Source organism: Acipenser ruthenus, chromosome 18 (genome assembly GCF_902713425.1).
Source record: "Acipenser ruthenus chromosome 18, fAciRut3.2 maternal haplotype, whole genome shotgun sequence".
Taxonomy (NCBI): Eukaryota; Metazoa; Chordata; class Actinopteri; order Acipenseriformes; family Acipenseridae; genus Acipenser; species Acipenser ruthenus.
This window is the reverse complement of record NC_081206.1, coordinates 13,804,369-13,948,547: the sequence shown is the minus strand read 5'-3', so window position 1 is coordinate 13,948,547 and position 144,179 is coordinate 13,804,369. Positions and strand designations below refer to the sequence as shown.

The 144,179-nt window shown below is 41.6% G+C and overlaps 3 protein-coding genes and 1 long non-coding RNA gene across 6 annotated transcripts; 1 reads left to right on the top strand and 3 right to left on the bottom strand.

Moving 5' to 3' along the window:
* Positions 1 to 20,533: 20,533 nt before the first annotated feature.
* Positions 20,534 to 24,865, bottom strand: LOC117433840 (uncharacterized). Its single transcript, XR_004548977.3, has 5 exons — positions 24,453 to 24,865; positions 23,471 to 23,555; positions 22,821 to 23,021; positions 22,503 to 22,554; positions 20,534 to 21,668 (listed from the first exon to the last, which is right to left on the bottom strand). It is a non-coding gene; the product is annotated as an uncharacterized LOC117433840 (long non-coding RNA).
* Positions 24,866 to 31,325: 6,460 nt separating this feature from the next.
* On the bottom strand, positions 31,326 to 46,226 carry LOC117434068 (dynein axonemal light chain 1-like). Of its 2 annotated transcripts, none has more exons than XM_034056660.2 (8): positions 45,915 to 46,226; positions 45,070 to 45,108; positions 44,790 to 44,899; positions 40,600 to 40,655; positions 38,953 to 39,008; positions 38,125 to 38,251; positions 33,000 to 33,140; positions 31,326 to 32,782 (listed from the first exon to the last, which is right to left on the bottom strand). In XM_034056660.2, exons 1-8 carry the CDS (start codon positions 45,915 to 45,917, stop codon positions 32,733 to 32,735), a joined length of 582 nt encoding a protein of 193 aa, XP_033912551.1. In that variant the 5' UTR covers positions 45,918 to 46,226; the 3' UTR covers positions 31,326 to 32,732. The 2 variants fall into 2 exon arrangements, with proteins under 2 accessions (XP_033912551.1, XP_033912626.1); XM_034056735.2 differs by lacking the exon at positions 45,915 to 46,226 and adding an exon at positions 45,801 to 45,861 and having other exon boundaries at positions 31,327 to 32,782.
* A 102-nt stretch (positions 46,227 to 46,328) lies between these two features.
* LOC117422011 (sushi domain-containing protein 6-like) lies at positions 46,329 to 93,951 on the top strand. 2 transcript variants are annotated; one of them, XM_058991240.1, is made up of 6 exons: positions 46,329 to 46,604; positions 52,267 to 52,429; positions 77,652 to 77,846; positions 83,253 to 83,391; positions 88,634 to 88,998; positions 89,410 to 93,951. In XM_058991240.1, exons 2-6 carry the CDS (start codon positions 52,309 to 52,311, stop codon positions 89,433 to 89,435), a joined length of 846 nt encoding a protein of 281 aa, XP_058847223.1. In that variant the 5' UTR covers positions 46,329 to 46,604; positions 52,267 to 52,308; the 3' UTR covers positions 89,436 to 93,951. The 2 variants fall into 2 exon arrangements, with proteins under 2 accessions (XP_058847223.1, XP_058847222.1); XM_058991239.1 differs by having other exon boundaries at positions 46,331 to 46,593.
* A 3,435-nt stretch (positions 93,952 to 97,386) lies between these two features.
* LOC131698712 (serine/arginine-rich splicing factor 5-like) lies at positions 97,387 to 108,131 on the bottom strand. The gene is made up of 5 exons (XM_058992170.1): positions 108,078 to 108,131; positions 106,878 to 106,975; positions 100,583 to 100,652; positions 97,783 to 97,862; positions 97,387 to 97,512 (listed from the first exon to the last, which is right to left on the bottom strand). Exons 1-5 carry the CDS (start codon positions 108,129 to 108,131, stop codon positions 97,401 to 97,403), a joined length of 414 nt encoding a protein of 137 aa, XP_058848153.1. The 3' UTR covers positions 97,387 to 97,400.
* Positions 108,132 to 144,179: the final 36,048 nt, after the last annotated feature.

Below are 144,179 nucleotides of genomic sequence, written 5' to 3'. Positions count from 1 at the left end.
AGGAGATGACTTATCAGTATGCACTACTATGAAGAGATACGTGATAAATACAGTGAACAAGGAGTGGGGCAGGGCTGGAAATGCAGTACTGAGTGTCCTGTTGATATGCAGTGCCTTTTAAACCTGTTTTACTGTGAATAAAATTACTTTTAAACAGCACGTGTGAATATAAATTGGACTTGACATGCCTTACAGGAGCTGAATAAATGGACCGCAAAGGGTTAAATATATTTGCTTTGTATTTTTATTATTAATGGCAATTAGAAATAAGTGGTTACCTCACCACCCGATACACACATCATTTAAGTTTTTACATAGTGAAACAGTCAGATGTCGCTATTGTGTTGTAAACATACACCAAAAACAAGCAAACAACCTGTGCTTTTATACAGCTTCAACCCTATGACAGTGATTTTATTTTTCCAAGGTTTTAATAAAAAAAGAGATTAAAAAACTTGTTTTTAAACATGATAGGATTGTTTATACACAATGGAGACCTCCCCTCCACAGACAAATACACCGTGCCTGGAGTTACAACTATGGATGAAACAGTTATGATCTTCCCCTAGGACCAGTGGCTGTATTTGTCTCTTCCTATAAAAATTCACTTTTTTTTCCTGTTTTTTTACAGCAACATCTTCGAATTGGTGTCCTTTTTCAAAACACTCTGAGGAACATTACATTGTACTTCAGAAACAATAAAAACATTTAACTTTTTTTTCAACACAACACTCAGACATGTATAAAACATGTTATTCTATGACCTGAGGAACCTTTTAATACTTCCTCAGTTTTATTGAAACATACTGATGGTTTGGCAAATTACAAGACATCGTTTCACCTGAGTGATTGCAATGACATAATACACGTTTATTCTCAGGGTCTTTATAAGCAATAATGGATACTACTCTCCATTATTTTCTCAACGTAAATATTTATAAATAAAATAGTCCTTTGTTCCATTATTATCAGTAATAAAAAGGGCAGAAGAGCCCTGCGTATAAATATGTGATTTTGTAGTCCACAGGAGGGGTGTCCGGGCCTAAGGCCTAAAAACTACAGGTCCCAGAAGCCTCTAGGGCTGAATGGGAAACAACTGGGTGCATGCGAGGGAATTGTTTAATGGAATTATTGTTTGTGTTTGTAATTATTGTCATGTCCACGTGTATATAAGCTTGTCTTTGTCTGTGTGGAGGTGGGTGATCAGAGAGGAGGATCTGAGAGATCCGTACAGAATGAAAATACAATTCAGGGCGTGAAATAACCGACGGCACCGGCGGCAATTGCTTCAGTGCCCAAGCTGCTTGCTGCAATGCCTCTCAAATAAAAAAAAAAAAAAAAAAAAAAAAAAAAAACAACTTACTGCTAAAGTTGCCTATATGCCCGTCCGTCATTGCCACCGGTGTCCATGAACACCAGCACATCTGATCTACAACCCATTCACAAACTTTCTGTCACAATTCAATTGAATTCCGTCAAATCTCGTCCATGAGAAAATGACTCATTATCATAATGTATTATTGTTGCCATTCTTTTTACAGTGCACCTCCCAGCACTACACCACGAGAAAGACATACTGTATCATTGGTTAATGACGGGCAAACAAAGGAAGGAACACTGTTGGACTGAGCTCAATATGACTGCGCCTCCAGGAACACTCAATCACACGTGTTCACTGGCAGTGCCACTGTGTGATTCTTCCGTCTGTACATTGCATGCTAACTCAAAAACGTTTAAAAAGAAAGAAGGAAGAAGAGCTGTCTAAAGTAGCAAAGAAGCGTTCTAGGATGTACCTAATGTTCAGGTAAGAAATGGGCACACAACAGTTTGTCCCCAACAATAATACTAATAATATTTAGATATTAAGAGCCACTTGTACAGTTTGCATTCCACTGTGTTTGATATTTTTTTGTGAAATGCCTAACTGATCCAAACAGCAGAGGGTTTTCAGGCCATTTCTTTAGCAACTGCAATTTAATTTGTTTTCGATGCTTCGCTGTCCGCTATTTCACATACACATTAGCTCTAAACAGGTTCCTGTGATGTTTTATTTCTGCTTTTGTTCCTGCGTGCTGCTGTAAACGGTCTCCACCCTTTCAAAATGAAACGCTCGCGTCAGTCAGGTCACACAGGAAAAAAAAACAAACAACCAGCAGTGAACTTCAATCCCTCCCCTATCCTCCCCTACAACCCATACTGCAAAGTATGGTGGCCTGGATCACAGGCCCAGCGTGACACTTCAGTATGATTGTGTTTACACGATCACGGTCCTTAAATGGTTAAATATATTGGGTTGAATGCGAGATCTGAGGAAAATGAAGGATTTCACTGCAGTCGAAACTAAAGCCCTGGCTTTATTCACAGGGTATGGATGAGCAGGCAAATTAATTTCTAGGACTGCTGGAATGCATATGGCTGATTTCACAGACCATGATTAGCACTAGTATATAACTACCTTACTTTAGGTACCGCTGTCCACAATTAGTGCTCCCCTGAAAACAATCAGCAAATAGATTACCAGCCATGTGCACACTACGTATTGTAAAGGGCATATTCTTTTCCAAGGTGAGCTCAAGATAAAATGCAGCAATATCATAAAAACTCATTCTTACTGGCAGTAAAAAATAAAAAATAAAAATAAAAAACACAACAAAGCAGCATATTAATCAAAACCATGCAAACAGTGCTCTTCAGTATTGGGTGATTCATTATGTGTCTGGGACACAGTTGGGATAACCCGTCATAATCAAGGTCTTCAGATTCACTCAGGTGACAACTGCCCAACACTAACATGATGAGTTGTCAAGGCAATAGCTTTCATTTACCTCTGAAAAAATATTTACTGAAAAATACTCAAAGCAAAAAACACACACTGGAGGCGGCCCATGAGTGGAAACATCGATTCCAATTGTGTCGGGATCTTGCTGGGCATGTAATCAATAGTATTTGAACGAATGCAAGCCCACTTACCCGTTGCACCAGGAGGCTCTCTTGGCAGACGCCTCTCCCTGTAGCCCCCACTTTAACTCTAACAGCTCCTTGCCGAGCTGGTCCATTTCTCTCTTCATTGATTGGTTTCTTTGACAACTGTCCTTGTCTTTCCTCTTGATCCCTGATGCCATGGCAACAGTATTTGTATTGAGAACTTCCTGAGAATCATCTGCAAGTTTGGCATCTAATACACTTTCCTAAATAGAGAAGTAATGGGGAGACAAATGCAATATGAAGCACACACTGTATAAATGGGCTGTCTCTTACATGACTGATTTGTATAGGTATAACGGTATCCCTGACATGTATTCAGTAATACAGAACATCTCTCCTATGTTGCAGGCTCCTCTGTAGGTTGGAAAATTTCCACAAGGAACTGGCACTTCCAAGTTTGCTGAAGGAATTAGAAACCATAATCATTGGGGAATTGTCATGTATCCCACCAGCACAGTTTAAACAACTTGCAGACTCTGCATGTCGAATCAGTGCCAGCCCGGATGCTCATAGTAACCTTAAACCTTATGGGGAGGTGTGGCAGGATGGCTTGCAGTGGTGAGGTGTGGTGACGTCACGGACCAGGAAGTAACTGAATCAAAACAATGGATGGGCGGGTGAAACTGAACGCAACGCGTTCAGCTGAATTTATTAACAAACAAAACAAATGATTTGAACAAAACAACAAAAACAAAAGGGCACAAGGGCCAAACGAATCAGACAGACAAACAAGTAAGTGTCGTGCTGGCTAATCCAGCACGTTTTAGCAATTGTTATTTTAAAGTCTGTCTCCTCTCTATCTCCCCGTACCTCCTCTCTGTACACCCCACCCTGCAGCACAGACAGCTGCAGGTTCTTATACTCTGGCCGAGGGGTTAACTAGCTGTTAATTATCTTATTACCCCTCGGTCACAGTCTGCACGCGTTTGGTAAGGATGCGTGACTGTCAGCTAGTTAAATAATCAGTAGCTGATCAGCCACACATCCTCACGGGTTTTAAATTATAAAAACACTAAGAAGAGACGCAGCGCTTTTAACTGCGCCGCAAACAAAAATACAAATAATAATAAATAGTGGCGGGACACTCCGCCACAGGAGGGTTGTGGCAGGTCTGTGTAATTTTGTGTCTAAAAACTGTAATTCTGTACAAGTGATTCTGTATATGACAAAATAACATACAGTGAAAACTAAAACTGTTTAATGTTCTGTATAGATAAGAAATGTTAAATTCATTCAAATAAAACAATATATGATAATCAAAAGGAATGAGTAATAACTTTCCAAACAAAAGATCTAAAACACATAGAAATACATTCCCTCTTGTACAATGACACAACTCCCTGAGACACACACACGTAGGTCCCCGGAACTTCCTAGACTAAAGGAGACAGAACTTCTCTTTGAAATTCAAGCATAGCATGTAAAACTCCTTGCGTCTGCATCTAATTCCCTCCCGAAAAGCTGTCGTCCCGTGTCTCCTGGTGGGGCTGAACAGGGTTATGATGCACTTCACACCTCCAGCAGGGCAGCTGGGGGCCAAGTGGTTCACCTGGTTCTGAAATGCTATTTTCTACCTCATCTAGTAAGCGGACTTACCTCCCATCTGGACATACAGCTATACAATATCCTCAAGAGTCTAACTGTAAACCTCCACATGGAAAAAAAACTGTTACCTTTCCTGCCACAAATCAATCTACAGAAAAGAAAATCTGGAGAAAAAAAAAAATTCCAGTACTGCTAGAAAAGCATTTGTTTTTTGTAGTGTTTTTGAAATGATCAGTGAAATCTCTTTGTGCTTTTTTGTCTTTAACACAATTATGATGTGGTTGATTCCTTTCGAGAACAGACACTCACATAACCATGATCGTACAATATCATTCAAAGAAGCCTAGGAAATTCAACTGATGAAACAAAAACGTAAGTGAAGAAAATGTAACTCAATGCCAAGGAAGATCTGCAGTATGTGTGACAAACCATCCAATGCCAGTACAATGGCTCCAGTCGTTTCCATTCCTGGTAGCTCTCCAGTAGCGTGATTTCACACTCCAGTAGCATCAGCATCTGCAAAGAAAAGATTTTTTATTCTTCAACTTTTCTGAACTACAGATTCAGCAGTCCTTGCCTTGCCTGAATATCAAAGCCATGTGTACGGGTACAACAGAACAGTGGCACAATCCAAGTATTGTGCCACAGGAATGTGTCATCAATTTACTCACATGCGACAGTACAGGGCTTTTGTATTTTATCCAAGATGTATCCTCAAACAAATTCTGAATGACCTGCATAATTTTAATTTCTCACTTCCAGGAGGCAAGCACAACCCTTCAGAAGCAGTATATTTAAGGAGGGCTATGCTAAACAAAAGCAGCTGTGCAATGGGTTGGTGTTATAACTTTTTGAATGCTAGTTTCAGCTAAATCAAGGAGCAAAGACACTGGTTTAACCCTTCCTCTACAGTGAAAATCCTACCTGTAAAATTATCAGTGGTAGCCACAACCCTCAGGAACTAGGATCAGAAACAATGTTACAAATACTGTGTCTGGTTTTGATTTTACACTAAATTGTTTGAGGGGTGTATAATGTGACGAAGTTCGCCATCAGATAGATCTGTCAACTCATCGAAAAAAGTAAGAAAAAAAGAAAAATAAAGTTTCTCTTTCGGGTCAGTAAGCATTCTTGGTAATGTAAAGCAATTTAGTATGCTCTCTGGTAATGCTGCGCTTTAAAATCATGGTATATACAGTAATCGAAACCGAAACCTAAGATACTGAAATGCTGCACCTCATAATAAAAGGTATCTCTATTGGCTTGGGGCTTTAGTGAAATGCATTTTGATTGGAGTCATCCCTGATGTTTATCCTAATAATATTTCACTACATTAATATTTTGTACATTTATTTTTGTGTTCATAAACATTTTGTACAATTTAGTATGATTTCTGTTAAGCTTGTATTTGTTATCACCAAATCTCCCAACAGAAAACAAAAAACTAAAACTCCCTTGTGTAGCTTTCTGTTGATCTAACTTTACTTTCATTTTGAAACTATATAAAAGCATCCCTGATTGGTTGAAGCCTTTGGAGATGTCGGTCATTTGATAAGCAAAAAAGGCTCAAAATGAGCATCTAACGTCACCATTGCATGATCGTTCTAGTGATGCCGTAGCAGAAGGGTTAGTGGAGGTTGCAACTCACAGATTCTTGCCTGAAGAGTGTTAATGAAAGTGAAACTGACACACTCAGCAGATTCCAGTCTGTGTGAAGAGACAGCGAGCAGAACACAGCTCAGCCACAATGACATGGCTTTTTCTGCTGTTCAAAGGAGCGATTCATATGGGGGAACACTTACAATTTTAAGGAAATGTCAATAGAGAAGGCTTGGCTTTACTGTTCTCTGTCATGTAACTATGCAAATCTGCCCTCCCCTCTAGTCACACTTGGCCTATTAAGCCATATCGAATGTGGATGAGATTCAGATAATGGCACACTGTAAAGAAATTGTGCCCTTATATTTGTTGTATGTCAAATGATCGGATTAGGTACTTAACAACTAATTATGGAGGGCTTAAGGATGTCAGTCAGGAGCAGCGTACAATAACATCCATCAATAACTAAATTAGGAAATTCTACACACTTCATGAAGAATCCTTTTTATTTTTTTACACCAGGTAAGTCACAGCAAACAGAATGATTGAAGTGTCTGTCACAGTGCACTACAGAGCTGAAAGGCTCAAAGGATTTGATATTGAGGCTTCGCAAATGTTTAACAAAATATTAATAACCTGTAAAGCAATTTTCATTTCACATTATTACATAAAATAATGAAGGCATTAATCTCTGAACGGTCATGGACATCCAAGATCTTCGTCGGGGTCTGTCAGAAATGAGTTGCTGCTAAAGTATTATTGAACTCCATGCAATACAAGAGAAGCATCAATTCACCTTTGCTGTATCCGATGTCCGATTTACAGGACTATATTTTTTACTTATTTATTCACACATTATGGGTTATATATCAAAGGGGGAATACAGTTCTTAACTTTTGTTCAGGTGCATTTACCAGGAGAAAGGGAATTTCTCTTATAAACATCTCTGTCAATCCAGACCATGTTCTGTCATGACTCCTGTTCTCAATGTGTTTCTGTGCAGCAGCTTACCAAGCCTGCCAGCAAAACACAAACTGCTGCATTTATACTCCTCAGATGTAAAAGCAGCATTAGGAAAAGTTGATGCACAACATATTTTAATTTACAGGACACAAGTTTTACTTTCAAAATGTTGATAAAAAAAAACAACAACAACTATTGGCTTTATTGTCTGATTCTTACGTGTGTCGATTACATTGGTGATGTGTGGTGTTTGCTATTAAAAACAATGTACTCATTACATTGCTGCATTACAATTTTGAAAATTAAAAAAGAAGTTGAGAAGTGCCTGAACTACTGTGTTGGAATGTTTGTTCCAGTTTTGTTACACAAGAAAACCCTTAGAATCTGTGTAAACATGCGCTGTTCCGTCAGCTTCCCAATAAGATGTCAGTTAAAAAAAAAAAAAAAAAAAAAAGAGAAACTTACAAATGCTTGCCCCAGACTGTTTGAAAAAATATTTTTAAGCAGAATCACTGGTTATAATATCTTTCTTCCATATGCCGGTTTCCTCAAAAGCGCTCCAGCAGATGGTTGGCATGCACAGGAATAAGTCCGGTATGCAATTGCTGTCATTAGGTCCATTAGGGCGTCTTCATCAGAATGCTGACACTTGAGTGAAGTACTCTTACAATTTTAACACATATAACAACACTAATTTAATTTATAAAACAAATGGGATTTCAAAATGGAGCACTCACCCTGCTCTGCTGCCGAGGGGATTTGATCAAACTGGTTTCTGCTACAGAAAGATGGCTGAGGGGTTGCTGTGACATCCTTTGGTATAGGTATGAACCTAAAGGGGGAAAAAGGATCAGACTCTCACAGAAATCAGTCTTAAATGACTATTATAATGCATCATGGTACTTTAAATCTAGAAAATGTCTCTTTACATTTAAGCCTATGCAATCAGCAGATCAGTAGGTCCACTAATGCAGGGTTTCCCAGTCCTGGTCCTGGGGACCCCCTGTGGCTGCTGGTTTTCATTCCAACTGGGCTCTCAATTACTTAACTAGACCCTTAATTGAACTGATCATTTGCTTAATTAGACCTTTGTACTTGTTTTCAGATCTTAAACAGTTGAAGTTCAAGTTACTTATAACATGTTATAGCTAACTTCAAATCTGCAAATGTTTAAGAGCTGAAAACAAGTAAAAAGGTCTAATTAAGCAAATTATCAGTTCAATTAAGGGTCTGATTAAGTAATTGAGAACCAAGTTGGAATGAAAACTAGCAGACACATGGGTCCCCAGGACCAGGACTGAGAAACCCTGCTCTAATGTATACATACACAGAAACATGTATAAGCTGCAAACCACAGACGTCTCACCCCAAACACAGAACAGTGTTCTCACCAGGCCATTATGCAAATCAGGACCACTTTTCATGTTTGACGAGATCAAACAGACCAAGGGGAGTGCTCAGCACCCTCAAAACCTGACAGGATTAATCATGAACATCAACTCCTCAGAGACTTTTATATTTTTCTAATTTCAGGTTCGTTGCCCTATGGTTTCTGAGATATTGCAGGCCACAGTTCTAAAATTGATTTAATCTTGTGCTAAAATTAGTTGTAGTACTGTGGACACATGTTGTATGTTATTTTAAAAATAGAAATGTCATCACACGTTCCTAGGGGTAGGGTAGGGTAGGAAACACACTTGATTTTCCTAGACGCTTTATCCTGCAATCTATTATTCACTTTTTTTATTGAAGCAATACCACGTGTTTAGGAAAAAGGTTACTCGGTACAGCAGGCGAGTGTGCATGCTGAAGAAGGTCTGTGTAACTCATGCCCATGTGGTGGGAACAAATCATAAAGGCTGAAATAAATGTCCACTTTAATGACCTGTCATCATGTTTTCTCAATGTGGGGGATGACCTTCAAAAATAAAGCTGAAATGTTAGGTTTCTCCCCTGATGTTTGAACCTACAGAGAATATTTATTTACCTTTTTCATGAGTTGCTGAACAGGCACACAAAATACTAGTGCTGGGACGAACACAGGATTTTCATGTTCGGATATTCGCTCATAACGTTCGTTTTTCAAAAAGTAATAAAAGCCATTATATTGCTTTGAACGCAGGCAGTGACAGCACAGCAGCAGGGGCAGGGGGCGTGGCCGTGGCCTGTGTGTAGGGCTACTGATTTTCCACAATCGTGGAATCACGGACGGAATCGCGGAATTAGGAATGGAATTGGAATTGTTATTCTCCTATAAAAAATAATGGATTGCTTTGAAAACTACACTACCCAGAAGCCCAGCGATGACGCTTGCATAAAACGTTTTTGTATGTTTATTTGGATCACTGGATAACGAGAAAACAGGTGGTTTTTGTGGGCGTTACGCTGATGGACTGTCTGTCTCTGTTGCAGCGCTGCCTGTGTGCTGTGTGAGTCGACCCCCCCCCCCCCCCCCCCCCCCCCCCCATTAAAAAAAAACTAATTTAATTTATGTATTCATTTATTTAGTTATTATCGCAACTCCATTACTCCGTCACCCGCTCAACACAAGGAAACGGCATGGTGGTTGAGGTGAAACCTTTAGTTTTATAACTTATTATTTCCAATTTATCATTAACTCCTTAATAATACTGCTTACTCTGAGTGATTTTTTTTTTTTTTTTTTTTTTTACTCGTGTTGCTATAACATGGCTCTCTCTACTCTAGCTACTGTAGTAAGAACGGAAAATGGTGAAAATTGTAGATTCAGCAATGAGTGGACCAATAAATACTTAACTATTTTACCACCTGTACCGAACGCAAAGCCAATGTGTTTATTGTGCAATGAATGTATGTCAGTAGTTAAGCAATACAATATGAAAAGGCATTTTGAAACCAAACAAGGAGCTTTTGGAAATACGTATCCAGAGGGCACAGTAGTTAGAAGCTCAAAAGTAGAAGCACTGATCTTAAACTATTGATACGTCACATACATTTTTAAATGTTTGTAATGGTACTCCATTAAATACTCACACTGTTCTATTATTAAAGTACTATTCATATAGTAAAATGTGTATACATGAACATTGTTATATAATATTTATTATATTGCTTAAAAATGTGCAGAATAAAATACTCTGCCCCGCCTACTCCTAACTTTTTTTCCAATCAGGCCCCCTTAAATTAAAAAAAAACAAGCGGAAGAGCCCTGCTCTAACTAAGGCAACTCTATCTGTCCAGGGTATATGAGGAACACATGCAAGCAGCTTTACAGCAAGTACAGCATAAACCAGGCTGCGTTGTTGCAGATGAAACTACAGATGGGAGAGATAAGTGTATCTAATTTGTAATTTTATGAAAATTGTGTATTTTTGTAATAATGACCCTTGTTTTCGACTAGTCTGTATATTGTAATGACAGCAAAAAGCTGTTTTTTCAAAACACCTATATTTGTTGACTGACCTACAGTACATTGTTACTAGTGGACTGCTTTAAGAAAGATGTTTCCTGAAAACTACAGTATCTCAGGGACTTTTTAAATGTAAAAATGTTATTTATGTTTATGTAAATTGGTCAAAACAGAAAAAAATGGAATTGGTCATTTTGAAAAATGGAATTTGCCATTCCCAAGAATGGAAAATCAGGGGCCCTGTGTGTGTGCCTTTATTTTATAGCAAGACCTTACAATATGAAACACATTAAAATAGAAAATTAACCCAGGTGTAAATAATAAGTTGTGTAGGACTTCCTTTACCCCAGTGAATTCACTACAAAACAAAGCATACCAAATAGCAATTCAGTTAAACGTTGTTTTGTTTATTCCTGAATAAACAGTTCATAAAATTGACATCGGAATCTTTTTTTTTTTTCATTCCTTGCCATTGCCGTTTCTTCACAGTAAACAGTGGCCATAGACATGTTTTCATAAAGTAAGAACATGGGGTTTACTTGTGCCTTTATCTATCTGATCAAGCAAACGAAAAATGAAATTTAACTGTAAGCACTTCAAATAAAACAAATCGTGGCAATGGCATTGTAAAGTGAAGGGAAAAAAACTCACCGTTTTGGTTCTCGTTTATTACATTCCACATAACAGAAAGTCGCAACAATAATATATAATATATACAATCTATAAAAATCACGACACAACATTTTCAGGAAGTTGGGTACTGGTTAAGCGAGGCATTTCAGAATGACATACTTGCCTTTTTCTGTCCCATGAGCAGGGTGGAGTAGTGGTTAGGGCTCTGGACTCTTGACTGGAGGGTCGTGGGTTCAATCCCAGCTGGGGGACACTGCTGTTGTACCCTTGAGCAAGGTACTTTACCTAGATTGCTCCAGTAAAAACCCAACTGTATAAATGGGTAACTGTATGTAAAAATAATGTGATATCTTGTAAGAATTGTAAGTCGCCCTGGATAAGGGCGTCTGCTAAGAAATAAATAATAATGAAGTGACCCCAGACATTGTTATGCCTCTGTGATACGAGTCGCTTGCACAGTTTGCATTCAATTTTTTTTTTTTTAGTCGTCTGGGCATTTAACAAAAAAATCCCAAACAGCAGAGGGTTTGAGACATTTCTTTCAATACAGCTAACGCCTTACACTACCATGCTTTGCTGTCGAGACGGCGAATGAAGAAATTAAAGGTTTGCCTCTAGATAACACGAGCTAGAGCGGGGAGGGGCGGATGGTGCTCAGTTTTCAAAATTAAAATGATTAGTGTTAGTGTATATTTTGTATGTTTCAAACATATTCTACCATAGCACTTCTCTTACACTGTCTTGTACACTAGGTATTCAGTACATATTATACTGAAGCAATACAGTCACTAGAGGTACGAGCCCACTGCTTTGGATACTATACCTGCTCCATACACGGCAGCGGCGCCATGTAGAGTTGCTACGTATAATGATTTGGTAGCAGATTTTAATAACAATTTTTGTTTACTTAATATGCATTATACAAATCAAAAGATCGAATTGTGCATGCGAGTGACATGTGTGATTTATAGTTTGCTGTCGAGACGGAGGCTGTGTGGTCCAGTGGTTAAAGAAAAGGGCTTGTAACCACGAGGTCCCCGATTCAAAACCCACCTCAGCCACTGACTCACTGTGTGACCCTGAGCAAGTCACTTAACCTCCTTGTGCTCCGTCTTTCTGGTGAGACGTAATTGTAAGTGACTCTGCAGCTGATGCATAGTTCACACACGCTAGTCTCTGTAAGTCACCATGGATAAAGGCGTCTGCTAAATAAACTAATAATAATAATAATAATAATAATAATAAATAATATTCACACATTGTCAAACAGTTTCGTTAACAGGAAGAAAAAAATAAAAATACTACAGTGCGTGACCATGACTGACGAACCTTCGGAGGTTTAAAACAATCTTCGAATCCCTGGCTAGCGTACGAACCTTCAGACACAGCCCTATTATATTCAAAACAATTATAAATATAAATACAGTTGTGTATCGAGGATTAGTTTGTCTTAACCAAATCTGAGATCTTTATATGAATGAATAAATAAATAAATAAATAAATAAATAAATAGGCCTAAAACACTTACAGTAGAACCTGTCATATCCTTTAATTGGTTCCAGGGGTCCATCGGATATGTACAAATATAGTATCTCAGAGTCGTTATACTACATTGTGGTTGCTTTATTAACACTGGGGCATTATACATTAACACTGTCAGGTACATCAGTCTGTCTAAAACACCAAAGTACAGTACTGCATGTGTACTATTAAAAGAAAATCTGTGAAAATAATTGCAGAACAAAGCCCTGTACAGTATTTAGCAATTTACATAACCGCACTCCAACAACAGCTGTTAACATGCTCTCAGTCTAGGCCAAAGGAATCCGGTAGGTTTTTTTTTTTAGCACCGTGCGAGACAGAAACAATAAAAAAAAGTTTGTACACAAACATAAACTGGCTGAAGGGCAGGGTAATAATGATATGAATTCCTTGCTATCTTGTTTTATTTTATTGAACATGGTTAAACTGGGCAGTGTTTCACGTGAAGTGACAGCATGTAAAAAGGGAACCTGAATTCTCAAATGCACCGTCTTTTCTTTTTTTGATCTGCATTAAATCCATTCTGTCCTGCGGAGAGCTGAATTTACTGATTTAGACCCATAATAAAATGTGCATTATTCAGTTTCCATCAGTACCATTCAGTTGATAGTAGTGTGTGTAAATGACATGCCAGAGGTCCATCGCTTAATACAGGGCTGTGACAGAGAAAGAATGAATCTTGGTTATAAATCTCCCTCCCAACCTGTGAGGGCGCTGTATAAAGGGAACTGTGTGCCCCAGACGGGATGGTTTGGCAATTCATTCCAGGGAAAGGTGGAAGTCGGCCATCTAGAAAGGGGGCGGAGCACCAAGTCATCGGCCCAGACAGGAGGCGATGTGGCAATCACGGATTGGAGGAAAAGAGATTGCACTCACTAACCAAGGGGGCGTGGCAAAGCGAACTGTTACTTTGTTATGGTGGCGAGAGAACCACTGAAGGACTGTAGAGTAACCGTGAGTGTTTCGTGTTTGTTTGTTTGTCGTTCTAATTGTACTTGTTTGTCATTGTTAGACAGCTAACACGATCCGGGAGCTGTCGCTAAAGGCCAGCACCAACCCGGACAGCACTGCACTATTGTACACAAATAAATTATATTTCACCACTTGCATGGTAGCACTCACTCTGGACTTGTGATCGTGTTTGTGTTCTGTGTGTGTTTATACTATGTTTATTATTTCGGGACTGAACATTGCTGTGTATTGCTAGGGATTATTACTTACAGTCGCCAAACGACCCGGATTATAAAACAAATAAAGGATTGTTTGGATGTGAACTTTGCTGTCTGTCATCTGTTTAAGAATTGCATCACCGCTACACCTGCGCACTACAAACCGCTTTGCCACAAGGGCATCTTATCTTACAGGATCAGATAGGACAGGTTCAACAGGTACACATCAAAACATATTTCAATGAAAACTGCGAGACTACACTGCTAGATGCATTTTAAGGGTGCTGATACACAAGCTACTCCCATGCCCTGCCTCTGCACTACAGGTTTAGATGATTCTATGGAAACCACTGTAAACAGCAGATGTCAATCGTTACATAGAAAAACAACACTGCTTGAAGCCGATGGTTAGCAGGCTTTGAACAAAGAGAGCGCTTTTTCATTTGTCAGTTCACTTGATAAGGGTTGACCTCCAGGTTATCTTTTGAAATATCTCACTGTGGATCAATAGATTGTTATCTTGTATAAAATGCAATTTACCAGTGCCATCAGGTTACCCTATCTTAATGGAATCTGATCTGGAGTCTGTAGAATTAACTGGACTATCCATGCACAGTCATTTAAGGCAGCATTCACACTGGGTCCATTTCAAACAGACTCAGTCTGGTTCGTTTCGTTTGAAATAATGTATCAATGTGCTTGCTGTTCATACTTACAGTGCCTATAGAAAGTCTACGCCCCCTTTCAAAATGTTCACCTTTTGTTGCCTTATAGCCTGGAATTAATATGCATTAAAATCGTTGTTTTTTTTTTCCATTGATCTACACATCCTAACCCACAACTTCCAAGTGTTAAAAATATTCCAGAAATTTGTAGAAAATTAATTACAAATAAAAACTGAAATAGCTTGCTTGGATAAGTGTCCACCCCCCTTTGTAATAGCAATCCTAAATTAGCTCAGTAACCAATCACCTTCAAAATCACACACCAAGTTAAGTGGCCTCCACCGGTGTTAAATTGTAGTGATTTGCATGATTTCAGGATAAATTCAGCAGTTCCTGTATGTTTCCTCTGCTGGGTAGTGCATTTCAAAGCAAAGACTCAACCATGAGCACCAAGAAGCTTTCAAAAGAACTCTGGGACAAAGTTGTTGAAAGGCACAGATCAGGGGATGGGTATTAAAAAATATCAAAGGCCTTGAATATCCCATGGAGCACAGTCAAGACAATTATTAAGAAGTGGAAGGTGTATGGCACCATCAAGACCCTGCCTAGATCAGGCCGTCCCTCCAAACTGGATGACCGAGCAAGAAGAAGACTGATCAGAGAGGCTACCAAGAGGTCAATGGCAACTTTGCAAGAGCTACAGACTTTTATGGCCAAGACTGGTCAAAGTGTGCATGTGACAACAATATCCCAAGCACTCCACAAATCTGGCCTGTATGGTAGGGCGGCAAGAAGGAAGCCATTACTCAAGAAAGCCCACCTTGAATCCCGTTTGAAGTATGCAAAAAAACAATCAGGAGACTCTGTAGCCATGTGGCAAAAAGTTTTGTGGTCTGACGAAACTAAAATGCAAAGCATTATGTTTGGCACAAACCCAACACAGCGCATCACCCAAAGAACACCATCCCTACTGTGAAGTATGGTGGTGGCAGCATCATGTTATGGGGATGTTTCTCATCGGCAGGGACTCGGGCACTTGTCAGGATAGAAGGGATAATGAATGGAGCAAAGTACAGAGAAGTCCTTGAGGAAAACCCGCTGCCTTCTGCAAGAAAGTTGAAACTGGGACGGAAGTTCACCTTTCAGCATGACAATGACCTAAAGCACACAGCCAAATCTACACTGGAGTGGCTAAGGAACAAAAAGCTAAATGTCCTTGAGTGGCCCAGTCAGAGCCCCAACCTAAATCCAATCGAAAATTTGTGGCATTACTTGAAGATTGCTGTCCCTCAGCGCTCCCCAAGGAACTTGACAGAGCTTGAACAGTTTTGTAAAGAAGAATGGTAAAATATTGCCAAATCTAGGTGTGCAAAGTTGGTAGAGACCTATCCCAATAGACTCACAGCTGTAATTGCTGCCAAAGGTGCTTCCACCAAGTATTAACTCAGGGGGGTGAAGACTTATCTAATTATGATCTTTCAGTTTTGTATTTTTAATAAAAAACTTTAATAAAAATAAAAACTTTTTTCCCCTTAACAGTGTGGAGTATGGTGTGTAGACAAGCGGAAAAAATCCTCATTTAAATGCATGAAACTCTTGAGGCACTAACACAACAAAATGCGAAAAAAAAGTTTAAGGGGGTGTAGACTTTCTATAGGCACTGTATCTGCAAAGTGTTTTTTCAGGAGCAAGTTTGTGTTCACAATGCAGTTTGCAAGTACACTCGGCTTGTTTATATGGTGTGTGAGCTAATTTAATGAATACACTTCTTGCCTACAGTAGGATAATGCACTACAATTCTGCACGGTTCTCCTAATGCCGGCTTTAAACAAAGTAATTTGAGAAAAAACTGAATATATTTTCTGTTTTTGTGAGTTTTGTCCAGTTCAGCAAGATGCTGGTGTCTCATCAATCTTTCTAGCAGAGCTTCAGTTTCTCGCACTGTCCATGTAGTTTAGGATTACCAGATTTCCACAGTGCAAAACGAGGAGGTTTTTTTTTTTTCTTTAATTTACTGATGCTGTAGGAACACTGAAGCCAGAAAAGCCAGATTTAAAAAATAGTACAGCAAAATAGTAGGGCAGCAGTGTGGAGTAGTGGTCAGGGCTCTGGACTCTTGACCGGAGGGTCGTGGGTTCAATCCCAGGTGGGAGACACTGTTGCTGTACCCTTGAGCAAGGTACTCTACCTAGATTGCTCCAGTAAAAACCATATAAATGGGTAATTGTATGTAAAAAATAATGTGTACAAAATAATGTAATTGTATATAAAAATAATGTGATATCTTGTAACAATTGTAAGTCGCCCTGGATAAGGGCGTCTGCTAAGAAATAAATAATAATAATAATAATAATAATAATGATTAAACAATGAATCCATAAGATTGTTTATTTTATTTTTGAGTGGCGCTAACACACAACCTAATACATTACTCTGCAACATGTATAGAGCTACACTGACACCTACTGGCCTACACACTGTTATGATAACAGGTTACTATATATTACTATTAATTCTCTTGAGCGGTTGTGGGGAGTTGTTGCTGTGGTGAAGGCACATAACTGGACATACGAAATTAAAATAATAATAAAAAACAACGACCACTTCAACACAAGGAACAGAGGAGAGGTGAAATGGCACTAAAACAAAAAACACAGGAAAATTGCTCTACAGGTAGATAGGAAAGAAAAGGCGAGATTAGAAAGGAAAACACATTCAAACACCAACAACATTTACCAAACACTTTATTGGGTGCTTATATATATATATATATATATATATATATATATATATATATATATATATATATATATATATATATATATATATATATATATATAATACTAAATTCAGTTGGCATGTTCCAAATCACTTTTTTGGGGTCCAATTAAATGGATTTTAGAAGTATTATTTCCTTTACATCCTCATGTTAAACATGTATTTCAGGTGCAAAATAAAATAAAGCTTAGCATTCCATATACACTGTTATCTTTCTTGCCTCTGTATAAGGCATGTTCAGTTCATAAATACACATTGCTTAAAAAAAATGTAGCTGTCATTTTGTCACCATTATTCTACATTTAAACAGTAATACAAATTATCATTCATGTTATTTATTTCAGATCCTCATACATTAACTTCAGAAAGTTACTGCAATCAGTCCTAAACGCTGTAGCCTAAAGGTGTGAAACATCTTCCTAACCTATGGCAATGACTTAACCAGTGCAACATGGACTTTACATTCATGGATAAAACATACAAAGAACAGTCAGTGCTGCATTTTACAACATGTACAGAGCTACACTGACACCTAGTGGCCTATATACTGCCATAAAAACAGACTTGTCCTGTCTATTACAAGAGTTACAGTTTTGATCAGCTCTCATCTGCTCTATCGTTCAGCTTTGGAATGTCCTAACTCATTGCAGGCTTGCTCAATGGGGTTTAAAACCAGGGGCCAATTGTACTAATGAGATAAAAAAAAACAGGATCGGACCCAGGCTCACTGGAGCCGGATCATGAAAAGGCATTGTACTAAGCGGATCAGGATCAAGCTCCACTGATCCGAAATCTTGATCCGACACTGGAGCTGCGCAGCCGTAACTAGGAAAACTGACCAATGAGAAGCGAATATGCGTGGCGCAGAGATTGAAGATTCTGAATGTCAGAAAATGAAGTGCATTTAATTTAAACATAAAATCAGAAGCAACTACTGTACATGTATAATTTAAAACTCCAACGATTCTATAAAAACACATTGAGAATATTAATACTGGTATCTGGTTTTGTTTTTAAACTTTTAAAAATGTTTTAATAAATGTAATCATGGTCATGTGTATTTTCTGACTGACACACAATTATTTTACAGCGGTATAGCCACCATCGGTTCAGGGCAAATTATCAACACATTTTGAGCAAATGTAATCAAGTGCTCACAGACAGCTGCAACTAGAAAATGTGGCAGACAGGGGGAGATTGAGGCTGTCAAAAGGTAAGCCTTATGCATTAAAAAAAAAAAAACTACAACATTAAATCTAATTAAATAAATGATTTAATTATAATCGATCAATCAATCAATATTCATTTTATATAGCGCCTTTCATAGTGGACCACATCACAAAGCGCTTTATAAGATGCAGTAACAACAAGAAAATCTATAACACTTTACATACAGTTAAATGCACAAAATATGCTATACAGGGAAAAGAAAACAAACAAACAATGCATAATACATTAAATACAGTGGAAAGTGCATAATACATGAAATAGTAGCAGCAACACAGCAGCTAATAGCAGATATCAGGCTTAAAGAGCATGGAAAGCAAGAGAGAACAGGTGGGTCTTGAGAGTTGATTTAAAGCAAGCGACAGTGGGAGAATCACGCACCAAAGTTGGGAGAGAGTTCCAAAGAGTCGGAGCCATGGAGCTAAATGAGCGTTCTCCAAGTGTGGTGCACTTTTGCTTGGGGATAACAAGCAGGCCAGAGTCAGAGGACCTCAGCATGTGGGCAGGAACATAGCGGGTCAAGGGCATTGTGATGAAAGGCATTGTAGGTGAGCAGGAGAGTTTTGAAAATAATCCTGAACTTTACAGGTAGCCAGTGCAGCTGGGCAAGATGGGGGGGTGATGTGAGCACATTTTTTACATCTGGTAAGGATCCTGGCAGCAGAATTCTGGACGAGCTGCAGTTAATGGTGCGTGCCGGGAGACCACCAAGTTGCAGTAGTCGAGTCCAGAGGAGACAAATGCATGACAAAGTATCTCTGCATTTGGGAGGGAGAGGTAGGGACGGACTTTGGAGATGTTTCGAAGATGGTAGAAGGAAGATTTGACCACGCAGGAGATCAAAGGAGAGGTTGCTGTCAAGAAGTACACCAAGGCTTTCATACTGTCGGGGAAGGCAGCAGCAGACAGTTTCCGAGGTTCAGGGCAGCTATATTTACAGTGCCTGCGAAAGTATTCGGCCCCCTTGAACTTTGCGACCTTTTGCCACATTTCAGGCTTCAAACATAAAGATATGAAACTGTAATTTTTTGTGAAGAATCAACAACAAGTGGGACACAATCATGAAGTGGAACGAAATTTATTGGATATTTCAAACTTTTTTAACAAATAAAAAACTGAAAAATTGGGCGTGCAAAATTATTCAGCCCCTTTACTTTCAGTGCAGCAAACTCTCTCCAGAAGTTCAGTGAGGACCTCTGAATGATCCAATGTTGACCTAAATGACTAATGATGATAAATAGAATCCACCTGTGTGTAATCAAGTCTCTGTATAAATGCACCTGCACTGTGATAGTCTCAGAGGTCCGTTTAAAGCGCAGAGAGCATCATGAAGAACAAGGAACACACCAGGCAGGTCCGAGATACTGTTGTGGAGAAGTTTAAAGCCGGATTTGGATACAAAAAGATTTCCCAAGCTTTAAACATCCCAAGGAGCACTGTGCAAGCGATAATATTGAAATGGAAGGAGTATCAGACCACTGCAAATCTACCAAGACCTGGCCGTCCCTCTAAACTTTCAGCTCATTCAAGGAGAAGACTGATCAGAGATGCAGCCAAGAGGCCCATGATCACTCTGGATGAACTGCAGAGATCTACAGCTGAGGTGGGAGACTCTGTCCATAGGACAACAATCAGTCGTATACTGCACAAATCTGGCCTTTATGGAAGAGTGGCAAGAAGAAAGCCATTTCTTAAAGATATCCATAAAAAGTGTCGTTTACAGTTTGCCACAAGCCACCTGGGAGACACACCAAACATGTGGAAGAAGGTGCTCTGGTCAGATGAAACCAAAATCGAACTTTTTGGCAACAATGCAAAACGTTATGTTTGGCGTAAAAGCAACACAGCTCATCACCCTGAACACACCATCCCCACTGTCAAACATGGTGGTGGCAGCATCATGGTTTGGGCCTGCTTTTCTTCAGCAGGGACAGGGAAGATGGTTAAAATTGATGGGAAGATGGATGGAGCCAAATACAGGACCATTCTGGAAGAAAACCTGATGGAGTCTGCAAAAGACCTGAGACTGGGACGGAGATTTGTCTTCCAACAAGACAATGATCCAAAACATAAAGCAAAATCTACAATGGAATGGTTCACAAATAAACATATCCAGGTGTTAGAATGGCCAAGTCAAAGTCCAGACCTGAATCCAATCGAGAATCTGTGGAAAGAACTGAAAACTGCTGTTCACAAATGCTCTCCATCCAACCTCACTGAGCTCGAGCTGTTTTGCAAGGAGGAATGGGCAAAAATTTCAGTCTCTCGATGTGCAAAACTGATAGAGACATACCCCAAGCGACTTACAGCTGTAATCGCAGCAAAAGGTGGCGCTACAAAGTATTAACTTAAGGGGGCTGAATAATTTTGCACGCCCAATTTTTCAGTTTTTTATTTGTTAAAAAAGTTTGAAATATCCAATAAATTTCGTTCCACTTCATGATTGTGTCCCACTTGTTGTTGATTCTTCACAAAAAATTACAGTTTCATATCTTTATGTTTGAAGCCTGAAATGTGGCAAAAGGTCGCAAAGTTCAAAGGGGGCCGAATACTTTCGCAAGGCACTGTAGGTTCTTAAGTTGAGTTTTAGAACCTACTAGAAGGAGTTCAGATTTGCTAGTGTTCAGCTGAAGAAAACTGGCAGACACCCAGGTCTCGATGTCTTGAATGCAAGCCGAGAGCCGGACCATGGCAGAGAGGCTACCAGGCTCGAGTTTTAAGTAGAGCTGGGTGTCGTCAGCATAGGAGTGAAACATGAGGCTGTGTTGGTGGATGAGGTGACTCCAGGCAAGCATGTAGATATTGAAGAGAAGGGGCCCAAGGACAGATCCTTGGGGGACCCCACAAGTGACCGGGTTTGTGACACCACTGCGTCCAGCATAGAAAACAGACTTCATGCGTCCAGATAGGTAAGAGGACATCCAGGAGGTTCCAGAGATCCCAGCATACTTCTGAAGGCGGTCAAGAAGAATGCCATGATCTATGGTATCAAAAGCAGCTGTTAGGTCAAGGAGGACAAGCACAGAGGGAGAACCAGCATCAGCATTGAGCAGGAGATGATTCACAATCCGGAGCAGAGCAGTTTCAGTACTGTGATGCAGCCAGAAACCAGACTGTAGAGATTCAAGCAGATTGTTGTCCGTGAGATGTTTCATCAGCTGACTGGCTACAGCCCTTTCGAGTTTTTGAGAGAAAAGGGAGATTGGACGTAAATGAGTTAAGTCAGCCGGACAATATCAATCGATAACATGATAACGCCAGTATGACTTTGACAACACCCAAAACATAGAAATGGTATTTATAAAACCTCATTACGCAGTCAGGTCTATTTTTTTTTCTGAAGGTATACGGTGAAAACAGAAATGTCAGCTATAGCTAAACACAACTAAACTAATATTGTACAAAGTTTTTGTTCTAATTGCTATTATCTTAATACAGTACTGTTACAGCTACTTTTAAATGCATTGTTACTTAAATGTTTTCTAAAACGTTAAATGATCTCTGTTTCAATCTAAATATTTTTGGATATCCCTGCAAGCAGATTTTAAAGTTTATTAAGTTATTGTTAATTATCCAAATTCAGTATAGTGCTTATTTAAATATTATTTTAGCAATTTTAAAAAGGTTTCTGTTATGTATTTTGATGATGCATGGTCCATTTTAAAAACGTTCGATCAAGCTCTGATCCGATTCTGATCTTGGTCTGAAGCAAGATCGAAATAGGATCAGATTTTGAGCTGAAACTGAGCTCAGGATCAGCGCTGATCCTTTTAGAGCAACCCAATACATGACAGGAGCAAGATCGGAGCCTGCATCCAGGATCGGATCCGTTTAGTACAACCGGCCCCAGGTGGAAAAGCAGGCCAGGGCAGCACATTAAGTTTTCTCTGTGTTTTATGAGATGCACACCCAGGCATTATCCTGTTTACTGGCAAAAACAACAAAACTATGGGCTGAATGTATCACCTTGTAGTTAGGGATTCATGACCACTGAATTGTCACACTCACTTGAAATATTTCAGCCACGCAGTATGTAATGTATTCCAGTGAATCCGATTTTCTGTAATCAAGACGTGAAATAAAAGGCTGTTGTTGCACAAATTAGAAAATCATGTGAATATCTCAAAGCACAAAAATTGACTTTGAAACCTGGAGGAATGAAAATACTAATAAAATCAACAGACTACACAGCTTAATGAATATTTAGAACTAACTAACACTTCTTTTGACAAAGAGAATCATCTTAAATCTAACAATTTTCTTGATTAAATAGGGAAAAGACATCTTCACAAAAAAAGACACTGAACAGTATTAAAATTCCCATACCACACAGAGTGTTGTCTCATCCCCTAGGCTGTCGTGTTTTATTCAGCAGCTGTTCCAGAAGGTTAATCCTGTGAAAGATCCAGGAGAGGGCTAGCAGGAGCTCTCGACTCCCCTCCGATCCATCAGCTGGGAGCTGATACAACTCCCGGACTCCATAGCCATAGTGCAAAAGCACCGACTTCACAAAATCAACCTGCAATACTAAATAAGACAAAAGCAGGCGCCACATTACATCGTCGTGTTGGTACCGCTGTTTCCCCTATCCAGGTGGATACACTGTATTTAAATGTAAGTAATAAACAAGTCCACATTTGAGCCCTTAACTATTCATATAACAAGCAGGTCAACACAGGAATCTCACTGAAGTAGGGATGTTACTTTAAATGTTTTCAAAGGGTTTCAGTTTGTGGTGTCGTACAGGTAGTTGTAACGGCACTTAAATGGAGAGTTTTTCTGTTTGTACGGTTTCACAGATTCTTAACAGGTTCAACTGAAATGAAAACGTAGTTAAAGATTTCAGAAATGAAACACAAAGTATCCTCCCTACATTTAAAGGCTCCAACGCGCATAACTCCTGTTGCAGTGAGATCGGAATGTGAACTGGCATTGCTGCTCTCTGCCTGATGTGAACACTGTATTGAAATATTTACCAAGATTAGCTTTGTTTGAAGCACAAGGACAGTCTGGATGCAGGGGCTTTAGAAGACTGTACAACAACTTCCACAAATCAACGGTCTGAAAAAGAACAGAACATGGTCTCAGTTTCCCCTTTATCTTTACTGTATATCCCCTTTAGTCACAGTATGGATGCATTCAGTCATACAACATAGGCACAGCAATGGCCAAAAGCTTTGCATCACCCTATAAAAGTCAAATGAAACCTCTTGAATAATGTTACCTTAACATATTGAATTACATATCGCTTTGTAGTTTTCCCATACCTAACAAAAAACTATGTTGTTTCTTTGATTATGTTTTTTTTTATTTTTTTATCTTCATTATGTCTTAATCCTAAAATTCTAGGTGAAACAAAACTTGGCCATTGCTGTTGAACCCTCACAGCTTGGTTTCAATACTATTCCAGAGTGGCATGCAATAACTGTTGAGGATGATTACAATTTCCAACACAGGGTGGAATCTTCAAGGAATTTGGTCCAAAACAAAAACTCTAGTTGTGCAGTTCTGAATTGAGCTCAGCTGAGCTGAACAGGTTGGTGTGAATACATCCTTCCAGTAATAATAAAGTGTGTCACTAACAGCTTAACAATAGGCAGCTAAATGACTGAGTGACTTCGTGGGTATCTGAAACTATGTAGCTAATCAAGTACGTAGCTTCAAATACTCTTGTAATGTGCGGTTTTTTTTTTTTTATTTCACTCGCAATGTGTGTCTGCAGTCAGTAATGAAGCAACAAACCAGATTGCAAACACGATCAATATCAGAAATGAGACAAGACAGCATGTGAAGCGACACGCTTTGACACCAATCTGTCATGCCTGCACAAACAAAATAATGACTGTGAGCAAATGTAACAAGTTTATGAAACTTTAGAAACATTACTAGAAAAGTGCACATCTCCATAATTACTGTAATAACAACTTTGTGCACAAGGCAGTTAGTGACGCCTCCTACCCAGTCTCTCCTGTTGAATTTGCCCCGCCTAAAGGTTTCTGGACTAGGCACCGCTTCGACTCCCAGCCCGGCCAGTAGTTTACACAGGGAGGAGATCACCTCCTTCAGTTTCACGTTTGCTTCACGTTGCATCTTTTTCTTCCACTCTACGCTAACTTTAACTACATTTTATTTGTGAGGTTTTAAAAAAAAATATTCACGTTCCTGCCAAACCCACAATCTGGCGCGGTTGTCATGGCGATGTGCGCATTCTTTTCACTTACAGACCTGAGGAAATCTGCAACAAAGTCTGGGTGCGTTCACGATACGCAGACTTTGCTGTCTGCGCAGATTCTGCGGACAACCTGTCCAAATTCATCGTCTGCGTGAACTCAGTCGGAAAAGACGTCACCAGGTCACGCATCCACGGGCTTAAAAGTCTGCACAGCCGCGCAGCTTCTCAATAGGTACTGCGCTCGAGCAGCCGCGGCTCAAAACAATAGACGAGCGCTGACTGACAAAGAAGTGTGTAGGCAACCAGATACAATCCTCACTCCATGTGCTACTGCCACCTAGTCAGGGGGTGTGAATCGCCTTCGAGTCATTAATTATACGTATGAATGATTTCTAATACAAATTAAAATGATTTGACTCTTTTTCCACACAGTTATTATACTTTTCAAATATTCAGATATTTATTCTAAAGGTTTAAACATGTAAAAAAATAAAATAATGCTAAACGGTTGAAATGAACCTAAAACCGCGCTGTTATTTTCAGCAGGTGTAATTGGTTATTGATGAAAGGCTATCAGTGACAGGGAATAACCAACTTTGAATTAAGGAGAATAAATTAGCTTTAATACCAGGTAGTTGAAATGAGATAAGTGCCGACTTTCAAGTGCACCCTTAATGGGCACTCACTACATCCAAATACGTCACTGCTAGTAAGAAAAAAAAAAAAAAAAATACTGCACAAAACCAGCACTGCAAGCCACTGAGAGGCATTTTCTTTTAGCCAAGTTTTCTTCAAAAGATTCCTAAAAAGGTTCCAGTAATACTAGTAATACAGACGTAGATATGTTCATGTCATTAAATCATATGCAACGGGACTGTTGTCCCTAGCTTAGTAATATATTAAACAAAACACATTCCTATTTCATTTGAAATAAAAAAATATATATGTGTGTATATATCTTTATTTCAAAAAATATTAACACATTTAATAAGTGCAATAAGACACTCCACTCCTGGGTGTGGGGTGTAGGCCTACTAGAAAAACCCAGCGGCTGAGGCATAGCCAACACCCTGTCGTGTCGTATTGCTTACATAGAGTGTGTGTGTGTGTGTCGATATATATATATATATATATATATATATATATATATATATATATATATATATATATATATATATATATCTTGCTACATGTCCAGCACACTGCCATTTCAGTTTTTTCGCTCTTATAATAACAACGCATACTTTTGTTTGCGCTCTTATTCATTCCTTCCTTCTCCTGTCTCTTCTTGTTATTCCCAGCATGTATCTTTCCATACTCTGTTGAGTCGTTTCGCACCCGTAAGTTAGCACTGGCAGCACACATTGGTCAAAGACTTGAGGCATAAGGGTAGATTCCCTTTCAGAATCATGCTTAATCTTCCAAAGGCAGTCCAGCCCATTTTTGCTCTTCTGTTGATTTTGCACATTTGGTTCTCCATTGGCAAAACTAACTGTCCTAAGTATACGTAGTTATTGACTTCTTCAAGCTTGATCCTATTGATTTCAATTGCCTGTGGAGTGGTATATTTATTGAGCATGACACGAGTTTTCTTCAGGTAACTTTCAAACCCGCTTTGATGCTAGCCTTGTGTAGTTCTTGTATTCTTGTTTGTAATTCTTCTGGGCACGTTGTAAATATGAGGATGTCGTCAGCAAATCGTAGGTGATTCTAGTAGGCTCCATTGATCTTCAGCCCCTTAGTTTCCCAATCCAGTGTTTTGAAAATGTCTTCTTGGGTGGCCATGAAGAGCTTTGGGGAAATTGTATCTCCTTGACAAACTCCTTTTTTATCTTGATTTTGTCGCTGTTTTTATGGAGTCTTACTGTGGATGTTGCATTCTTGTAGATGGTGCTGATCAAGTCTATGTACGTTTTCTCAATTCCTTGTTTTTTCAGAGAGCTTAATACAGATCTTGTGTAAACAGAGTCAAAGGCTTTTTCATAGTCAATGAATCCCAAGCAAAGTGGTAGTTCATACTCATTGCTGGTTTGAATCACTTGCCATACAACTTGAAGATGATCCATTGTGCTAAATCCACTCCTAAATCCTGCTTGCTCATTTGATTGTGCCGAGTCAAATTTATCTTGAAGTCTGTTGGTGAGTATCTTGGTAAAACATTTGTAGATTATAGGAAGTAAGCTAATAGGTCTGTGGTTCTTGAGGTCTTCTTTATCTCCTTTCTTACGTAAAAGTATCACTGATGTGTTGTTCCAGTCATTTGGCAATCTGTAAAAATATTCAACAGTATTTTTTGTCAGTTCTTCACCTCCTTTCACAATGTCAAATCGTTATGCCTTTTTTAATTTTAAGGACTTTTACAGTATCTCTTACCCAAGTGCACAAATACTACAGCAGGACAACAACATATGAATACCAATTTCTGTGGCTGCATGATATGTAAATATTGTATATTCTTTTCAGCCTCTCATTTTTTGGTTATAAAGAGCGTATTGGGGATTTGCTTAAAACTCCTTGCCGTTGCTTTTCTTTTAGTCCACATTGAAAAGAAGAAAAACCCGCTGTATTACTGCTCCTTTGTTTATTTGTTGTTACTGTCTAAGACTGGACCACACAAATATTAACTGTGTTGTTTTATGTATGATTGTGTCTGTGTATGACAGGGCCCCCTTGTAAATGAGGCCTCGACCTCAATGAGTTAATTTCCTGTATAAATAAATAAATAAAAAATACATAAATAAATTCAAAAATACATATTGAGTAGAGAGAAGAAATGACAGATACCATTTGTTTTTTAGTTTTTGTTTTCTAGGATGTGGTAATATGAGAAGTGAGTGGTGGTGGGGCTACAGTACTGAAAATTGGAAGCCTACTGAGTAGGTTATCAAGTTGTACTATCAGAAGCCAACTCCAGTGTGAAGCGTAGACATCAATCATTTGACAAAGTAAATATAATTCCTGATACTTGACCACAAGACCTATGTGTCAAATGACAACAGGTGAGATGTTTCATACAAGTACTTGATAATAACATTACCATTTTAAATATATAGAATGGTTTGAGACTAGGGGAAGGCTGTCCAATAAAATAAGTGACAGTCATTAAAGGCTGCACTGTATTTTCAGGAACAAAGATGAATTATAAAGTACTGCTATCTCTTCATAGATACTTGCAACATACTTTATCCCCAAAGCCAGCTTCCTAATTCTATGCTTCTTGCAGTATGTTGCAGACTGTGCCTTTTGGCTCAGATCACTGGTTGGTGACACACTGTGCACGGGGTGTTCTTGAACATATTGATTGTGGAGGTCGTCACTGCACAGGTTGTTTCTGATGCCTGTATGCACAGCATGCTCCGGCTGCAGCATGTCCTTCTGCTGATTTTCTTGATGAGCTTCGAACCACACTTGTGTTTTTCCCAACCACGCTAAATATGCTTTCACAGAAAGAATTACTGTTTGGGAGAACTAGAGCATATTTAGCTATTTTGCATAACTGTGATGGCAATGTTAAAGGGTACTGTGACAGGATGGACCGAGGTTTGAGACTCAGAGACAGTATAAAGTTCAAAATAAAGATTTTTAATAAACAAAAATACAAAATAAACAAGCACAAGGGCCAAACAAAGAGATTTAAACACAAAATACAAACACAAAACAAAAACTTACAAAATAAAGTTTCCAGGCTGGGCGTTGCCTTCACTGGAACCAAAAACTTACAAAGACACAGCACAAACAAAAACACTCCTCTTCTGGAACTCTCTTTCTCCTACTCTCTCCCCAACCAGGGCCTCTCCCCTGGCTTTTATCCCCTGTGGCTGGAGCCCAATTATTCAATAATTGCCGATTAGTCAATTAGGGCTCCAGCCACATTCTCACATGTTTTCCTGGCAGGGAGGACCCCCTCCCTGCCAGTCCCAACCATGATCATAAAGACGGGGCAGTACCCCGTCACAGGTACATAATGACCTTTTTATTTTATTGTGTTACATGTTCCCATGTGTTACTACAACTGTTTATGTAAGGTGTGTGTATTGTTTTAATTATATATTTTTTTTAACATTTTGACCACTTTTTTAAACTTTTAAATTACATTCCTTGCCTCAAGTGGTCAAAATGAAAAAAATAAAAATAAAACAATACACACACCTTATGTAAACAGTTGTAACAAAACATGTGAACATGTAACACAATAAAATAAAAAGGTCCTTATGTGCCCTTTAACTGTTGTTGCCTAGTGGCTGGGTCTGTCAGCTGTGTCACCTGGTGCCAGAACTTATCTTGTCCTCTTGAGGAGAAAGAAGGAGATCAGTAGGCTTGGTATAACATGAACTCCATGAGCAGCTCATTAGTTATTTTCTGTGGAATGACATCACAGAATTTCTCTAGCAGTTTTCTGTGTTAGGGTTATGGTCTATTTTCTGGGTCAAACACAACAATTAGCTTTGAGTGCAGAGTTTTTGAGAGGGAATTTCCGTTTCATGTATACCCAAGCCTTCTGATAAAATCCCCTCACCTCAGCACTGAGCTTGCCAACTTCACTGGATCCCTCAAGATTCTGTTTCCTAATCATGTGAAATGCAGAGAGCCCAATAAACAAATCTGCATTCGATTTTTCCAAATCTTCTGTGACGTCTACGGCAAGGAGGTCATCCTCATTCTCCATGATCACAGAAGGTTTCATCAAGCATCCCAGCAGCTCTTGGTGTAGCTTCATAGCTGTAAAAACAGCACATACACATTATAGATGGCTTCCTTGAAAATGTTTACCAATCTCTCCCTGGCTCCAGCTACATTTTCTGCAATGTTTTTGGCATCAGCATAATTGACTGTGGGCATGTCCAGAAATCGAGTCCCAATGAGCCCTTCTGAGTCTTCACAGCTAACCAGCAAGAGGAAGTATTTATCATCATTATCGGTACTTCCATCAGTGCTCAGTGAATACCATTGCTTCTCTTATCCAGTTTGGTAACTGTTGTTTTCCTACCTTTTGGTCTTTCCCAATACAATGAATAAGATAACTTGCCTTTGTGTGACCACATGCATATCGTTAGGCTGTATCACTGCCTGGAAACATCCTGGCAATCCGTTTGATGAAGCTATCATTCACAGCAAATGGAAGGGTTGCTGCAATAGAAATGCTTGAAAAAGAACTTCATCTTTTGTTGCTCCATCATTCACTGGCTTATGTGGATTGACCCTGGTATTCACTAGAGGTTGAGCTTAAACTCCTGTTTAGTTCAGCATTTGACCAGTGATTGGCGGTCTTTAGATGGACCTTCACATCATAAATACCACCATAGGAAAGGGAGGGACCACAAGCTCAGTGCTCACATGATGCATGCTGGTTCCCTTTATAGGCCCCCTGCTGAGGAAGAGGCATTACAAATATTATTGTGGCGTGGTTCTTCAGACTGTGATTCAGACATGATTTGGAATTGGCTAAAACATGCTCTGCTTTTTCTTTTCTACCCTGGACTCTACGGCTTTTCCTCACTTCTTTGTAACCTTTACTCTATCTCTCTCGCTCCCAAACACACTCTGCTGCTTCTCTCCAGACACACTGTGCTGCTTCTCTTCACTTACTGTCTCTCTCCAAACACACTCTGCTGCTTCTCTTCACTTTACTGTCTCTCCCCAAACACACTGTGCTGCTTCTCTTCACTTTACTGTCTCTCTCCAAACACACTCTGCTGCTTCTCTTCACTGTGCTGCTTCTCTTCACTTTACTGTCTCTCTCCAAACACACTGTGCTGCTTCTCTTCACTTTACTGTCTCTCTCCAAACACACTGTGCTGCTTCTCTTCACTTTACTGTCTCTCTCCAAACACACTCTGCTGCTTCTCTTCACTTTACTGTCTCTCTCCAAACACACTGTGCTGCTTCTCTTCACTTTACTGTCTCTCTCCAAACACACTGTGCTGCTTCTCTTCACATCCAGCTATACTGTGTGAGCAAGAGGACTGCCTTACAATTAATAAATTACTATTAAAATAATGTGACCCATTAGGGATAATGGAGAAATGTGACAGGTTAGGACATGTGTTTCCCCCTCAAAAAATACTAATACAATGTTTATTTTCTGCTTAAACTCTCTGTTTTTAATCCCCATCAAATGGTAAGTAATTTTACCTGAGACCAATCTGTCTGTGTTCTTCTAAGCAGTAACGGAAGCTGCGCGCCTGCTGCTGAGTGGTACTGTGCAGAAGAACAAATGCAGTCTAAATCAGAGGATTCTGCTGAGGCTTTAGCGCTGGTATGCTCAGCACAGTCACTCTCAGTCTACTCGGGACGGAGTGGATTTCACAATTTTGTACACACTATCAAGTTGTGAGGATCCGGTACAAAGTAAGACAGCTGGTATTGTACCGGGCAAATCAGTACAGTTGGAGGGGATGTATTTTTACCATTTTGGAAAATGCAACTAGATCAGGTGGCCCACAGCCCTAAAGGTACCAGGATGGTCTGCACAATAAAACATAGGGCCAATAATAATGTTAATAAAACTAAGATGTAGGAGAATTGATTTTAAAACATTAGGGAACACTCCTTTAAACCATAAAAAACAATAACCTAGACATATGTGTTTATTCAAACTACATTCAGCTCTTGTTAATACAAATTTCAAGGGACTGGAATAAAATTGGTCTTATCAGTAATTCTTACTATCAGGAGCCAATGTGTATTGAAGTTAAAGTAACACTGAAATCAAATTTCAATTACAGGACAATAAACAGTATTATACATTTAAAATTACTGTGCATTTTATTAAAAATACAGCAGTAAGTGAACTTTAAAAAAGTATACATTACAACTTGAAACCTGCAGAATGATTTGCACAAACAGGAAATTTGTGTTAAGTGAATTCGTATTATAAGAAGTCATTTACAATAAGCCACTGTTAAATTTGGCCGGGGCCATATAGGACATTTGTAGTATTGTTTAATCCAAGTTTGTCTTAATGAGAATTTACTGGATACAGTTTTTACCAGGTAATCACTCGATTTTGTGGCCTGGGCTAAAATCCAGCTTCAGTCACAAAAATAAATGTGCTTTGTGGTCTTAGCCTCAGTGTACAGTACACACCAGTAAACCACCATACTGTCTCTGACCATTGGCAAGGCTCACCTTTACATACATTGTGAAAAAAAGACATGGATACAGACTGGACTGCTCTCACCAACAATTAAATTAACAGAAACTCCATTTTTTTAAATTCTTTAATGCAAACATAGACCACTCTAACAAAGTAACATATACATTTATCTGTACAATCTTTTTTTATTATTTTTAATAATTTAATACAGACAGTGAACATCACTTTACAAATATTCTATTCTTCAGTCTATAAGGTAAACATTTCATTTCTATTGCATTTTGTTTGTTCAGCTACAGGAAGAAACAGGTTTGGATTGTTGTGCTGTGTGTCTACAGGCAAGGCGTTCCTCATTTGCAGACCAGGATTCCACAGTCCTGGGGTTATACCAAGTGATCAACAATATTCCCTTTGAAGGTCCATCATGGGTAACCCATTGGTAAACCCCAAACAAACACTGTGTTATTTAGTGTCAATAGGTTTTTGTGTTTGTGGTCCTTCATGTCAGAAAACAGTATTATCTCTGAGCCCGTATAACTGGTCCTTAAGTGTTAGCCACTGCAAAATCAGGCATGTGCTTTGAATAATGTGAAGGAGGCCAAAATAATGTATTATATATTTTGTCTGGTCTTAGTAAAACATGTCTTGGTGTCGACACAAAGAGCTCTTTATATAATTCTAAATGGCTCCAGTCTGGATCACCTGAATCCTGCTGACAGTGTTCTAGGAAAATATCTTCTCTTAAGCAGGATTAACATTACATCCTATTGGAGCAGGACTGAGCCCTGAGTGTAAGAGCTGTGTCCTGCATGGGATTTGTGCAGTTGAATATATAGAAGTAGAAAATATAAATATCTAAAAAAGGAAATAAGAATGGGGTTCTTTATAATATGCTGGTGCTGGGAGGTGGAACATTAAAACATCTCAAACATAAGTAAACATCTTTCTTTTTTCAAAAACATCTTTCTTGTTAGCTTTCTCCTTCACCTTCCTCGTCATCTTGTTTGATAACTGGGTTTCCTAAACAGGAGATAAAACAGTAACCGGTATTTAAAATAAAATAAAAATGTATGCTCATCCACACACTTACAGTATAGTTTATCCATCTTTTCCCATACAGTTCTGCAGGCTCTGGGCCACACGTTTTATATAAAGAATACACCACATACTTCAATGTAAATTAATACAATAAACAAATAGAAACCCTGATCATGTACTTCAAAGCACTGAAACTCACCATCAAGTTTCTTTAATTTGGGAAGTCTCTTGGTTGCTTCTTCTATCCAGCTGCCCTCGCTGGAATATTTCTCTTCTATGGGGTTTCCTACAAACACCAGGTCTGCCAGAGAAGGGAGGTCTGCCAGCTTCACAAACTCACCTGTCAAGACACACAATTCATTCCTTGGGAATCTGGGCATACAGTGCCTGAGCAGCAGGGACATTTAAAAGCAGTTAGCTATGATTGAGCTGCAAAGAGCCTACTAATAATTCACAGGTAAGCTTTGGTGGTGGCAGCACGGTACAGTGGCTGGGGCTACAGGCTGTGATCCAGTGGGTCTGATGGGCAATGACTCGTGAGTGGGGAGTTCATTACCCAAAAACAGTGAAAAGCAGGAGTTTTCTGAACAAATTCAGTACTGGGAAATGCCTATACTATACTGTAACATATACAATATTTAGCATTTTGTGGCCCCATAATTGCAGAATAATGTTTTGAAATACTAAAAGTCTGGCTGTGTGAAGTCACCAGTCTTTGCTGGGGATTCTGGAGGGAGCGTTGCATTGTTTCTGGTGCTCCTGCGAGTCAGGGAGGCAAAACCAGCAGGAATTGTTTCTCCTTATCGCGCTGCAGAAGACCTACCAGCCTGGCATCTCGTGAGCTCAGGTGCACACCTGCAGGGCTGGCCGGTATCTCACTGACTCTTACACTGTCAGGTGCACACCTGCAGGGCTGGTCGGTATCTCACTGACTCTTACACTGTCAGGTGCACACCTGCTGGGCTGGCCGGTATCTCACTGACTCTTACACTGTCAGGTGCACACCTGCAGGGCTGGTCGGTATCTCACTGACTCTTACACTGTCAGGTGCCCACCTGCAGGGCTGGCCGGTATCTCACTGATCTTACACTGTCAGGTGCACACCTGCAGGGCTGGCCGGTATCTCACTGACTCTTGCACTGTCAGGTGCACACCTGCAGGGCTGGCCGGTATCTCACTGACTCTTACACTGTCAGGTGCACACCTGCAGGGCTGGCCGGTATCTCACTGACTCTTACACTGTCAGGTGCACACCTGCAGGGCTGGTCGGTATCTCGTTGACTCTTACGCTGTCAGGTGCACACCTGCAGGGCTGGCCGGTATCTCACTGACTCTTACGCTGTCATAACAGAGGAAGCTGGTTTGTGAAAGTATTTTTTTTTTTTTTACATACTAAAGGTATGTACAAAATCATATTTTCTCAAGTGTTGCTGTATTTGGTATACAGCAGGGCTTCACAAGAGAGTCTACAGAATTTTGTTTTGTACAGAATTCTCACAAACTTTTAAATGTTAATGGATTTTATTGACATAAAATTGTCAAAAAAATGAAAATAAATCCAGCGTTGATTTCTTTAATTTTGGGGTTGTCTTTATTAACTGATTATTTAGTATTTTCACTAGTTAATGTTACATTTTAATGTCAATAGAACATTAAAAAATGAATAGATTTGAGAAAGCTATTAATAATACATTTAAGTACTCATGACTGACTTCTATTTCTGGTACTTTTGCCTGGCTATTTTTAAACTAATCTGTCTTGGATTGAGGGCAGGAAGCTTAGTCAGGGCAGCAGTACCACTAATTAAATGAATTTCATCAGTCATATAGTGAGCACTGAAAATGCAGTCAACAGCTAAAGCCCACGTACAAAGACTCAGAGCAGATAACTTTAAACAAAATCTGGCAGAATGCATCGATAAATCAATTTAGATTTTAAGCTCATTTGTCTGTAGTTTACTGTCACAAAGACGGCCGGAGTGGGTGGCGTCAGACCAGAGCCAGGAAATAAACAACAGAGACTTGGGGTTTTGGTGAGGCTGAGCGCGTGATCGCGCTCAGCATTTAATAAACAACCCGTGCTCATATATTACATTTAACCAGCACGTGAAATGATTTGTGCCCTCCTCATGCCTAAATACAAATCTACATTTTTAAATACACGTGAAACACAGACCTGTTATATCCCGTGTACCAATCTCTATACACCAACATTAACACACGCACGCAACATACAACATATAACACACAAATGCACACAGGGGCGGGGCACATTGCCACATATACCCCCCCTTGTGCGCAGCACACATGGCCTCAATGGCCAGCTCCCCCCTTAAAAATCCAGCAGTCCAGAACAAAGTCTCGGGCTGGGAAGGGAGGCTTCAGTGGGCCCATGGCTGGCCATGCTGTCAGCACCCCTGCCGGTAGTGGCACGGCTGACAGCATGCTGGTCCATTCCTGCAGCGAAACTGCTGCTGGGGAAAGTGGTCTCCTGACCTCTCCCCCTGTCTTTGTAGCCGGTAGCTCCCTTTGGTGGGGCTCCGACCACAGTACTTCCAGCAGCAAAGAAGCTGCAGTGGGAGCAGGTCTCCTGACCTCCCCCACGATCTCCGGCAGCGAAACTGCTGCAGTGGGAGCAGGTCTCCGGACCTCCCCCACGATCTCCGGCAGCGAAACTGCTGCTGGGGTTGGTGGTCTCCAGACCTCTTCCCCCTTCTTCGTGGCCAACAGCTCCCCTTTCCGGGGCTCCGGCCACCGTACTCTCTGTGGTGGAGGTACGGGAAGCAGAGACAGCTCCTGCTGTTCTGCTTCTGGCGGTGGTGGAGGCAGAGGCAGCTCCTGCTCCTCTGCTCCTGGAAGTGGCAGAGGCAGCTCCTGCTCCTCTGCTCCTGGCGGTGGTGGTGGCAGAGGCAGAGGCAGCTCCTGCTCCTCTGCTCCTTCCGGTGGTGGTGGCGGAGGCAGAGGCAGCTCCTGCTCCTCTGCTACTTCCGGTGGTGGTGGCGGAGGCAGAAGCAGCTCCTGCTCCTCTGCTCCTGGCGGTGGTGGAGGCAGAGGCAGCTCCTGCTCCTCTGCTCCTAGTGGAGGAAGCGGTGGAGGTGGCGGAGGCAGAGGCAGCTCCTGCTGCTCTGCTCCTTGCGGTGGATGCAGAGGCCATGGGGCTGATGCTGGCCACTCAGAGGGAGGCTGTGGCGGTGCTGGCTCTCTCTGCTGTGGCGGCTGGGCTGGTGTGCCCCGTGCTCCCTTCAGCAGCATAAATAGAGGCTGCTGGGGGACACCAGCATCCTGCCCTTCTCCCCCCCCAGAAAAATTCAGGGGGTTGCGCCTGTAACTCCTCCCCTTCTGGCTCTTGGGACGGCAGCAGCAGGTGAACCAACAGGTATTCTCCCTCTGCTGGCAGCTTGGGTCCTAGGGCTGTGGAAGCCCCGACTTCCCTCTCTTCGGGCTGTGGACGCACCGACTCCTCCCTTTTGGGCTGTGGACGCACCGACTCCTCCCTTTTGGGCTGTGGACACACCGACTCCTCCCTTTTGGGCTGTGGACGCTCAGGCTCCTCCCGCTCGGGCTGTGGACGCTCAGGCTCCTCCCGCTTGGGCTGTGGAGGCAAAACCAGCAGGCATTCTTCCTCTGCTGGTGGAGACGGGGACAGCAGGCATTCTTCCTCTGCTGGTGGACCTGCTACCTGGGCTGCTGTTCCACTTATAACTGCCTCCAGGTAGCTGAGGACCAACCCCACACCTTCCTCCCAGGTGCTTACGGTCTGTTCCCTCGCATACGCCTCCCATCGCTCGCTGTCCATCAACCGCAGGAACCGGACGGCTACTGGTATCGACTGGGCCTCCAGCCCAGCATTCTCCAGAATCCAGTCCCGCAGTTTCCTGTAGTCATCTGCCATTTTTTTTTTTTTTTCCCTTCGGTTGGTGGGTTTTTTTTTTTTGTTTTTTTTTTTTTACCCCAAAAACTGCGGTTCCCGCTCTGGCCTGAGTCCTGGAGGCGCTGTAGATCCCACGCAGGACACCACGTGGCACAAAGACGGACGGAGTGGGTGGCGTCAGACCAGAGCCAGGAAATAAACAACAGAGACTTGGGGTTTTGGTGAGGCATTTAATAAACAGAACAGAAAATAAAAGGTTTTAAACACAAAACACGGGACACGGCACTTGCGCCAAAATAAACAGACAAACAAAACGTACTAAACACTTAACAAACGGTGCACGGAGAGACAAACAAACACGGTGAGTACAAACACTTCTAGATTATTATTTTACTTCACTTTTACGTTCTCCTTCTCTCTCACCCGTTCTCCACTCTCGAACACCCAACCCCGACTGAAAGAAACGTGCATCTATATATACTGTGGTGCTGGGATTCAATTACTAATTAATTATTCACTTGAATCCCAGCACGTGAATTAATTCTGTGCAACCCCGTGCTCATATATTACATTTAACCAGCATGTGAAATGATTTGTGCCCTCCTCGTGCCTAAATACAAATCTACATTTTTAAATACACGTGAAACACAGACCCGTTTATATCCCGTGTACCAATCTCTATACACCAACATTAACACACGCACGCAACATACAACATATAACACACAAATGCACACAGGGGCGGGGCACATTGCCACATTTACTCATAGAGCAAATGTGTGGCATACTTTTTTGAAAAACATCTCAGTGAAATCCATCCACCGCCACAGCTATAACATGGAAAAGTAGATCACCATGACCTATTGAAAAAATGTAGCATGACATACAGAGGCATTAGGATAGAGAAACAGGCTCTATATAGCTCACTTCTGCTAAAGAATGTCCTTAGCAGTTCTCTAGATATGTTATATTTTAAGCGTGACATATAGACAGACTGACAGCCGGGTGGACAGAAAGAAAGATCTGGAGATTATGAAACCATCAATAATTTTTGCCAACAAAGGCCCTTAGCAAGTTTCATCACAGTTGAACGAGCAGTTCTCCACATATATGCAAAACTCTTAAATGTGACTTTATCCCACAAGGTATAAAAAGTTGTGATGCTACACACTAGTAAATTGCTATGATTTTGACTCCAGTGAAAGGAGACTTGACTGACTCATCACCCTTCGTGTGCTCCAGTGAAAGGAGACTTGACTGACCCATCACCCTTCGTGTGCTCCAGTGAAAGGAGACTTGACTGACCCGTCACCCTTTGTGTGCTCCAGTGAAAGGAGACTTGACTGACCCGTCACCCTTCATGTGATGTAGGATGAACCCTTCCCCTCGCTCACACACACACTGGAAATGATACATAGCGTCTCAGCAAAGCAACACAGCAGTGGTCAACCTACCCCAATCCTTGACAAGGTTGTTGGACATGTAGAGGACCTTCAGCTTCTTCATCACATGGATCCCTTTCAGCTTCTCGATCTGGTTGTAGGAAATCCAAAGCTCCTCTAAGGTCTCCCCCACCGCCTCCTGTTGAGGAACAGCAACACAGTGGGCTCTATTTAATGACTGAAACAGTGGCGGAACTGATACTACCACACTTATATGTGTAAAAGTGATTTTTCCTGGACCTTGATGACCGAATTTGTATTGTATGTTACAATGTTAATATGTTGGTCAAAATTACCCCTCAGGGAAAACATTGTATTAACATAGCGTTAAATGGTGGGAGTATCTGGATCCTACCTTTGGATCATTAAAATAGTTTACATTATAGATTGTTTTTTGTATTATTATTATTATTATTATTTATAATTATTAATTATCTATGGTATTGGAAAGAAAGAAAGAAAGAAAGAAAGAAAGAAAGAAAGAAAGAAAGACATCCTAATTGCTTAGGGTTTACATTTCAAATTAGAGAATGAATATCCAATAGAGGTTTTAAATCTTATCTCCTTAATTTTAAAAATAACTGGTAAACAATTTCCCCAGAATACTAAAATGACGAGGGCCTGATACAATTAATGTTTAGCTGGGATAAGAAGTTTTTGGACAATACAAATTAATGCAATAAACAGAGTACATTTTGATCCATTTTTTGCAGGATTTTTAGTTTTCTAAAATGCTTTCCTAGCTGATGGTTAATTAAATTGCACCCTTAGTCAAACGCAGTGGTAACTAAAATATTAAAACGTATATGAATAAACATCATTGAACATTAAGTAAATTACCAGTCCATTTAAATTCTTTATGTTGTTCCGTCCTAAAGACAAGATTCGTAGATTTTCTATAAAAAAGAAAGAAAAGTAAAAATGTATGCAATCTGTAAGTACAAACTACATATTCTGCAAGTATCTGAATTTATCAGTTAGATTTACATTTACAATTTGTTAAATCTAATCAATCCAGAAGGCTAAACTGCTAGTCTGTCTTCCAGTCTTGAGCATTCAGCTCTCCAGTCCCTCTCCAGCTCCAACCAAAAAGTTCATCTCACACTTCTACCAACTAGATCTGCACAACTCCTGGCCCTCAGCTCTTACACATCCCTTTATCCCTAGCCCTTGTACAGTACTTTAAAATCAAGGTAAAGACTAAAGCTCTTGTAATATAATATCAACGATGAAGGTCATTTCAGCCAATCAGAGCACATATCTACACATAAATCTACCCTAAACCATGCTGTTGTACTGCTACACGTGTAATTACAGCCATGCAGTTATACTACAGCCCTGGATGAAGCCTGCATCACAATTGAACTAGACTCATTATATATGGCCTGGTTCAGCACATCTTGGTTTTGTTACTAAAGCTCTACAACCAGCGTCTCTCTACTTCATTGCCTTCTCCAGCCTGTGTGTAAATATTCCCTCTGTAACCACATTATGCTACTTGATTGTTCCATATCTAGAGGACACCTTGAATGTACTTGCAGACAGCAGTCTCCCTTGCAATGTATACAATCCTCAAATCCATCTCAGACTTTATTCACTCAGAGACTCACTGTAGATATTGCTTAATTACATGATAAGTGGAATCTCTGTCATTCCTTTTCCTAAGAAAGCTTTTCCTGCAATAACATAACACTGTACAGATTGGATATACAAACATCAAAAGTGTCCATAGCAAGAGCAACCTGTTGCAAAGGAAAAATACATATTCAGCTTACAATCCAGGATTTACAGGGCCGCTAGAGAAATCGACACGGATTAGACGTGTTTTACTGGTGTTCCTGCACTTTAAAATCCAGAAAGACCAAAACACTTGCTGTACAGGGTGCATCCAGTGTCCTTGGACAACACTGTTCCCCTTGGCACTGTCTTGTATTTTATTTATTGTATAGACAGCTGTGCGGTCATACACTGCATTAACCCTGCACTTATCACATAAACTGTACTCTCAATACTTTTTTTTTTCTATATATACACGTTTTGTTTGTCCAATTACTTCTACCAATTTGGAATGCCCTATTGCTTTTCCCCTCACAGCAGCAATTCCCCACATGGCTCAGGAGACCCGAAGGTTCAGTGGGCGTCCTCCGATCCCACGACCAAGCCAGCTTCCTTTTTCACCCAGGAACTCGAGAGCAGATGTCAGCGAGCTAACGGCTTCTGGAGGACAAAGCCCAGCCCTGCAGGTGACCACCTTTGAGCTCACTGGGCTCCTGGCCAGCAGGGTTCACTGTAGTGCGATGAGGAGAAACAGTCTCTCCCGGTTGTGCTTCCCTAGCCCACGGGAGGTAGAGCCAATGTGACGGCCCCTTCGGAGTCCTCAGTGAAGACTGGCCTACTTCACACAGCCAGGACACGAACCTGCGCACCTCAGTGCTGTGCTTCTACCAGGTGAGCCACTCGGGGACCCCCGCAGCACTCAATACTTACTGAGTCCGTTGAGGTTTGCAATCTTTTCAATGCAGTTTGTGGAGAGTGACAGCTTCCTATAGTGAACAGAAGCACAACCAACATGATTCTCATTATCTTGTTCTCAAATTTCACAGGCTTTCTTACAAAGATTTAACTTTATATCTATGTGTCGCAGGCCTACCTTGTTTTAAGTGCTGTCTCATGCATAATTCATACACAGTTCGATTTCAGTTCAATTACACATTTATTTGTCAATCATTATTTTTGTATTTTCAACCACTTTTGGTGACCCTATTTGTTTGAAAACAATTTAAGTTACATATTATATTTCTGTATTTGTACCTGTGATTACTGCTTGGTTATATAGAATAAATACAGTAAACATGTTAATGTGTGTAGTTGTTTATGTTACCTTTTAGTGTGACAATTGTAATTACTGCAGCATAATTGGAATTGGAATTGGAATTGAACAAAATAGCATTGTAATTGTAATTGGACCCCCGTCTCATGGGGGATTTTAATAAAGTACATCTGGACCAACATTGGGGGAAGATAAAGCGTGAAGTACTGGCAGCCAAAGCTGCATCCTAAGAGATTCACAGCCAGTAAGTGCAAACAGCTCTGTGGCGCCACTCAGCTACAGTGGTAGCCACGGCCAGACCGTCACAGTGAGGCAATGCAAAAATGTCTCAGCTTTGCAAACCTATGTTTTTTGACCAGCTTTGAATCAGCTGCACTTCATTAGTCCCGACACCAGGTCACAAAAGAAGGTGGAAATAATCAAAACAGTAGGGAGTGCTGTGGACTTAAAGACAATCGTGCATTTTGTCAGAGCGCAGCTAAATGGCTTGGAGTTATGCTCTGACATCAATCGTGTGTTCATGCTCGTTCAAACAGGAGGTTATAGTGTACTAAAATCAATATAGCAGGCTGTAAACAAATAAATACCCCACAAAACACTTTTTTTAAGCGCACAGGAGAGTCTGAAATGATCTGCAGCATCTTTATATAAATATGTATTTATACTACTGGTACTGTACTTATATTGTACACTTCTAACTATAATGATTCACTACTCTGAATCAAACTATTATACAGTCTTGTTAATAATGTATTTGTTAATACATGCAAGAAAGGTGGAAAAATGAAAACTCAAAGCGTTGAACTTAATAATGCACTGAAGTCTAACGATGATCGAAACAGTTTATATAGTGTTAAAATGGCACAGATCTTGCTATATAAATCGGGGTGTGGAAAACCGAAGCCATGCAGTATTATGCACATTTGTCATAACTTGTGTGCTATGAAAATACTGTAGTCAGGCAGTGATTTTTTGTTTTCTTTATTTTGGCTTTAGCCGGCTGCGTCTAATGTGTTATAGGAAATTATTAATGTGACCATGTACACCAACTGAGCTGTATAAGAGTGTCTTTCTACTGTAAACTATAACTCATTCTTAGTAACCTGTACTAAAATGTTTCAGTGTCGAAAGGGGAAATGTAAGGTCAATGCTGGAGCATTTAGCTCAGCTGTTGCAAACTCAGAGCAAATGCATGTTGCAAGCAAACTTTGCAAAATCTAGAGACACAGCAAGTTATGGAATAGCAGGTGGTAAGTGTCATGAAAATAATGTTCTGTGGAACAACTCTGGTGAGAACAGGGGGTTTACGAAAAGGAACCAAGTTGAGGTTTGACATTTTAGGTAAATGGGAAGTAGAATGTAGGCATAGGAGGTAATTTTAGCACAGCACGTAAACTGTCTGTCTGTATGAATTGGGAGTACACACAAGCACTTTTTGAGACATGCTTCTGAGAGCTTCCATTTTCCTTGCTGAACATTGTGCTGAGGTATGCCCAACGTAATGTGGCCGACTATCTAACTATTGTTTTAAACCTAGTGACCATTTCAACATGTCTGCTGTTAATCTCTTCTTATGCATGTGTGCTTTGACACTTGGAATTAATAAATATAATGCTGTTTAAGTTCAATCATGTGTCATTCTTGTCTTTATTATAATAATGACAATAATGAATCAATATTTTAAATTTAAGAAATAAAAGCCTCTACCTTACATATAACTATATTCTCTACCTGACTGTCACAAAGACGGCCGGAGTGGGTGGCGTCAGACCAGAATCAGGAAGTAACACACAGAGATTTGGGGTTTTGGTAAAGCTGAGCGCGTGATTGCGCTCCGCATTTAATAATTAAACAGAAAATAAAAGGTTTGAACAGACAAAAACACGGGACACGGCACTACACGCCAAAATAAAAAGACAAACAAAACGGACTATACAGTAAACAGACAGTGCACGGACAGACACACAAACAAACACGGCGAGTTAAATAAACAAGTATCGTGCTGGTCCTACCAGCACGTAATAGCAATTGATATTTAAATGTATTTCTCCTTCTCTCTCACCCGTTCTCCACTCACCGAACACCTAACCCCGACTGCATGCTACGTGTCTCTATATATACTGTTGTGCTGGGATTCAATTACTAATTAATTATTCACTTGAATCCCAGCACGTGAATTCATTACGTGAAACCCCGTGTTCACATATTATATTTTAAATGCACGTGCGTGATGTGCAATCCCGTGCCTAAATACAAATATACACTTTTTAAATACACGTGAAACACAGACCCGTTTATATCCCGTGTACCAATGACTATACACCAACATTAACACACGCACGCAACACACAAATGCACACAGGGACGGGGCACATTGCCACACTGACATATAATAAACCGTTACAATTACATATAACTCAATCAAACAAATCTAACAGTGTCCACAGTCTCTTGGGCAGATCGGGACAAATATTAAAAAGTAATGCAAGATACTGGAGGATACCAAAATTTAAATACACTGCACTTCTGCAAGACAAGACAAATAAATAATCAACTATAGCATAATTAAACCAATGAAAACCTGCAATTTCAAAAAGAAACTTAGAAGCGCTATATATAAAATTGAATTTCCCATAAGGAAGCATTTTATTTTATGTATGAAGAAGCCTAGTAACAGTTTAACAAACAAAGGGAGACCTACCTGTATCATAGGACATATTGCACCACTGAACAGAATGAAAGACCAGGCTTTATATGACGCACATAGATTGGAGGGAGTGGATGAAAGCCGAACCAAGATAAAACTGGCTGACGGGGCACTAAAAATCTGGTATTGAACACTACACCACACAATTACTCACCATGACAATTCCCACTTCTAAAAGAAGTGTGTAAGTATACATATTTTGTATTATTTAAAAAGTAAATACAGCAAACGCTTGCCTCGACACACTGCCTGTTACGCTGCATTTAGGAACCTGGCAGACAGTAAACGATTGAACACATAGATGCATAGACTAGAGCATCAATGAAAAATACACCAGCTGCATCAAAGATCGGAAATATTTCTACAAAAAATCGCTCTGTCGAAGGGGACATTTCAAGTGTCTTGTTATTTTTACATTTATTTGTTTTTATTTTGATTGATAATTCATCGAGGGTGAAAATAGACTTTCTTTAAAAGGTGGACATAAATAATCATGCACATGTATGTTTTCCCATTTATAAAAACTTTCTTTTTATTCTTCAGTAATCTTGTGTTTTGTATGTATTATTGTTTACAAATGAAATGTTTATTTTATTGTTCATTTACAACTAAAAAAATCTACATATCATTGATTTATGTTTTATTTTGAAACATAGTATTTTATAGCAATTTCAGGGGTGAAATTAGCAATTAAAGTGATTTTAAAAATCTGGTACCTGGCATGCACATTGAATTTTACATCTGGAGTGGAAGGGGTTAAATAGGTTTCATGCTGCATCCCCAATATGTTTAAGTTCATAGACACATCTGTGCATCCCCAGTGTGTTTAGGTTCATAGACACATCTGTGCATCCCCAGTGTGTTTAGGTTCATAGACACATCTGTGCATCCCCAGTGTGTTTAGGTTCATAGACACATCTGTGCATCCCCAGTGTGTTTAGGTTCATAGACACATCTGTGCATCCCCAAAGTGTTTAGGTTCATAGACACATCTGTGCATCCCCAGTGTGTTTAGGTTCATAGACACATCTGTGCATCCCCAAAGTGTTTAGGTTCATACACACATCTGTGCATCCCGTGTGTTTAGGTTCATACACACATCTGTGCTGACTCACTTGAGAGGACTTTCAGCATACTTACTCGCAGGTCACCAATGTTGACAAGGATGCATCCATCTTTTCAATAGGAGGGATCTGTCCGTAGAGTTTGACTGCTTTTGCTTCACCAACTTTCTGCCCCGCGTTCGCCTCCTGCAAAAGCATTTCATTTTAATAAGAAAGTCAATCAGCTTTTTTGTGAACAAGGCAAAACAAGCACCCTATAGCACATAGAAGTGCACAAACACACTTCTATCTGTGTATAAACTTACAATACCTCAATATTATAGGAATAACAGCGACAGATTAAAAAAAATACTTACCCATTTTACAAGTGCTTCTTTTATAGTGGTTGCTTTTGCCTGCGGGAAACAAAGCACAGAATTGGGCATTTATTCAGAAATACACATCTTGTTTATATATATTTTTTCTGTTGTATTTACTCCTAATGCTAAATCGGTTCTGTATTTGAGTTGCTAACTGTTTGTTCAATATGCAGCAGTGATATTAATTGGAACAGTAAAAACATATTTATTTCAATGTTTATTTATTTTAATGTTTTAGTTCCAGGGTAACAAATTAATTGCATCAATAATCTACTGAAGACTTTGTTAAGGCAGTCCATAATAGGGACCCTTAGTTTGATCAAATCCATTCATGCACTGGCCTACAGATCTGGTACCACCAATCGGCCTGTGGTATACATTACAGATTACAGTACCCCTGTAACTGTGACAAAACTGTCTCGTTTGTTTTCTGGTTGCTAGGAGCAGTTTCCAATGAATCCTAAAGAGTAAACTCATCTATGCCAGATATCAACGACATAAACTTTGACCCAAGCCTGTACATTTAACCCAAGCCTCTACATTAAACGGAATAAAGAAACAAAACAACCAATAACATACACCGACGTTTTTACACGGCTGTAAACAAGTCAATAATATTCTACAAGACGCAGTTAAACAAATACATTGGAAATAACCAGTTCCCAGTTTACGTTATTGTTTACATCGTGAACTAAGCTGTATTATTAAAAAACGTGCATTCTAAGCACCTCATAGATCCCACGAATTGCTTATCATTCGTAGCTACAAATTCAGTTTTGCATAAAACACTGATTCAAATAGCAGTTTTTCTGTTGCGCTCATATTTGACACTTCACACTCACCATGTTGCTCTCCCCGGTTGCTATGACACAGGCGGCTCTCAGCGCATGTGCAACAAATGTTTATATTTTTGGTCGCGCACGCTGGCTCGTCAGTAATCTCGGGAGCGAGCCCGTATACCTATCACAATGCATTCTATAATATATAAAATATGCATCCCTCAGTTTTAGCCACAGGAAACACAGCAAACTTGATTTTGCAATAGCTTTTTGGCATATGACTCCTACTTTATAGGAATTCATATGTTTGTATTTTAGTTAATCGAATATAAGGCACGTAATGTGTTGTTTGTAATATTTAAATACCACACTATAATTGATCTAAGGAACATACACGTAGCCAATATAGGATTACATAATATTACAGCCGGCTTTATGTCAACAATTGCTAAGAGACATGACGTGTACGGGCTCTACCCCGCCCCCAACCCTTAGACCCGTGTCAGTTTCTACAGAGACTGCGCGAGTTTCACGAATACACTGTATCCATTTCCGCTGTCATCATCATTAGCATAGAGCGAGAGAAAAACAGACAGATACTAGACAGCTGACTGGCGAGTCTAGCTTTCCGACCGCTGAACAGTAACGCAGTCCGCTGCCCGGGTAGTACCTGCTCCTGTCCGATTCGGGCTTCATGTTCCTGTGTCAGACACTGCAGAAGAAGGGTCCTGAAGCGAAGCTGGTGAGTTCTCGGTGAGGTTCGCTGGGGTTTCTCTTCAGTCCGGCTGTGTTGTTGTGGTTCCTGCTACAGTAGGCCTGTCTGTCTGGCCGCCGGTATAATAGTATTGCTGTGGATCGCAAGCCCGTCGATATCAGCCATTATCAGGGTCATAGAGAGTATTGCTGTAAGTACAGACGGGTTTGTTTTATAAGCATGTACCGTTTGCAAAGCATCCCAGATGCTGCAGTACGTACTCTATTGAAAGCCAGCTTTGTTTGTTTCTGTTACAATCTCTGTCCATCTCGTCGATGTTCTTGTGCCGTTGGATTGGCTGTCACCCTCTCAGATAATAAAACATCCAATACCGGCAGTTGTGGTTATTTCTACACTCTTAATTATTATTATTCTTATTATTATTATTATTATTATTATTATTATTATTATTATTATTATTAATTTCTTAGCAGACGCCCTTATCCAGGGCGACTTACAATTGTTACAAGATATCACATTATACATTATTTCACATTATACAGTTATCATATTATTTTTACATACAATTGCCCATTTATACAGTTGGGTTTTTACTGGAGCAACCACTACTCCACACTGTTGTAATTATACACAGACAGCCGGGTTTCTGTGCTTGAAGTCAAGATGAAGAAAGCAGTTGCACCAAGTTATTTTGTTTTTGTGTGTTACCAGTGATTGGAATAGTCAGGTTATCGGATCACAGCAGACTGGCATTTCAGCAGTGAACTCTCACAGCACTCCGTAGCCCACTGCGATTGTGAATGTGACTTGCACTAATGGGTCTGTTTATTAATGAACGCTGTATCGTTATTATATTTGTAGGAGTAGCTGTTTTGCCCTTTGTGTGCAGTGTAGTCCCCAATGGTTTCCGTGTATGCGTCTCCCCCTGCTGTGTGCGTCCTTGTGCGGTTCTAACAGCTGTCACCGCTTCGCATTCATTGTATTTCTGCATCTGTTCAGTTCACGAGGGCATGTTAACGTGTCTAACTCCACTGTCTGAGTGCAGTTTATGTATTATGGATTATCGGATTGCACTGGATTGAGGCTGTAGATGGGAGGACACACAATATCATTTAATGCAGGGTGTGTTCTTGATTGTTTTGAATTGAATCTTCCTTGTTCAGAATAAAGGGCTCCAAGTTAGGATTCATTGTGTCAGTGCTGGGAAACGTTTGTTTGTTGTGACAATTTCATTAAAATCCCTTAATGTATAAATGTAATTTTATGTACTTAAAAAAAAAAAAAAAAAATCAATTCTAACAACTTGTTTGTCAGTACATGTATGTTAAGGTGTAAGGGATCAATCACAGTTTTAAAAAATGACGTATACTTTGTATAGTTAATTAGTTCGTTAAAAAAATTATGAATCAGGTTTTAGTGTAGTTTTAGCAAAATTTAACTTCCGAATTTCCAGAGAGAGAGACAGTAATGTTCAAATTTGTATGTAGAGTGGGCATCACAGTTTACTTAAATATACAAAAGTACTGCTGTGGAAATACATGATTGAAATTAGAGCACAAAGAAGATTAAAGCAACATTTTTCTTTTTCTTTGTGTTTGTTTACAATAGTTCTGGGATGTGTTTTGTGCTGTGAGCCACCATTTTTACATATTTATTTGTGTATTGCTAAATTTAATTGATTCCACACTTTGTTTTTTAAAAAGCAAATGGAAAAATGAGCGCTGGTTGAGAAGCGTCCTCATTGCCAGCTGGAGGAGGGCAGATAAGTGTCCTGCTGTTCAGGGCTGATTCAGGGACCTTGTGAGCTCAGAACTGAACCCAGGATTTTAGACTGTGAGTCAAACAGCCACCCAGTCATTACCACAAACCCACAGAGCCTGAGCTGTACAGAGGAAGAAATACAAACAAGGTTCCCATCATTACCCTTAATCAGAGTGTTGTGTGTGTTTCATCATGTGCCTTTTAAAGAGCTGTACTGTGACACTGTAGGCTGGTCAGGTAGGGCAAATGTATAGAATCCAAAGTGAAAATATTACACCTCTGGAACAACCTCCTACAGTAATTGTCAGGACATGAATGTTGATTTAGCCTATTTGATAAGAACTTAAGGACTGTATTTATGCACTTGTGTGCCAACTTGCATACAAAGGCCTTGACAATCCTGTGCACAAGGCCCTGCTTGAGTGACACGTAGAACCCAATGCAACTCCTGCAACAGAAAAAAATATTCATATTCAAACTGGCTTTATTAGCATGACAGGAGCGATCCAGCGTTGATAAAACATTTCAACACACGTTACATCAAATAAAATATAATGTTAATAACACACAATATCAACCCCTCCCCCCTCTCCTTCCTTCTTAACAGAATATAAACAATATAGCACCCCCCCGGTCTATAAACAATAAACAGTGCATTTTTCAACAGTGAAAAATTAACATATATAAAAATAGTTTATACAGTTGGACGCTCACTGAAGAGAACACTAGTTATTATAATGATGAACCAGTACAGATATCACATGGGCATGAGTCCATAATAAATTACAAATGAGATCATAGTGTGTTTTTTTTTTTTTGTGTTTTTTTTTGTGTGGAAAGCCACTTCTCAAAATCTCAACAAAATCTAATAGATATCAACAGGGGGTCAATTTAAAACCCAAAGCAGGTTCAATATACAATCAGTATACATTGTGCTGGCTTTACCTGAAGCGAAGGGTTTTGTGACCTTTGCCCCCGGGCATTCGAGGGCTTGTAGAGTGGCCAGGTCAGGCTTGAAGCAGATCGATGGACTTGCTTGTTGAGCAGCTCTGTGTGTGAAAGGGGCTTCATCCTCATTGGATCTCCAAAATAATGAGAGAGAGAGAGAGAGAGAGAGAGAGAGAGAGAGAGAGAGAGAGAGAGAGAGAGAGAGAGAGAGAGAGAGAGAGAGAGAGAGAGAGAGAGAGAGAGAGAGAGAGAGAGAGATGGTGTCAGTTGTTTACGAAGAACATGCAGATCACATGTTTATTAAATTCTGAAATTCTGAAAAAGTAAGCGATAAATTCATACTTGACCTGTAATTAATCAATGATGTGGTGTAATTGCAATTGCAATTGTGCAGGTGTGCCGGTTCAGTGACAGTTATAATACAATTACACTGTTATTGCAATTAATGACCGATTGACACCTGCACTTGTAATTGACCCCAGGTCTGCTGAGCTGTGTAAAAGGGAAACTTGAACTTTAAACATGTTGTCCATAACTGTGAAACACTCAATAGTCCTACATTTTGAAATACAGTATCCACCACTTACACCGTCCAGGGATATTTCTGGCAGCCGTTTATATCTGACAAATAGCGTTTGCCATTCCCATTGATTTCAATAAGAAAGGCATGGTTTATACCATGTTAAGCACACTGGACAAACTCAGCTGTTTGGATCTCGTTATGTGCCGTTCACATAGATTTATATAACAAACGCACTGCTTATATTGTAGTAATCGCTTCCAGCATGGCTGGAAAGAGAAAAGCGATGAGCATCAGCATGAAAATTCAGTGTAAATAAAATGTCTCTGTTAGGTGCTGTGCGCTTGCTAAAGCATGCTTGGAACTCTGTCAGTCAGCAAAGAATGCAACGTTGCTTCAAAAAAGCAGTTTTTTCTGTAGTTGAGGAGAAGAGTGCTGACGAAAATACAACTGGAACTGAAACTCTGACAACACCAGAGGGGATGTCGGAGGAAGAATTCTCAGCTGTGTCACCTTGGCGACCAGGACACCAGTGACGTAAGCGTGCGTGCTGCATAACACTGCTAATATGGAGCAGCATCCGGATATAGAGCCGAATTGGGATTTTTTAGAAAACGCTGAAGGTTTGAGTTCCATACTTGCAAAAAAAGATCATCCAGAGGCGTACCACAGAGTTCTTCGCTGGAAACAGTTTGCAGTAATGCAGCCTGCCTGTACTGTACATTTCTGCACTTCCATTATAAAAAGATCGTCCAGAGGCGTACCACAGAGTTCTTCGCTGGAAACAGTTTGCAGTAATGCAGCCTGCCTGTACTGTACATTTCTGCACTTCCATTGCTTTTTTGCACTTACTTTTTATTACATTCATAGCATTCATAGCTTTTAATACATCTTTTTTATTAATGTAATGAGTGTCTTAATAAAGATTTTTAACCGCATACACGGGTGTTGTTTTGATCACTGTACTGGTGATTGGGGGACATTTTGAATGTCAGGTTATTGTGTGGATGTTTATACCGTCCATCACTTACTGCGGGTGAATCATGTTAACACAAACACGCCTGTTCAAGCGGTGGAGACTGTACTAAAACAAACCTATAAATGAAGGACAAAGGCTTTGACTGTAAGTCTTCAAGAAAATGTGTCAAGTTTAGTGTTTTAAAACACATTGTGCAGATGCCAGTCGCCATGTTAACTGTAATTTATTGAAATGCCCACACTGCTATCCTGCTGCTGTTTTGTTGAGCAATGGTTTGTTCAGGCGAGAGTTAAGGTTGCATGGCTGTACAGAAGTGCTCCAGTCATGTGATGTGTTCCCAGGTTCCAAAACAAGGAAGTCTCTGCTCGCTTGGTACCATTCCAGAGCTGGGTGTGGAGCTGCTTATCAATTGCAACACTTCACAGCTGCATCTTTCAGGAGTGTTACCTAGAGTGGAAAAACAAAACACAAGAACAGGAACCGTGGGTGACGGGGGGAGAATAAAAGAGCTTACTGTACCATAACTTCCTTCATCACAAGTAATAATAATGCAAAGAACACACCCACACATAGGTTTTATACCAAGTACACACTGTTTTATATGTGGCCCTTGTGACACAGTGCAACAGCATCATGCAGATCGCTGCAGTTCTTTGGTAGCTCTTGCACTGTTCACCATTGAGAGACCATACTCAGTAAAATCTGGTAGCCTTGTACTGTGAGGCATAATGATCCTTCAGGCACATAAGTTCATTTCATTCACTTTTTATAGATTTAAATAAAATAACAATACTAAATACCTGTCAAAAGCAATGTATTTAATCAAATTTATTAAGCATATTAACTGTAAATACTATAATTTTGAGGATAACCTATTTAATTGTACACAAATTCTGTATTTTTAACAGTGTTGTCAGAATTGCACACAAGCAACAGATCCTTTGTAAATGACTTGCTTAATATAATATTTTATAGCAACATTTCTGCTAAAACCTATTAGAATTGTAAATACTTCCGAAGATACAGTATTTATTACCACCCGTCAGTGGGTATGTGGTAAAGACACTGGAGTTTTGCATCAAGGGAATTACTGCTCATTCAGATGTGATGCTGTTTAAAAATGTATCCGCAGAAGCTGTTGGTTAACAAAACATTAAGGCTGCTTAAAAAGTGTTCAAGTTTGTCTCAGAAGCTGAATGGATTACCACAGGTCTTGTTTTTAATCGCATACCTTTTTTTGAGCTTTTTGATTAAATACTGTTATTACTTTGATCCCTGCTTTGTGTGAGAAAGGCTAGCTCTCTGCATGTGTTCTTATCACCTGCTCTTTCTTTTAAACTAAGCACAGTGTCAAAGCTGAGGTGAAGGTGACCTCTTCTGTTCACCACAGTTAAACTATCTGCGTGTTAGCAGAGTTACACAGCACTGCACACTTTTGCACCTTGTGTGACTGCAGTACATGGAGGTAAATGTTCCTTTTTTCTGTTTGCAGGTTTAGCCCGATAGGATCTCTGCTTTGCAGTTGGAATAAAAGATGTGCAATGGAATGGTAGCACCAAAGACAAGATTCCTCGTCCACTTCCTTACTGTTTATGACCGACTCTTTGTGTCCCTAGTAGTGTTACTGGCTGTCGTATCCCAAGGACTGGCATCAGGTAATTGAATCATTTTTATATAATCTCTGTATACCCTTGCTGGTGACTATTGCTGGATGCCTAGGGGAAGCCGGAGCCCCTGACATTGTAAAGAAACTCTCCCCCTGCCGCAGGCAGACTGAACACAGCTGCTGTCAGGCAGCAGCGAATGATAGACACCTCCTTGTTTGTACAGAGTTACTGTAAGGCTTATCAGATATGATGTAGACATCAGTACATATCTCACATTGACATATTTGGCTATTACAGCCTTTGTATGTATGTTTGTTTGTTTTAGTTTCCCAGATACATTACTTGTTTGTATATAAAAAGCAGAGTTCCTGTTAGAGATTGTGCTCTTAAAAGTTTATTTACTGTAATACAAGTTTCAGTTATTAATCATCCCTTAGCTGGAACGTGCAAATGTTGTCTGTTGTGGTTACTTCTTAGTAAAGGAGAAAATGTGGCTGAGGGCAAACAAGAAATAACAATCTAATTTTTAAAATGAAGAAATCCCATCACTGTAATGCATTAATGCACATTTGTATGGTTTGGTTCAGACGGGAATTCTATTTGAATAACTAATTCAGCGTTTGGTTGAAGCTGAAACTGGTAAACTGGGTATAAAAATATACATTTAACCAACGGGTGATCTCCAGGCTAGATAACAACTTGTTGCAACCGGGATTTGAACTAGTTCCCGATTGTGTGACTCGCATGCACTCCTGTGTGGGAGTGCTTTACTGAGAGACAAGCTTTTCCACAGATCATATAGGCTACCTGAAGGCAGGTTGCTGTCTATCTTGCTTTAGCAGAAATGCTTCTGACACATCAAAGCTAGCTGTGCACCATATTGCTTTTAAAAATCCCCAGTTTTCACCTTCTAGGGTTAGGATCACTACCTTTACTGAGAACCTCTCCTTCAGTTCTGATGGAACTTGGTGAGGTCATTCTGTATCATCTAATGTTTTGTGTTGGGAAAAGCTGCAGTGGTAAAAATATATCTATTTTTTTTAATGGAGTGCAAATTAACCATTAGTGTTAATATGTAATTGATTACATTGTGTATTGTTTACTATACTGTGGTGTAACCGGAGCGGTGTGGAGGGCAGGTGTGGTGTTTAGTTATTATTATTTCTTAGCAGACGCCCTTATCAGGGCGACTTACAATTGTTACAAGATATCACATTATTTTTACATACAATTACCTATTTATATAGTTGTTTTTTGTTTTTTTTACTGGAGCAATCTAGGTAAAGTACCTTGCTCAAGGGTACAACAGCAGTGTCCCCCACTGGGGATTGAACCCACAACTCTCTGGTCAAGAGTCCAGAGCCCTAACCACTACTCCACACTGCTGCCTTAGTGCAGTAATGGCTAATGCTGCTTCATTGTGAAAGCACAGATGCAGTGTCCCGTTTTAGGGATTTTATTTGTGGCTGCCTTATTTTTCTTTTTGAAGTAATTTGCAGAAACGGTTCAGACTCCCCAGTGTATTACACAGCTGTACTGAATTCAATGAGCTGCTGCAGCATGAGCGCCACGTGAGGAAAAGCGGATCAGAGTTTGCAACCCGAAGGTTAAGATTTATTTTAAAGTTACATTTATTTTAGCTAGCTGCCCGCACATACACAGAGTCTAGTGACGTACTCTCCGGGACTGCGTGCTGTGGGCTGGTTCATACTTCTGTCGTAGATGAATGCGAGACGTCAGGCGCAGACAGCTATAAAAGCTGTGCAGCTTCACTTCGACCATGCAGCAAATGTGGACATTTTTCAACATTATACGACCCAATGCGATTCCAGGTCGCAGACGCACAAGAAAAGGTTGTGGATGACGTAATTCCAACCTTTCGCACAGGGTCGGAGAACCTCGACTCTGACCAGAAATTATGTCGGAGTCTGAAGTATGCCTTATGCGTCCATGCATCCAGTTACAGTCTGGTGAGGTACGCACTAGCTCTCCGGGATGGTAAAGTCAAAACATAAATTCCATCATTTGTTTGTAAAGCAGATAAGAAGGCACACCACTGTATAAACGCTATATCTTGGAAACCACAAAAATGTGATCATGTTTCATGATGGACTTCAGGGTGGCCTACTTTAAGGTATTGTCATAAAACAAATCCAGATTAAAGTCATTACTGCAAACACAGCATAGTTTAATTAACTACACAAATATTCATAGAGTGAATTACAATTCAGTTAAATAATTATAGCAACTCTAGATACTATTTTAGATCAAACAAATTGAAATAATATTAGTCTCTACAGAAAGGAGCATCTTCATCTGAAGGACAACACTTTATTCAGCAGACAGTGGCCTGCACAGAATACTAGGTTGCTGACAATGCAGTTCTGTGCAGAAAGCATTCAACAGGATGTGGTATCTATTAACTCAGGGTATATAGAAAATAGAGGCTTTAACTCCATTCATATTCTACCGGCTTCACTTGTGCAGTCCACAGTAGGCCCTTAAAATGGAAATTAAAGCCAGTTAAAATAATGCATATATTAGACCTTGGAGGTCTGTTGAAATGATTGTCCAAATGTTAAGTTAAACAATGTAAACTTTCCTATCTTACACTAATATACAAAATGAGTGACTGACTACAAGTGACTAGTTTCAAATGTCTGTGTCACTACATTGAATCACTGGCTTGACTGGAAAACAAAGAGCTTTAGGGGTTTAAACCATTTTTAAATACCAGTTGATATACAGAGTCACTGTTAAATTAATATAACCGTTTCAAGCATAACGTGGTCACTGTCTAGTCTTTAAGCTACATAATTACTGTATTAACTATAATTTGTAGCAGCACTCACAAAAAAAAATAATCTTGCAGTTCCCATTGACTTGACCCTAATTGTGGTGTTCGTGTATTCTTGTATGCAATTTTAAAGGTGTTGGTAAACTGCATTTTAATTAAATAAATGGAATTCAGTTACTGAGACGTAATCCTTTCGGTGTAAACCCCTTCCGATATTATTGTATCCCTGTTTTCTACCCAGTATCTATGTTGCCACACCGCTGCATCCGACTTAACAATCCATTCACACTGTGGAGTCGGATGCCACTTCTCACCAGCCCATCCCAAGCAGCTGTACCCTGGAGGCAGTGAACCTCCCCCCTGGCTGACTGCTAGTGTGGGAAGGAACTCGAGGTTCTCACGCACAAAGGGAAGAGACAGGCTGAAGTTCCTTTTCCCATGTAAGAAATGAGTTTGCATAAAAAGAAGCAGTGTGGAAAGTCAGCTTGTGTTCAGTTTATTTATGGATTTACACATATGGACTTGCAGTTCCTATTACTCAGTTTGTGTTTCTCTTCAGCAGTGCATCTTGGGTACTCTATCTGTCTTCTGGTTTCTGGGTGCAGGGTCCTCTTCGTACCTTTTTGTATTATTATTATTATTACTCCTGGCTGGCCTCCCTGCATCCGCCACCCGTCCGCTCCAGCTCATCCAGAACTCTGCTGCTCGCCTGGTGTTCTCTCTGCCTCGCTTCGCCCACGCTACTCCACTACTCCGCTCGCTCCACTGGCTCCCGATCACCGCTCGCATCCAGTTCAAGACTCTTGTACTAGCCTACAGATGCCTTGACCAGACTGCACCCAGCTACCTCCAGACCCTCATCTCTCCCTACACCCCCACTCGACCTCTCCGCTCCGCCTGCACTAGAAGACTGGCTCTACCTCCGCTACGCTCCCCTGCCTCCCGAGCCCGCTCCTTCTCCACCCTTGCTCCGCAGTGGTGGAACGACCTTCCTACAGATGTCAGGACTGCCCAGTCCCTGACCACATTCCGGCGCCTCCTTAAGACTCACCTCTTCAAACAGCACCTGTAGAACTCCTCTGTTGTATCCTGGGACACTATCACCCTTCATTTAAATGCTTTATTTTGCTCTTATCTGCCCCCTATTTTACTGCATTTAATCCTGTACTTCAGAATATTGTAATCTGCCAAGTGTTTAACCTGTAGTATTTTGTACTTAATCATATCCTGATGTAACTATCACTATTTAATCATATCCTGATGTAACTTTCACTATTATCTGCTGTATTATTGAATTGTGGTTTGTCACACTTGAAAAAATTATTGTATTTCTTGCTCTTATTGTATGACTTGTATTGTAACACTTGAATGTATTTGTATTTGCTTGCGATTGTAAGTCGCCCTGGATAAGGGCGTCTGCTAAGAAATAAATAATAAAAATAATAATTATTATTATTAAAGCTGGCTTGTTGCCACTGCCCTGACTGGGACTGCTGGACCTCTACTCTAACCACAACTGCCTGTCTGCACCATTGTTCCCGTTGCTTGTGAATTTATTTAGCAATTGCTTTCACCAATATTAACACACATTATTAGAATAGTGGACGTATTAGGCAAGACTCTCATTGGCACAATTTAAAAAGTGAAAAGCACACCCACTAAGCTTTTCATTAACTGGTTATTGTTGGTTTTTATTCTTTCTTTCTTGCGTGTGAAGCTCTTTGGGATCCTTGTGATGAAAGGTGCTATAGAAATGTAAATTGTATTGCAATTATGTTTGTGTTCAGCTTTTTATCCTCTGGAATGTATTGATCCAAATGCTACCAGCGAGGCTAACATACCACAAGTCACATCATCAGGGCTGCAATCCAACACAAATCAAAGTGTGTGTTTTAACCTTTTGCACTGAATCACAGGTGAGTGAGTCAGGTATCTTTATTAACATTTCAGGTATCTTTATTAACATTGGGTTTGACCTCAAGGATGGCTTGTGATGGCATGTACAAGTCTGGGGGAGTATCTTGTTCCTTGAAATTGATCTGAACAGTTTCAACTGCTGGAAGACATGGTCTTCTTTTCACCATCCTCTTCACTAGATCCAGCAATTCTTTATTAGGTGGGAGAGTTAATACAAATCTACATTTGTTTGCTTCTCAGGAGGATGGATAGATGTCAGAACTTGTGGGCATTTAATTTATGCATATGATTCATTATAGCCACCTGAATGACCCATGGTACGAATCACCTAAATCAGCACCACACTCTGTGCTCTGGGCTCTATGGTGGTATCATTCAAGCAAGCTTGCACAAAGAGTCTACCACGTAGGAGTGTTACAATGTGTTTGTTGTAGTGGATGCGCACCATTGAACAAACGTAATGCTACGGACGTGTTTGAAATGAAGGTGAGCAGCACAGGCGGAGTGTGGGAGGAGCCACAGTCTTCAACCCAGACTGACAAAAGGCCAGCACCTCACCATGTGTGTGGAGGAGCAGCTGGGCCCCTTGCACCATCCCGGGGCTCCAGAGACACTCCTTTCATTACCATCTGAAAGAGACGCCACTGCCAAGGGAGGGCGGCTGTTTAAAAGCTTGAGGCTCAGGGGAAATGGTTCATTAGGTTTTATAATGATTAACTTTACATAGAAACATGTTTTACCTTTTTTTTCTTAAATCTGGACATACTGTAGAATAAATAGTGTCTCGCAATTTACTGAACACATGTGGCTCCTGTTTGTTTTACTGTAAATGTTTGTTTTTGAAGCAAACTGAGCAGTCTAACCGTATGCTACATTGTATTGAATTTCCTGTTTAAGGTGTGAGATCCCAGTGCTGAGGTTTTGATAGTGAATGTGTATTGAGCTCCCTGGATTTGATCCCAGTTGTGAGCTCTCTGTATTGAATAAGCTGGTCCTTGAGTTCTATGTTGATTAGTTGGCTGTCTCTCAGATGCCAGTGCTGAGCTCTTCTTAGATCAAACATTGGAGGTCTGTTTGCTAATGCGGGTAGAGTCTGAAAGTGAGTTTGTCAAGTCCAGACAGGATGCGATCTGCGCAGTACATGCCTCCAGTGATTACAGCCTGCGGCTCAGGAATGAGATCAATCTTAGTGCTAGTCTGCTTGCTGGTTATCCATTGTCATTCTAATGCACACAGGTTGAGAATCTTCCTTTTTATCACAGATCTGTCCTTGAGATCTAGTGCTGGAAAACAGCCAGCAATGTACGTTTATGGGACTGAAGCAGTTTAATTGTGCTACTGGAGATTGCACTGTAACACAGAATCAGGCACTTTGTAATGCTGTTGCATTGTCTAGCAACGAATGAGTTTGCTTTTCTCTTGATTGTATAATGCTTCATTAATTGAGTCCACTCACTGTGGGGAAGCCTGTGACTGGTTCACTCCCACCTCATAATTGTTACACAGGAGTTTTAGAATTCCTATCTGATGTCGAGCAAATAAAAAAGGAGGTTTCAGCTTCTAGTCAAACCCGCTCCTTATATCACTGCTATTATCACACTTCGGTTAATATCAGTCGCATGTATCAGTAATAAGCAATGCAATACTTACTGTGGGTCTATATTTGGAGTTCCAGGCATATTATTTATGCTTCCCAATGTTTGTGTTTTATTTCTTCTTATTTTGCCAGTTCCATCTATTCTAACTATTTTTGTTCAGTCCCTTTAAGTGATATTTGCATATACAGTATCCAGCACTGCCTGTTCTAAAAATAGTTCAGGTATTTCAGAAATGTAGTACCTTATGAACCATGGTGAAAATATCAGCTTGGTTTGTACTGCATATTTTCAGTACAGACAGCCTGTATGTCATTTGTTTACATTTTGTGAGCTATGGAGGAGGTTTCATATGACAATCATAACTTGGAGTAAGTACCAAGGTTCCGACAAATATAGCGTTACACGTCCCCACGTGTTGTTACAACTGTTTAAATATAGCGTTACACGTCCCCACGTGTTGTTACAACTGTTTAAATATAGCGTTACACGTCCCCACGTGTTGTTACAACTGTTTAAATAATGTAGTTTCTTTTCAAAGCTCTTTTCAAAATGTCTGCTGTAGTGCACTGATACTGTAAGGATTATTGCCCACATTATCAAAAAGGTAACACAGCAATAATGATCCATGATGTGGACCGGAAACAGAAGCGCCAGAGCACTTGTTATGTTTATTTATTTATTTTTTTCCTGCAGTGATTTAGAGGACATATATCAATTACAGGTACGTTATTTAAACAGTGGTAGCAATACGTGGGGATGTATAACACTATATTTCAATACGGGTGAACTGTGGAAGAATCTAGCAACCTAATTACATGATTTCAGATTTTCCTTTCAAGGACAGATTTGGTTTTGCTTGTGTAAGAAGATCCCGATACTTGTACTGGGGCACTCAGGCATCCAGCAGTCTTTGCAGTGGTGATGGTGTCTCACGGAGGCTCTCAGTTGTTCTGGGGCACTCAGGAATCCAGCAGTCTTTGCAGTGGTGATGGTGTCTCAGGGAGGCTCTCAGTTGTTCAGGGGCTCTCAGGGATCCAGCAGTCTTTGCAGTGGTGATGGTGTCTCACGGAGGCTCTCAGTTGTTCTGGGGCACTCAGGAATCCAGCAGTCTTTGCAGTGGTGATGGTGTCTCAGGGAGGCTCTGTTTCAGTTGTACTGGGGCACTCAGGAATCCAGCAGTCTTTGCAGTGGTGATGGTGTCTCAGGGAGGCTCTGTTTCAGTTGTACTGGAGCACTCAGAAATCCAGCAGTCTTTGCAGTGATGATGGTGTCTCACGGATGCTCTCAGTTGTACTGGGGCACTCAGGAATCCAGCAGTCTTTGCAGTGGTGATGGTGTCTCACAGAGGCTCTCAGTTGTTCTGGGGCTCTCAGGAATCCAGCAGTCTTTGCAGTGGTGATGGTGTCTCACAGAGGCTCTCAGTTGTTCTGGGGCTCTCAGGAATCCAGCAGTCTTTGCAGTGATGATGGTGTCTCACGGATGCTCTCAGTTGTTCTGGGGCTCTCAGGAATCCAGCAGTCTTTGCAGTGGTGATGGTGTCTCACAGAGGCTCTCAGTTGTACTGGGGCTCTCAGGAATCCAGCAGTCTTTGCAGTGGTGATGGTGTCTCACAGAGGCTCTCAGTTGTACTGGGGCACTCAGGAATCCAGCAATTAGACTTGAGGCATGGCCGGTTAAATCCAGAACACATGAATCCCTGAGGGCAAAAATGACATTTCTACTGCCAGAGTTTGTTTGCAAAAGGGAGTGAGATTATATTTGTTTTCCTTTTGTTAATCATTGAAACAAGCTACTTAAAGACGTATTGTCTAACTTAAAACATTTTGCTGATCTTGTTTTGAAAACAGTTTATCTTTTTCCTGGTAATGTCGCCTGTACACTCTCTTCTTCTACCAATCAGAGTAAAAAGCTTGGTCACATGGTTGTGTATAAATAGCCCAGTGTGTGCGTGTAAGTTAAATGTCAAGTGCACATACAGTACATCTGTATTTCTATGCCGTATACATGAAGTTTGCTACAGTAGAGGATACGGAAAGAAAATGAGCTGAATTTGCAGAGCATACAATTTGAATAATCTCTTAGCATGGTGTTCTGTTTATACCACTGATTTTAATTGTTGGTATCAAAAGATAACTCTCTTTTTAAAGGTACTGGAGTTAGTGTAATAGTAGAGTTCATTGAAATGAACTGCCAGACAACAGTGCTGTGTCGAGCTGTATTCTACTGTGTGTTTTAAATTGCTAAATCAGTCTGTACCGAAGACACTGGCTGTTCAATTTCTAAGGTCTATAATTAGGGGTCTACCTAATTCGCGATTTTGTGGAAATCGGGAAATTGAGGGGTCTTTTAGGGGCCAATGCATACCAGACTGGTACGGAGAAGAAAAAAAATGAAAATTTAAAATGAACTGCTGCACACTGTAGATAGGCTTTTTTTGTATTCCTTCGCAGTCCTGTGTGCATTGCATTTGGGCAAAAAAGGAAACGTCATTAGACAAATAACATTCTAGGTAGTTCGAAAATCTGGCGGTTCTAGTGTTAAGTAACTCGGTTTTCTATATCTTTTGTTTTTGTGCTGTCTCTTCCTTTGTTTACAGATGAATCCACACCACTCTGCAATGATTAGATTTGAACAATGTACATGCTCATTTCCCACTTGTACAGTACTGTAAGTCTTCCTGCTCATCGGCCTCAATTGCATGTTTGTGGTTGTATTAGGCCTTCATTTGGTAATGTGATTACTGTAGAGAATCATTTACACTAGTAGCTCTGCCAAAAACAGTTTTCAACTTGTATTATTAACCCACATTTTAATAACTATCAGTGGTGTAATCTAGTGCCCTCAGGTTTTTAACTGTCCCAGTTTCAGTGCATGAAATCGAGCTTCAGGTTTTTACCCATCCCAGTTTCAGTGCGTGAAACCGAGCCTCTGGGTTTTACCCATCTCAGTTTCAGTGCATGAAACCGAGCCTCTGGTTTTTACCCATCTCAGTTTCAGTGCATGAAATCGAGCCTCTGGTTTTTACCCATCTCAGTTTCAGTGCATGAAATCGAGGCTCTGGTTTTTACCTGTCCCAGTTTCAGTGCATAAAATCGAGCCTCAGGTTTTTACCCATCCCAGTTTCAGTGCATGAAATCGAACATCAGGTTTTTGTTGGATGGCACCCAGCTCTCAAGGAGTTTACAAGTGTAATCCATAAAGTCGGGGGTCGATTTGGATAAAGCTGTTAACAGCAGCTCTGATTGGCTGACCTTTTGTCCCTTTGGGAACTGAAACAAAAGGTATTATTTGTGCGGCCCATCTGTCGATGGTGGGGAGGGGCAGCTGCTCCCGTGGCTGTGGTCTTGGAGGGGGTGGTGGGGCATATGCTTCCTAGTAACCTGGGGGAGGGGGCTGTCAGCAGGGTAAGCAGTGTGATCTTGGTTGTGGAGATGAGAATTGATTGAAAGTCTGGCAGAGTGCTTTGGAACGAGACTTGTTGGGCATGATAAATAAAAGGCAATGCTTGTTCAACACCTGATGGTAAAGGTATCAGATTCAGCCATTCTGATGGGCTAGCCTCTATTCTAATGTTTGCTCCCCTTTCTGTTGCAAGTTCATTCTGAACATCTGAAACACTTCTAAATATGGGAGTCATGTTAAGACAAGTCAGTGAATGGTTAAACTCAGTCAGCCCAAAGCCTTTTGTTAGTGAAAGCTCTATATCAGACAGGACTGCAGCTGCTGCAGAACCACCTCATGGAAAGGAATAAATACCATAAAATTGAGGAATGTCTTTTATAGCTGCTGTGTCCAAATAAACCATGCTTGAAACTATCACGACATACGTTTTATACAGTAATGACCCAAAAGCGTAAGGATGTGTTCGTGATATCACACTTGTTTGTAATCTGAGCTTGCCATTTATAACAGTGGTGCCAAAACTGGAAATGTTGCTTTTTTTTCTTTTTTCTCATTGCTGCAGTTAAAATACCATTGTAAGTCAAGTAGCCATTAAAATGCATTAGTAGCAACTGCACTTTAAACATATCTTCACAAGTGGATTTTTATATTGAAGGTTTATACATCACATTTTTTTAATGCCACGTGAAGCTCCCTGAGCAGTAAAACTACATTTTTTCAGGAAGGTATTTTTCAGTTTTTAGTTGTACTGGTAAGGCATAAGGGAAAGCACACTTTCTGTAGGTTGTCTGTCAAACTGCAAGCTTGTATTTAAATAGTAGGTACTGTAAGGTTGATAGATACTAATTTGAAGATTTTGTTCTCAAGCACCTTAGTTTACATTACAACTTTTCTGTGACGTTGAAAACTCTGGGGTTTTCAACAGGGGGTACGGGTACCCTTGGGGCTACTTCTATGGGTCATAGGGGGTACACAGAATGACTCAGAAATGCAAACATTTTAATGAAAGTAAAAGAAAATATTGATCTTGAATTGATGTAATGGTATAATATATTATCACTAAATATTTCCTGTTTGTTTAGCAGCTCAAATGTTATAGTCTAACCTAGTTTCATCCACCTGTACTTGTGTGATTTTGATTGAGCAGATCTCCACTTTGAAACGGGCGTCTGCCGATACTGCCTATGGACAGCTCTGCGCTGCTCATGAACTTTACAGTTTTCAACTCATTGTGTAATTGAATACTAATCGGTGAAGCACAAGTATAAATTCTCCGGTAAACATAAATAAGTCACAATGCACATACTTTGACGTTTTTTGTTTTATTTCAGTGTGACAGCATTTTAGTAACAGCAGTAGCATCTGGTTGAATTTGTTTTCGGTGTTTGGTAGAGTACAGTACATCCAGATTATCAGGGCCAGATTAACCTGTGTGCAAATTCCTGCTAATGTACAATACCAAATGCTCCACGCTCTCTACCTCCTGGGAAAGATATGCCCCTAATCCTACGTCAGAGGCGTCAGTCTGCAGGGTAAAATGTATGAATCAGGCTAATTTTACGCATTCATTTATTTCAGTTTTAGGGCAAATTTAAAAACCTCACCTGTCTCAGATGTGCACAGTATGGCTCTTTTAGATTTTAGAAACTTTCCTTTTTAATTAGGGGGTTTAAATTTTAGAATAAAGGCAGGTAAAGGTAAATGTGTGTATTGCAGGAGGCTGCAAGAAGGGTTTAAGTCATGCGTTTTTTTCTCTCCCATTTATATACTGTGCGGAAATCATGAAATTAGCCCAATACCACAATTTTTAAATGTATTTTTAAGAAATAAAATACATTTTCATAATTTATTATTTGTATTTCATACAAAAAAATCGCATTAACTAAACTGTATAGCTCTGCTGTGTGCCTGCATGTAATATTCGCCATGCACATAGTGCTGTGAAGTGATTGCCATGTGACTACAGTATATGCAGTTGAGGCGGGAAATTAAAATACTGCACACTGTAAACAAGAATATGGATGTCTCTAAAAATGTGTCTGCAGCAGATTGCGTAAAGCAGATCCAGCAGGAGTTTACACAGCGATGGAGGTAAGCTCTTCTGTAACTGCAACTGCTTTACTTGTTCCAAAAGTCCACTGAAAACCGTGAAGCACGAAACACATTACATTTTGACCTGACAGAGGTGTTTGTTTGCTCAAATATTTCTTTAAAAAAAATTGGACAACCCAAACTTACGTAAATTCTTCAGACAGTGTGTAGCAAATGGTGGAGCGATTCCTTCATCAGCCCAGCTGAGACATGAATACATACCTAAAGTTGCCAAGTATCACAAGCAGGAGATTATGGAATCGGTAAAACAGTACTTGTCAGTGGTCACACTGACTAGTCGACTGATGCCCAAGATCAGTATGTATTACACATTGTATTTGTTTTGCAAGGTCTAAATGGTGAACATGCATCTGACGTAGAACTGAAAGCTGTCCTTGCAGATACGCTTTACCTACAGGCTGTTAATTACAACACCGTTTCACAAGATGCTGTGCATAGGGCCCCCAAAATATGGGTTAGCGTAGGGCCCCCTCGTCCTTCCATCCGGCCCTGCAGATTATCCTGTGTATTGTTTGGAGTCAAAAGTAGATACTTTTTCTTACTTGCAAAAGAAAAATGAAGGAAGAAAACAACATGAGAGTCTACAAAAAGTGCAAAGCAACAAAAGTTATACTGAGTCCATTTGGACCATTTTATACTGGCTTTAATAAAAAGTATATCATTGTTATTCTAGTTTTACCTTAAGGTTAATGTTTTTGATGTTGTAAAGTTTTATTGCAACTGTGGTACCATTCAGTGAATGAAAACTGTAAAGGGGTACTTTGAGCGGAAACCTTCAGAAGGGGTACAGTTTAAAAAAAAGAAAAAGAAAAAAGAAAGGTAGAAAACCCCTGTGGCTTTGAAGAGAAGGGGTGTGCGGGCAGATATATTGTTGATTAACGAATCCACAGAAAACTGGATTCATCAATCTAGCAGTTTGGAGTAGTGGTTAGGGCTCTGGACTCTTGACCGGAGGGTTGTGGGTTCAATCCCAGGTGGGGGACACTGCTGCTGTACCCTTGAGCAAGGTACTTTACCTAGATTGCTCCGGTAAAAACCCAACTGTATAAATGGGTAATTGTATGTAAAAAATAATGTAATTGTATGTAAAAATAATGTGATATCTTGTAACAATTGTAAGTCGCCCTGGATAAGGGCGTCTGCTAAGAAATAAATAATAATAATAATATAACCACAGTCAGAACAATTCAACAGAAAAGCGAATACCATTTTGTCACGCAACAATCATTTCAAGTTAATTATAGTATTACATATTTCAACAATTACTTAATTATAGTATGACACATTTCAAACATAGAACACTTGGAAAAGGGCTTGCAATTTCAATTTAGCAGTTTAAATAGTGACATTTGCTCATGCCAAGCCAGCCTTGTGAACATATTTTTGATGCTACTCGGCTTTCCTATTATACAAGGATGAAATCACCAGTCAGCGTTTGTCTACTTTCATTGAGTTTAACCTTTTTACTAAGTGTTTTGAAGTTATGGATTCCTATGCTGTAATTGTAAGTTATGAAACTTGACATTTCAAAATTGGTTTAAACCGCAATTAGGTTTTTATTACAGAGTAAGTAGCGGGGTTCCAAAACACATCCCTCGTCCCCCACATGTTGTTACAACTGTTTAAATAACGTACCTGTCATTTTTCTTTTCATTGCTATCATCCAGACAACATTTTACACTTATAACTAGTCTGTTTCAAAGCTCTTTTCAAAACACAGTAATCATGATGTGGTATGGAACAGAAAAGCCAGAGCACTTGTTATGTTTTAAAAAAAATAATAATAATAATAATAAATTATCGTTTTTCCTGCAGTGATTTAGAAGACAGATCTCAAACTCCAGTGAACTAGAGCGGACATTTTGAAAAGTGCTTTGAAACAGACTTTAAAGTTATAAGTGTAAAAAATAGTCAGATTGGTACAAAGAAAAGAAAAATTACAGGTCTGTTATTTAATTAGTTGTAGCAACACATGGGGATGTATAACAAGAAGCTGCTTGATGAGATTCTGGGATCAATAAGATACTAACAACCAAACGAGCAAGATGGGCTGAATGGCCTCCTCTCATTTGTAAACTTTCTTATGTTCTTATAACGCTATATTTTTCGGGACCCCACTATTTACTCTTGTGCTGGTGTTAATAACTACACTGAACTACAGTATTCAACAAATCAGTTAAGGGATCTGTCAAGCATCTGCCAAACTTAAATAATTGAATACTGTTGTTTTTTTTGTTGTTTTTTTTTCCAGGGTGCACAGCACACACACTCTGAAAACCCTTTGTTTTTATTTGGTTATGGTGATTGGTACAGTACATCTCGCCCACTATGTGGAATAGTTATGTTACCTGAAGGAGGGGGGATAGTTTATGCAGAGCTCCAGACTGCAACTGACTTTTTGGGTTTAGGTGCCATTGCTTTAGGTGTCAAAAATGCTGCCTCTCCCTTGGAAAGGTGACGGTCTGTAATAAACTGAAGTGTGAGAAGGACGGTAACAAGCTGATCAGATACAAATGTCTGTAAGTCCAGAGCTGCTGTATTAACACCAGCAGAAAATGAAATAGGAAATCGTAGGGGGCCTAAATAAGGTTTTCAGTCAACCCAGTTTTTTTTTTCATCTGCATCTATCCCATATGTAATAGATTTGGTTGTATTGTTAGCCGTCAGTAGTTTAATGATTATTAATTGCACAGCAGCTTCCCTAATTAGATGATAAGCTGATATCTCTTTAGCCAAAAAGTAGACATGGCAATTCAGGACGTTACCGTGTTAAGAAGCAGTAAACGTGTCGTGAGTTTTGTATTAAAGCACGGTCAGGTGTTGCAGGAAAAGAGGGTTTAGTTTGAGGAACAGTAAAAGCAGAACGCATAGAAATACTTGGGACTGTAATTAGGAAGTTTATAACGTACTACTGAAGTAACTGCCGAGTTTAATTAATAATAATTTAGGGGATTAAATTAAATCTAATGCAGCTGACTTCATTGCAGAAGAATACCTGCCATTCGCTGCAAATGGAAAATAATTGTTTGGAAATGTCTAAAACAGGGGTTCCCAACATCATTCAATGAAGGACCACTGACCTCATATAATCCTCCCTCCAAGGTCCATGACCACACATTCGCACACAGCTAACCACACTTTATTTTTTCACCATTCCAAAATTCTTTAAAATAAAGACAGGAGGTAGAGCGTTCGGCTGTATGGCTCTAAGCTGTGGAAGGAATTGCCGTTCCTGTTAGGAAAGCTCCTACTGTAGCAATCTTTAAAACTAGGCTGAAGACACATTTTTATAGTTTAGCATATTTATCAAATTGACTTTTTAGTCAATGTCTTTTATATTCTGTGTTTGTGTTGTTTTCACTGTTTTTTGTTGTTTTTTACTGTATTTTTTGTATTTATACAACAAATTATTTTTTATTGTATTTACTGCATTTTCTTAGCTGCCTTTTCATTGTAATCTTTTGATGTTCTGCAGATGTTAAAGCGCTTTGTGGCAACTTGTTGCTAAAGGCACTATACTAAATAAAGGTTTGAGTGATTGATTGGCTTGCCAGGAGATCAGTCCAATATAGAAAAAAACAGTTTGGCTTTGTTTTTTCTTAACTGTTTTACAAGCCACGAAATAAAGCATGAAGCAGAAGTCATAACTAAAAAACTTTAAATACAAATAATGTACAAAATTGAAGTCTCGTGTGAAACATGACCCTTCTTTTCCAGTACCACCCTTTTGAATTTGGGGTGTGGGCTGTGGTAGCAATGGGAAGGGTCTGCTGCAGGGGATCATTAGTTATCCGTCTGCTGTGTTTATTTTTGATCATGTTCATTTTGGAAAAGCATGCCTCACAGGAGTACGTCAATCCAAACATTGTACATGTTGCCAAAGCCAGTCGTCTCCAGATTGGGAATTTCTCAGGATCACGGCATTCAAGCAGAAACATGTCGGGGCAAGCACTACGTTAACAAAGCTTCTCTGTTAACGTGTCCCTGCCATGCAGGACACACAGCTCCATCTGAACTCGTCCTCCATCTACCCTGGGAAACACAGCACTGGCAGTCTTATTCCATGATCCTCTATCTACCCAGGGAAACACAGCACTGTCTACCCAGGGACGCACAGCACTGTCTACCCAGGGACGCACAGCACTGTCTACCCAGGGACGCACAGCACTGTCTACCCAGGGACGCACAGCACTGTCTACCCAGGGACGCACAGCACTGTCTACCCAGGGACGCACAGCACTGTCTACCCAGGGACACACAGCACTGTCTACCCAGGGACACACAGCACTGTCTACCCAGGGACACACAGCACTGTCTACCCAGGGACACACAGCACTGTCTACCCAGGGAAACACAGCACTGACAGACTTACTCCATGATCCTCTATCTACCCAGGGACACACAGCACTATCTACCCAGGGACACACAGCACTGGCAATCACAGCACTGTCTACCCAGGGAAACACAGCACTGTCTACCCAGGGAAACACAGCACTGTCTACCCAGGGACACACAGCACTGTCTACCCAGGGACACACAGCACTGGCAGTCTTATTCCATGATCCTCTATCTACCCAGGGACACACAGCACTGTCTACCCAGGGACACACAGCACTGTCTACCCAGGGACACACAGCACTGGCAGTCTTATTCCATGATCCTCTATCTACCCAGGGACACACAGCACTGTCTACCCAGGGACACACAGCACTATCTACCCAGGGAAACACAGCACTGTCTACCCAGGGACACACAACACTGGCAGTCTTATTCCATGATCCTCTATCTACCCAGGGAAACACAGCACTGTCTACCCAGGGAAACACAGCACTGTCTACCCAGGGACACACAGCACTGTCTACCCAGGGACACACAGCACTGTCTACCCAGGGACACACAGCACTGTCTACCCATGGACACACAGCACTGTCTACCCAGGGACACACAGCACTGTCTACCCAGGGAAACACAGCACTGTCTACCCAGGGAAACACAGCACTGGCAGTCTTACTCCATGATTCTCTTGGTTCAACAACAAATGGGTTTTTTTGCTAACAAGAAAACTTAAATTTGTAAAACCGCTCACTGAATTCAGTGGTAAGCTTACTCAAAAAATACCATTGAAAGGTAATTTTCTTCCCTGAAAGGCTGCGTGATAACCATCTTCAAAGTTGGAAAATGAAAGCGGTCTGGCGACTGAATGTCTTCCTGAAACACGACCAACTTCTGCTTGAATTCTTTCACATTTTCCCAAAGATCAACAATTAACATTTGTTTTCCTTGCAGTGCTATGTTAATATATTCAGATGTCCAAACATATCCGTAAGAAAGCATCTATTTTTTGACAATGTGTTGTGCCGTTGTAATATATTGCACTGGTTATTGTTGTTAAGAAGCATATCTTTTTGTTCTTGTCGTTGCATTTGCACAGTAGTCTAGTAACCTGGTTACATTTAAATTGTATACTGGGCTTGCGCTCATTTGCTATCTTATTTGATGTAGGTACTTAACAGAAAAACAAATGCAATAAAATAAATATAATTTCCACTTCATGGGCAACCTCACAACATGCTTAAGGTCACGTAGCATTTTGAGTCATTTGCCTGTTTTAGTCAGCAAACACTTTTACATTTGTAAATCTGTCTATTGCTCATCTGTTTTGGGCTATACTCAGCCATGTTTTTCCCCCCAATGTATGCACCTTTGTTCTAGGGATCTATCGTCAAAGCCAAAAAATATATATACTGCAAACATTTATTTCTTAGTGTTAAAAAAAATCCACTTAGTTTGCAGTTAGTCCCACAAAGGTGATTTTTTAAAAATAATGTTCACAATGTCTCAGAGTTGACTGTGTAGGGTTAGAAAGACATAGGCCTACACAATACAACTGCATTTATTGCAATATTTTTGTCAAGTGCTTCTCTGCCTGCAGCTATTTCACATTGAGTTACTCTCTATTGAGTAGTAAATGCAGTTTTATTTAATTCCCTTTTTTTTAATGATAGCAACACAATGGACAACCTGTTTGTACTCTTAAAAGAGGATGTTTTCAGCCAGTCTCAAGAACTGGGAAGGGATGATTAACCCACTCTGCTCACTGATTGCAAGCATTGTGGATTTACAAACTGTTGCATCTGTGCATCCATCCTGTCAGCGTCATAGGATTGGTTGACATGCAATTCCTTTTTAACCATTAGGATGCTCCCCCAGGACCAGCCGTTTTTTGGCTGTAGTTGACTCTCTTCCTATAAAAATTCACTAAAGGTTTTTTACAGGAGCATCCTGGAATTGGTGTCCTTTTTTCAGAACACTCTGGGGAACATTATAAAGTAGTTCAGAAACCATATAACCTTTCACTTTTTTTAACACTGTGACAGGGAACCGGGTCGCTGGTTCCTGCGCAAGTGTGTGCCTGTAGAAAATCAGCTGCGACGCGCAGTTGGAGATGCGTTGCTAAGCAACCAGTTGAGTGGCAGGCTCGTCCTGCGCTAAAGTGATCGGGAGGTCTGGATTGGCTGGGGGGCGTGCCTGGGGATGCTGCGCAGAGCTCAAAAAGCGGCTGCGCTACAGCTCAGGGCTGCTGCAAGGCCATTGCTGTACAGACGGGCGCTGAGTGAGCGTTTGTTTACATCCAGGAGGGAAGCGTCCGCTCTGCGGGAACAACTACTACGGAGCCCTTTAACTGCAAGACGGGGCCTGTGAAGGCGACTGCCCAGCCAGGACCGTCAGAATGGCCCGGAGTCGCTGGGAGGCCAGGACTTCAGAAATAACACAACAGAAGTAGGTCAGCTTAGGGGAGGTGGATCCCAAAACGAGAGTGTTACCGTAGAGTAGTAGGTTCCTGGAGCGGGATGTTCCTTTTAGTGGGACTAGCGCTTGTCATTTTGTGTGGCAAACTTTTATTTTTAGCTTTTGTTTCTTTGTTTTTATTGCTTTATTAAATGTGACACGAGGTCTACCATCGCTGGTACCCTAGTGTCAGCTCGGTGTTAAAATTAAATCTGCGCGCCTGAGCGGCATATCAACACCAATGCTCTGTGTCTGTCAGTATTTTCCAGTGACTACCCGCACATATAACACTTCACCCTGTTACAAACACAATATATATTTTTTTTAATTATGTATTCTGCCTAGAGATACATGTATAAAAACACGTTATTCTATGACCCGAGGGACCTTGCAATACTTTCTGAAGGTTTTGTTGAAAAATATTGATGTTTGGGCAAATTACAAGACATTGTTTAATCTGAGTGATTGCAATGACATAATACACATTTATTCTCAGGGTCTTAAGCAATAATGGACACTACTCTCAATTTATTTTCTCAAAATAAATATTTATAAATAAAATAATAGTTATTCATTTTATTATTATCAGTAATAAGGGAAAAAATGTACCTGATACATTTATGCTTATATCCACTAATTGATATTTATAAATGTTAAAACACATGAGACAGAATTAATGTTCTAATATAATTAGAAGTCAAATACATCAGATTTACAGTGTTTCCCCTTTTTTTATTAGCTCTAAACAAGTTCCTGTGACCTTTTGTTTCTGCCTGGCTGCTATAAACTGTCTCCACCCTTTTTACACTAAATCCCCCTCTCAGTGACGTCACACGAAGAACAAAATATGACATGTGTTTCAAGCCTGTACTGCAGAGTACAGTGGCCCTGTAAGTCATCAAAACAAAGTGCTTTTTACTGTGTTTACATGATCACGATCCTAGAAGCCCACTTCAGTATAATCGTGTTAACACGATCCCAGTCCTTAAAGGGTCAACTCTTTGATATTAGTGTTATTTGTGTTAGAAAAGGGTCCCATTGTGTAGATAACTGGAGGCAGAATTTTTTCACAGGGATCCACTACTGACTTTATGAGAAAAGTGAAGACATTGAGAAAGACTTGTCCAAATGTTTGCCATAGAGTTGAAGTTTCTTCACAAAAAAAGGTAGTTTTCCTCTCGAAACCATTGTGTGGTGAGCACATAGTCCAGGGTGTACAGCAATACATTTGATGTCTCTGTACTAGTCTAAGTTCTGGTTGCATTTCTTTCCTGTATTCAGCCTGCCGTACTGCACATTTTGAACGCTGTAGCTGTGATCTGTATTGCACAAGGAGTATCACATTTTGAACGCTGGAGCTGTGATCTGTGTTACACAAGGAGTATCACATTTTGAACACTGTAGCTGTGATCTGTATTACACAAGGAGTATCACTTAGGGATGCAACCGTTATGATTTTCCCAGTCCGAAATCAAACCGAAACTGACATTTGCATAAAATTCCAAATCGAACGATACTGACAAAAGAGAAAAAATTTGGTTTTAGTTTGTTTTTTTTGTACAGTGAAAGCGTTGACATTCTCAGCACGAAGCGGCTGCATTTTCAGGAGCTCATCACACACTTTGCTGCATGCAGACGGTTCATATTAACATCCCTTAATAATCTGAATATGGTAGCATAAATGAAAAGTTATGACAAGACTTCCCTGAAACAAGCTGTCAGAGATGCATTTCACCTTGTCACTCCATCCAGCGATCTGAGACTACGGGGAGCTGAAACAAGCTGTCAAAGATGCATTTCACCTTGTCACTCCATCCAGCGATCTGAGACTACGGGGAGCTGAAACAAGCTGTCAAAGATGCATTTCGCCTCCATACAGAAGATGTGGCACCGAACATGGCGATGGATCATTATCTGCCCTGAAAATGGTGACGGTCGCATCGATCTTCTGGACGTCTAAATACAGTTAAATACTTGTACCGAATGCAATTAAGTACTTCTAAATACAGCTATCATTCTTCCACATTTTTCAGTTGTTGATCAGTGCACTGTAGAAAAACAAAAACATGGAGGTAACAGGACTTTGTGGACACCCTGTACATTGGTATGAGTTATGCAGTACCACTGTATTGAGCTTATTTGTCACAGCTGAAAAAATGGTATGTGTGTAATAATGGTATGTCCTGTTCCCTTGGCTGCACAAATGCACTAAACTTTCATTTCAGTTTTACCGAAAGGCGATTCGACGTCAAAAACAGCTGAAAAAGTTGATAAAAATCAAACCAATCATAGTGACTTGCATCCCTATTATCCGTTGTTGCGCTCGGTGCCTGTGATGAAAGCGCTGTATGTGTTCATGCCCACATTTACAGTAGGGTCATCCCTAGTGGTGTCTTGGCAGTGGAAGTGAAAACTCACAGTTTTTTTAAACCTGTGATCTTCAGTCACACATTTCCAGTTCCTCATACTGTAAATGACATGGGTTTCTTTATTCCTATGGTGGAAACTCTTTAGCACAAGCCTTTGCAAAAAGACAAGATACATTGTGCTATCTGGGGTACCCAGTTTGTTTGTTTGTAGAGCACTTCAATTATGATTAAACCTGGTCTGGACATACTTTAGCTCAAGCTATTGAGCCTATCTGAATCTGGAGCTGCTGCCCGTCCATCTGCTTCACATTTGGTACAGAACTGTATTATATGATTATCTTGGATTGTCTTATATTGAGTATCCAATAAAAATATACCCTTTCTGGCAGTAATCTCACAGTACAAAGCTGCTGCAACATATCTTGGAGACTATTTAAGGTACTTAAAACTGCAGGCTACATGTGTCCATGTGATTGACCCAAAATGGCTAGATCTGCTATAGCTTAGTCTCCCACACAGCTTCCCAGACCCTCTCTAGACCCTGCCCCTGCAGATGCACTCTTGTGTCTTTGTGGCTGGATTACTGGAAAGTCTTCCAGAAACCGTCTTCAGGCACATCAGATATCCCTCCTGCTCCGTTGGCTGCCTGTGGCCCAGAGGGTATAGCGCAAGATCCTGCTGCTGCGCAAACTTCAAGCTGATTTCTTGGTGACCAGGCTCCTGTATCTTTCCAATCTGGTACAATGTTCCAGGCCACAGCTTGTGTTCTAGGAAAGCAGCCTGTCTCTGAGTCACTGCTGACTGCACTTCCTTCAGGAGCCTGTTCACTTGCGTTGCTCCTGCTCTTAGGAAATACAAGCTAATCTATTTTGTTTTCAATTGAATACCAAAGTAATGACTTTGTTTTTCCAGAGCTTGCAGGAAGTGTTTTTTTTTTTTTTTAAACTCACCAACATTCCTAAATGTATATGGGTACAACAATAATAACAAATTGCTGCTCATAATGTTTCCCTCCAGTCCCTCGGCTCTAACCAATAGGTCACTGTGACAATCTGTAATAGTGTACAGTTCTATACAGTGCATTAGTTTGCTCCAGTGCTGCAGCTTCATGATCGATATAAATCAGAAACCAGGGCAGGACTATCCGGAAGCAGTATCTTTTGGATTGTAGCAGTGGGACCCCCTGGGTCTCCCTTCTGGTGTATCTGCAGGATACAGTTACACTGGGGCTACAGAACAATGGAGCTGTTCATTCTCAGAGAAGCTGAGAAGGCCACAGGGGAGCTCTGAACCAGGGGCACAGCAGGGGCACTTCACAGTAACACAGTAGCCCTTTTACAGGAGAAAAAGGTTGTTTCTTATTTTTCAATAAGAAACAACCTTTAAACTAAAAGCTGCTGGGAATCTTCCACCATGTTCAGGCTGTAAAAACGATGCAAGTGGTTACTGTAGAGGATTAAATAGAGCACTTTATCACCTCCTATAACTTGCAAGAGTGGTTATCCCCAACCCTTCCAGTCCTTTCGTACATGGCATTGGAGATTGGATCAGTGGTGTTGAGCAGCAGTGTTGTCCTACCACAGTGTGCCTGTAACGATTCCTGACTCGTACAGCTGGATGTTATTTTCCAAACACAGCCCATGCTGTCATTTTCTGAAGCCTGCTCTCTTCAGCTGGTGGTTTTCTGTGTGCTGTAATTATCCATTACAGGCTACAATAGGTGCTAACACTTTGAAATCCACTGAATAACTCTTGTGGGAAATGTACGTTTTTGATGGTATTGGAATCTATGTCATGGTGACACATTATTAAATGCTTTTTGGGCATTTTGTTTTATATTGCTGTCAACGTAACTAAGCCAGGTCTGTGCAGAAGTAGCCTGAATGAGGCAACCTTTAGCAGGGTTTTACTGTACACATGTGGAGTTTTTCATTTCTAAGTGTTCAATTGCATGATGTCTATGCTTCTATATATCTAGCACCCATGAACTGCTGACATCCCGAGATCCATTTGAATGGGTACAGGACTGAGCGACTGAACCTTGAGAGAGAGTACTTTGTAAAGAGAGCAGGCTGAAAACTGTGCATCATGGCAGCTTTAGTAGTGACAGCTATAGAGGATACAGCCTGCCAGGGAACTTCTGGTGGTAGGAATCAATGATTTGAATCTAATGGCAGTTGGCAGTCCGATTTTGTAATATTGCATTTGGTCTTTTTTTTAAGCAAATCATACTGTAGATAGATATCTATTAATCTCTGCTTAACCCAGAACCCCATTACTACCCCATCTTTCCTCGTTTGGTCTTTACGAAACTCCTACCCAGAGTAAAGCTGTCCATTACTTGGTGAGCTCAAGAATGTGACTAAAGACTGTACTATACTTTTACCCAGGTAGTGGACTGCTCTGAGAATACAAAAATAACTGAAGTGTCATCTATCTCTCAGCTTTTATTGCCAATATTTTATTACTGCGTGCAGACACCTGGATTTTATTGTGCTGTAACTAAACTGTACTTTTAATTTGAGGCGGGAGTGTAAAGTGCAAAGTTCTGTAAAACGTTTTTAATCGTATGACTGGAAGCAGTGAATCCGTTTTTAATCGTATAACTTGAAGCAGTGAATCCGTTTTTAATCTTATGACTTGAAGCAGTGAATCCGTTTTTAATCTTATGACTTGAAGCAGTGAATCTGTTTTTAATCGTATGACTTGAAGCAGTGAATCAGAGATTTCCGTTGGGCTTCGGAATCTCCAAAGGGTTTGGACGGCAGGAAGCTATTTGTGCAGTAAGGTTCATGCGTCTGGATTCCCATTGCCCCTGCCATTGGGCTGCTGATGCCTAGTCTTTCCATGTTCACTTCCTCAAGGTTGAAGATGTTGAAAGAATGAGAGCAGCTCCGTTGTATGCAGATCAAGTGCATGCCCAGGGACCTGCCTGGTGAGACCGTTTTCTTACCATAAAGCTTTCAAATCTCCCACATACCGTAAGGCAGGGTTTCCCACACTTTCTTGGCTAAGGCCCACATGACATTAGGCATTGTGACTGAGGACCCCCGCTCAGCATTTGTGTTTCGGTTTTGATCCCGTTAGTGAGAGAGTTTGCTTGTACTGGTGAAAGTACTGCTGCTTTCATTACGTTCAGAGTCAAATCTCAGGTGTTTGAGAAGCCGCTCCGTACTGTACTCGGGTTACACTGTCTGACTGCAAAAGAAACATAAACCTGCCTGGAAAGGGAAGCTGTGGTTTGTTTGTTTTATTTATGTAGGGGGAAGAACATATCAAGAACAAAACCATACATTGGCAGCAATCCTGCATTTATTTCTTTTTTCTTTATTTTTTTAGTGTTATAATTATAGTGCCTTAATGTAATTGCCTATTTTGCTCTCCTTAAAATCAGCCCCTTCTGTTATATAATGGTACATACTGTTAGCGCAGGCACAAGTGCATCAATGTTGCATTCAAAATAACCCCAAGTGTCTAACAGCAGCTTGAGAGAATGTGCTACCCCTAGGAACCCCTGCTGTAAGGCTTCTGTACAGTGTTGTTCTAATGCGCTATATTCTCTCTCAAATTCAAATTCAAATTCAAATTCAAAAATGCTTTATTGGCATGATGAGAGCGCTCAGGTATTGCCAAAGCTTTTATAATACAAAACAGAAATAATAAAACAGAAATACAATTACAGAACATAACAAACACAAAAAAAACATTGTTCCCTTCCCTTTGAACAATATAACTCCCTCCCTCCCTCCCTCCTCATCACCAGTAACCCATGGTCGTGCATGCAGGGTGTCACACACTGTCCCTCAGGTTGTGGCAGGCAGACACATACTGTGCTGCTAGATTTGCAGTTCGCTCCTCCTCTCCTAGAAGGATGGGGATTTTACTCGAATTGGAGAGGAGGTTAAACTCTGCCATTTGTTTTTTGAATTGGGGGATCTCTCTCTCTCTCTCTCTCTCTCTCTCTCTCTCTCTCTCTCTCTCTCTCTCTCTCTCATCGGAGACTGTGTTGGAGCATGTATGTGTTTAATGACTTCTATTCAAAAGCTTTCCAAGCACCTCTGAATAATAATACTAAATCATGCACTTGTATTCTGGAGCAGTGGAATGAAGTATTGAGGTGTTCTTGAAACTGAATCCTCCAAAAATACATATTGTTGCTTTCTGAAGAAAACATGCTATTAGACAAAGTTAACCCACTGTCTCCAAGTTGCATTATGCCACCAATACAGTCCTCAAAGTCTTCCCCCGCTGGGCGCTTTCTGACTTTCTTTGTGTTTGTTTCACAGGGTGTCAGCCGCCGTTTGAGCCGGAGAACGGGGGGTACAAATGCCACCCCTCACCTTGCCTCCAGCTGACGGAGGGCACTGTGATCGAGTATTTCTGCGACGAGGGCTACACGCTGAAGGAGGATTACAAATACCTAACCTGCGAGAACGGAGAGTGGAACACTGCCACGGAGATCAGCTGCAGGCTCGGCCAGGGTCAGTGCTGCTGCCTCTCACTCTGCTTTTACCTTGCCTTTGTGTTGCCATAGCAGGGATATACAGTAGAGAGAGTAGAGCAAGAGGGCATAAGGCAAGGCAAAGCTTAAATACTGCTTGTCAGAGTCTCGTTGCAGTTTTTGCTCTGATAAACTCTAAATGTTGTGAACATGTGTTCTGCAGAGACGTGTCATATTAAAGTAAATAATATGGGGTGTCTATTTACTGTACTTATCATGACAAATCTCTACAGTGAAGCCGGTTTCGTAAAGTGGGATGGAAAAACTGTATGCAATGAATACCTTAGCTTTTGAAAATGCTGATTTAAGGTCTTTTCACAGCAAGCGTGTCGACATCTGGTGTATTTTGACGCAGACAAGTTTTCAATCACCGAACACAACATCTTCTTAAAGTTATATTGTTATATCTATCAGCACTAAGCACTGTAACAGCAGTACTATCTCATGATAACTCATTACTAGGGGTCTACTTAAATCGCAGTAAATTTACATATGTTTCACGGGTAGGTTATGGAATTAGGACTTCGCTGACCTGTTTAAACATTAAATAAACCTAAGTAGACAATATTTCAGAGCACTATAAAAGCCTAAAAATAGTGGTACTTGCTTCCTTACTGAAACAGAGTGCTGTCATGTGTTAAAGGCAAGCATGCAACATCCCCCAGCAGGTGCTGCCAACATTCTCTGTCTGGTGTGGACTTGCCCATACATTGAGACTGCACGTCAGCATCCACTGCATTGGTTGGAAGTGTAAGGCAAAGCTTTGCCAAGTTATACAGATGTGGAAATTGATTAGAAACAGTTTCAAAACTCGGTTACCCAAGGGCATATGGCATTCTTTAATAAAAGCAATATATTTATGCAGCACATTCATTGTCATGTTATTTGTCCCATCCAATAATTAATTTTATTAGTACCGAGTCAAAAGAAAGAAAACGTGCCTATTCGGGTCTAGAATTCTAACTGCGTTTTAAAAAGCAAGCAGCAGTCTGTTTGAAGTGAGGTGGCTGTGCTGGATCGTACCTGTATTACTGACAGAACCGTGACTAGGTATTTTAGCGAGGTGTCTGTGCTGGATCGTATTTTAGTGCCCGGGGCGAGCAAGAATATTTGAGCCCCATACCGTTTTTTTTTTTTTTTTTCTCAACATTATATGAGTTAGGATATGTATATGTATAATGATATATGATATGTATTGTACGTTGATATCAATACTGCTTATTATTTTTGGTAAATTTGTATTGTTAATAAATAAAAAAAATAATAATAATAATTGCTGCAGTCGTATTTAACCCTTTTGCCTACGCAGAATGACAATAATTAGGCATGAATATGACAACTTTCTGTTTTCGCGCTTGTAGTTTGGTAACTGTAAATCAGAAATAAAAACCCAATATATCAACAGAAAGGCATTAAGTAGATCTTTCCATAATATGTTTTGTTGTGGGATATATTATATTTTTATCACGTAAGCCACGCCTCCAAAAAAAAATAGAAAAATGTATTGTGATGCATGTATTTTACAAAAAAGAGCCAAAATGGCGGATGCAGACCAGCTGTAAGACAACTGAAACTGCCAAACAAGATGATGAGTATTTAATTTATTTTTTTATTCAAAAAGAAGAAACTTGCGAATACTGTATTGGTAAAACAAAAACAAAAAAACTCCTACCAATAAAACACAGATAAATGACTAAAGCGAAATAATTATCCATCATTTTTAACACATACAGAAACAAAGAAAACAGAGAAACTAATAATAACAATAAAAAAATAATGATCATATTGACACGACACCTTAATAAAATCCGATGCAGGCAGGTCATTTAGATTACTTTCATCTCCGTCTAGAAAACATTTTCAAAACAGGACATCAAATAAAATTGGGGTAAGATTGGGGTAAATAAATAAGGAGTATCTCAGATGTCTGTTCAGTATCTTGTCTCAATCGTCATCTCCTGCTCTGCAGCTGCACGCAGTCACACACACACACACACACACACACACATACACACACACACACGGGGGTGGGTGGGGGGGGGGGGGACATTCCGAAAGTATTGAGCTTTCATATGACTTGCACTTTTGGACATGTGGAACGGGAGATACAGACGTTTGAAATAGTTAAGTGCCAATCCCATTCCCCATTAAACGCGGCTGTAATGAAGGCATGTCCCACCCACCGCAGGCCTTACCTCCATCTGCATGTACAGTTTCTTTGGGAAATATCTTGACACGTTCATCAGCCGAAATATACTTTTGCTTTGTCATCCGTTTCTGGTATTTTACCTCCAATGATGAAAACTATATTTTGGCAACCTGAATCTAAACAATGCAGCACTGACTTTGTCCCACCCGCTACTGTGCAGTACAGGTCACAGAAAATTACCAGTACAGATGCACTGATAGGCTGTCATTTTTTGCCTAAGTGCAATGCACACAGGACAGTGAAGGAATAAAAAAAGCTTATTATAGAAGGAAGATACGTAGTCTGCGTCGCTTGCGTTGTGCAGTAGTTCATTTAAATGAGTGTTTTTTTTCTCTGTACTTGTCCGGTATGCATTGACCCCTAAAAGAGGTGAGTTTCGCAGTGATCCCTCAATTTCATGATTTCCACACAATCACGATTTAGGTAGACCCCTACTCATTAATAAAGTGCTATGTATTTTTCAGAAATATAAAATAAAAATGGGAATATGTTATAATTATTGAGTATGCATTCTACATTTTGTTAGTGGTTTTGAGTCTTGTTGTCTTTGCCTCACTGTAGAGCAGTCTTTCTTTACCGTACTTCTTCACTGTTAAAAGTGAAGTGCCTTCCTATTTGACACCCAGACATACAGTCACAGCAATGACCATTATCTTTATGTATAAAATAGTTTGAACGCTTCCTACCTGTTGCTGGTCGATTATTCACCATGCTGATATTTATTTATTGGTTAAATAAGTAAGTTGACTTTGGACACCCACAGATAAATATGGACAAAGTATTTTTTAGACACAGTGTGTTTTACACTACACAGCGGTTGTAAAAGCACAGTCTTTTTTAGACGCTGTGTGTTTTACACTACGCAGCGGCTGTGAAAGCACAGTCTTTTTTAGACACTGTGTTTTACACTACGCAGTGGTTGTGAAAGCACAGTCTTTTTTAGACACTGTGTTTTACACTAAGCAGCGGTTGTGAAAGCAGTCTTTTTTAGACACTGTATTTTACACTATGCAGCCGTTGTGAAAGCAGTCTTTTTTAGGCGCTGTGTGTTTTACACTACGCAGTGGCTGTGAAAGCACAGTCTTTTTTAGACACAGTGTGTTTTACACTACGTAGCCGTTGTGAAAGCACAGTCTTTTTTAGACACTGTGTTTTACACTACACAGCGGTTGTGAAAGCACAGTCTTTTTTAGGCGCTGTGTGTTTTGCACTACGCAGCCGTTGTGAAAGCCTCCATAAGATGTACAGTATTGTATGAAAGATACTGTTGTGCGGGACGCTGATGCTTGGACGGGGCATGCTTGGGATGAAAGCACCTCAACTGCTAGAGATGCAAGTCAGTCATGATCGGTTTGTTTTCGGTAAAACCGAAATGAGAGTTTAAAAAAAACAAAAAAAACATTACATTTGTGCAGTCAAGGGAACAGGACATACCATTATTACACACATGTTGTAGTTTTTAACTGTGAAACTCAATACAGTGTTATTGCATCACTCATACCAATGTAGGAGACGATTAGACACAATACTAATAAATATTCATTTTTTGTATTTATTATTTTCCCGGTCCGCCATTGTCGCTGTGGTCGGCTACAAGCGGCAGATCCCGTGTGAGTAGAGCTGCAGCTGCATAATATGCTGATTTAGAATGCAGCAACAAAGTAATCAGACAAACAAAACTCATTTCAATACTTCTGTTTTCTTTCAGTACTTTTGCATTTGGCTGTTTTAGTCTGTTTACCATATTTAATTTTGTATTGGAGGTTACACAGAGTAATTTAACAATCGCGACAAACTTAAAAAATATATGTATATATATGTTAAACTTCCAGGTTCAGCTTTTCACTTCTGAGGATGCATTTTTTTAAACAAAAGATTTAAGTTAGGGTACCCAGGCTGAGTGTTTGCATATGAAAACAGCCCTAGACATCTGAACACAGACTAAGTATGAAGCCATGGTTATCCCTACTAAGGGCTGTCAGAATCAGTCAGGGAAGTCTTGTCATAACTTTTGATTTATGTTAATATGAACCGTCCACATGCAGTGATGTGTGTGATGAGCTTCCAAAAGTGCAGTCACTTCGTGCGGAGATTTCCAACGCTGTTTCATTGTACAAAAATTCAGTTTCAGTTGTTTTTTTCTCTTTTGTTGGTGTCGTTCAGTTTTGAATTTTCTGTGAATGTCGGTTCAGTTTCTGTTAGAGGAAATCCTAACCGTTGCATTACTACACACAGTCCCTGTCTTTCACATAGCAGAGAGGAAACCAGGAAGACCTTGACAAACACGTAATATAATTGCAAAAATATTCAAGACACTGACCATTTACATTTGGTGGTTTTGGTAATAAATGGAAGGACATTGTTTGTCTTCTATTTAAAACTTTGTTTTGCCAGGCCATTGAGGGGGTTAATACTGCTGCTCTGCATCCATTCACAAGTTCAGAGCCGAGTCTGAAACTTCTTTTAAAGAATAGGCTTCCCTTTAACACATTGAGAGAGATAGATATGGTGTTTCAGCATTCGTTCTCTCCAGACAGGCGAGACCATTGGTTTTAGTTCTACCCTGGTCTTCCTGTGTCTCTCACCAGGTTGACAGGTGATGCTGTTCTCATGCTTTTGTCCGTCAGAGTGGTAGCTCTTATTCAAGGAGGCAACTACACCATAGTCATTAACACTGAATGTTAATTCAGTCAAGGCAAGGTGGTTGTTTTGTAATGAGTAATATGCATCTGTTTTGGTACAATTATTTATTTACTTGTCAAGGCTCCAGAAATATTAAGACACTTCAAACATAAAGCAGTGCCATTGACATGTACTCTACCCAAGACTTTTTTTTAAACAAATGCTGGTAATTATTTGTTTTATGAAAGGTAGACCAGCTCTAAAGAAATGACATGTTCTTCTGCTGCACCCAATCACTCTTCTCTTACCTAGCCTTTGTGTTTGCCTTGTCAGTGGATATTTATCAGAGTAGAACAAGAGGTTTTTATTGTTTTTACTTGAAATATTCTGTGTGTGTGTCAGTGTACCAGTTGCTGGCACACCTTTTGGGTGTAGATGGACCTGATTTAGCTGGTGTGTGTCTGTAGACACATGGATAGAGCTGATGAAACTCTTTCCTTTGTCAATGTGAGATGTGCAGGAATGTTAAAGGTTTTGTCCTCCTGTCTCCTCTAGATAAAGACCAGCGCTCGTCCCTGGAGGTGCCCACACTCTCCATTGTCGCCACGACCGCAAGCTCTGTGGCCCTCATCCTCCTGCTCGTGGTCCTGTTTGTTCTGCTGCAACCGAAACTCAAATCTTTCCATGACAGCAGGTGAGTGAGTCCCAGCAGCTCGAGCCTGCTCCACAGAAGGCTGCTTCAGTACCAGGGCTCGCAGGACAAGTGGCCTTCGATGGTTCAGAAAATGAATTTCTACAGCGATTAATCGCTACCTGAGTTTAATGGCTTTTTCTGCTCTTTGCTATTCTCCCCAGCATATCTTTCAAAACACGATCTTACAAAATACTTTCATAAATCTGACCTCTTGTGTACTACCACTCGCTATATAGGTCTCAATGTGCAGTTTTGAATTGTATTTTAATTTTGTAACATGACATCTTGTATTACGCTAGGTCAAAGAAGGTTCCCAGTTTTCTTGCCTTGCAGGAAATCTGTGGCACTGCAGTGTCATTGATTACTAAGCAGACCCTGAAGGGATGGGGACTATTTCACTCTCCAGGGGAAATTACCATGAATGACCTTTAACCTAATGTACAGCTGTGGCCAAAAAATTTGCATCACCCTATAGAATTAATAAATTTCAATTCATGAAGTCGAATGAAACCTGCTGAATAATGTTACATTAACATATTGAATTACATACCGCTTTGTAGTTTTCCATATAATTAGAAAAAACAAATTGAAAAATGTGACATTTCAAAATCTAACATTAAATACCGCTTTATCGGGACACCTCGGGAGATATAAGAATAAGCGGCTGTCCCAGTTAAACAAGAGGCATTTGAGACAACCTTAGTCACACTTCTTTGTTTCTAAATGAAAATGAAAATGATATCACATCACATTATGATTAAATGTTAAATGCATAGCGCCTGCGGGTTTGCCTGTAAACTGCCCAGAGCTGCGTTGTCCTCTGACGCTGTAGTTCTGAGGTGGCTGCATGGTGAGCCTGCAGTGTGTAAAAGAAGTGGTCAGCTGACGGCACACATTTCGGAGGACAACGTGTGTTCGTCTTCACCGCTCTTGAGTCAGCGCGGGGGTGGTAGCAGTGAGCTGAACCTAAAAATAATTGGCTGTTCCAAATTGGGGAGAAAATAATAAAAACAATTGGCGACTACGAAATAAAAAAAATAAATTAAAAAAAAAGTTAAATACATCATTAAAAATATAAGTCAATGTTTTTTTTTTTATTCCTAAACAAAATTAAACACGCCTGTGATGCTGACACACCAGCTTTCCTTGCAACAGCAGCCCGAGAAACCACAGGAGACTCGGCTCCCCCCGCAAGTCACAGCTAATCACGTACTCACTGCACTGCGCTACGCAAACCTGTCTTGCTCTGAAAAACAATCTCCGGTCATCATTTGAAAATAGGGTATCCCAATTAAAGAAAGTGACATCCCAATTAAACAACATAAATTGCATTGGGAAGAACAGTCTCCCAGTTGTATCCCATTTAAGCAGAAATCCTGATTATAAGTATCCCGATTAGGCTGCACTGACTGTACAAGCAGCCAAAGGAACCGCAGACTGACGTCATCAGGTAAGACATAGAACATGCAATTCTTTCCAGATGACACAAGAGACATTCATCATCATGGTCCACCGGTGCTGTAGCAATGGATATACATGCACACTTCAACACACCTACTTCAGGCTGCAGAACCGGATCAACTTTACAAAAATAGAACGATGTTTGCAGCCCACGCCTGGTATGACGAGATGACTGCCAAGTGCACTTTGAGGGTCGTCGACCATAAGCCAGAATGAAATTTATCACGTGTCATGTGCTGCTAAGAAGGAATTTAGTTGGTTAGCTACCACTCCTCTGACTTTAGATAGAAAGGGGAAATTTGAAATAGGCCTAAAATTGTTCAGGGTTTGGGGATCAAGGGTAGATTTTTTTTTTAAGCCGTGGTCGTACTGTAGCAACCTTGAAGGAATTAGGAACAGTGCAAGATGAAATTGAGCTATTAATAATATTGAAGGCAGTACTGTTCATTTTAGAAGAAATGTCTTTCAGCAGTTTAGTAGGTGGGGTCTAAAGGACATATAGTAGATTTTGTCTTACCAACTAGGTCAATCAAATCTAGTTGATTGATTAAAATGAGAGTCAAAAGTCTGTTCTGGTATAGCAGAACCCAGACAAATCACTGGTATAGCAGAACCGACAAATCACTGGTATAGCAGAGCCCAGACAAATCACTGGTATATCAGAACCCAGACAAATCACTGGTATAGCAGAACCCGGGCAAATCACTGGTATAGCAGAACCCAGACAAATCACTGGTATAGCAGAACCCAGGAAAATCACTGGTATAGCAGAACCCAGGCAAATCACTGGTATAGCAGAACCCAGGCAAATCACTGGTATAGCAGAACCCAGGCAAATCACTGGTATAGCAGAACCCAGACAAATCACTTTGAGCAGCTTGTTTTAGTTGTCAGTAGTATATTGATCTGATTTCTATATGAATGATTTGTTTGTCGAAATGGTTCATAAAATCGCTAACTGGTGCCAGTGTACCAAGGAGAGCTCTTTCTGCTGATTAGTTGTTTAGCTATTGTTTTAAAAAGAAAGCATGGGTTATCTTTATTAGTTTTGCTAGGTGTTGTAGTGTCAAAGATAGTGCTCAGGGTGGTGGTGTAATAATCCACCAACGTGTTAACTGATTCTGCCTGGATGGGAGCTTGAGTAGGCAATGCTTCCAAAAATAAATGAGTGGTTTGTGAGTTTTAATAGAGTGCACTGTGTGTTTAGTAGAGCTACGTTGTGATAGTTCAAAGAGGATGGCAAAATGGTCAGAAAAATTAAGTCAAGGTGTGTGTGTGTATATAGATAGATAGATAGATATACACAGTTGTAGTCAAAAGTTTACATACCCCAATGGAAATGTATAATTTCTAGAAATTTCTCAAACAAAGAATTTTAGAATTTTTGCTTTTGTGGATGAGGAAAAGTTAGATGTCTACAATTATTTATTTCACCATTTTTTTTATATATTAGTATTGTCTACAAGGTGCTAGAAATTTCAATATGATAACGCAGAACCTAATTCTAGAAAAGTCTAGAAAATGTTGAATTATAGGTGAACATTCTTGAAGAGTATAAAAGGGTTAGACATAGGATGATTGCTGTCATTACCAGTAAGTCAATTTGGGGGGAAAAAGTAAAGAGCTATCTGAAGGTTACCTTAGGTAGGGTGACCAGACGTCCCGGTTTAGCTGGGACAGTCCCAGTTTTCTGTTAAAGGTCCCGGTGTCCCGACATGTTTCTCAAAATCTTAAAGTCAAGTTTTTTTAGCCACTTCCTTTAGCGCGTCTTATCCTAACCCGCTTTTGTCAAAATGACATGAACAGCATTTTATATAACTGGACTAAATAATAATAAAAAATACTTGGGTATGCAAGAACATTATTTATATACAGATATTAACACAGGCATACACATACATGCTTATTGCCATGCGGTTTCATTTAGTTTATATTAAATTATCCTACAATTACATGCAGTACTGGCAGGATTTAGTTAAGACAGTAAAGACAGTAGCATTATGTATATAACACAGTATTATATTGGTAGTGAAACCTAGCCACATATATACTTGGGAGTGTAGTGAAATTGTGTGGCGTTAGAAAGCAGGTTTGTCATTCATTTTGCTGTGTTGTGTGAAGAGAGGAAGGACGCTCAGTGTGGTGACGTAACGTGAGGGAGTTTGTAAAAAAACTATTGACCGTAAGCAGCGTCACAGGGGCAATAGTTGGATCTATTTTTGGTCATGTGATGAGGTTTTAACCAATCGCATGCCAGAATTTCTAAGGACTGATTCATAAATATATATATACAGGTGCACTCCACTGATAACATATTGAGGAGGCATGTCCCTGCCAAACAACATGGGTTTTAATGGGATTTACTCTGGTTAAAACTGACATGTTTGTAATGTATATACTGTTTAATACATACAGTTCCACAGGCAGATGTTTTGTGTTTTAATATGCAGTTTTCCTGTTCCACAGGCAGATGTTTTGTGTTTTAATATGCACTTTTCCTGTTCCACAGGCAGATGTTTTGTGTTTTAATATGCACTTTTCCTGTTCCACAGGCAGATGTTTTGTGTTTTACATGCACAAAACATCTGCCTGTGGAACAGGAAAACTGCATATTAAAACACAGGGGCATGTTTTGTATAAATAATAAGCAGTTAAGCTGTCTTGTATTGTTTGCATTTAAGGTACTTCTGTTCACAGTTACATGCCACATTTTGAATTGTGTTTACTACGTACTTCATTTATAAAGTACTGATTTCCATTGTCCCTTGGAGTCCACTATAAGTGGAGTGCACCCGTGTGTGTGTGTGTGTGTGTGTGTGTGTGTGTGTGTGTATATATATATATATATGTATATATATATATATATATATATATATATATATATATATATATATATATAATTTTTTTTTTTTAATGGTCTCAATTCTAAAATTATAGGTGATGCAAAACTTTTCGCTATAGCTATAGTACCAGATGTCCTGTTTTTTAAAATGAATGCATGTGTCACAGGATGACACGAGTGGAAGGGCTGTCAGGCAGCAAGGTAGGGAGACTCGGAGACAGACGGCAGGTGAAAGCGCTACGGCGCATATTTATTAAACAAAACAAACACAACAAAATAAACAGTTTAAACAAAAACAGATCTTGCACACACTCTTAACAAAGGAAACCACTACACACAGGATCCGAGATCTACACTCTGCAGAATCCTAACACCAACTAAACCTGTGCTCTCAGTGCTCCCTTATATACACACCAGTGTAGCAATTTACACCCACTTAATCAATTAAACCCTCCACCACATTCTCACATGTTTTTAAAGTGCTAGTGAATTAACCCTTTAATTACCCACCACCACTACAAAACACACATATACACACACACTGTAAACATAGGGCAGTACCATCATTCTGCCACAGCATGCTTGCTAAAACATATTTCTTTAAAAGTCACACACCGGAGACCTTTACAGTGAAAGCATGCACATGGTACAGGGCTGTTGGTTTGTAGGCCAGGCTTCAGACCTGGAACTGTACCAGTCCAGACAATACAAGTTAAGCCCTGTCTTAGACACAATAATGTAAAATAAAGACTGGGCTTGAGCATCAGAATCTGAACCTAGAGAATAGGGTGGGGGTGACTTTGGAAGACCTGTGGACCCCCCGAAATGTACTGAGAGAGAGAAATGAGTGAATCTGGTGACCCATCAGAGGCTGTCCTGTGTTTGCAGCGGCAGCAGTAAGAAGTGCAGTCCTCACCTGTCCTTTGTGCCTCTCTTCAGGCGTGACCCCGGAGTGTCTGGCGATCCTGTTTCCATCGTAGTGGGGGGTGTGCAGGTGGCTCTGCCTTCGTATGAGGAGGCCGTGTACGGCAGCGGGGGGGCCAGCGTCCCCCCAGCCGAGTCCCGGGTGCAGATTGTGCTGTCGGAGGACTCCCCCATTGAGGCAGACACCCTGGGACAAGCTGAGGGGAGCCAGGCCAGCGGCTTTCAGCGCTCGGAGACAGTGCTGGTGCACCCGGCCCCCACCTCCTCCTCCTCCTCCTCCTGGGCCAGCGCAGCAGCCGCCCGTCCTCAGCGGCAAGACTCGGAGAGCAGTGACGAGCACAGCCTACTGTCCCTCAACAGCACAGAGGATTTCGCTGATGGCAAGTGTTATCAGTTCACTCTTTGTGCTTTTAAGAGTCTTTCCTACTTTCACTCAGATGTCTCAAGTTGTACCAAAGTCGCATCATGTGGCCCCTGAATGGATTTTTACAGAAATGAACTTCACCTCATTGTTTAATTTTCATCTTACCAACACATGTTCTACTTCCAGACTGCATTTAACCAAATCAATAATATACTAGTTCAAGTCACCTTTTTGAAAAAAAAAAAAAATGTAAAGCAAGATCTAGATATTTCTCTTCTCACTACTGGAGAAGCCTTCTTAATGTTGCATTTATATTGCCTCCGGTTTTTACAGTGCATTATCAATACTCTTTTTAAGTAAGTGTAATGTGTAGGGAAAATGCAAACCTCTGCCTCTAATCTAATATTTGTTTGTCCTTCTTTTGCAGATATTCCTTTGTTAAAGGAAGCATGAAGCCAGCTGACTTTGGCTGCCTTTATTTAGGCTTTCCCCCTCGCCGCTATCTCTGTAGTCCTTCCTGGACTGTGCGCTCTGAAGCCTTTACCCCCTCCTCCAATCCCAACCAGCCACAGCCTGCCATCCAAAGGACTGCACAGAGACTGATTCACCAGTATGATTTACTCATGTCCATGCAGAGCACTTCCTGCATGGCCAGGCTTCGGTAGGCCTGCTTACCCCATTGATAGATGCAGGTTTCCAGCAAACAGGCAGTGAGCGGTTTAACACAGACCATATGAAGGGCAGGCTTTAAGTAGAGGGATTCTTTGTATCTGGGTTTGTTTAACACGCATGCAGCTCTGTGTGCACAGCAGTGACTGTAGCTTATGTACATTTACTCACTGACGCACGTGTACTCACACTTCACAAACGCATACACACCAAATAAACATTCACAATTATTCATGCTAAATAAAGTTCATAATTATTCACAATATGCTCACAGACTTGCATTCAAACACAGAACTACTTGCCCACACCCAACCTTACACAAAGCATTAAACACAAGTGCACATATAATTCTTAGATATTTGCAGAATTAGCACAACGCAAGCATGCACACCACACACATTCACAACTCATCATACAGCCAAGCTTACAAACACAGAGTTGCAAAGTGAGTTAGTATCTCTGGGTCCATTGCAACGAACTAAAACAAGCGTACACTGGGCAAGATCCCGTGGCTAGTACAGAGCATGGTACTAAACTAGTACGCAACTTAATACCAATTTTAACAAACTTAGCAGCTCCAGATAGTCCCCAGCTGTGTATTAAAGATGTTCTCAAGTGCAACAAACCCAAAGTAACTACTGCTGCCCTCTAGAGGATACTAAAACACGTTACTAAGTTAGTCCAGCAATTTCTGTAGACTAAAGACTTGTGGTATCGTACTAACTGGAACAAATATGAAAAATCCCCAGATGTATTAAACTATTCATTACCAAAGAGTATATAAAATAATAATAAAAAAACCATGTGTCAAAACGTTTGCAACAAAATCATTTCATTCTTCTTCACCTTAACGTAGGCCTATTTTATAAGTAATAATAATACATAATTCCAGTATGACTTTCTAGTGTCTCTGCTTTCAGCCTCTTCCACAGATTTTTTTTTTTTTAATTTGCTGCTGTACCTGACCGCCTCTCGGGGAAGGCAGTATTCAGCCATCCTCCACAGTTTGAACACAATCTCTTATACACTCTATGAAATAAAGTTTTTGCCCCGTTGTATAACGTTTCACACGACTACTGGCCATGATTACCCTTGTGTGGATGTACTGAGAAATGAATCTTTTATATAGGCTACACCTGAAATATGGCATTTGCATTTCTGATTCAATTTACACCTTATATAGTCTACAATACATCTTTGGTCCCATAAACAAATGCATTTGTTTTCTGTGTGAATTAAATGAGGACTACTACAAGTTTTGTTTAATGCAGCTTCATTAATTTTGGTGGTGTTTTAGGAAAATTAGATTATACCTGTGAGTTTGGTTCAAGAAAATGGGAAAATGTTCTTATGCAATTTAGCCTTAGTATTTCCTTTCATTTGTGAATACTTTTCCATACATCATTTTCTGAAGTTCAAAAAATGTAAATTAAAAACAATAATAATTAAGATGTTAAGTTTCTTAAAAATTAAAACAATTTCAATCTTGTTGCGGAAAATGACACTCTTAAAATATAATTAGCTGGAAGTAATGTCTTAGATTTTGAGCCCCCCCCCCCCCCTTCCTTCAGTTCCTGTTTGCTAGCCCACCAAGAGCTGACTCCTGAGCTCAGTGCTAAAGCTGGGGATCAGCTGATCTTTTTTCGTTGCAATTGGTACTAAGTTAGTCCGCAGCTGGGGATGATCCTGAGATAGTACTGTATTAGCTAGTCCGCAGCTGGGGATGATCCTGAGATAGTACTGTATTAGCTAGTCCGCAGCTGGGGATGATCCTGAGATAGTACTGTATTAGCTAGTCCGCAGCTGGGGATAATCCTGAGATAGTACTGTATTAGCTAGTCCGCAGCTGGGGATGATCCTGAGATAGTACTGTATTAGCTAGTCTGCAGCTCCGTACTAAATCTACAAGTTCACTGCAATTGACCCACTATGGCCCGGTTTACATTATTATTATTAGAAGTAGTAGTATTTTTTTTTTTTAATAATAATTTGTATCAGGCGGATGTCCAACACTCCTTGTTTTCTGATAAGTCTTTTCATTTTATCTTCTTTAACTGTCCATGTATTTCACAGTGCTGGAGAGGTCATGTATTTCACAGTGCTGGAGAGGTCATGTATTTCACAGTGCTGGAGAGGTCATGTATTTCACAGTGCTGGAGAGGTCATGTATTTCACAGTGCTGGAGAGGTCATGTATTTCACAGTGCTGGAGAGGTCATGTATTTCACAGTGCTGGAGAGGTCATGTATTTCACAGTGCTGGAGAGTTCATGTATTTCCCAGTGCTGGAGAGGTCATGTATTTCACAGTGCTGGAGAGGTCATGTATTTCACAGTGCTGGAGAGGTCATGTATTTCACAGTGCTGGAGAGGTCATGTATTTCACAGTGCTGGAGAGGTCATGTATTTCACAGTGCTGGAGAGTTCATGTATTTCACAGTGCTGGAGAGGTCATGTATTTCCCAGTGCTCGAGAGTTCTCCCAGGCTGTATGGGTATGCAGGCTTTGTTTGACAAAGAGAGGCAGACTTCCAAACCTGCCATTTGCTATCTAGAGGGCTGCGCTATAAACACATCTTTCAGCCTTTATGTTCAATTAAAGCTCAGTTCTAGGTTTAAGAAAGGGAATTGTTTGCTTGTGGGAATCTGTTTTTGTATCTCTTGTATATCTTCTGTAATCTGTTCTGAAATCCATCTCTCTCCCTCCCTCTCTGGCCCCCCTGTTTCTGTGTGAAGGTGGTGTGCAGAGACCCTGGAGCCTGTGCCTTAAGGGAGAGGGAGGGGTATGGGAGTAAGATGAGATTTGAAATGACCTGCACTAGCGAGTTTGAGCTCTGTAGTGACTGAGCAGTGTGCTCTGCTCTGAGCTGCTTCCACAGAGCCTAGTTACCACTAGTCTTGGACTACCCTACTACTTGGTGCTACATGGGTCCTGTGAAACTAAACGATCTTTGTAAAATGCATTAGTGTAGTTTTTGTAGACCCATTTTTTTTTTTTTTTTTTTTTTTTTTTTTATTTAAACATTGGTCTACAAAAACGACACTGTTAAGTTTTCTTCCCATTTTAGGATTGTTATGGAATAACTATGGTCTTCATTACTCAAGTGGTTTCTACTGCAGATTGCCTTTGAACCCACCCCACACAACATGGAAACTAAAAAAGAAGCACTGGAACATCGTACTCCTTTCACAAGCACAGAGTTATCTACAAAAAACTAATGTGTTGTGTTGCATTTCCTCCCGCCACGCTACACAGCTCACCAGAATGCATCTAGTCTAGATAAATTATCCTTCTTCTTCTTCTTCTTAAATATTATGATTGTTGTTGTTTGTTATTATAAATATTATTTCTGCACATGCTAGTCTTGCTTCTCAGTGCTTGAGATGGGCTGGGAAGATTGATGATGTTTTGTGTGTTTGTTTTGTTTTCATGTACATTTGAAATTGTGTGCTTTGGCCAAACAGATATCCTCTTTAGGTCCTCATGCTGGCTCAAGTTGACTGTAGTGTCACAGTGGGTCAGCTGATTTTCTATCGTTATGACTGCCAGGGAATTGTTCAAGGCAAACCGATTCAATATTGCCTTAAATTCTGAATGTACATTATGCAGAAATAAGGACTCATTTGCTGTGTTTACTGATGGAATTGTTCATTTTTGTTTGTTTTGTCTATGCAGGAATGTTGTCGGTATACTGGCAAAAAGAGAATTTATACAGTCTCTGAAAACATTGATGTACAATGCTACAGATGTACAATATTATTCTAAACTGTGGACACACATGCAATTCCCTAATGCAAAAGCCAATAATCTTAATGAGAAACCAACCCACTTTTTTTTATTTCAGCCCGAGAACCTAAAGATAAAGATTGTTATTATTATTATATTTTTTGTTATGTTGGAAATGTAACCTTTACAAAGAGAATCTTGTTATATTGACGATTGTGTGTCCAGAAAGTTGTTGTGCACTGTTGTACGGTGTCTGCAGCGATGTGTCAAGAGAGATGAGTTCAATGCTCCTATTTCATAATAATCTATTTGCCATTAAAAGACATGACTGCAAATGGTACTAGCAATTTATAAACAACAAATGAACTGGGGTTAACTACACAAAAAGGACATGTCAAATTCCAATATTGTAATGAATTCCATACAGAATGTTAATCTTTTTCCTTGATTGTTTTGGTTTTCTCTTGGATCTGTACATTGCAATGGGTGTGAAGATAGTATTTTAATATTTGTATAGTTTAATTTAATTCTACTATGTATATAACTATTTCTAATTAAAGGTTTCTTTTGACGTGTTCTTATGTGCCATGTTTTCTTTTATCATGCATGTAGTATGTATGTGTGATTGCCTGTGTTTTTCACTGTGCGTCTGTGTGCATGGACTGTGTGTGGAGTCATTTGTGCCTCGGTGGTATCTGATAATATAATTTAAAGAAACCTTTTAAAATGGGATTGATTTGTCATTAGCTGTTTTTTTTTTGTTGAGCAAGGGAGATGGTGTATAATGCCTCGGGTGATCCTGCAATTGAATTGACACACACCCTGTGCCAGTATGAACTGCGGAAGTATTTCCTGAGTGGAAGGTAGACAGGGGAGAGGTGAAAAATGAAGGCATTATTTACTGCACTAAAGAATGGAACTTACAGTGGCAGTAAAGGACAAGGGCTAGAGATGGTAAATATGTGCAGACTCCACAAGGTACTGGAATCAATTCCGTCATTAATATTTCACACAATTGGAACAGAGAGGTAGGCAAAGGATTGTGACAAATATGTTGTTCAAATTCACCCCAAGAATGCTTAATTGGATTGAGATCCAGGGATTGTGGTGGCCATGGAAGACATCCAAAGTCTCACTCATGCACCTAAAACAATTCATACAGTTTTGCCACTGAAGCGATGCATTATCATCTTGAACTTATCAGGGTATTTACACAAGTGCAGCATTGTTGGCTGGATTGGATCTGCAATGATGCTTAATAGGGGTATACCAGGAGAACATGCCCCACACCTGTGCTATGTCAAATCCAATCTGCTACAGCTCTAATACCGTGGCTAGGATGTGTACGTGCAATACAGCCTATAAACAAGCTACTGCAGAATAAACCCACATTTAAATGGGGTTAAGAGAGCAACAAAAGAGATTTCATCAAGCAAGAAGCTGAGGTGATGAGCCCTCTGGTGGTAAAAAAAGTGAAATTCAGTTCATCTGTCAGTTTCTATCAAGCCAGGGGAAGGAATCAAGTATTCTCAATTCACCCAAACCTAATGTGAGCCTAGACTGCTTTGGAGACAAAACACAGAAAAGATCTGAATAAATTCCATTGCAAAGAATCTGGTTTTCTGTCAATCGATTATCCAAACAGGGCTAGAGTTTGGCATTTGGACAGGAATATATTTCTTATTTGAATATCATTAGTGAAACTAACTACAGTAACAAAATTATTGAAAAAGGGAAAATATCAGCTTGTAAAAAAATAAACAACTAAGCAGCTTTTTGTTTCCAATTTCACGGTGTAGTAAAGTCACTAAAGTTCTCAAAGCTGATGCAGTAATATGTAAAACTGATGCAATGGATGAATTTAAGTTATACAATCTACTAATGGACTCTGGAGTGTCTGTTTTGGTGCCATTTGTAAATATGTATTTGAGTATCATTTTACTGTATATTTTGGAATAAGCAGTTTGCAGCAAGAGAGGTCCAGGGCAGCGGTCTTGTGCAGCAGCTGTGTAACGTCTACATGGTGAGAATGTTTCTATAGGGGGTGGAAAAGCCACATGTATGATCTTCAAACCCCCCCATCCCCATCCCCATACCCATCCCCATCCCCATCCCCATGTAGGGAATGACCAGGACAAACAGGTCAAAGCTTGTCATAAGGAGTCAAGCACCCCTCCTTGGTGCACTTGAGCTGGAATCAGCCTAAGTTTATTCAGCAGTGTGTCAGTGCTAAACCATTGTAGAGTAACAAGTACCCTTGAAGTGATTGCAGAATCTTTTACCAGGACTCTTCAGGTTAGGGGCAGCACTTCAAGGCTGCATACATGCAAGAACTGAATGAATGAGAGACGTTTACATGCATTTATTGGTTATTTTCCATGATTATCTGCGAGATGCAAAGTACACCACAAGAGACGAGTTTTAATCTAAAAACTTTTCACCTAAGCTTTTAATAACTTGCCTGGTGAAAAGCACAGTTAACCACCAAAGTGGGTTAAATTGTGGATGTGGTCTACGCGTTCTGGAGCACTGAACACTGTAGTAAACCAGGCTTCAATTCACAGCCGTGCAATTAGTAAAACTTTATGTATTCATTTGAAAGTGGTGCACACAAATAATTTACAATGCTGATCAGAACATTTCTCCCAAAGATCCCACTGGAATCTTTATTTTTATATACACACAAATGCACACCAATACTAAACTGTGTGGACTCTGAACCAATCCTTTAATACAAAAAGTAAAAGGTATATTTTACACCTTTCTTCAAAAGGAGAACAGTTTTAAAATGCACACATCAATGCAGAACAAAAAGAAAAAAACACCTTTGAGAACACTATATGCACAAAGTTAAATTCTCAGGTCAGAATACAAATTAGGCCACTATTCAGAGGATTTCAAAAATCAATTTAAACAAACATTTTGACTAAGATGTGTTCAGTAAATCTGCACACCTTGTGATGCATTTAAAAAAGCCAACCATCACTAAGGAGGCAGTGTGGTCCAGTGGTTAAAGTCCAGGGCTTATAACCAGAAGGACACCAGTTCAAATCCCACCTCTGCCACTAACTCACTGTGTGACCCTGAGCAAGTCACTTAACCTGCTTGTGCTCCATCCTGCGGACGAGATGTTAAATCAATGTCCTATTGTAAGTGACTCTGAATATAATGCACACTTCACAGCCTACCTCTGTAAAGCGCTTTGTGATGGTGGTCCACTATGAAAGGCACTATATAAAAATAAAGATATTATTATTATTATTATAGACTTCCAGCCCATCTTGCCATATTTATTTAGTACCAGTGGACAACTGTCCCCCCTCCCCCAGTCTCATCTTCACACAACTCAGTGTAGGGATGCCTGTTTGCAAAAGCAGGACTGGAGTAGCTGCATTGTCCTCAGTTGTCACTTTTGGCTTAAATTTAACTCAGACACCTGTATCTGTGAAATTTATTAAAATAATAGTGTTGGGATGAACACAGGATTTTCATGTTTGGATATTCACTCAATTTAAATATTTGTTCGGATATTCGTTCATTTTTCAAAAAGTAATAAACGCCATTATATTGCTCTGAACGCAGGTAGAGACAGCAGGGGCCCTGTGTGTGCGCCTTTATTTTACAGCAAGACCTTACAATATGAAACACGTTAAAATAGAAAATTAACCCAGGAGTAAAGAATAAGTTGTGTAGGACTTACTTTACCCCAGTGAATCAACTACAAAACAAAGCATGCCAAATAGCAATTCAAGTTAAACGTTGTTTTGTTTATTCCCGAAATAAACAGTACATAAAGTTGACACCGCATTTTATTTATTTTTCTTTTTTTCATTCCTTGCCATTGCCGTTTCTTCACAGTAAACAGTAGCCATTGACATGTTTTCATAAAGTAACAACCTGAGGTTTACTTGTGACTTTTTGTAGCTGAACAAGCAAACAAAAACTGAAATTTAACTTTAAACACTTTAAATAAAACAAACAAGGAAATGGCATTTTAAATTGTAGACAACATGTTCGATTGCAGCCTTACCTCCTTCTAATCGCCTCTGTCAGTTTGATTTTCCTTCCATTGATCTCCTTACCAGACAGCTTATCAAGGGCGTTTCTGACATCACTGGAAGAAGCAAACTCAACCACCCTGGAGCGAAGACAAAGAAGAACACACTGCAGCTGCCAAGAAAATACAATTCCACGGCTAGAAGAGACAGCTTGTTGGAAATCATGTATTCTCAGTAATGTGCCTCCCCCCTCAGTTAAGCAGTCTCAGGGACACAAAATAGGATTAAAGAGTATCCTACTGTATGCTAGCAACGTTCAGTTTAACAATAGCTTTGTTTTACATTGACAGACTGCTATTTTAACAATGGCAAATGCAACACCTCAGTTCTAATACTGGGCAAGCATGCACTTATTTTTAGAGCAATGTTTTGGTCTGTGAGCATCAGCAAAAGTAACCTCTCCAGCTTGTCTCATGAAATCTTTCAGATCCTACACACAAGATCAGGACAGTTAGGAAAAAGTCAGTTCAAAAACAACAACAAAATATTGCATTATACAGTTTAACTAGGCATGACTACTGAAAAGAGAAGTGTTAGGTGTGTTATAAATCCTGCATCTACCTGAGCTGGATGAAAGGGGGGTCCAAGAATCACCCAGTCTACCTTGATCTCACACATCCTTTTTCATTTCTATAACAATCTTGATACGGACAAAGCATGAATGAGAGCAGTAAAGTCAAAGAGTGCTATGTACCTAGTTTAGCACCCACCACCATCCTTTGTACCGCTGTCACAGAGAATTGGTAGACCGGGAAAAAAAGTAGATCTCACCTTTAGCACGCATGCACGAATTTAAAAGGGAGGGTTCGTTGGGAATTCAATGAACACTGCAGAACCAAAACACCATTAGTTATTTTTCAAAAACAGAAGGAGGTTCAGACAGCATTTTTGTATAAAATGGGATTTTGGTCATCTCATCTAGCTAGGCGTCTGCTAAGAAATAAATAATAATAGGCAAGTTAGTTTTCATCTTCCATAGATCGCACTGACAAATATGCTTTTTTTATTCTTTAACTCAATCAATATAAAGTAAACTGCAGTTCATCATTAAAATGACTATTTTAATATTGATGCATTATTAAATTTATATCTATAAAATAACGTTTTTTTAAAATCACCAAATAAAGAAGTTGAGCACACATAGAGAAGTCTAGAGAAGCCATGATAATCTGCATCAGAACAAAAGATCAAAAGTAAATGCAGTTCATCATTAAAATGGCTATTTGAATAGTTATTGTGCATTATCAAAAAAAGGTGGGCAAGGTAACTATTATGATTAAATGACCACAAGAGATAAAAAGTTAGTGCTTATCCATTTATAGCACTTACTGCGTGCTCTTAATGGAATGTACTCTTAGAAGCAAACATGTTTATTGTAAATGTACTGCTCTTAGTCAAGCTCGCTCTTAAATGTAATTATTATTTTGCTCTTGTTTGAATTTCATCTCACTTTCTACTGATTTTACTGTACTTTATAACAGCTCTTATCTGTATTGTGATATTTTGTAACGTGATATTGTGTAATGTGAAACTTTGCAATGTGATATTGTGTAATGTGAAACTTTGTAACGTGATATTTTGTAAAACTGTAAGTCGACCTGGATAAGGGCATCTGCCAAGAAATAAATAAATAAGAAGAAGAAGAAGAAGAAGAAGAAGAAGAAGAAGAAGAAGAAGAAGAATTAATGTAACAGTGTCACATTAAAAGTGTTTTAACTATAACTGAAAAGAACTTAAAGCATCTCCATGTCAGACATATAAAATGCTTCCACATAGTGCTCACCCTGTCTGCATTCTGCAGTTTAATACTTTTTTACAATTTTATCTAAGCAATATTAAAACAAAACCAGCAATTATCCACAAATCGATACAGACTGGGTGATAAAAAGTCCCGATAGAAAAGCGACTCTGTGAAACCTCCCTTTCAATTCAGAAACCTGCACATGCACAGTAAAGGTAAGATCTACTTTATATTCTTGGACCCTCCTAGGAAGTTCAGTGCACATTAAATATGCACCTGGAAACCAGCTAAATGTATATGTCCATCTCCATGTGTGGAGTGGTATTCTGCTTCTCATAGGGCGATATACAAAAACTACATTTAAGAATGGAAAGCTTACAGTAAATAGTTTACGTTACCTTCCTTTACACGTCCCTATTCAAGCAGTGAACTGCTCTTAGCCCCCAGTTTACCATCATGTCAGGGAAGGCGCTCCACTGGCTCTTTTCCACCCCTTCTATTAAAAGGCACTGCCCACATGACATGTCGGCTCTGCAGCTGATGGAGGCAGGCCATTTGCTAACACCTTGGGTGTGCCGTTTGGACCAAGGCACTGTGTCTCCTAAAAAAACATCTCGCACTTCAAATTTTCCTGTGGGACCACCTGGAACCAACTCGCACCACTCGGGGAAGGATGGGAGCCTCTCAAATTAACGAATCGACCTCAATACACCACCAACTCTCTCTCGCTCTGTCGCTTGCTCGCTCGCAGCAAAGGGAACCAGGCCAGCGACTTTACAGCATAGGACCCAGCAAACGCTCAAACGATCTGCAGGTCACCCCAAGTGAACTAGGTGTAGTAGGAGCAGAGACTGGCTTCTATGAACCAGGCTCAACCCAGAGAGACCGACACTGAGGGACTTAACTCCACGCCCAAAGGCACTCTCTTCCATACGACACACAAGACAGGCTGGTAAATAAAGGGGTTAACACTTGGTTAAAATAGAGGAGACAAGAAAAAAAAAAGTAAAATTAAATTAAAATGTTGATAAACTAGAATCCTAAGTTTGGCTCAACACTTAACCCCTAAGTAATATTGAATGGCTAGTTGGCTTGAAATAGTTTAAACTGTTTGAAATAAAACTGGAAAACAAACGTTAAATGTTTAAATGATTTTGCTGTTGCCCATTTAGCTTTTATGCTATAAATGGGAGAACAGAGACCTTACCGGAGCCCCAGCATTTTCTACCAGTTCCTGTAGAATTAAAGTCTAATGGAGCATAGACTATATATTTTAACTTTCATTGCTTGTTAAAATAGACTATTATCTCCTAGCCTACTGGGGTTCACTTTTGAGGATTCTGTTCTCTTTTAAAAACCTTGTAGGCAAATGCTAAGGCTGAACTGTAAGCAACGGATTTGGAACTCACCTGCCAGCTGACTCTGGAAGACAAGTTCTCCACAATGAGCTTGTTTTCAGTGCGAACTGGAGGGGGATTCCTAGAAGGAAAGAGATGCAGCGGTCACAATGCAGTTAAACACTTGCCTCCTTTATCACTGCCTTTCCACAATGCATAGAGGTAACCCAATAAAACTAACACTGTGCAAGATTAAAATCAATCATGGTTTCTTCACCCAATTTCAGACTTTACAGCAGTGAAAAAAACGTTTAGTTATTCAGTTTTTTAAAAACGCACCTTTACTGGTACAATTTGATCTGTGAAATGCATGCATACTGTACCGTAACGTAGCGTGTGGTCAAACAGAAAGCTGGATACACAAAGGCTTGACATCACTGAGTTAATAAAAGCTCTTGGCTTACCTCCTTCCGTCACGTGATCTCCTGCTGTAGCGACCAGGCCCCCCTCTTCCTCGGCCTCCTCGAAGCCGGTCTTGTTATCTCCTGCTGTAGCGGTCAGGGAAGCGGCCAGGCCCCCCATATCATACCCCGTTTATTATCACCATCTTTCAAAAAACACTCGATAGGTTCTTTGAGAAATTACCTCTCTTAATATCACCTCACAAACCCGCTTTTTGTCACGTTTTGTTTAGCCTGTCAAATGCTGCGTGGCCAGGCTTTACTAACTACAGGATATAATTAATTTCCAACTCAACTAACAAGCAATAATCATCTTGGCTGATAAACTGGCGTTTGTGCAGCCTGTCAACAAATGCTGCATGGGCGGTCTTAACAGGATACAGTTCAGTTACAAAACACCAATGTCACCAAATGTGTCTTCTTTCACAGTTAGTCTTATACAAATGCACAAAAAAAACAAGTGCAATGCCTAACTGATAGCTGATAGATAATTCATGCCTTTTTTAGATAATGACACAAACTGTTTCATTCAAGTTAATTATACAAAACGTATTTGTCCTGTAGTAAACTATACTGCTGTACAAAAGAAACGCAACACTAAGGTCTAATGGATTTAATCAAATATTTTAAACTTAGATATCAAACAAAATCACAGAAAATGTGAACAAAAATACAGATCAAAGAATCATGATAAGTTTTCAGTATGAAACATGACACACTGTCAAAATCAAACATTATAAAGTTAGTATCAGGTATGACCTCCCTAAGCATTAACACAATCCTGTCAGTGTTGAAGCATACAGTAGACCTGATCAGCCTCTGGACAGACTGCTGTGGGAAGTTCCACCACTCTTCTGGGCAGCTGCAGCCAGCTGGCGAAGGTTGGCTGGCAGCGATTGTTTCCTGTGGATGGCAGTGACGATTTGGTCCCACAGATGTTCTATTGGACTCAGGTCAGGAGAAAAGTGACATCGTGGGAGAAGTACAGTCGTGGACAAGTACAACGCAGTTAGAAGCAGTTTGAAAGCAGGTTGACAGCTGCAGAAGCTACACTAAACTAAAAAAAAAAAAAAAAAAAAAAGAAAAATGGTCTTCAAGCCAGTAATCTGTGACAACTGCATGATGTGGGAAATCCGAGAAAACCCAACAGAGCTCAACCAAGTTTGTGTAAAGTGCCGCACCATCCAGGACTTGCTTCAGCGATTAAGCCTGCTAGAAAAGGAGCTGGAGGAAATGAGACAGCAACAGGAGCTTGAGGAGCTGACACACCCACAATTCATGGAAGTCTGCACCCCTAGCAGACTGAAAGCCACCACAGAGATGGAAGAGAGTCGAAACAGCTGGGTTCAGATAGGCAGAAGCAGGGAAAAAAAGAAACTTCGTCAAACACAACCACCAGAAATCCAGACAGCTAACACATTTCAGCCACTTCAACATTTAGATGACCAAAACCAACATCACGAGAATGAAAAAAACAACACCCAGGACCCTATAAACAGTGCTGACCAGGCAGCAAAAAGAAGGGAGGTCATGATTGTTGGGGACTCCATACTGAGAAACACAGCAAGTTCAGTTCGCAGTTTGGACCCCCTTACTACAACAGTGTGCTGCCTTCCAGGAGCCTCAGTCAAGCACATCACTGAGAATGTGGACAGGCTCCTAGAACGAACAGGAGATGACCCGGTAGTAGTCGTCCACATTGGTACAAACAACATTGGAAGAGACAGGCCAAGATCCCTGCAAAACAAATTCAGAGAGCTAGGAAGGAAATTAAAAGACAAGACCAAAACTGTGGTATTTTCTGGGATACTGCCGGCGCCTTGCAAAGGACCATATGGACAGCTGGAAATACAAAATCAAAATGCATGGCTGAAATCGTGGTGCACACAGGAAGGCTTCACCTTTCTTGAACATTGGAGCACTTTCTACAACAAGGACTATCTATACAGGTGGGACGGTCTGCACTTAAACAGAAAGGGAACCAATCTACTCGGAGAAAGGATCCTTCAGGCGGTCCAGAAGCATTTAAACTAGAAAGGAAGGGGGGAGAAAACAAAAAAACAGAAGGGAGACTACATCAAAACAAGGGCAACAACTCAGGTAAGACCACTATTAAATGTATTTATCTTAATGCTAGAAGTCTCAGAAACAAAATGTTAGAACTTGAAGCTACTGCACTAACAAGTAACTACGATGTGATAGGTGTTACAGAAACTTGGTTGTCTGAGAGTGATGGAGACGGATATAATATTAGTGGGTACACACTGTATAGGAAAGACAGGCAGGACAGAAGAGGCGGAGGGGTAGCGCTATACATAAGAAATAGCCCAGGTGTTAAATCAGGACAAAGAAAACAATGCAGAATCAATATGGGTCAGAATAATGGACACAAATTCAAAGGGCATAATAATAGGAGCATGCTATAGACCACCAAATTCAGACGCTGAGCAAAATAATCTGTTGTACAATGACATTCGAAATGCATGTAGAAAAGGAGAAGCCATACTAATGGGGGATTTCAACTTCCCCCATATAAAATGGGAAAACCCAATGGGGGGCACGACGGACGAAATTGAAATGGTGGAAATGACAAATGACTGCTTCCTAACGCAATTTGTCAAGGCACCGACTAGAGGGGAGGCATGCCTTGATTTAGTCTTTTCAAATAATGAAGACAGAATAACTAAAACAGAGGTCAGAGAGACATTGGCAAACTCAGACCACAACATGGTCTCATTTGAAATATTTTTTTAAACCCCAAAAGTAATGACTAAAGCTAAGGTTTACAATTTTAGAAAAGCAAACTACGAAGGTATGAAACAGAGACTAGTAGAAGTAGATTGGAGTAAAATAGAGAAAACATCCACAGAAAAAGGGTGGCTGTTTTTAAAAAATGTAGTACTAGAGGCACAAAACAATTACATCCCAAAAGTAGACAAATCTAAATCTAAAACAAAATGGCCAAACTGGTTTAATAGATCAATTAAAAAAAATATTCAGCGAAAAAAGGCACTTTACAGAGCGTTTAAAGGGACCAAAAACAAAGCACACAGAAGGAGTACTTGGAACTGCAAACACAAGTCAAAAAGGAAGTTAGAAAGGCCAAGAGAGAGATAGAAATCAATATTGCTAAGGGGGCTAAAACCAATTCCAAAATGTTTTTCCAATATTATAACAGCAAGAGAACATTCAAAGAGGAGGTTAAATGTCTAAGAGACACAAATGGCAAAATCATAGATGAAGAAAAAAAAAATAGCAAATATATTAAATGATTACTTTTCACAGGTTTTTACAAAGGAGGACACGGACAACATGCCCCACATGTCGACCTGTTCCTATCCAATTTTAAATAACTTTAGCATAACAGAGGCAGAACTGTTAAAGGGACTAGGAGCTCTTAAAATAAACAAATCCCCTGGGCCAGATGAGATCCTCCCAATAGTACTCAAAGAAATGAAAGAAGTTATTTACAAACCGCTAACCAAGATCATGCAACAGTCTCTTGACACAGCGGTTGTACAAACAGACTGGAAAATAGCAAACGTAATACCGATCCACAAAAAGGGAGACAAAACCGAAATAGGTAACTACAGACCAATAAGCCTGACTTCTATTATATGTAAACTTATGGAAACTATAATAAGATCCAAAATGGAAAATTAACTATATGGTAACAATATCCTGGGAGACAGCCAGCATGGTTTTAGGAAAGGGAGATCATGTCTAACTAACCTACTTGACTTTTTTGAGGATGCAACATTGAAAATGGATAACTGCAAAGCATACGACATGGTTTATTTAGATTTCTAGAAAGCTTTTGACAAAGTCCCGCATAAAAGATTAATTCTGAAACTGAACGCAGTAGGGATTCAAGGAAATGCATGCACATGGATTAGGGAGTGGTTAACAGGTAGAAAACAGAAAGTACTGATTAGAGGAGAAACCTCAAAATGGAGTGAGGTAACCAGTGGTGTACCACAGGGATCAGTATTAGGTCCTCTGCTATTCCTAATCTACATTAATGATTTAGACTCTGATATAGTAAGCAAACTCGTTAAATTTGCAGACGACACAAAAATAGGAGGAGTGGCAGACACTGTTGAAGCAGCAAAGGTTATTCAAAATGATCTAGACAGCATTCAAAATTGGGCAGACACATGGCAAATGAAATTTAATAGAGAAAAGTGTAAAGTATTGCATGCGGGCAATAAAAATGTGCATTATAAATATCATATGGGAGATAGTGAAATTGAAGAAGGGAACTATGAAAAAGACCTAGGAGTTTATGTTGACTCAGAAATGTCTTCATCTAGACAATGTGGGGAAGCTATAAAAAAGGCTAACAAGATGCTTGGATATATTGTGAGAAGTGTTGAATTTAAATCAAGGGAAATAATGTTAAAACTCTACAATGCATTAGTAAGACCTCACCTAGAATACGGTGTTCAGTTCTGGTCACCTCGTTACAAAAAGGATATTGCTGCTCTAGAAAGAGTGCAAAGCAGAGAGACAAGAATTATCCCAGGTTTAAAAACCATGTCATATGCAGACAGGCTAAAAGAATTTAATCTATTCAGTCTTGAACAAAGAAGACTACGCGGCGATCTGATTCAAACATTCAAAATCCTGAAAGGTATAGACAATGTCAACCCGGGGGACTTCTTTGACTTGAAAAAAGAAAAAAATGGAGATTAGATAAAGGAGATTAGATAAAGGGGCATTCAGAACAGAAAATAGGAGGCACTTTTTTACACCGAGAATTGTGAGGGTCTGGGACCAACTCCCCAGTAATGTTGTTGAAGCTGACACCCTGGGATCCTTCAAGAAGCTGCTTGATGAGATTCTGGGATCAATAAGCTACTAACATCCAAACGAGCAAGATGGGCTGAATGGCCTCCTCTCGTTTGTAAACTGTTTAAGTCGTGCAATTGTAATCCTAGCACTGTGTGATCTTGCATTGTCCTACTGGAAAATCAACACTTCCGGTTTGGCTTGCAGGAACGGAAAAACTGTTGCCTCAAGGACTTTGTCAATGTATCACTGAGCAGTAAGGTTGCCTTCAATCTGCACCAAAGACGTTCTTGTGTTAAAGGAGATTCTTCCCCATATCATCACACTTCCACCGCCCCACTGGTTGGCTTGAACAACGCAACAGTCAGCATAATGGTCCTGGGCCGGTGTGGTGACCCTCTGCCTTCCAGGACGTGGCCTGTCCCTCACAGAGCTGGTTTCTCTGGACTAGTCTGCTGATTGTTGAAGCAGAACATCTCATTCTCCGGGCAACTTCTCTCACAGACAAGCCGCCTTCAATCATGCCCATAGCAACCAGGTGATCTTCATTACTCAAGCTGGGCATGGTAGTATCTTTCACTGTTCTTGTGTTAATTAAAATCATATCTTTTCGAATGGCTATTTATACAGATTCTTGATCAGCTCATTTTGGCAATTTTAACTCAACTGAAATATCAAACATGAGCACCTGGCATTTTTTATGAAACCACATGACTTGAGCTCAGTATTTTATTATCCCAAGGAACAAACCTATCTGCTCACTATTTAAAATGTAAATAACATTATGTATGTGCCCAATGAGCTATTAATGTAAAACTTAGGCTGTTGTGTTTTCATTGTGCATCAGTATATATGCATTTGTTTAAATGTAACGAACGACTAAGTGTAAAGTATTAAAACACTGCTCTTTAATTCACCATTAGTTTTCTCACACTTGTAATGTGCTGTCATAGGCAAACCTGAAAACCCGGTTTATATCATGACCCGCTTTATATCACGAATTATGCCTGCTCGGCAAACAAGATATAAAGCGGGTTCATCTGTATGTTACAGATAATTAGATTCAAGCATTTTATTTTTTCAAAGAAAAAAACTAAAAAACCCATGTCACTTACCTCTCATTGCATAGCTCCTTTCCATCCAGTTCATAAACAGTATCTTCAGCATCTCTGGGGTCTTCAAACTCCTGAGCAACCAAGCTTGACTCAGTCCACTTCAGTAGCAATTGGACATACACAAAGCAGCAGTCTATAAAATGTTTTGAGTTTACTGCATAAACTTTGGTTTGATATAATTCATTTAGATAGTAACCATTTTGTGGTTTTAACCATTTGTGTTTGTAACCCTTTGTGTTTGATATCATTTTGTTTAGAGGGTAACCCTTTGTGTTTTTAACCCTTTGTGTTTGATATCATTTTGTTTAGAGGGTAACCCTTTGTGTTCTTAACCCTTTGTGTTTGATATCATTGTTTAGAGGGTAACCCCTGGCCCGTATTAAGGTATTTGGAGGCCCAGGGCTACTGACATTTCATACTTCGCCTTTTGCACCTGAAGTATTATTTCAGCTAGTACCCTCTGTCCCATTAAAGCAACGAATTCCTCGCAGATAGTGGATGATAAATATGAGGGAGTCCCTCATCCCTTATTCCCATACTTCCTCGTGTGTTCAGCGAGAAAAGGATCGAACTGACTAAGTAATTCCAAAATTCCAAGATAATTACCATTACTGGGGTAACCGAAGAGTTCATTATCTCCTCTAAAGGCGAGGCCGCGTTCTGCCAGAAACTTGATCACAGAAACAACCCGCCTGAGTACCTCACTCCAGTATGCCTGTTCCTCTTGACACTGTGTTTTAAGCGTAGCATCTATACCATTGATCTGACTCAGATTCTGAGTTCGTGCAATCCATGTTAGCATTGCATTTCGGTGGGAGCTACTAGCCTCATGCTCCTCTACACGAGCGTTTGCATGTTTCCAGTCACTGAACCCAGAATCGATAAATGCTGATCAACGTGTCCCCTCTTGAAATAGACGACGGGTTCGTGTGAATGAAGTTTTTGAGAGGCATTTGCGTTGAGTTTTGTAAATTCTCTCTGAGGCGGAAAGATTACTGTCTCGATTCTGGCAAATAAGGGGGCCCTTGCTCACCCAGTGTGATCTCACATCCTCAGTTATCGGACCCCAACATGCCGTATCAGAACTAGCAACAGCATTATCTGTTTCGTAAGTTTCTCCCGCCTTAAGTTCGCAGTTCAATGGCTCGCTCTCATTTTTCTCATCTGCTAGCCTGTAGTGGCTGTGCACTCAGCGCTAACCGACTCGCCGCTCTCTGCTTGCTCCTCTGACTCGTGGCTCTTCCTCACTTTCATTCTTCTGACACTGACTTTTAAAGAATGTAGTTAGTTTTGGGGTACTATTTATAACCTCCTCGGCTTTAGCTAGTTTGAGTTTTAGTGATTTTTCTTTGTTTCGCACCGCTCTTTTATTTCCGCAACCTGTTTGCCGCTAGCTACTCAGCTTAGTTTATTTTAGTTGAACGCCAGTGGGTATAGCTAGCATAAGATTTTTTTTATTGCGTCAAATAACTACGACATGCCAAAAGGTCACAAAATGTTTTTAAAAAAGGGCAAATTGTTTAGTTTAGTTCATGCTTTTTTATTAGCCAACCGTTATCAGTTTGACTTTACAGGGACTGTGGGGCCCCCTAGGAGGCGGGGCCCTGGGCTTCAGCCCATGTAGCCCATTGGCTTAACACGGCCCTGGGTAACCTTTGTGTTTTTAACCCTTTGTGTTTGTAACTCTTTGTGTTTTTTTTTCCCCAACTGTTGTCCTTGTGTTAGCATGAAACGTCCATTTAAAAGCTTGGGGTAAATAAGACATGTAATGCTACAGTAGATTTCTTCAATATCTTTTCAAAATGTCAGATTAAATTAGTTTATTTCAGTTCAGCTATGTTGATACAGCCATGTGCCAACAGCTGTAAAAACACTGGCTGTCACAGCTAGGATGTGCATGACAGACAGACAGAAAGATATCCACTGAATGGATCAGGACCCAGCCCCAAATGCTCTTCTGCAGTAAGTCAGCTGCAACTGCAAGAAAGGGTGCTGTACAAGAGGAAGATGCTCCAGTCACAAACATGTACTGCCATGCCCAGGTGGCTGTGGATGCATGGAATGCAACAGCATCTTTAAAATGGTTCTAGCTAATGGAAACATTCCATACATCTTGCCCTTCATACTCTTCTAATAGTCTCACATGTGCAGTGTTGAAAAGTTGAAAATGCAGAACCTTCTTATAAAATGGTATCTGGTACCAAACCAGGTTCAAGAGCGCTCTCTTTGCATGCCTTGATATCAGAGCCAGCGTTGGGGGGGGGGGGGGGGGGTGCAAGGGGTGCTACTGCACCCGGGCCCAGCCTTTGGGGTGGCCCAGCCCCGAGTCAAATATTTTTTTTAATTTTTCTGAGGCCAGTTTAATGACTTGACGTAAAAAATAGAGGTGTTGTCTAATCTACTGCGATTAGAAAAATAAACCATAGCAATGTAGTATCTATGGACCAATCAAAACTCAAATCCGCAAATCATAGCTGACAGATTGTTTATCACACGCTCTGGCAATAGGTCAGTGTTAAAGTCATGTGATTGCTGGGGAAACCGTTCCACCTTCCTGCTGTGGAACATGTTGGTGGAACAGCCCGCTCTGTACGGTGAAACATGGTGAAGCCCCGCAGGTACAGCTATGGGCAAAAGTTTTGCATCACCTACATTTTCTTTTTGTTGAATTGAGACAATTAAAAAATAAACAAGATTAACATCATTTAGATGTTTTATTTATCATGTAATCAAAGAAACTATAGAACGATATCACAAAAGTACCGGAAGGCAGCATAATAGGAGTACAGTATTTCATGTTGGATTTCCAAATGTCACATTTTTTAATTGTTGTAAATTTTTCGTTAAGTATGGATAACTACAAAGCGGCATGCCAGGAAGCGTCTGATTCAGATGGGGATTAAGTGTTTCCTGATTTATCCAGCTCTGGTCTTTCATGGCTCAGTGAAGTTTTATGTTTTGGGCAGGTAAGAGAGTCATTCTTGCCTCTCTGCTGACTGCCTTGTGTTTATGGTTAATATGTTCCAGTGCTGACTTTCTTCGGATCTGTTTTTTGTTGCTGTTCTATTTGCCAATGCTTGCTTACAGTTACAGTGCCGTGAAAAAGTATTTGCCTCCTGTTTGATTTTCTGCATTTTTGCATATTTTTGACACTGAATGTTATCAGAAAACCTAATATTATTATTATTATTATTATTATTATTATTTATTTTTTAGCAGACGCCCTTATCCAGGGCGACTTACAATTGTTACAACATATCACATTATTTCACATTTTACAGATATCACATTAATATTAGATAAAAGGAACCCTCAGTGAACAAATAACACAAACATTCGATACATATTTCATTTATTTATTAAAGTTATGCACCACCCAATACCCCTTGTGAAAAGTAATCGCCCCCTTAGACTCAATAACTGGTTATGCCACCTTTAGAAGCAATAACTGCAACCAAACACTTTCTGTAGTTATTGATTAGTCTCTCAGCGCCGTGGAGGAATTTTGACCCACTCCTCCATGCAGAACTGCTTCAACTCAGTGACATTTGTGGGTTTTTGAGCATGAACTGCTTGTTTCAGGTCCTGCCACAACATCTCAATGGGGTTTAGGTCTGGACTTTGACTAGGCCATTCCAAAACTTTAAATTTCTTGTTCTTCAACCATTCTGATGTAGACTTGCTTGTGTGTTTCGGATCATTGTCTTGCTGCATGACCCAGCTGCGCTTCAGCTTCAGCTCACGGACGGATGGCCTGACATTCTCCTGTAGAATTCTCTGATACAGAGCAGAATTCATGGTTCCTTCAATGATGGCAAGGCGTCCAGGTCCTGATGCAGCAAAGCATCCGCAAACCATGACACTACCACCACCATGCTTGACCGTTGGCATGAGGTTCTTACTGTGGAATGCAGTGTTTGGTTTTTGCCAGACATAACGGGGCCCATGTCGGCCAAAAAGTTCCACTTTTGACTCATCTGTCCATAGAACATTGTTCCAGAACTCTTGAGGATCATCCAGGTGCTTTTTGGCAAACTTGAGACGAGCATTCATGTTCTTCTTAGTGAGCAATGGTTTCCGCCTCGCTATTCTGCCATGAATCCCATTTTTGCCCAGTGTCTTTCTGATGGCAGAGTCATGAACACTGACCTTAGCCGAGGCGAGAGAGGCCTGCAGATCCCTGGATGTTGTTCTAGGGTCCTGTGAAAGGGTTCTTGCTTGTGGGTGCGTGCATTCGCTGCTGAGTGATAGGCAGGAGACCAGACAGGTTGAAATTGACACGCCCCGCAGGCGCGCAGGATTTATTTACACATATACACAGCTCACGTGACACTACCAACCATGGTAGCTCACTGAGTGCATACGGCCAGCGTACGAAAAACAAAATAAAACACAATACAAAAAACTATAAAATAAAAGGTGCCGTAAAAACGGCGTGCGCTACTCCCTAATGCATGGAGGTCCCGCTTGCTCACCTCGCTATACTTTAAAGGGATCTACCATCCCCGAACTAATCTTTATGTATCAACACAAACCCCGACTCCGGCTGTCGGCGGTTTTGGCAGCTTCTTTTGGCTCCGATCCCGGTTCACCATCACGGCGATCGGAGGATTTCAGCAACTTATTTCTCTCACTATGCTCGGGTAGCGTGGACGATCTTCAGCCCGTTGTCCGTGGCTTTGCAGCAGCCCCGAGGTGAACAAACAGGACCTCTTTATACTGGAACACACCTACTCGCTGATCATCCACAGCTGGCAATCACACACAGCAGGCAGGCGAGCCCAAGAGCGTCAGGTACTGCAATAAATTAAATAACCATTACACACATTTACACAATATTAAATTAACAATGTATTCACACACAAACCCCCTCTTCATGTGCAGGGCTCCTGCCCTGCTACATACCTCCCCCCTTGTGCAAAGCACAGATGGCCGCCACCGGCCACCTCCCCCCTTGATTGACGCCTCTCTGTGTGGGTGGGAGTTACACCTAGGCAGGAGGGTACATTGGGTCTTTGTGTGGGCCACTCTTTCCATCCCGGTGCCCCCTTAAAAGGGACCGAGGACCGGTGACAAGGGACCCAGGCGGCATGGATCGGGCGACCGGAGCGCAGGCTGGTGACCAGGCGGCTGCAGCTGCAGGCAGAGGCGAGAGCCCCTGCGACAGTGTAGTGACGTCTGGTTCACCAGGGGGAGCGAAACAGGAGTCTGGGCGAACGACCGTGCCTGGTGGTGCTGCGACTTGGGACCCAGGTCCAGGGATGAGAGGTCCAGACATGACGGTGGGGTGTCTGGGAGCACAGGCCGAGGGAGCTGACCCTTAGGCGCCGGAATGGAGCGCAGGGGTGGAGGTCGGGGCTGTGGTGGATCTGGTCTCCTCAACTCCTCCACCATAGAAACCCGTCGCTTCTCTCCTTCCTCGTTGTCGGGGTCGGCAGCACTTCCTCCTCAGGGTGTTGGACGGCAGCTCCTCCTCCTCAGGCTGTCGGGACGGTAGCTCCTCCTTCTTTGGCCCTCGAGACGGCAGCTACTCCTTCTTGGACTCTAGCTTCTCCTCTGGCTCTTCAGACAGGCAGGCAGCCACTCACTCCTACTCTGGCCTTTGAGGACAGTAGCTCCTCCTACTTTAGCCTTGGAGGACGGTAGCTCCTCCCCCTCTGGCTTTCAGGGCTCTAGCTCCTCCCTCTGTGGCTTTTCACCCACGTCTCATTTGGTTCCCCTCTCTGGCTCCCTCAGCAGCGCCTCCAGTGGCTGCTGAGCGTCACCTGCGGGCTTGCCGTTGTCCCCCCAAAAACATTTCAGGGGTTTGGGGCATCAGCACTTTCCCCAGGGGTCCTCCCCCCTGGAATCACGATCTCCGCCTTATGTCCCGCCTTGCCTCGGCGAAACGCAGCGAATCCCACGCTGTCACCATATGTGAAAGGGTTCTTGCTTGTGGGTGCGTGCATTCGCTGCTGAGTGATAGGCAGGAGACCAGACAGGTTGAAATTGACACGCCCCGCAGGCGCGCAGGATTTATTTACACACATACACACAACAGCTCACGTGACACTACCAACCATGGTAGCTCACTGAGTGCATACGGCCAGCGTACGAAAAACAAAATAAAACACAATACAAAAAACTATAAAATAAAAGGTGCCGTAAAAACGGCGTGCGCTACTCCCTAATGCATGGAGGTCCCGCTTGCTCACCTCGCTATACTTTAAAGGGATCTACCATCCCCGAACTAATCTTTATGTATCAACACAAACCCCGACTCCGGCTGTCGGCGGTTTTGGCAGCTTCTTTTGGCTCCGATCCCGGTTCACCATCACGGCGACGGGAGGATTTCAGCAACTTATTTCTCTCACTATGCTCGGGTAGCGTGGACGATCTTCAGCCCGTTGTCCGTGGCTTTGCAGCAGCCCCGAGGTGAACAAACAGGACCTCTTTATACCTGACGCCGTGCTGGAACACACCTACCCGCTGATCATCCACAGCTGGCAATCACACACAGCAGGCAGGCGATCCCAAGAGCGTCAGGTACTGCAATAAATTAAATAACCATTACACACATTTACACAATATTAAATTAACAATGTATTCACACACAAACCCCCTCTTCATGTGCAGGGCTCCTGCCCTGCTACAGGTCCTTTTTGACTTTCTGGACTATTTTACGCCTTGCTCTTGGAGAGATTTTGGCAGGACGGCCACTCCTGGGAAGATTCACTACTGTCCCAAACTTTCTCCATTTGGACAATATGGCTCTGACTGTGGTTTGGTGGAGTCCCAGAGCCTTAGAAATGACTTTGTAACCCTTTTCAGACTGATAGGCATCAACAACTTTCTTCAGGAATTTCTTTTGTTCGTTGCATGATGTGCCTCTGAACCTGTGTGCTGACAAGTTCACTCTAATGGTAAGGGCCAAAGTTGGTCAGATTTATATTGGGCAGGGCTGGCCCAAATCAGGCCTGGTTGTTAACCAAAGTACTCAAACAGCTGACCCTAATTATCCCTTTAATTGAGTTAACTAGGGGGGCAATAACTTTTTCACATCTGAAGATTGCATGTTTGATTACCTTGCACACCAAACAAATGAAAGAAGCACCAAACTTTGGTGTCATTTTTTCTCTCAGACGCCCTCTATATACTACTACAACCCACAAAAACATCTGACCAAATACAATACGGCGGGTATATTATCTTTCCACAGTGTGATCACTGTTGCAACTAGTAGAATGCACCCTATGTCTGTTTTTGTTTTGTTTGTTATGATGAGAGAGAGGTCTTCGATTCTTTACTTTGATCCACTGTGATGGCAGATATTAATATTGTATCCTGGAGCGTCTGTGGCTTAAATACACCTGTTAAACATACCAAGTGTTTAGATTTTTTGCACCATTAAAGGATATCGATTGCATTAATAAAGGAATCCCACCTTAAATCTGATGACATCCACCGCTTTCAAAATAAGCACTTTCGTGCAGCAGCACACTCTTCTGCAATTAATAAATTGAAGGGGGTTCTTATATTGGTAAATAGGAAACTGAAACTCTCTGTTGAAGGATCTGGGGGGAGGGGGATGTTTTGTTTATTTGCTAGGTTCATTGGACAATGTTAAATTTGCTTTTGTTTCAATTTATGCCCCTAATGATTACGATATTAACTTTCTTCCTGGTGTAGGGAATGCATTGCTAGATTTCTATGAGTATCAGTTAATAATGGGAGGAGATTTCAACGCAGTCAGTAATCCGGTTTTAGATAGATCTAATCCAAGTCCAGCTGATAATTGTTTGAGTTCATCAGTGGTTTATAATCATTTTATTAGCGATACTAACACACAGGATATTTGGCGTTTGAAGAATGATAATGCAAGGGACTGCATCAGTAGATTGCTGGCTTTGAGACTGAAGTATAATGAATGTTTGGCAGCAATAAGCAGGATTAAAACTGTAAATAATGCATTGGTTACAAAACCTAAAGAAATGAATAAAGCCTTTCAAGGATACTACTCCCAATTATATATATCAGAGACCACAACAGATCACACTGCTTGTAAATAATTTCTAAATTAACTGAATTTACCTCTATTAGATCCTGATCAAAGTAGACTTCTTGATGCACCTAGTACTCTATTAGAACGGGGAATTAAATCTATGAAAAGCATGTGTCTCCGGGCTCAGATGGCCTCCCTCCTGAGCTCATGCTAGCAATATGGGACATACCTGGCCCTCTTATATATGACACTATAAACTATGCTATTGAAACAGGCTCTTTCCACAGGGACCAAAATACAGCTTGATTCTCATTATTGAAAAAAAAAGAAAGATCCAAATGAATGCTCTAGCTATCATCCAATTTCTCTTATATGCACGGATGCAAAACTTGATGCCAAAATCATGGCTAGATTAGACCAATATATCAGTAATCTGATTCACTTTGATCAGACAGGCTCCATGAAAGGACGTCTAGCTTCTGACAGTATTCGTCGATTACTACGTCATTTGTGATGCTGATTCCCACTCTGAATCATGTGCAGCTTTTCTGTGGATGTGGAAGCAGCATTCGATTGAATTGAATGGCAGTACCTCTGCTGGTCTTGGAATGCTCTGGATTTGGTGCAGGTTTCATTGCTATGGTGCAAGTTTGATATAATAATTAATTGGCGTCTGTGTTGACCGGTAGCTGTCAATCTTCCCCTTTCAAACTCCAAAGGGGAACGTGTCAAGGGTGTCCTCTCTCCCCATTGCTATTTGCTCTATCGTTGGAACCGCCAGCTCAAGCTGTTAGACAAAGTACAGATATATCTCTCCTATAACCACCACAGACTCAAAACATTACATTTCTCTTTACGCAGATGCCATTCTTTTATAGACCCCACTTGGTCAAATAGGGGGGTATTTCATTTTAAAGATATTTTCAACAGTAGAGGCCTTCGGACGTTCCAGGAACTCAAGGAAGACTTCTCTCTCCCAGGTTTTTCTTACTTCTTATATTTCAGCTTTGCGTGCCTATGGGGTCCCTTGGGGCACCTGTTCACCTGTCATATTCTACCAGTTACCAAAATTACCAAAATTACCAAAATTTGGGAACGTGAAATGGAAAAGTTGGGACAATGTATGGAACAATACTTTCTCAGCTTCCAAGAATTCAGCTCACCAATTAATACACTTTAAAATTATTCATGAAGTGTATGCTACTCCATACATACTTTTTAAAATGAAAAGGACCCTGTGGCAATGTGCCCCGTCCCTGTGTGCATTTGTGTGTTGCGTGCGTGTGTTAATGTTGGTGTATAGTCATTGGTACACGGGATATAAACGGGTCTGTGTTTCACGTGTATTTAAAAAGTGTATATTTGTATTTAGGCACGGGATTGCACATCACGCATGTGCATTTAAAATATAATATGTGAACACGGGGTTTCACGTAATGAATTCACGTGCTGGGATTCAAGTGAATAATTAATTAGTAATTGAATCCCAGCACAAACAGTATAAATAGATGCACGTTTAGTCACTCGTGGTTAGGTGTTCGGTGAGTGGAGAACGAGTGTGGAGAAGGAGAAATTAAATAATAAGAAAGAACGTAAATATAAAAGTGAATAACTGTCTCACTCACCGTGTTTCGTTTGTCTGTCTGTTTACTGTGTAGTCCGTTTTGTTTGTCTTTTTATTTTGGCGTGTAGTGCCGTGTCCTGTGTTTTTGTCTGTTCCAACCTTTTATTTTCTGTTCTGTTATTAAATGCTGAGCGCGGTCACGCGCTCAGTTTAACCAAAACCCCAAATCTCTGTCTGTGTATTTCCTGCATCTGGTCTGACACCATCCACTCCGGCCGTCTTTGTGACACGTGGTGTCCTGCGTGGGATCTACAGCGCCTCCAGGACTCAGGCCAGAGCAGGAACAGCATTTTTGGATTAAAAAAAAAAGAGAGAGAGAATAAGAGGGGGAAAAAAATGGCAGAAGACGCCATCAAAGTGCGGGACTGGATGCTGGAAAATGCTGGGCAGGAGGCCCAGTCTATCCCAGTAGTTGTCCGGTTCCTGCAGTTTATGGATAGGGAGCGATGGGAGGCATATGCGAGGGAACAGACCGTAAGCACCTGGGAGGAAGGTGTGGGGTTGGTCCTCAGCTACCTGGAGGCAGTTATAAGTGGAACAGCAGCCCAGGTAGCAGGTCCACCAGCAGAGGAAGAATGCCTGCTGTCCCCGTCTCCACCAGCAGAGGAGAATGCCTGCTGGTTTTGCCTCCACAGCCCAAGCGGGAGGAGCCTGAGCGTCCACAGCCCAAGCGGGAGGAGCCTGAGCGTCCACAGCCCAAGCGGGAGGAGCCCGAGCGTCCACAGCCCAAGCGGGAGGAGCCCAAACGTCCTACGCCTGAGTGGGAGGAGCCCGAACGTCCACAGCCCAACAGGGAGGAGTCGGTGCGTCCACAGCCCAACAGGGAGGAGTCGGTGCGTCCACAGCCCAACAGGTAGGAGTCGGTGCGTCCACAGCCCAACAGGGAGGAGTCAGGGCGTCCACAGCCCAAAAGGGAGGAGTCGGTGCGTCCACAGCCCAAAGAGAGGGAAGTCGGGGCTTCCACAGCCCTAGGACCCAAGCTGCCAGCAGAGGGAGAATCCCTGCTGGTTCCACCTCCACCGCAGTGGGAGGACTGCTTGCCCCTCCAACCTTCACCAGCAGAGGGTGAATACCTGCTGGTCCCACCTCCACCAGCAGAGGGTGAATGCCTGCTGGTTCCACCTCCACCGCAGTGGGAGGACTGCTTGCCCCTCCCACCTCCACCAGCAGAGGGTGAATACCTGCTGGTTCCACCTCCACCAGGAGCAGAGGAGCTGGAGCTGACTCTGCCTCCACCACCTCCAGGAGCAGAGGAGCAGGAGCTGCCTCTGCCTCCGCCACCACCACCGGAAGGAGCAGAGGAGCAGGAGCTGCCTCTGCCACTTCCAGGAGCAGAGGAGCAGGAGCTGCCACTGCCTCCACCACCGCCAGAAGCAGAACAGCAGGAGCTGTCTCTGCTTCCCGTACTTCCACCACGGGGAGTACGGTGGCCGGAGCCCCAGAAAGGGGAGCTGTCGGCCACAAAGAAGGGGGAGGAGGTCTGGAGACCACCAACCCCAGCAGCAGTTTCGCTGCCAGAGATCGTGGGGGAGGTCCGGAGACCTGCTCCCACTGCAGCTTCTTCGCTGCCGGCAGTACTGTGGTCGGAGCCCCACCAAGGGGAGCTACCGGCTACGAAGGAAGGGGGTGAGGTCAGGAGACCAGCATCCCCTGCAGCAAGTTCGCTGCAAGCATGGACCAGCAGGCTGTCAGCCGTGCCACTACCGGCAGGGGTGCTGACAGCATTGCCAGCCAAGGGCCCACTGAAGCCTCCCTTCCCAGCCCGAGACTTTGTCCTGAACTGCTGGATTTTTAAGGGGGGAGGTGGCCGTTGAGGCCATGTGTGCTGCACACAAGGGGGGGTATATGTGGCAATGTGCCCCGTCCCTGTGTGCATTTGTGTGTTGCGTGCGTGTGTTAATGTTGGTGTATAGTCATTGGTACACGGGATATAAACGGGTCTGTGTTTCACGTGTATTTAAAAAGTGTATATTTGTATTTAGGCACGGGATTGCACATCACGCACGTGCATTTAAAATATAATATGTGAACACGGGGTTTCACGTAATGAATTCACGTGCTGGGATTCAAGTGAATAATTAATTAGTAATTGAATCCCAGCACAAACAGTATAAATAGATGCACGTTTAGTCACTCGTGGTTAGGTGTTCGGTGAGTGGAGAACGAGTGTGGAGAAGGAGAAATTAAATAATAAGAAAGAACGTAAATATAAAAGTGAATAACTGTCTCACTCACCGTGTTTCGTTTGTCTGTCTGTGCACTGTCTGTTTACTGTGTAGTCCGTTTTGTTTGTCTTTTTATTTTGGCGTGTAGTGCCGTGTCCTGTGTTTTTGTCTGTTCCAACCTTTTATTTTCTGTTCTGTTATTAAATGCTGAGCGCTGTCACACGCTCAGTTTAACCAAAACCCCAAATCTCTGTCTGTGTATTTCCTGCATCTGGTCTGACACCACCCACTCCGGCCGTCTTTGTGACAGACCCATAGTCCGCTCTATCAGGGTTAACCGCAGCTAAGGCATGTATTTTAGGGCTCTGGATAGACCCTACTCCTCCCATGACCGCTACCTGGCTCTCGGACTTCAGAAGCATTGTTCTTTTGGAATGCTCCACAGCCAGGATCAATAAGGCACGTCTGACAACTAAACAGGCATGGAGTGCAACGGCTGCCGCTCTGGCTACACTGATGAGTAAATGACTTGGACTTCCGTTTCCTTATTTTTATACTCATTTCTAATTTTGGTATGTCATTTTATTTTTAGATATTATTATTATTATTATAATGTGTAAGCATTGGCAATGTTGTAAATAGTTTTATATATTATTATTTGTATTTATTTTTGTTTGCTTCTTTTTGTGTTTGTGTTTTGTTTGTGAAAAAAACTGAACATAAAAAAATACATTTGACTGATTCAGATTTTACTGCTGATGTATTTATTTTCAAAAGGTTGTCTTTGTGGTTGTGCTGCACGTTTCCACCCCTTCAATGCCTTTAGCTAACCAGCTGCTTCCCCTAAAGCAAATGGCAGTGCACACAGGCAAGATTCAAGGAATAATTAGTGGGGCTTGCGAAGCAAGAGTCCTCACTTTAAATCTTCGACATACTTCTTCTTCTTCTTCTTCTTCTTCTTCTTCTTCTTCTTCTTCTTCTTCTTCTCTTCTTCTTCTTACTCTTTGGCACGCTACTCCTCTTACACCGTTTAAGCTACAAACGCCGTTCAAACTTTAAAACGTGTAGACCGGTCTGGAATAGTGTGCTTGTATACAACTTTTTGATATACTGTATACTTTTTAAATTATTAAGCTTTTTGTCCTTTTTTTGTCCATCTTCATTCACTTTAATGGGACTTTTTTCAACATTCTAAGGCTGTCCATTGTTTAAAAACTCCCAGACTTCCAACATTCTATTTATTGTAAACAATGTAATTTTTGACACAAATCAGCTACTTTGACCACTTTCCCAACAAGTAAGACAAAAAGTTAGAGCATATGGAACCTTCCTCTACTTCTCTGCTATTCAAATCTGAAATCTTTTTATAAACAACTGAAATTTTGACCACTTTCCCAACAAGCTAGACAAAAAGTTAGAGGGTATGACATCTTCATCTACTTCTCAGCTATTCAAAACAGGAATGGCATCTACCAATCCAGAGGTACAGCTGTTTTAGTAACCGCATCAACTTCTTTCAGTAGGCTACTTCCCACTGTTGAATTAACTGTCATAGAACTTTGAGAAATTTCAAATTCTAGCACATTCTAAGCATGAGACAATTAGTAAACAATGTGACTTTTGACACAGATCAGCTACTTTGACCACTTTCCCAATAAAGCAAGCCCCACAACTTTACTTGTAAAGTTACCATCTAGTTAGCTAACCACTTTTACACTGACAGTGAAGAAACAATGGATACAAACGGTCTGTGCTGAAACTGCAGCACTGCATAGGAACATGTGAACTCTGTACTGTGTGTGTGTGTCTATATATATAGATAGATGATAGATAGATAGATAGATAGATAGATAGATAGATAGATAGATTGATTGATTGATTTCAGGTCTCTGGGTCGACAGGTAAGTTCCCAGGTTTTGACTCCTTCTGCTGGAGACCACTTGAACTGCAGTCTGTGGTCCTGGTCTGTTCCAATTTTAGACTCCCTCTGCTGGGCCACCTGTGACTCAGTACAGTTTAATACATCGTTGTTCCAAACTTCAGTTTGTCAGTTTCTTTTAAAACAGTTCGTACACAAGGGAGATTGATTGTAGCAAGCACACCAGATAAACAGTTCTGTGTTAAAACCGCCTCAACTCGTCTTTGAGTACTTTGGGGATTCATTCACCAGGTGAGCACACCCCCGGTAAACCACACAGCTTCAACTATTAATTTATGTCTGCTACATTCCCGCTGAACTGCTGGTTAGTTTTCGGTTTACAGCGCTACACTCCTGCACTGAAAACAGGCATTCAATACACACGAAGCACACACAGTTCTGCAGGTTTACTGTTATTTCAGCGCGTTACAATACTGCACATAACCCCACACAAACAGGTGAAAGCTTGTTATACAAGAGTACACTTTCAACACAGTCCATACAGATAATCGTTGGCTTATGCAATTGATATTTCAGATTGTTTGTTATTTTGCCCAACGATAGCACACACGCAGGGGAATAACAAACACAGTCCACAGCTCCTTCCCTTACACACGGCTCTGCTGAGTCCTGTTTAAAAATATCTGAAGCACTCAGCGCCGCACTCGCTCTGAGCCTAAAAGAAAAGTTAACCACAACGTGGTATCATTACAGTCCCGAACTGTTTCAGGTTTATCAAACTGAAACCACACAGTCCGGTTCCATAATAATACAGCGAATCTCGCATTGGATACGTAAGTACAGAGTTTGCCCACATATGTGATATAGAAACCATGTTTTAAGTAAGCGTTAGCTGAACTTTAGGGGCGTGTCCTCGTTTACATACAAATGTCTCGACTTAGCAAACCATCATCTGTGTTAGCGTTTGCGTTTCAGTTGACATGTGAAAACCAGGTCTAAACTGTGCGCAAACTACATGGTCGACTATAAATACCGCTGCAACTACCAGGAAAGCAGGCAAAGAAAAGAGAGAAAAGAGAAATACAAGAAATGATACTTTGTAGTGTGATATTGTAATAATTATAAGTCGCCCTGTTTAATGGCGTCTGCTAATAAATAAATAATAATACATAATAATAATAAATAATAATTTCCACATGGCCAGACAAAGAGAGGAGGAGAGGTTCCCAAACATTTAGAAGTCATCTCTTTTCTGAGCCTGTCTGACACACACACAAACAATGACTGGCATCTGCCAGCTGCTTCAGGCTGGAAGGAGACACGCAGAGAGCACACTGTTTGCCCGCAGCACTGAGGTACGCGCACCACCACAGAATAGACACCTCTACGTAAATCGTAAGGGGACCTATTCTGTGAACGTGAAAGTAGGGTGTGATCTGTGATTTCAACAACTTCATCACAAATGTGTATGCAAACTATCGTTGCTTCCCTCATGACGTGTTTATCCTCGCTAATTCGTAGGTGGCCGCTGCGTTTCAGCGGGATGACAGTCTGAGAGGCTGGTTGATAGGGGACAACGGGTATCCACTGAAGCGGTGGCTACTGACACTGCTGCTCAACCCCTCGACCTCTGCCGAACAGATGTATAACCGTCCCTTTAAATGTGCTAGTACTGTAATTGAGAGAACATTTGGAATCCTCAGAATGTGATTCTGATGTTTGGATGTTTCTGGGGGAACACTACAGTGGGAACATTACAGTACAGAAGCAGATGCTGAACTTGAAGCCCCAGTGTTGAAGGTTGCAGATGCTGCAAGAGCCAGGCAGGTCAGACAAAGCCTTATAGACAGGGGTTCACATAACTGGTACGCAGGTACGCCAGAAAAATAAAAAGACACAAATGCTTACGGTCAGGGGGGCGGGAGGGTATGAGTGCTCCTCCAATTAAAACCAGGGATCAGACCACGTCATTTGCCATTGCTAGTACTGTACCGTGGTTAAAGGAGACAGGAGTTTATAACGGAGGCTTGCCTCCTCTGAGGAGCTAGAACTGCTCTTAATATAGGAATGTTGAATCTAGGGTTTAGGTTCAATTGAAATGTTTCTTACATTTAGACAATATTTCCATCTGGTTAGGCCTGCCTCATGCCAAAGGCGAGGGCAACTAACATAAAGAGAAGGGCCTTACCAGACAGTAAAGCCCTCCTATGAGGGTTCTGTTGCTATTAGAAAATGGATACATTGAAAAAAATATCACAGTTTTCTGTTTGTTTTTTCGTGATTTTAAGTAGCTCTAGTTTTCCTCATTATTACGTGAGTAATGCGGTTTGCTCAGAATTCCATCTGTGGTCTCACTCCGGCTGAGAAGGGGTTGTCGCATTCTATGGCCTGTGGTCCAGACCACTCAGCGCTGTGACGTCACAGTGGTCCGGACCACAGCGCTGTGACGTCACAGTGGTCCGGACCACTCAGCGCTGTGACGTCACAGTGGTCCGGACCACTCAGCGCTGTGACGTCACAGTGGTCCGGACCACTGGGACCTCTCGCTGCCTGTGTTATATTCTGATTTCACAGTGGTATATTATTCATTTTCTTTATGGCTAATTGTAGTTTCATGTTCTCATACTTGCGTTACAGTGATATAATGAATGCAGCGTTCATATCTAATAATAATGGGCTTCATTCAACTCAAGCAGTTCTCATTCATTGTCTTGTGTTGTGTGCAGTGCTGCCCGCAGGACTGCTCGCATGGTGCTGTTAGGCTATAGTATGATTTCTCAGTTTTATTATTCATTTTCCTTTCGGCTAGTTCTTGTTGCATTGTCTCCTACTTAATGTACAGTGCTATAATTAATACACGTGTTTATATCTAATAGTAATGGACTCAGGACCACTCAAGCATTCACGGTTCTGTGTACTGCACAGTGCTCCCCACTCGGGGCTATTCATAGTGTGTATGGAGCTGATTTTTCAGTTGACTGTTCTTTTTTCCATTGGGTGAATATGACCTTTTTAAAACCCAACTTGCTGGTTATAAAAGGGTCGTATTTCCATCACGAAAGCTAAAAATAATAATAATGTTTAATATAGACATGAAAGACTGGCTTTAATGGGTTTATCATATATGTATTATGATATCCTTAAATGCAAAATAATAATAATAATAATAATAATAATAATAATAATAATAATAATAATGCTGTACCAAATTTCCTGTAGAGTTTCATAGAGATATAGGCCTAGTTGTCAAAGAGATATTTTAACCACAGACACACACATCTGTTATTGAAGGGTTCGTAAACTGTTAAAGTCTGAACTATCTGAAAGAACACATCAAGCCTTGGGTATTCTATATAGCTTGTTTTTAAATCAATATACAAACCTCTCACACTTATGAACATTTGTACAAAAGAAATTTACATAAAAGCTGTGATTTAAAAAACAAACAAACAAACAAACACAAACATGTTAAGAATTACTGGAAAATATAAACTGAATGGTCAGTACTGTGGTTGCACAGTTGTGCTGTCCTGCAGGGATTAACCAGAGTCCCACCCATATAAAACAAACCACATTTATTTAATTTCCTTTAATGCTTACTATTCTGTCTTTTATAACTTTCTCATGCATTGTTCAATTATGTGACAGTATATGTTAATTGTAGCATGTCACTTATAATGTACTGCGAGATCCCTGTCAACTCCTGTAACGGAGGGGGGAGATCTGTGCTGACTGTCTGGCGCATGCGTGGTAATGCAGGAAGGGGGTAGCAGCCTCATAGATCCGTCTGTCAGTCATGGCAGTGACACGGAGAGGTGGGGAAGAGGGTGTGTTGGCTTTCCCTCTCTCTGAGTGGCTGAGATGCGGGCCTTGGGTTGATTGCTCGGCCCATAAGTACTGCGCTTGGTTATGCATTCGGGGGGCCGTGTTTGGGAACACAGTGACGCTGGCAGAAGACGCCAGTGTAAAACAAGGACCAGGCAAGCCCGGCTGAGGGAGACAGACTGCCTTAAAATAAACTAAAAAGTAAAATAAATAACCCGAGGGGACGAGTGTAGTTATACGGGGAACTCTGGCCACCTCAGTGTATAGAAACAAATAGCTGAGCGTAGGTCGGAGGCCCATTCTGACTGGCTTAGTGGCAGTGGGGGCACTGCGTAAGCAGCACTTTTTGTTTTGTAGATTTATTACTGTGTTTTATTTTCCCTTTTTCGTTTCGCCTTTGGTTTTCATTATTATTTTTGAGCACCTGTGAGTGCGCCTGCCAGTACGTGTATTGGTATTACTGTGGACCTGACTACCATTGTCGGTATTCAGACCACAGATAACAGCGCCCTCTGCAGGCTAAAGAAAATAATACCAAAAGAAAATAATAAAACTGGGCACCAGTGTGGTGTTGCAAATAAAACTTCTGTCTCCTGTGTGTGTCAGTGAATTACCCACCACCCTATCACATCTCCCAATAAAGACAACACAGCTCAACACAATTTAATGCCACATTTTTATTAGATTAAATTAACATAAACCCTAAAACTCAACTATATACAGAAATAGAATGACATATCGGTTTACCATATAAAAGTGAAGCAGCTTCAGCCTTGTAGTTCAGCTACTTCAGCCTTGGAGTTCAGCTGCCTGATTTCACCACTTTTGGAACACATTATGCTCTGAGATAAATTATTGTGCATGGCACTGACATTGCTGTAATGGATGAGACAGTGATATCATTATTGTGCATGGCACTGACATTGCTGTAATGGATGAGACAGTGATATCATTATTGTGCATGGCACATTGCTGTAATGGATGAGGGGGTGATATCATTATTGTGCATGGCACTGACATTGCTGTAATGGATGAGGCAGTGATATCATTATTGTTTTTTTTTGTTTTTTTTAACTTAGTCGTTGCCAATTAGTTTTTATTATTTTCTCCCCAATTGGAAATGCCCAATTGTTTTTTAGGCTCAGCTCCGCTACCACCCCTTCGCTGACTTGGGAGGGGTGATGATGAACACACGCTGTCCTCCGAAGTGTGTGCTGTCAGCCGCCTGCTTCTTTACACGCTGCAGACTCACCGTGCAGCTGCCTCAGAGCTACAGCGTCGGAGGACAATGCAGCTCTGGGCAGCTTACAGGCAAGCCCGCAGGCGCCCGGCCAGACTACAGGGGTCGCTGGTGCGCGGTGAGCCGAGGACACCCTGGCCGACCTAACCCTCCCTCCCCCCGGGCGACGCTCGGCCAATTGAGCGCCGCCCCCTGGAAGCTCCCATCCACAGTCGGCTGTGGAATAGCCTGGACTCGAACTCGCGACGTCCAGGCTATAGAGCGCATCCTGCACTCTAGCGAGTGCTTTTTACTGGATGCGCCACTCGGGAGCCCCCAGTGATATCATTATTGTGCATGGCACTGACATTGCTGTAATGGATGAGGCAATGATATCATTATTGTGCATGGCACATTGCTGTAGTGGATGAGGCAGTGATATCATTATTGTGCATGGCACATTGCTGTAATGGATGAGGCAGTGATATCATTATTGTGCATGGCACTGACATTGCTGTAATGGATGAGACAGTGATATCATTATTGTGCATGTCACATTGCTGTAATGGATGAGGCAGTGATATCATTATTGTGCATGACACTGACATTGCTGTAATGAATGAGGTGGTGATATCATTATTGTGCATGGCACTGACATTGCTGTAATGGATGAGGGGGTGATATCATTATTGTGCATGGCACTGACATTGCTGTAATGGATGAGGCAGTGATATCATTGTTGTTGTTTTTTTTTTTTTTAACTTAGTCGTTGCCAATTAGTTTTTATTATATTCTGCCCAATTTGAAATGCCCAATTATTTTTTAGGCTCAGCTCACCGCTACCACCCCTGCGCTGACTTGGGAGGGGCAACGATGAACACACGCTGTCCTCCGATGCGTGTGCTGTCAGCCGCCCGCTTCTTTACACGCTGCAGACTCACCGTGCAGCTGCCTCAGAGCTACAGCGTCGGAGGACAATGCAGCTCTGGGCAGCTTACAGGCAAGCCCGCAGGCGCCCGGCCAGACTACAGGGGTCGCTGGTGCGCGGTGAGCCGAGGACACCCTGGCCGACCTAACCCTCCCTCCCCCCGGGCGACGCTCGGCCAATTGAGCGCCGCCCCCTGGAAGCTCCCATCCACGGTCGGCTGTGGAATAGCCTGGACTCGAACTCGCGACGTCCAGGCAATAGAGCGCATCCTGCACTCTAGCGAGTGCTTTTTACTGGATGCACCACTCGGGAGCCCCAGTGATATCATTATTGTGCATGGCACTGACATTGCTGTAATGGATGAGGTGGTGATATCATTATTGTGCATGGCACATTGCTGTAATGGATGAGGCAGTGATATCATTATTGTGCATGGCACTGACATTGCTGTAATGGATGAGGCAGTGATATCATTATTTTGCATGGCACTGACATTGCGGTAATGGATGAGGCAGTGATATCATTATTGTGCATGGCACTGACATTGCTGTAATGGATGAGGCAGTGATATCATTATTGTGCATGGCACTGACATTGCTGTAATGGATGAGGGGGTGATATCATTATTGTGCATGGCACATTGCTGTAATGGATGAGGCAGTGATATCATTATTGTGCATGGCACATTGCTGTAATGGATGAGGGGGTGATATTATTGTGCATGGCACTGACATTGCTGTAATGGATGAGGTGGTGATATCATTATTGTGCATAGCACATACATTGCTGTAATGGATGAGGTGGTGATATCATTATTGTGCATGGCACAATGCTGTAGTGGATGAGGTGGTGATATCATTATTGTGCATGGCACTGACATTGCTATAATGGATGAGGTGGTGATATCATTATTGTGCATGGCAAATTGCTGTAATGGATGAGGCTGTGATATCATTATTGTGCATGGCACATTGCTGTAATGGATGAGGCGGTGAGATCATTATTGTGCATGGCACATTGCTGTAATGGATGAGGCGGTGATTTCATTTTTGTGCATGGCACTGACATTGCTGTAATGGATGAGGGGGTGATATCATTATTGTGCATGGCACTGACATTGCTGTAATGAATGAGGCAGTGATATCATTATTGTGCATGGCACTGAAATTGCTGTAATGGATGAGACGGTGATATCATTATTGTGCATGGCACATTGCTGTAATGGATGAGGCAGTGATATCATTATTGTGCATGGCACATTGCTGTAATGGATGAGGCGGTGATATCATTATTTTGCATGGCACTGACATTGCTGTAATGAATGAGACAGTGATATCATTATTGTGCATGGCACATTGCTGTAATGGATGAGGCGGTGATATCATTATTGTGCATGGCACTGACATTGCTGTAATGGATGAGGGGGTGATATCATTATTGTGCATGGCACATTGCTGTAGTGGATGAGGTTGTGATATCATTATTGTGCATGGCACATTGCTGTAATGGATGAGGCGGTGATATCATTATTGTGCATGGCACTGACATTGCTGTAATGGAAGAGGGGGTGATATCATTATTGTGCATGGCACATTGCTGTAATGGATGAGGCGGTGATATCATTATTTTGCATGGCACTGACATTGCTGTAATGGATGAGACAGTGATATCATTATTGTGCAAGGCACATTGCTGTAATGGATGAGGCGGTGATATCATTATTGTGCATGGCACATTGCTGTAATGGATGAGGCGGTGTTATCATTATTGGGCTTGGCACTGACATTGCTGTAATGGATGAGACGGTGATATCATTATTGTGCATGGCACTGACATTGCTGTAATGGATGAGGTGGTGATATCATCATTGTGCTTGGCAGATTGATGTAATGGATGAGGCGGTGTTATCATTATTGGGCTTGGCACTGACATTGCTGTAATGGATGAGACGGTGATATCATTATTGTGCATGGCACTGACATTGCTGTAGTGGATGAGGTGGTGATATCATCATTGTGCTTGGCAGATTGATGTAATGGATGAGGCGGTGAAATCATTATTGTGCATGGCACATTGCTGTAATGGATGAGGCGGTGATATCATTATTGTGCATGGCACTGACATTGCTGTAATGGATGAGACAGTGATATCATTATTGTGCATGGCACATTGCTGTAATGGATGAGGCGGTGATATCATTATTGTGCATGGCACATTGCTGTAATGGATGAGGCGGTGTTATCATTATTGGGCTTGGCACTGACATTGCTGTAATGGATGAGACGGTGATATCATTATTGTGCATGGCACTGACATTGCTGTAATGGATGAGGTGGTGATATCATCATTGTGCTTGGCAGATTGATGTAATGGATGAGGCGGTGAAATCATTATTGTGCATGGCACATTGCTGTAATGGATGAGGCGGTGATATCATTATTGTGCATGGCACTGACATTGCTGTAATGGATGAGACAGTGATATCATTATTGTGTATGGCACATTGCTGTAATGGATGAGGCAGTGATATCATTATTGTGCATGGCCCTGACATTGCTGTAATGGATGAGGTGGTGATATCATTATTGTGCATGGCACATTGCTGTAGTGAATGAGGTGGTGATATAATTATTTTGCATGGCACTGACATTGCTGTAATGGATGAGGGGGTGATATCATTATTGTCCATGGCACATTGCTGTAATGGATGAGGCGATGATATCATTATTGTGCATGGCACTAACATTGCTGTAATGGATGAGGTGGTGATATCATTATTGTGCATTGCACTGACATTGCTGTAATGGATGAGACAGTGATATCATTATTGTGTATGGCACATTGCTGTAATGGATGAGGCAGTGATATCATTATTGTGCATGGCACTGACATTGCTGTAAAGGATGAGACGGTGATATAATTATTGTGCATGGCACATTGCTGTAATGGATGAGGCGGTGATATCATTATTGTGCATGGCACTGACATTGCTGTAATGGATGAGGGGGTGATATCATTATTGTGCATGGCACATTGCTGTAATGGATGAGGCGGTGATATCATTATTGTGCATGGCACATTGCTGTAATGGATGAGGCGGTGATATCATTATTGTGCATGGCACTGACATTGCTGTAATGGATGAGACGGTGATATCATTATTGTGCATGGCACTGACATTGCTATAATGGATGAGGTGGTGATATCATTATTGTGCATGGCAAATTGCTGTAATGGATGAGGCTGTGATATCATTATTGTGCATGGCACATTGCTGTAATGGATGAGGCGGTGAGATCATTATTGTGCATGGCACATTGCTGTAATGGATGAGGCGGTGATATCATTTTTGTGCATGGCACTGACATTGCTGTAATGGATGAGGGGGTGATATCATTATTGTGCATGGCACTGACATTGCTGTAATGAATGAGGCAGTGATATCATTATTGTGCATGGCACTGAAATTGCTGTAATGGATGAGGTGGTGATATCATTATTGTGCATGGCACTGACATTGCTGTAATGGATGAGACAGTGATATCATTATTGTGTATGGCACATTGCTGTAATGGATGAGGCAGTGATATCATTATTGTGCATGGCACTGACATTGCTGTAATGGTTGAGACGGTGATATCATTATAGTGCATGGCACATTCCTGTAATGGATGAGGCAGTGATATCATTATTGTGCATGGCCCTGACATTGCTGTAATGGATGAGGTGGTGATATCATTATTGTGCATGGCACATTGCTGTAGTGAATGAGGTGGTGATATAATTATTTTGCATGGCACTGACATTGCTGTAATGGATGAGGGGGTGATATCATTATTGTGCATGGCACATTGCTGTAATGGATGAGGTGATGATATCATTATTGTGCATGGCACTAACATTGCTGTAATGGATGAGGTGGTGGTATCATTATTGTGCATTGCACTGACATTGCTGTAATGGATGAGACAGTGATATCATTATTGTGTATGGCACATTGCTGTAATGGATGAGGCAGTGATATCATTATTGTGCATGGCACTGACATTGCTGTAAAGGATGAGACGGTGATATCATTATTGTGCATGGCACATTGCTGTAATGGATGAGGCGGTGATATCATTATTCTGCATGGCACTGACATTGCTGTAATGGATGAGGGGGTGATATCATTATTGTGCATGGCACATTGCTGTAATGGATGAGGCGGTGATATCATTATTGTGCATGGCACATTGCTGTAATGGATGAGGCTGTGATATCATTATTGTGCATGGCACATTGCTGTAATGGATGAGACGGTGATATCATTATTGTGCATGGCACTGACATTGCTGTAATGGATGAGGTGGTGATATCATTATTGTGCATGGCAAATTGCTGTAATGGATGAGGCTGTGATATCATTATTGTGCATGGCACATTGCTGTAATGGATGAGGCGGTGAGATCATTATTGTGCATGGCACATTGCTGTAATGGATGAGGCGGTGATATCATTTTTGTGCATGGCACTGACATTGCTGTAATGGATGAGGGGGTGATATCATTATTGTGCATGGCACTGACATTGCTGTAATGAATGAGGCAGTGATATCATTATTGTGCATGGCACATTGCTGTAATGGATGAGGCGGTGATATCATTATTGTGCATGGCACTGACATTGCTGTAATGGATGAGGGGGTGATATCATTATTGTGCATGGCACATTGCTGTAATGGATGAGGCGGTGATATCATTATTGTGCATGGCACTAACATTGCTGTAATGGATGAGGTGGTGATATCATTATTGTGCATGGCACTGACATTGCTGTAATGGATGAGGTGGTGATATCATTATTGTGCATGGCACATTGCTGTAGTGAATGAGGTGTTGATATCATTATTTTGAATGGCACTGACATTGCTGTAATGGATGAGACGGTGATATCATTATTGTACATGGCACTGACATTGCTGTAATGGATGAGACAGTGATATCATTATTGTGTATGGCACATTGCTGTAATGGATGAGGCAGTGATATCATTATTGTGCATGGCACTGACATTGCTGTAAAGGATGAGACGGTGATATCATTATTGTGCATGGCACATTGCTGTAATGGATAAGGCGGTGATATCATTATTGTGCATGGCACTGACATTGCTGTAATGGATGAGGGGGTGATATCATTATTGTGCATGGCACATTGCTGTAATGGATGAGGCGGTGATATCATTATTGTGCATGGCACTAACATTGCTGTAATGGATGAGGTGGTGATATCATTATTGTGCATGGCACTGACATTGCTGTAATGGATGAGGTGGTGATATCATTATTGTTCATGGCACATTGCTGTAGTGAATGAGGTGGTGATATCATTATTTTGCATGGCACTGACATTGCTGTAATGGATGAGACGGTGATATCATTATTGTATATGGCACTGACATTGCTGTAATGGATGAGACAGTGATATCATTATTGTGCATGGCACATTGCTGTAATGGATGAGGCGGTGATATCATTATTGTGCATTGCACATTGCTGTAATGGATGAGGCGGTGTTATCATTATTGTGCATGGCACATTGCTGTAATGGATGAGGCAGTGATATCATTATTGTGCATGGCACTGACATTGCTGTAATGAATGAGGTGGTGATATCATTATTGTGCATGGCACTGACATTGCTGTAATGGATGAGACGGTGATATCATTATTGTGCATGGCACATTGCTGTAATGGATGAGGTGGTGATATCATTATTGTGCATGGCACTGACATTGCTGTAATGGATGAGGCAGTGATATCATTATTGTTTTTTTTTTTTTTTTTTTAACTTATTTGTTGCCAATTAGTTTTTATTATTTTCTCCCCAATTTGAAATGCTCAATTGTTTTTTAGGCTCAGCTCACTGCTACCACCCCTGCGCTGACTTCGGAGGCGTGAAGATGAACACACGCTGTCCTCCGGAGCGTGTGCTGTCAGCCGTCCGCTTCTTTACACGCTGCAGACTCACCGTGCAGCTGCCTCAGAGCTACAGAGTCGGAGGACAATGCAGCTCTGGGCAGCTTACAGGCAAGCCCGCAAGCGCCCGGCCAGACTACAGGGGTCGCTGGTGCGCGGTGAGCCGAGGACACCCTGGCCGACCTAACCCTCCATCCCCCCGGGCGACGCTCGGCCAATTGAGTGCCGCCCCCTGGAAGCTCCCATCCACGGTCGGCTGTGGAATAGCCTGGACTCGAACTCGCGACGTCCAGGCTATTGAGCGCATCCTGCACTCTAGCGAGTGCTTTTTACTGGATGCGCCACTCAGGAGCCCCAGTGATATCATTATTGTGCATGGCACTGACATTGCTGTAATGGATGAGACAGTGATATCATTATTGTGCATGGCACATTGCTGTAATGGATGAGGCAGTGATATCATTATTGTGCATGGCCCTGACATTGCTGTAATGGATGAGACAGTGATATCATTATTGTGCATGGCACATTGCTGTAATGGATGAGGCGGTGATATCATTATTGTGCATGGCACTGACATTGCTGTAATGGATGAGGGGGTGATATCATTATTGTGCATGGCACTGACATTGCTGTAATGGATGAGACAGTGATATCATTATTGTGCATGGCACTGACATTGCTGTAATGGATGAGACAGTGATATCATTATTGTGCATGGCACATTGCTGTAATGGATGAGGCGGTGATATCATTATTGTGCGTTGCACATTGCTGTAATGGATGAGGCGGTGTTATCATTATTGTGCATGGCACATTGCTGTAATGGATGAGGCAGTGATATCATTATTGTGCATGGCACTGACATTGCTGTATTGAATGAGGTGGTGATATCATTATTGTGCATGGCACTGACATTGCTGTAATGGATGAGACGGTGATATCATTATTGTGCATGGCACATTGCTGTAATGGATGAGGTGGTGATATCATTATTGTGCATGGCACTGACATTGCTGTAATGGATGAGACAGTGATATCATTATTGTGTATGGCACATTGCTGTAATGGATGAGGCAGTGATATCATTATTGTGCATGGCACTGACATTGCTGTAATGGATGAGACGGTGATATCATTATTGTGCATGGCACATTGCTGTAATGGATGAGGCGGTGATATCATTATTGTGCATGGCACTGACATTGCTGTAATGGATGAGGGGGTGATATCATTATTGTGCATGGCACATTGCTGTAATGGATGAGGCGGTGATATCATTATTGTGCATGGCACTAACATTGCTGTAATGGATGAGGTGGTGATATCATTATTGTGCATGGCACTGACATTGCTGTAATGGATGAGGTGGTGATATCATTATTGTGCATGGCACATTGCTGTAGTGAATGAGGTGGTGATATCATTGTTTTGCATGGCACTGACATTGCTGTAATGGATGAGACGGTGATATCATTATTGTACATGGCACTGACATTGCTGTAATGGATGAGACAGTGATATCATTATTGTGCATGGCACATTGCTGTAATGGATGAGGCGGTGATATCATTATTGTGCATTGCACATTGCTGTAATGGATGAGGCGGTGTTATCATTATTGTGCATGGCACATTGCTGTAATGGATGAGGCAGTGATATCATTATTGTGCATGGCACTGACATTGCTGTAATGAATGAGGTGGTGATATCATTATTGTGCATGGCACTGACATTGCTGTAATGGATGAGACGGTGATATCATTATTGTGCATGGCACATTGCTGTAATGGATGAGGTGGTGATATCATTATTGTGCATGGCACTGACATTGTTGTAATGGATGAGGCAGTGATATCATTATTGTTTTTCTTTGTTTTTTTTAACTTATTTGTTGCCAATTAGTTTTTATTATTTTCTCCCCAATTTGAAATGCCCAATTGTTTTTTAGGCTCAGCTCACTGCTACCACCCCTGCGCTGACTTGGGAGGCGTGAAGATGAACACACACTGTCCTCCGGAGCGTGTGCTGTCAGCCGTCCGCTTCTTTACACGCTGCAGACTCACCGTGCAGCTGCGTCAGAGCTACAGAGTCGGAGGACAATGCAGCTCTGGGCAGCTTACAGGCAAGCCCGCAAGCGCCCGGCCAGACTACAGGGGTCGCTGGTGCGCGGTGAGCCGAGGACACCCTGGCAGACCTAACCCTCCATCCCCCCGGGCGACGCTCGGCCAATTGAGCGCCGCCCCCTGGAAGCTCCCATCCACGGTCGGCTGTGGAATAGCCTGGACTCGAACTCGCGACGTCCAGGCAATAAGCGCATCCTGCTTTCTAGCGAGTGCTTTTCACTGGATGCGCCACTCGGGAGCACCAGTGATATCATTATTGTGCATGGCACTGACATTGCTGTAATGGATGAGGCAGTGATATCATTATTGTGCATGGCCTGACATTGCTCTAATGGATGAGACGGTGATATCATTATTGTGTATGGCACTGACATTGCTGTAATGGATGAGACAGTGATATCATTATTGTGCATGGCACATTGCTGTAATGGATGAGGCGGTGATATCATTATTGTGCATGGCACTGACATTGCTGTAATGGATGAGGGGGTGATATCATTATTGTGCATGGCACTGACATTGCTGTAATGGATGAGGGGGTGATATCATTATTGTGCATGGCATATTGCTGTAATGGATGAGGCGGTGATATCATTATTGTGCATGGCACTAACATTGCTGTAATGGATGAGGTGGTGATATCATTATTGTGCATGGCACATTGCTGTAGTGAATGAGGTGGTGATATCATTATTTTGCATGGCACTGACATTGCTGTAATGGATGAGACGGTGATATCATTATTGTACATGGCACTGACATTGCTTTAATGGATGAGACAGTGATATCATTATTGTGCATGGCACATTGCTGTAATGGATGAGGCGGTGATATCATTATTGTGCATTGCACATTGCTGTAATGGATGAGGCGGTGTTATCATTATTGTGCATGGCACATTGCTGTAAAGGATGAGGCAGTGATATCATTATTGTGCATGGCACTGACATTGCTGTAATGAATGAGGTGGTGATATCATTATTGTGCATGGCACTGACATTGCTGTAATGGATGAGACGGTGATATCATTATTGTGCATGGCTGTGGCAAAGTGCCCCGCCCCTGTGTGCATTTGTGTGTTCTGTGTTGTATGTTGCGTGTGTAGATGTTGGTGTTCGGTGAGTGGAGAACGGGTGTGGAGAGGTTAAAGTAATAAGAAGAAGAATAATAATAATAATAATAATAATATTAGTTGTATCTGCTCACCGTGTTTTGTTCATCTGTCTGTGCACTGTTTAGTTCGTTTCGTTTGTCTATTTATTTTGGCGCAAGTGCCGTGTCCCGTGTTTTCTGTTTAAACCTTTTATTTTGTCATTAAACGCTGAGTGCAGCCATTGCACTCAGCATTTCTCATCACCATCACCGTCTCTGTGTATTCCTTTTCTGGTCTGACGCCACCCACTCTGGCCGTCTTTGTGACACGTGGTGTCTTCGTGGGATAGCCGCGCCTCCAAGCGTCAGACCAGGAGGGGTCTGGATTAAAAAAAAAAAAAAAAAAAAAAAAAAAAAGATTACAAATATTGTTTTGGGGGAAAAAAAACAAACAAAAAAAAAATCAATGGCAGAAGACGCCATCAAACTGCGGGGCTGGTTCCTGGAGAATGCTGGGCTGGAGGCCCAGTCTCTGCCCATAGTCGTCCGGGTCCTGTGGATGATGGACAGTGAGAGATGGGAGGCATATCAGCAGGAACACACCCCAAACACCTTGGAGGAGGGTGTGGAGTTTGTCCTCAACTACCTGGAGGCAACCATAAACGAAACAGCAGCCCAGGTAGCAGGACCACCAGCAGAGGAGTACCTGCTGTCCCCATCTCCACCAGCAGAGGGTGAGTACCTGCTGTCCCCATCTCCACCAGCAGAGGGTGAATGCCTGCTGGTTGAGCCTCCACAGCCCAAGCGGAAGGAGCCTGAACGTCTTACGCCTGAGTGGAAGGAGCCCGAACATCCTACGCCTGAGTGGGAGGAGCCCGAACGTCCTACGCCTGAGTGGGAGGAGCCCGAACGTCCTACGCCTGAGTGGGAGGAGCCCGAACGTCCTACGCCTGAGTGGGGGGAGCCCGAACGTCCACAGCCCAAGAGGGGGGAGTCGGTGCGTCCACAGCCCAAGAGGGGGGAGTCGGTGCGTCCACAGCCCAAAAGGGAGGAGTCGGTGCGTCCACAGCCCAAAAGGGAGGAGTCGGTGCGTCCACAGCCCAAAGGGAGGCAAGTCGGGGCTTCCACAGCTCTGGGACCCAAGCCACCAGCAGAGGGAAAATGCCTGCTGGTTCAGCCCCAAGAGCCGGAAGGGGAGGGGTTACAGGCTCAACCCCCTGAAAATTTTTGGGGGGGAGAAGGGCAGGATGCTGGTGTCCCCCAGCAGCCTCTCGCTATGCTGCTGAAGGCAGCACGGCGCGCACATGCCCAGCCGCCACAGCAGAGGGAGCCAGCACCGCCAGGAGCAGAGGAGCTGGAGCTGCCTCTGCCTCCACCACCTCCAGGAGCAGAGGAGCAGGAGCTGCCTCTGCCTCCACCACCTCCAGGAGCAGAGGAGCAGGAGCTGCCTCTGCCTCCACCACCTCCAGGAGCAGAGGAGCAGGAGCTGCCTCTGCCTCCGCCACCACCACCGCAAGGAGCAGAGGAGCAGGAGCTGCCTCTGCCTCCGCCACCACCACCGCAAGGAGCAGAGGAGCAGGAGCTGCCTCTGCCTCCACCACCTCCAGGAGCAGAGGAGCAGGAGCTGCCTCTGCCTCCGCCACCACCACCGCAAGGAGCAGAGGAGCTGGAGCTGCCTCTGCCTCCACCACCGCCAGGAGCAGAGGAGCTGGAGCTGCCTCTGCCTCCACCACCGCCAGGAGCAGAGGAGCTGGAGCTGCCTCTGCCTCCACCACCGCCAGGAGCAGAGGAGCTGGAGCTGCCTCTGCCTCCGCCACCGCCAGGAGCAGAGGAGCTGGAGCTGCCTCTGGCTCCGCCACCGCCCGGAGCAGAGGAGCAGGAGCTGCCTCTGCTGCCCGTACCTCCGCAGGGAGTACGGTGGCCGGAGCCCCAGAAAGGGGAGCTGCCGGCCACGAAGAAGGGGGAGGAGGTCTGGAGACCACTTTCCCGAGCAGCAGTTTCGCTGCAGGAGTTCTTGTGGCCGGAGCCCCACAGGAGGGAGCTGCCGGCTATGAAGAAGGGGGAGGTCGGGGGACCACCTGCCCCCGCAGCTTTTTCGCTGCAGGACGGGACCAGCATGCTGTCAGCCGTGCCACTACCGGCAGGGGAGCTGACAGCATTGCCAGCCATGGGCCTACTGAAGCCTCCCTTCCCAGCCCGAGACTTTGTCCTGGACTGCTGGATTTTTAAGGGGGGAGGTGGCCGTTGAGGCCATGTGTGCTGCGCACAAGGGGGGGTATATGTGGCAAAGTGCCCCGCCCCTGTGTGCATTTGTGTGTTCTGTGTTGTATGTTGCGTGTGTAGATGTTGGTGTTCGGTGAGTGGAGAACGGGTGTGGAGAGGTAAAAGTAATAAGAAGAAGAAGAAGAATAATAATAATATTAGTTGTATCTGCTCACCGTGTTTTGTTCGTCTGTCTGTGCACTGTTTTCGTTTCGTTTGTCTATTTATTTTGGCGCAAGTGCCGTGTCCCGTGTTTTCTGTTTAAACCTTTTATTTTGTCATTAAACGCTGAGTGCAGCCATTGCACTCAGCATTTCTCATCACCATCACCGTCTCTGTGTATTCCTTTTCTGGTCTGACGCCACCCACTCTGGCCGTCTTTGTGACAATGGCACATTGCTGTAATGGATGAGGTGGTGATATCATTATTGTGCATGGCACTGACATTGCTGTAATGGATGAGGCAGTGATATCATTATTGTTTTTTTTGTTTTTTTAACTTATTCGTTGCCAATTAGTTTTTATTATTTTCTCCCCAATTTGAAATGCCCAATTGTTTTTTAGGCTCAGCTCACTGCTACCACCCCTGCGCTGACTTGGGAGGCGTGAAGATGAACACACGCTGTCCTCCGGAGCGTGTGCTGTCAGCCGTCCGCTTCTTTACACGCTGCAGACTCACCGTGCAGCTGCCTCAGAGCTACAGAGTCGGAGGACAATGCAGCTCTGGGCAGCTTACAAGCAAGCCCGCAGGCGCCCGGCCAGACTACAGGGGTCGCTGGAGCGCGGTGAGCCGAGGACACCCTGGCCGACCTAACCCTCCATCCCCCCGGGCGACGCTCGGCCAATTGAGCGCCGCCCCCTGGAAGCTCCCATCCACGGTCGGCTGTGGAATAGCCTGGACTCGAACTCGCGACGTCCAGGCTATTGAGCGCATCCTGCACTCTAGCGAGTGCTTTTTACTGGATGCGCCACTCGGGAGCCCCAGTGATATCATTATTGTGCATGGCACTGACATTGCTGTAATGGATGAGACAGTGATATCATTATTGTGCATGGCACATTGCTGTAATGGATGAGGCAGTGATATCATTATTGTGCATGGCCCTGACATTGCTGTAATGGATGAGACAGTGATATAATTATTGTGCATGGCACATTGCTGTAATGGATGAGGGGGTGATATCATTATTGTGCATGGCACTGACATTGCTGTAATGGATGAGACAGTGATATCATTATTGTGCATGGCACATTGCTGTAATGGATGAGGCGGTGATATCATTATTGTGCATGGCACTAACATTGCTGTAATGGATGAGGTGGTGATATCATTATTGTGCATGGCACTGACATTGCTGTAATGGATGAGGTGGTGATATCATCAAGCTGTGAAAAAAGCAAGGGCTTCATCATCTCCAGGGCCTAATGGAGTTCCGTACAGAGTGTACAAGAGTGCTTCAGGAGTTCTACGAATTCTGTGGAAATTGATGAAAGTGGCATGGGAAAAACAGGTTGTACCAAGAGCATGGCGCCGAGCAGGTGGAGTCTTTATACCTAAAGAAAAAGATTCTACAAGCATCAGTCAGTTTCGTCCCATTTCCCTATTAAACGTAGAAGGCAAGATTTTCTTCAGCATTATTGCTCAGAGATTGTCAGCTTACCTATTAAAGAACTGCTTCATTGACACTTCAATACAAAAAGTGGGCATTCCAGGTTTCCCAGGTTGCTTAGAACACATCAATGTGATCTGGCAACAAATTCAATCAGCTAAAAAGGAGAGGAAGGAGCTCCATGTGACATTCCTGGATTTGGCTAATGCATATGGTTCAGTGCCACATGAACTACTTTGGGCAGCATTTGATTTTTTCAGTGTACCGATGACAATAACAAATTTAGTGAAAGCCTATTTTGGAGATTTGCAATTCAGTTTTTCAACTTCAGAATTCAGCACTACATGGCAATGCCTAGAGGTTGGAATAATGGCAGGATGCACCATTTCTCCGCTGGCTTTTACCATGGCAATGGAAGTAATCATTAGGGCATCAAAATGGGTAGTAGGAGGAGAGCGCTTGGCTTCTGGAATGCGACTACCACCAATTCGAGCATACATGGATGACATGACAACCATGACTACAACAGTAGCCTGCACTAATCGATTATTGGGCAAATTAACCAATAACATTGAATGGGCACGAATGCAATTCAAGCCCACTAAATCAAGGAGCATCTCTATAATTAAAGGCAAAGTAGTAAATAAAACATTCTTCATTAATGGTGAGGCAATACCAACAGTGTCTGAGAAGCCAGTGAAGAGTCTTGGGAGATGGTACGACGGGGATCTAAAGGACACAGTTCGTGTGGGAGAAGTTAGACAACAAGCAGTGGAAGGGTTGAAGAGCATAGACAGCAGCGCTCTACCAGGTAAACTAAAACTCTGGTGCTTTCAGTTTGGTCTACTGCCGAGGTTGCTGTGGCCACTGACTGTGTACGAGGTTTCTTTGACAACAGTAGAGAAGCTGGAAGCTTTAATCAGTTCATACATCAGGAAATGGTTGGGAGTTCCACGCTGCCTCAGCAGAGTGGGACTTTATGGTAAAGGAATACTGCAGCTACCAGTCTCTGCTCTAACCGAGGAGTTTAAGTGCGCCAAGGTCAGATTGGAAATGACATTAGTAGAGTCACGCGATAAATGCGTAAGGGAGGCAGCACCTGTGTTGAAAACTGGAAGAAAGTGGGCGGCAAAGAAAGCTGTGGAAGATGCAAAGGCTGCCCTTCGAATTGGTGATATCATGGGGCAAGTTCAGCATGGAAGAGGGGGTCTTGGTTTCAGTTCAACTCCTCCTACATGGCACAAGGCGGCCCCAGCTCAAAGAAGGAAGCTGGTAGTCAACGAGGTGCAAAAGCAGGAGGAGAGGATGAGGTGTATAAAGGCCATTTCCCAGGCCAAACAGGGAGAATGGATGAGATGGGAGAGTGTGGAACAACGCAAGATTGGCTGGCAAGACCTATGGTCAATGGAACAGAGCAGGATCAGTTTCCTCATCAGGTCAACATATGATGTTCTCCCATCACCACAGAACCTAAACCTCTGGGTAGGAGAGGATCCCTCATGTCCTTTGTGTTCATCACCTGCAACATTAAGGCACATTTTGACAGGATGTAAGGTGGCTCTTAGCCAAGGACGGTTTACTTGGCGCCATGACCAGGTGCTGCGATGTTTGGCCTTAGCATTGGAAGACAAGCGTAACATGACCAATAAGTTGCCACCTGTTCCATCAAAACATTACACACAAAAGACAACATTCCTCCGCCCAGGAGAGCAACCACCAAGAAAAGGTGTTAAAACCAATCCTCGCCCAGGACAACTGGAAGCTGCTAGAGACTGGAAAATGCTGGCAGATGTTGGTCAACGGCTTATTTTTCCACCTGAGATTGCCACCACTAACCTTCGACCAGATATTGTCTTGTGGTCTGGATCAGCACGCCTTGTTCACCTGGTAGAGTTAACAGTGCCATGGGAGGATGCTGTAGATGAGGCGTATGAGAGGAAGAAACTGCGGTATGCTCAACTAGCCACTGAAGCGGAACAGCGAGGATGGAGAGTTCGGGTTTACCCAGTGGAAGTGGGTTGTCGAGGATTTGTGGCACACTCTACAACCCGGTTTCTCAGAGACGTCGGATTCAGTGGCCAAGAGTTGCGTCGCACAGTGAAGAACTTATCTGAAGCAGCAGAGAGGAGCAGCAACTGGCTGTGGTTGAGACGGAAAGATTCTGGCTGGGGACAGGTAAGTAAGCTGGGCTGAGTTGAGTGGGGGACGGAGGGGGGTGATGCTGGGACGCCAGAATCACCGTCGAGCCCTCTTGAGGTGTCGTGGGCTAGTCGACGAAACACTGAGGATGGAAGGTGCCCACTTGAAAACCCCAGAGATGTACCCTACTTAGCTCAATCCAGACGGTTGTCATGCTGATGCGCTGGGGAGGCCGCACTTTGGTTGATCCCCGGAGCCAGCATCGCAGCCGTTGTGTGTGCTGATGCGCCAGGGAGGCAAAATAAGCTGATCCCTGGAGCCAGCATTACACTTCAGCCATTAACACCAGTCAGAAGGATATCTACATCATCATATGGAAGGAAACGTAAATGGATGGAGACGCATATGGATCACATTAGTTTACTGTAAAGCTACGTCTTAGTTGGTGCTTATCTTGGCGAGAGCCGAGTTCAAATCAGCATGAAGTTTTAACATCTACTCTCGTGTAATGGAAATCATGAAGATCTGGATACGTCCAGTGACTGCTGTGAATAGTGCAGCTGGCAACAAGGGAAAGACCTTGTGACAGCCTGGAGAGACAGCTGACAGGAGGAAAGAGACCCCATTGGGGCTGGTAAGGGTTAGCTACCCTTGTCGGCAGTATCCAGCTCTGTGTTTACAGGATGCTGGAGACACCCGCCCAAGGCTTCTAAGAAATTAAAGAGAAAAATACCCCTAGAGTCTGCGAGAGCGGGGGCGGAAGATGACTCAACGTTGGACAACACGGTTAACGACTTAGGAACGGAAACGGATATGAGTATGGAGAGTACTTCACAAAAGACTAGTTCAAGATCTGCAGTTAACAAAGACATGGAACTCCAGGTTTGTGTCTGCGGCTGGAGCAAGGCGACAACGGTCAGGGGTTTGAAGATTCATCAAGGGAGAATGAAATGCTTGAGGGAGAAGGGACAAGGGCCTCGCATTGATCAGTACTTCTTACGAAGTCAGTCAAGTCAGTCGAATGAAATCCAGCGACAGGAAGCAAACCACAGTTCGCAGGATATCAGCACCCCTGTCATAGATGTGAGGAGGACTTGCATGGACACAGTTAGTGATGAACATAATGATCCTTGTGAACCCGGTCAGACAAACCAGCATAAGAGAGAAAAGAACCTCAACGGGCACACGCCTGGAGTTAAATGGCCAAGAGCTTGTGAGAAAACTGCATGGGACACAGTAAACACAGATCTCTGCGTTGCATTGGAAAGATTAAGTGGAACAGTTGAAAAGAAGCTGGATAAATTTGGGGACATCATCTACGCATATGGAAGTGAGAGGTTTGGAGTTGAAAAAAGGAAGGAAAAAGTACAAACTATTCCTGGAAAGTCTAGACGGCAGCAGGAGATTGAACGCTTAGTTAGAGAAAGGAGACAGCTGAGGAACCAATGGAGAAGAGCAGAACAAAGTCAGAAGGAGGGACTCAATCTCTTACAAAGGGTCATAAAAGATAAGCTTGCAACATTGCGCAGAGCTGAGCGCCTACGGAAACGCTACAAAAAGAAGGAGCGTGCGAGAGCTAACTTTTATAAAGACCCATTCAAATTTGTAAAGAAGTTATTCACCAGTGAGAAGAATGGCACACTAAAAGCATCTAAGGTTGAGCTGGAGAGATATTTGGAGGAAACACATACAGATTCAAAAAGGCAGGAGCCTATGTCAATTCCGTCAGACATCCCACCTATCAATCCACCAGAATACCAAATGGAGGACTGTGCACCTAAGTGGAAAGAAATAGAGCAAGCTGTGAAAAAAGCAAGGGCTTCATCATCTCCAGGGCCTAATGGAGTTCCGTACAGAGTGTACAAGAGTGCTTCAGGAGTTCTACGAATTCTGTGGAAATTGATGAAAGTGGCATGGGAAAAACAGGTTGTACCAAGAGCATGGCGCCGAGCAGGTGGAGTCTTTATACCTAAAGAAAAAGATTCTACAAGCATCAGTCAGTTTCGTCCCATTTCCCTATTAAACGTAGAAGGCAAGATTTTCTTCAGCATTATTGCTCAGAGATTGTCAGCTTACCTATTAAAGAACTGCTTCATTGACACTTCAATACAAAAAGCGGGCATTCCAGGTTTCCCAGGTTGCTTAGAACACATCAATGTGATCTGGCAACAAATTCAATCAGCTAAAAAGGAGAGGAAGGAGCTCCATGTGACATTCCTGGATTTGGCTAATGCATATGGTTCAGTGCCACATGAACTACTTTGGGCAGCATTTGATTTTTTCAGTGTACCGATGACAATAACAAATTTAGTGAAAGCCTATTTTGGAGATTTGCAATTCAGTTTTTCAACTTCAGAATTCAGCACTACATGGCAATGCCTAGAGGTTGGAATAATGGCAGGATGCACCATTTCTCCGCTGGCTTTTACCATGGCAATGGAAGTAATCATTAGGGCATCAAAATGGGTAGTAGGAGGAGAGCGCTTGGCTTCT

Bases quoted from the DNA above. Each gene is read 5' to 3' on its own strand.
- LOC117434068 (XM_034056660.2), bottom strand. The intron at 40,656-44,789 runs GTAAGTATGCTG...TGTTCACTATAG, and splicing joins TCAACATTGGTGACCTGCGA to GAAGCTGTCACTCTCCACAA. The intron at 38,252-38,952 runs GTAATTTACTTA...GTTCCTCAACAG, and splicing joins TAAAGAATTTAAATGGACTG to GAGGCGGTGGGGGAGACCTT.
- LOC117422011 (XM_058991240.1), top strand. From the start codon at position 52,309: ATGTGCAATGGAATGGTAGCACCAAAGACAAGATTCCTCGTCCACTTC. The intron at 83,392-88,633 runs GTGAGTGAGTCC...GCCTCTCTTCAG, and splicing joins AAATCTTTCCATGACAGCAG to GCGTGACCCCGGAGTGTCTG. The intron at 88,999-89,409 runs GCAAGTGTTATC...CTTCTTTTGCAG, and splicing joins CACAGAGGATTTCGCTGATG to ATATTCCTTTGTTAAAGGAA.
- LOC131698712 (XM_058992170.1), bottom strand. From the start codon at position 108,131: ATGAAAGTGAGGAAGAGCCACGAGTCAGAGGAGCAAGCAGAGAGCGGC. The intron at 106,976-108,077 runs GTTAGCGCTGAG...TTGCTACTGAAG, and splicing joins AAGCAGAGAGCGGCGAGTCG to TGGACTGAGTCAAGCTTGGT. The intron at 97,513-97,782 runs GTGCATGCTTGC...TCTTCGCTCCAG, and splicing joins AAACATTGCTCTAAAAATAA to GGTGGTTGAGTTTGCTTCTT.